This window comes from Danio aesculapii, chromosome 18 (assembly GCF_903798145.1).
Source record: "Danio aesculapii chromosome 18, fDanAes4.1, whole genome shotgun sequence".
Taxonomy (NCBI): domain Eukaryota; kingdom Metazoa; phylum Chordata; class Actinopteri; order Cypriniformes; family Danionidae; genus Danio; species Danio aesculapii.
Genome location: NC_079452.1, coordinates 53,913,175 through 54,057,353, shown reverse-complemented (window position 1 = coordinate 54,057,353; position 144,179 = coordinate 53,913,175). Strand labels below are relative to the sequence as shown.

Here is a 144,179-nt window from a genome sequence, read left to right as displayed (position 1 = left end):
CAGGAGTGCATGCAAACGTCATATACTTTAGATCTTTCCGACAAAAACATCCCGCTTCCTTCACATAAAAATATGCTTACAGGCTTTCATAGACAACCTAGGTAGTTGTCCCCATTACAAGCTGTTTATGCATTAGCACAGTACTTCCCAAAGAGGGGGTCAGGACCCCCCCAGGGAGTCGTGGAATAATGAGTGGGGGGGGCCACTTGGCGATTTCCAAAAATCAAATTCATTTTATTAAACTATTAAAATGACAATATTTTATCCATAATCTACTCAAGAACAAAAAAGTAGCTAACAGTAACAGTAATAAACATTAAAAAAACAACATGCAAACAAAAAGCCATCAGCCTTTCAATTTACGTTATATTGGAGACACAGCACATTGATTTTATGGCACTAGGTTAAACTTTCTGACACCTTTACGGCACTCACATACATTAAAAATAAATACAGGCCACAACTGAACAATGATCTCCGAGTGACGTTCTCCAAAATTAAGCGATAAACAGACTTGGGCCTTTTGGTATATGTGCGCCGTTGTGTACAAGGTTTAGATACTTATTACCACCTCAGAGAATACTGGAGGACGCGAGTTACTGGCATTGTTATTTTGGGGGTTGCAGGTTGAAAAGTTTGGGAACCCCTCCATTAGCAAATAAAAAATTATTAATTAATGAAAATTCTAACACACGGTAAAAAATGCTGGGATCCACACACTTGATTTGTCTCAAAACAACATGAAGGAATTAAATGAACATTTTAGTTTTTACAAATTTAAGTAGATTGAACATAAAAACAATTAAGTTGGCCCTCAAAAAAAAAACTCAAGAATTGTGTTGTTCCAACTCATTTTAAATAAGTAGTTTAAACAAACCCAAAAACTGAAAATCTGTAGTTGTTTACTTGTTCCAAACCTGTCTGACTTTCTTTCTTCTGTTGAACACAACTGAGGATATTCTGAAGAACTCTGGAAATCTGTAACAATTGACTTTCAATGTATTTTCTTTAGTGTTCGACAGAAACAAAACACTTAAAGGAAGAATAAATAGTGAGTACCTTTTCATTTTTGGGTGAGCAAAAATTACAACAAAACAGGCCACTCTTGGTAGTTAAACAACTGCAAGAGAATCCAGTTTAATTGGAGTCAGTTTTATAAAAAGAACTTGTTTTAAAAAAAGTCATGCACTGATGTTCACAGACTACACAAAAGGGAAAGTGAAAGGCAAACACATGCGCAGATAGTAGTTATTAAGACAACAACTCACAATAATGGCGTTGCTGTAATTATCTGCAATTATAATGCAGCCGAAAACATAAATCAGAGTACATAATACAGCAACCCCTGCTGTGCCTCTGAAAATACACTGAAATATAAATAAGTAGCATTTCCACTGAATCATGAGTAATGCATCAGAGCCAAAAGCCTGCAAAGAGTGAATAATGAAAGAACAATCCCCAAGTATTAGGAAAGAGTTATTCGGAAAGTAAACACACTTGAAAAAAAGTATTTGGCTTTGAGATCGGAATGTCACCGCTGGTATTGAAAGAAACACAAAACCTTCAGTGTCAAGGGGAAATTTAGAGGCATGCTGTCTGATCAAGGGAAAACACTACAAAATTGCCCTATAGTAAACTATTTATGACAGGCTTTAGTGCATTTCCTCAGAACTCACTCAACATGCCAGTTTAACAGGACCTGTTGGATTTCCACGATGTCTTGACATGAGTAAAGCACTTCATTCATTCTCATCGAAGCATAATCCCTTCCACAGACGCACGTGGTTTAGATTTAATCTAGTATTATCCAACGAAAACCTGGCAAACTGTTTCAGCATCAACTGTCAGGCAGATCCACCCTGAAATGACCCCTCACTAGGACATTTCCCATCACAGAAAGATTAAAATTTGCATCGTAAACTTCTGAAAGTAAAACAGGCCAACCCACCTGTAAGGTACATGGTAAAAGGGATGTGCAGGATGAGATTGGCAGTGGTTGGAAAATCCTGACTGGCTCCACATGTTTCTCCAAGTGTCGAACTTCCAACTGAATGACTTACAGAAAGTCCAGTTCTGCTGCTTTCTTTTTAAAACCAAAGCGAATGGATGTAAAGGGGAAATGCTCCAGGAACGAATCAGCAGAAGGAAAGAGTCCCAAGAAGAGCAATAGTTCCAGGATCTAAATCTCATCCATTTGTCAAGAGGACAGCAAAGAGGCTCCGGAGCTCTGCGAACGTCAAGATGCAGAACAGGTAAAAGAATCACGGTTCGCAGCTGAAGGAGCAAGCGTCGTGAATTTTTGCTGTCTGTGTTGAGTCTGCTATCTCCGACGTTCCCGTTTCCTCACCGGCTCACACAGTCACCAGCCTGTGCGCGAAAACACACACACAAACACACATACACACCAGTCTTCAGCTCTGACGTACCACTGCACACACTCCCGGGGAGGAGGGAAAGAGGAAGGGAGGGGTGAAAAGAGCAGAAGCTACTCTTTTTGAATCTCTGCCTGCCTCTGTCACAGTCAGGATGTGCAGTGTTTGCTGGAGGGAAAGAGAGACAGACTGAGGACAGGAAGGGATAAGTATTTTGTGAATGAGAAAGATCTGAAAAATTCATCAATCAGCGAATAAACAAACAAAAGATACAAGTGCTCTAGTACTTTATCAAATGGAAAGTTAATGTAACTGAAACTGAAAATTGCTGCTTTCTCGCAGAATGTGTTTATGCGTTCAACTGTTCTGCTTCAAAATTCTTTGCCAAGTGATGTTTAACAGAGAAAGGAATTTTTTTACAGTACAGTGGTCCCTTGCTATAACGCGGTTTACTTGCTGATGCTTTTATTCTACAGCGCATTGTGTTCTGTGTCTTGACTGGCTGTAGACCATTGTCAATAAATCTCCTCCATGCTGTGTCTCCTATACAGTACAGAATGCATTCAGCTTAGGCATAGGCCTTTAAGTTTCTAACGGTGTGAAAACCTTATAAAAATATCACGGTTTCATGGTATTGTGTTTACTACTGTACAATATATATATTTTTTAAATGCCCTTGTAAAAAACAACTTTTCTCCCCATTTAACAAAATCTATTAAATTTTAGGAAACATTTATAATATTTTGGAACAGTAAACATGTCAGGCTACATAATTACAATAAATCATTGACTTCTAATATTTTCATCAGCTTCAAAAACATAGATTTCCTTACAACACAAAAAAAAAACACTTAAAAAAAACTCTACATATACTTTAGGGACTATATAACAAAGCATTTTCGTGGTTTTAATACCTTGACTTTTTCAAACCATGGTAAACCTTGAAACCGGTAATCGTCCCATGCCTAGTTCAGCTTGCCAAATAGACATAAATCTTTGATCGCTAGCAGTGTGACTTTGAAGTGTTGTATTGTATGTTTGCAAGTTTACTTCTCACAATATCGGCAAAATATTCTGCACTGTCAAAGGCACCTGCGGTAGCAGCCAGAAGGCAGAGGAATATGCTAACCATCGCACAAAAAGTTGAACTTCTGGACATGCTAAAGGAAGGAAGAAAATATATGGCTGTAGGGCACCATTACGGAATAAATAAATGAGGATCAAAAGGTTTTGATTCTTTTTTTTATTACTAGGCTTATTTTTCTACGAAGGTTTAAACTTTGAGAGGCTTTAAATGAGAGAAAAGTGTGAAAATGTTAACACCTGTCTGAGAAAAGTGTTAAAATTGTGTAGTAAAGGGTTTTACAGCCTTAAAACATCTATAGTAACTGTAAAAAAATAAAGCTGACTATTTCGCGGATTTCACCTATTGTGGATTATTTTTAGAACACAACTCCCGCGAATAACGAGGGACCCCTCTATTATGTTTTTTTTCCTCAACATAGGCTCATTCTGAAAACGTAGCCCTATATACATTTATGGAGATCACGAATTATGCAGCCAGAGGAACGTATGGCTGCATTTCGTCTTTAAAACTAATGATATGGGCCGGTATGACCCTGTTCCTTTTTGCGCTTAAACCAGCTAACCGCGTGCCTCCATATGGACGGCTTTTCTGCTGTTACCAATTTGTTCAGTGGCTACAAACATACGTCAGAGAATTTGAGATGCAAAGCGGACTTGACCGTGACGACAATGTTTGAGTCTGGTAAAAAAACAGAAAACAGCTAAGACAAAAACAAAAACATTAAATAAAATAAACAAGTAAATAACTTGGGTTTAGGGAATTGGGTGGGTGCTGGTCAATCAATGCTTTTTAAAACACAATCAGGGAATGGGGAGAGTGGAGGGATTGGTCGGTCGGTCAGTCAGTCAGTCAGTCGACAGTAGCCTCTGGTGGATTTACGCGAGAAGAGCAGGTGCAAATGGCATTCGCGAGAGAAATTTGAGATCTCAAAAAGCATACACAGCGGCCTCTGGTGGATTAGCAAAAACAAAAACTGCAAAAAAGCTTACCTCCCGAGGCATATTTGGTGCTCTCCAGAAATGTATATACTGTAGGGTTACGTTTTTAGAATGAGCCTGGGTTGTTTTTTCTTCAGGAGAAAATCTTATTTCCTTTAGTTTGCCTGGAATCTTTTATGTATGTTGAAATACGTTTTTGTGGTTTCACAAAATAAATAAAAATAGGCTGAAGCATGTATTTCCAATGAGCCTGTGTTGTTTGTTTATTTGCTAGTTTGTTTTGCCGGGAAAATGTTAGGTAAATGTTGTAAACTTGATCTTCCTCTGCATCAACAGACCTTTGGTGATACAATTGACATTCTTTTGTCAGTTTCATTTTTATATATTACTTGCAAGCTCAAATTAACATTTGTTTAAATCAAATTAAGCTGCAGAACCTTCGATTTAATATGCCCCAATACTGAACTCCATCTAGTCAGATACAGAAAATAATAGTGTAGAAATAAAGACATGTTTGACTGGCATGGAGATCAGTGTCAAGGAAGACTTTCATTCCAGGACTTAATTTAAAGGTGAAAGTAATAATGTGAGGCATATTTTAAAATCATTTGTAATCTTAATGAACTCCATGCTTGAAGTAAAAAAGTAATCTCATTATAGGTTTTTACTGGGGTTGAATGTGGATTTAAGTCATTGATACATGTAAAAGCTAAACAATTGGCTCCACAAAAGAGATTAAAATAGGAAATGATATGTCACAGTGTGTCTTCCCGCAGACATGCTTTGTTTTTAGTTGGAGTCAGCACAAACAAGCATACTCTAGTGCTTACTCTAGTTTTTTCATTGTTGTCTTGGTATCCCTATTATGCTTTTTCAGATATTATCTTTGATGTACAGTGTAATATAGCTGTAAAAGTACAAGGTCTGCTAAGTTTCAAAGATCAAAGTGCACAATAAATGGAATTTGCTTCACCCGAATAAAAAGAAACAATTCTGAACAGTGTGAAAAGAGTCAGTTATTCCATCCATATTTCATGCAGCAAACTATGTAGGTTTGAAAAATCTGGAAGTTAGCTCATATAAAAATACAACAACATCATTGTTACTGTTTGGATCAAAGAGCTGAAGCTCAGATATGATAATGGACTTTTTATTTTTATACTGACACTTGTTGTAGTTGGTGAACAAACCACAACAGGCTCCACCAGCTGACCGATCAGAACAGAGCAGGTTCTATGCTGAAATCAATAGTATGAGAAAACTGAAATGTTTTTCCAAACGCAATGTGAATACTTCATGGTAGGGCTGCACAATATATCTTTCAGCATCGATAACGCAATGTGCGCATCCGCAATAGTCACATCACAAAGATATGCAATGTTAAGTTTGGATTACGGTTGACCAAAGGGTTATTGCACAATAGTGGAATCAAGAAAGCCAGGATAAAAGAAAAAGTGCAGCTTGACCTAGCTTAATCGAGTCCTCGTGGCTTAGTCTGTTGCACATTTGCTAATTCAGGATGAGAACGAGCCACTATGTCAAGCCCGGTGTAGATAGCCAGGATAAGAGCACATTCGTTTGTTAACAGCACATTCATTTGTTAACAGACCACAGGATTGATCACAGAATCAATGATGCAATGCAATATGGATAAAACCCGATGTGATCAGGTGACGAGTTGAAAAACTCCTCTTTCACCCACCAATTAGGGAACTCCAATTACATTCATTCAGAGAATTAACATATATGAGGTGAGACGTATTACCAAATTAAATCATTCACTTTGTCTTAAATGTGACCAGTGGATGTAATGAATTTATCGTGAAGATTATTGAAAACACCCAATATTGCAGGTCTATTTTATGTGTTTATTTTATTTTAACAAGTTAATTAAATATATATATATAATAAATAATAACAAAAAAAGTAAAATTGTTGACATTTTATAGTGTATTTTTTATATTTTGCAACATCTTATTTGAATTTATATGTATTATATTTCTATACCTAAAGATATAAGGTGAACAAAGTCTTATTTTAATGAATATAACTGTTAAATAAAACTGTTTTATTGTTGTTAACGCACCAAAAATTGGTGTCTATATTCACTGAGAAATGTATAAAAATTCATTTTTAAAAGGGGCTGTACTCATTTATGCTGAACACTATATATGTACAGTTGAAGTCAGAATTATTAGCCCCCCGAATTATAAGACCCCTGTTTATTTTCCCCCCAATTTCTGTTTAACAGAGAGCAGATTTTTTTTCAACACATTTCTAAAGATAATAGTTTTAATAACGCATTTCTAATAACTGATTTATTTTATCTCTGCCATGATGACAGTATATGATATTTAACTAGATATTTTTCAAGATAAAGGCTTAACTAGGTTAATTAGGTTAATTAGGCAAGTATATTGTATATCGATGGTTTGTTCTGCAGACAATCGAAAAAAAATATAGCTTAAAGGGGCTAATAATATTGACCTTAAAATGTTTATTTAAAAAAAAATGCTTTTATTCTAGCTGAAATAAAACAAATAAGACTTTCTCATGAAGAAAAATATTATCAGACATACTATGAAATATACTCCTTACTCTGTTAAACATCAATTGGCAAATTTAAAAAAAAAAAGAAAAAAATTCAGAGGGGGCTAAATTCTGACTTTAACTATTTTTTTCTCTAAGCATTCATCTATTTTGTTATCTCTCTTATCTATATCTCCCTGATATTTAAATCTGAAATTAATATATATGAACAACATATATAAAATAATTGCTAATAAGAGCATGGAGAGACTGTAAAACACATTAATTTCTTGTAGCATTGACAACAACACTAACATATGGATCACTAGGATTAATCTTAGCCTGGTTGTTAGCCTGCTCTGGAGCTGCAAAGAATAAATCTCCATAGTAACTTAATTTAGCTTAATGGCCTGCTTTCATGCAACTGAGTCAAGGCTAAACTCACCCAGGAAGGCCTCAACATCCCACCTTAACCCTTTAGCTTACTTTTGAGCAATATCCCTCTGAAGCTACAGAACTGTAATTACTGTAATCACTGTATTTATACAGAATTTATTCATTCATTCATTCATTTTCTTTTCAGCTTAGTCCCTTTATTAATCTGGGGTCGCCACAGTGGAATGAACCGCCAACATGTCCAGCATATTTTTTAATTTAGTGGATGCCCTTCCAGCTGCAACCCATCACTGGAAAACATCTATACAGTCTCATTCACACACAAACACTATGGACAATTTAGCTTACTCAATTCACCTATAGCACGTCTTTGGACTTGTGGGGAAAACCGGAGCACCCAGAAGAAACCCAGGCGAACACAAAGAGAGCATGCAAACTCCACACAAAAATGCTAACTGAGCCAGCCGAGGCTCGCACCAGCGACCTTCTTGTTGTGGGGTGACAGCGCTACCCACTGCGCTACTGCACTGCCCTTAACAGAATTTATATGATATAAAAAATATTTAAAAAATTATATTACTTAGAATTTGGCTCTTTGTTTCTAGTCCAAATATCTACATTTCAAAGCGAAAACAACATTGTTTAACCAACACTTACTGACAGATAATTTTGCTTGTTTTAAGAAAAAACTTATTTCATCTGACTTTCAAAACAAAACAATATTTCTACTTGATCTAAGATTTGTTTTATATATTTAGACTATAAATGAGACAAAGTAAGAAAAGCGTTATTCAATTTCTGTACCTGAATACTGTCAGACTCCTGAGAAAACCTTCAAATAGTGATATTCAATCCTGTGAAAGTGTATTTTCATTCATTCATTCATTCATTTTCGGCTTAGTCCCTTTAATAATCTGGGGTCGCCACAGCAGAAAGAACCGCCAACTTATCCAACATCTGTTTTTACGCAGCGAATGCTGCAACCCATCACTGGGAAACATCCATGCACACTCATTCACACACACACACACACACACACACACACACACACACACACACACACACACACACACACACACACACACACACACACACATACACACACACACTAAGGACAATTTAGCTTACCCAATTCACCTTAACCGCATGTCTTTGGACTTGTGGAGGAAACCGGAGCACCCGGAGGAAACCCACTCGAACACAGGGAGAACATGCAAACTCCACACAGAAATGCCAACTGACCCAGCCGAGGCACAAACCAGCGACCTTCTTGCTATAAGGCGACAGCACTACCTACTGTGCTACCGTGTCACCGAAATGTATTTATTTGGCAATTTTTATCGCAGAAAAATAAAACATCACAATATCAGATTTTTCCAATATCGTTCAGCCCTACTTCATGAATATATTCAACAGTCATGCATTAATATATGTCAAGTCAAGATACATTGCACCAGGTTTGACATGATTAATGACAGGGTACAAAAGACAAAACAATGAGAAACTTGACTGATCTTGCCATGGCATGCGGCATGATGTTACAAACAAAAGCTTTCTGTCTAGACTTCAGACTGCCTTCAAAAGAAATCCATGAGGAAAGTTTTCAAACAAGGGTGATCAGGATGCATTATGGGAGATTTTTTTTTCTTCTTCCATCTATTTGTTTAGTTTTTTTAGACAGAACAGGAAAAACAACACTTAGAGAAAACAGACGATCAAACAAACGTCATATAACAGTCAGACTTACAAAAGAAAACAAATTAAAAAGTACATTCGGCACAATTCATCCGCAATAGCATTCTCAATCCAAGGTACAAAAAGGTTGACAGGTAGTAAAGAATCTCTTATTGAGAATTAGTATTTTGATATGTGATTTACAGTAGTGTTCAATTTCTTGCACAAGATGATTGTTTTGTTTCATTTCTCGGTGTACCATCAGAAGTCACAGGTACTGTGTTTATTTTGTTATCTTCGAAGACCCAAGGGTGAAGTATCCCTTTAAGGATAAACTAGAATTAAAAAAGAAATCTACAGCAAAACAGACATGTAATTGAATAAAATCTTTCTTTAAAAATAGAAGATCCAAGTCCAATCAAATTGAAATCCCCCTCAGTGAATTGAAAGGTTGTCTGAGCTTTATTTAAATCAGTGAGTAAGAGTTGGAGTAATGAGCTACATTAAATAAGCCACAGAGGTTAATCTGGCCAGCCAGCGACTGGCACAATTACATATCCTTATCCACAATTACTGCTGCACTTCGAATTGCACTGTGATCCTATGTTGTGGATCAATTTTGCGTCTCCTAGATAAATCTATCATCTTTCAAAACAAAAAAAATATATATAATAAAATGTTTTGAATAATGACGCAAATTAAATCAAGTTATCTCTAAAATATATATATATGTTTGTATCTATATTTAGGGACATTTTGTCTCAAAAATATTAACTTAAAGATACCAACTGTACCTTTTTTACTGTCTCTACACTCGCCAATCTGGCTGATCTCATGAACTGATCACAGGTGTTTATTTATGAGATTACAAGCAGAGGAAGAAGCACATGCACACCTGGATTATACATACAGCAGCTACAACATGTATCCGCTGTCATTAGTTGGAGATGAGCAAAATATTTGAACGGCATTGCATGTATTTAGGCCTTTTTACATATAAAAACTGAAAGTTCTGTGTTTTCGACAATATTGCAAGTGCACTAAAACCTGTCTGGAAAAATTAGATAATTTTAAAACACTTAAAAATGATATTTTTTAACATGAACATTTAATAATATAACTCCTTGTAATTTCATTCATTCATTCATTTTCCTTCAGCTTAGTCCCAAACTTTTTCTTGATTGAGACATTTTGATTTTTCTTTCATCATTTGCAATGTTTTCAAATTGCATTGTTTGTAATTTTTCTTACTATTTCTATCTATCTATCTATCTATCTATCTATCTATCTATCTATCTATCTATCTATCTATCTATCTATCTATCTATCTATCTATCTATCTATCTATCTGTCTGTCTGTCTGTCTGTCTGTCTGTCTGTCTGTCTGTCTGTCTGTCTGTCTGTCTGTCTGTCTGTCTGTCTGTCTGTCTGTCTGTCTGTCTGTCTGTCTATTTATATTATTTTCTGTAAAGCTGCTTTTGACCAAGATATTTTCACACCTAAATGGTTATAAGAGAAGTGTTTAAGGCATTATATACAGCATCCTTAATTTATTCTCTTAGGTAAGGAGAACTCTCCACTTAAGTCTCATACTTAGAGGGAAAATGTGCTTTACACATTATAAAGCTTGAAGCATCAGAATTGCTACTTTGTATTGGCTGATCACCATGACAAGGAATCGGTATCGACAGCAAAAATTCAGTTTCAAATATAACTAAATAATAATGTCTTATTTTTTATCTTTTTTTTTTTTGTTTGCGTTTTTACTCTAAATTAAATAAAAGTGTGTGAAATATTATTCTGTATTTTTTGTCATTTTAGCAATAAAAAAATACGTTTTTGTGTCTGTCCTCGTACACTCAAAAATGTATGATGTTTCAGACTATTTATTTCAAATGAGCTGAAACACAATTCTTTCATTTTTGGCGGGACAACTTAATTCTTTAATGTTCGATCCATTTACATTTGCAAAAACTAATAAGATATTACAAACAAATTGATTGTGTGGAACCCAGCATTTTTAACAGTGTACATTCTTGTCAACTTATATCAGTGATAAAAAAGGCATTAACTTTAAAGCACTGAGAGAAAAAGCATGTCATGTCATCCAAGTGATGTCATTATTCTTCTCTCATTAATTTGTACAAAATTTCAAGATCCACCAATAGACCATTTTGAAGGATGTCAACAAAAACATTGGTCCCATAGCATTTCCTGTTTTACATATTTGATAACATATAATGATATATTGAGCCACATATTGATAAATAAGGCGACACGGTGGTGCAGTAGGTAGTGCTGTCGCCTCACAGCAAGAGGGTCGCTGGTTCGAGCCTCGGCTGGGTCAGTTGGCATTTCTGTGTGGATTTGCATGGTCTTTTCCGGGTGCTCCGGTTTCCCCGACAAGTCCAAAGACATGTGATACAGGTGAATTGGGTAAGCTAAATTGTCTGTAGTATATGTGTGTAAATGAGTGTGTGTGGTTGCTTCCCAGTGATGGGTTGCGGATGGAAGGGCATCCTCTGCGTAAAACATATGCTGGATAAGTTGGCGGTTCATTCCGCTGTGGCAACCCCAGATTAATAAAGGGACTAAGCCGAAAAGAAAATGAGTGAATATTGATAAATAATGTTATAATAGATGTTTTAACATTATGTTATGATTGAATTGCGTCTTCTTACAGTTATGAATGTAGTTCGATAACAAGCAGGAAATGTTCATGGGCCAATGACATGACTACATTGAAATAGTCTATAGTAGATTGATTATTTGTCAACAATTATGTGTTATTATGATATATCATTAAATTTATCATTTTTTTAAAACAATAATATCATGAAAATTCTGCTTCAGACATGTCATGTGGTATCTGGTTCGAGGTTAGCATCTTGAGCTAAAGCACAAAATGGTAAAAAATATCAATTCAGTTATTGTCAACTCTGTTAGTGGTTTTAAAACATTTACCAATAGGTTAAAGAGCAATTAGTTACATAACCAAGTTTGCCCTATCACATCTTACATTTTTCATCATTTTACATTAATAATGGATTCAGTTTAATAAAAATGACACATCTGATGTACACTATTGTGTGCAATACCTCATGATTCAACATATCGCCAATATCTTTTTTTCTTTACATTCTCCTTGAAGCTGTGAACATTTTAATCACAGACATGAGATTTGAATGTCTGTTTTGGTCAATGTTATCAGCTAAAGAGGAGTGTGTGATTAGTGACGTACACACAGCTTATCGGCAGCAAACAGCAGTCTGCAGCGCACAGACATAAAGTCAAGAGGACATCTTTCCTGATGGGTAAGGATTTGCCCTATATATCTCACCGCCAGACTCTTTCTCTGTGTCAACACAGAAACTCAAGCTTACAGAGTTATGACCTTGCGTAGACTATTCTGGTACGCTGAACTTGTTCAGACTTGCAAGAGGTTATTAAAAGAAAGCAATATGCTCAATTATTCATTTACACATTTTGGGTTGATAGGACCTATTTATACCAAGGCATTGGGGGAAAAAGATTTTATAACAATAATAATATATATATATTTTTTTTTACCAAAAGGACATATTACTATTCAAAAAGTAATTATTTGATGTTTTTGATACATTTGTCATATGCTTACTGTGAACTATTATCACTATATAAATATTTTTTATATACTTATTATATATATATTAATAAGAAGAATATAGAATGTATTTAACATACTTCTTCCTCACTAAACTGGTTAGAAAGGTGAAAAATCATCAGATTATTTCACATTTAAAGGCAATATGGTTAACGATTTCGCATCTGTACTTTCCTATTTACAGTTTTTCTCAGTCTCTTAGTCATTTGTGCACATCATAGTAGCAGTTTCTCATTCCTTCCAACAAATTGCAAATGCTTTTGGACATGCATCAATTGCTTACATAAAACTCTCTGCTGTTTTATAACATTATCATTTGCTTATGTCATGTCAGTCAAAATTAACTAAACTTGTGAATGCTGAATAATCATTCCATATAAAACTAATAGTCCTCATTTCATTACTTGAGTCATTACATACAAAAATGTTGAACTAGTTGTCAAAATCTGTCAAGCTAATTTTATTTAAATCTTTTTTTTTCTGATAATAAAATCTAAATCCTAAATTGAACAATTTCAATAATGATTTACAGACCTGTGTACGTTGTAGGTTCAGTTCCAATATGTACAGTAATATTGTTTGCAGTTGTGCACAGCTCTACCCAAAGGAAGTTTATGTTTGTAGTAAATAAGGGTGTTTTTATTCTTTTGCACAATGCTGTGAATAAAATAGAATGCAATTAGAATTGCAAAGAGCATATGCAGTAAAAATGTGAAACAAATATTCAGTGTCTTGCACTCAGATACCTCAATAAATGCAGTGATGTCTAACTTTACTGTAGTTTTCAAATGGCTGTGCAAATAGTATCTAGTGCTGTCTTGAGCATTTTCAGGAAGTGTCACCAAAATCTGACGTTATTGAATTGGAAAAAAATTTGAGTAAACTGTCATGATGAAAACATGTTCATAAACAATGGTGTCAGGACTTTTCATCTTGATGACACTGACACTTTCATTGACATGAATACTTGCTTTTGAGGAATGAGCTATCCATATTGAGCAAGTGACATGCTTTTGCAGGTTATCAACTAGGTTTTGTAGTTTGTACTAATTGTTTTGAGAAATGCATTAACTGTTGTGCAAATGTAAATAGTGTTGTGAGAAATGCACCAAAGCCACTGAGAAAAACTGTAAGAAAATATGGGAGAGAGATTTGAATCTGACATTTGATGACGAAGAGTGGTATGGAATTTTAAAGAATGTTAAAACAGCATCTATTGATGCTAAAATATGCCTTATACAGTTTAAAATTATACATCGTTTTTACTGGACTTCTTTCAGACTGTTTAAGCTTGGGTTAAAATATACACCTTATTGTTGGAGATGTAAGATTGAGAATGGTGATTTAGTTCATACTCTATGGTCCTGTACAAAAATTCAGCATTTCTGGAAAAGAATTCATTGAACACATTTGCTTGATTTTAGATTTTCATATTTCACTAGACACATTTCATTAGACTGTTTAGGTGGTCGGACAGACAACGAATTAAAAGGTAAAAACATAAAATCCTGGGTCCAAACCATGCAGTTTACTGATTGGCAGACAAATAATTCTTAGGAGCTGAAAATCAGAAGATGCCCCTTCCCTTCAAGAATGGGCAGTTGAAAAATTGTCCTATAAGCAAATAGACAAGCTAAACCTATAATATACTATAAGAAATGGTCCAAGTACTTAACCTGTTTAGAAACATCAATAAATTTGTGAGAAATATACTGATTGTCACAGTGTAAATGTGATGTTATTGACTGAACTTACCTATTCCTTTTTTATTGTATTTTATTTACATTTTCTCTTCATTATATAAAGACGGAGGCTTTAACTGTATTTAATGATAGCCAAGCCGAGACCCTAAAGTCGTAGTTCGGGATTAGTTTGGGTTGGGTTTGTTAGTAGGGTAAAATGTTGATTCGTTACAGTGTTGTATTCTGTATTCCATTCTGAAATTTGCCTGAGAATCAATAAAACTGTTAACCACTAATAGACTTCTTTTTTTTTTACGCATTATTACTCCAGTCTTCACATATTTCAGAAATTATTCACGATTTCTTATTACTATGAATGTTAAAAAGAGCTGCATAATATTTTTCGTGGAAATTGATTTTCTTCAGAATTTAAGGAGAAGAAGAAAGATTAAAATAACAGAATCTATTTTGTGCGTTGTTGAATCGTTGAAGCAGCTTTCATCCGAAGCAAAATCAGCAAGACACAACCTATTATATTTCAGCCAGAAATAAAAAGTATAGCGTACAGCTGTTTTACCAGTATGCTTTATGTATCTTCACAACCACCCTCTCAAGAGCATCTATGAACCAGATATTTTATTCCAGATCTCAGCAGACTCCCAGACCTTACTATTAATACATCCTACTACAAAACAGCCTGCAGCTCTTAACAACACTATTCCGAATACAGTAATGAGCATGAACCATAGAAACAGAGAAATACTATTGAGAAACAGTCAATATAGTAGTTTAAAATTAGCTTGAACCTGGGATAAAGTCTAATGCAACTTAAAAAGGAAAATGTTTTATAACAAGAACAATAGCAAACTTTACATTTCAAAATCATAATCACTGACAGAATTATAAACAGGTCTGATATCAAATGTGCTTCATCTTATTTTTGATACATTAAGGATGACCATGAGACTCCTGTTTCATAATCAAATGATAAATCTGAATGAATATTTTCTCCTGCGGTGCATTCATTGATATTCAGCATCAGTCGGTGTGCGTGTGGGTTGGTGTTTGCAACCGTATCAAAGTTTTACATTACGGTCAGCATATTTCATTAACCTCCATCACCTCCTTTAACAGACAGTCAGTTGATGACCTAGTTTAATGAAAGACGTGGCATTTCGATGTAATGGAGGATCAGGCCAAAACATCAAAGGTTCAATTTGAAATGAAATATGGATCCGGTAAATCAAAGTTTTCACAAACCAGACAAATTTTCATTTCACGGGCTTCGGCCTCCGCTGAAAAGCTTAAATCGGGATAATATTTCACTTTGAAAGGTGCCTGCTGGGAAGATTTCTTTCAGTTGTGAGATGTAAACAAGCCAAATTTCTGCAGGCCACATTTTGGGAGGAAAACACCTGACATCTGATTCTGATTTATTTTTTACTACTGTAAAGCCTGTTAAAACATAGGTGCACTATAGATTATAGACAATTTGGGCTGTAAACTGAAGTAAACAAATCAAACACCAAACATTTTACAGCATATTCTGGCAGTGAGCATTTTTATGGGCGTTTATATAAACGTTTTTTTTTTTTATCTCTGTTCACACGAAAACGCAAAAATGCCCTGTGATGTATGGAGCTAATAACATGACAAAGCAATCTGAATTTGAATTGTGTTCATCTGATTTATTCATTCATTTTCTTTTCGGCTTAGTCCCTTTATTAATCCAGGGTCGCCACAGCGGAATGAACTGATAACTTATCCAGCATATGTTTTACGCAGCAGATGCCCTTCCAGCTGCAACCTATCACTGAAAAACACCCATACACACTCATCCACACAAATACGCTGCGGACAATTTAGTCTACCCAATTCATCGCATGTCTTTGGACTTGTGAGGGAAACCGGAGCACCCGGAGGAAACCCACGTGAGCACGAAAAGAACATGCAAACTCCCCACAGAAATGCCAACTGACCAGCCGAGGCTCGAACCAGCGACTTGCTTGCTGTGAGGCGAACGTGCTACCCACTGCGCCACCGTGCAGCCATTTGAATTATTTTTTATATGCTGTAAAAAATTTTGTGAATTTGAATTTCTTAATTTGAATTTCTTAATTTAAATTTGAATTTCATGACTTGAATATTGAACATTTGAAATGCAAGACAACAGAATTTTTAGAATTTTTTCACAATTTTTTTTTTTTGTGTTCTGAAATCATAGACTGCAGATATCCAGTTTATAAAAATACAGTTTCAAATTTTCAAGATGAAGAAATTCAGAACATCAAATTCAATATACAAAAATTAAAAACCAGAAATTCAGATCGTGAATTTCCGATTCAGCAGAAAGCAGGTCAGGGGTAATCAAAAGGGAAGTGTAGACGGAAAATTATTTTTAACGGCATATAAAAATGATTGTTCATAAAAAATCTGATTGTTTTGGCATGATATTAGCTCCATAGTGATGCATGGGAAGAGCTGAACCAACAGGTGGCAATAAAAGGCTTTTATGCTGGGTTCGCACCAAACGTGAAATTAGGTATTTGTGTGAGTACATTACATCTTCCGTGTTTGATGTGGACCCAGCCGTGTTGGCCAATCAGAAAGGAGAAAACAGTACACACACTGATGTCATGCGCCAAAAACTCTGGTTATAGTGTCCACACGACAACATTGCACCGAGAGTTTTGAAAAATCTTTACCCTCGTTGGCGTTTTTACAAAGTTTTGGTCACCTGCGTTTTCGTGTGCAAAAACTGCGAAACCACATAGAAACAACTTTTGCGTAGAAGTTTGTGTGGACAGAGATTTAAACACAAGCCAAAGTTATTGCCCTGCTGTCAAAAAAGCAACATTTAATCTGGATATGTGGGCAGTAATGTATGTAAAGCGGCTTTCACACAATCTACATTACAAACAAATCTACATACAAACAAATAAAGATGACTTGGTTTTTGTGAGATGTAATACTATCTGAAATGTGATATTCTGTATTCTCAATAACTGATATAAATAAATGAATAATGCACCACTGACTGATTATCAAGGACCCTCAGCTATAGGCATTTTCAGAAAAGGACATTTTCAGCTAAAACACTTTGGTAGACAAAAAGCATGTGTTATATTAAACCCATGCATTTGCTTTTAATTGCTTTTAATTTAATGTTCTTGCTGTTATATTTGTCCTTAAAGGGATAGTTCACCCAAAAAATTTAAATTCTGCAATCCTTTACTCCATTGCTACTTGTTCATGTTTTTTTTTTACCTGCATTTTACTAAGATATTGGAAGATATTAAGATATTGGTTTATTTGTACTCATTTGAACTTACTCACCCACTATTTTTTGGCTCAGTCCCTGATTTATCAGGGGAATGAACTGGCAATTTAATTGTGCAAATAATGTACATATTCTGTATGCTCTTATTCTACATGCCTACCCAACACCTAAACCCTTAAAATAACCAATAAGCAGCAAAATAGGAGTTTATTGAGGCAAAGGCCATAGTTAATAGTTTATTAACAATGATAATTGTACCTTAAAAAAAAACATATTTTTTGTTTATTTGTTCTTCTGGCAGTTCACATATCTTTAATAAATTAGAACACTATTAGATGGGCCTTTTGTTTTAGTTTCGTATTAAAATTACAAATGAGAATTGTGATTTTTCAATTGTAACAATGTTGGTGTCATGAGCAATTTGGTATTAGGTTACACTTTTGCATTTGTACTAAAACAATAAAAATTACTTCTTTTTTTCACTCGATGCGCCTGATAAAAATTTAATAAGAGCAAGTAAAAAAAGAAATTACTGGTCTGACCAAGCTTGTAAAAAAAGCCCTGGGAAGTGACTTTATTTTACAGAGATGGTCTTTGTGGCCATACTAATGAATGTTTTGAGAGCTCAAATTACACAAACACTGAAAACCCTTTATTTAGCTTTGCATGCTTACAATGAGTTTTGTTTGCTTGAATCCCATTTTGTAGTCCCACAGTCTAGCAAACTCCACAGCATCATTTGAACTTCCATATATTGTCAATGTTGCTTTTAAATAAAAACTGTCACTTTATTTCTGAAACTGCAATTATAATAGAAAATGTAATTTATAAATAAAACTACGAATACATTAAACTTTTGCACCACCAGCTTTTTCTACTGTTGCTGGTGATGATATATAGTTTTGATTCCAGTATTTTGGTGGAGTTTTAACATTTCGCTCTATTATCTAGATCAGCGCAACTGTGTTACTCACCAAGGCAGGATTTAATGATTCTGAAACAATGAAACACCCTGGTGCTATATCAAAGAGACTTCAAACAGGAAATCATATGAATTATTCAATACACAGATAGAACAGAGAACGTTTTAGGTTAGATTTTCTTCCAGTAGTTTGGTCTAGACACAAATCCTCGCTGTATACGCACACTCAACGCATCCTATGGCCATATCCCTTCACATAATCTTACTTTCTCAAATAAAATGTTAACACCATCTCAAACAACTGTACCAAAACATGACAACTTCACACTGGATTCATATGAGGTGTCACATCATTGCAAACATCAAGCACCAACAAGCCTCTTTCTGTCCTCATTAAAGACTTAAATAAGTCTCTTGGATGGAAACGAGGGCTTGAAGATGAACTGTAAACAAGATGGGAAGAGTATTCACAGCATTTTTATTTTAAGCTCTATGAGATTTGCAAACAGATCAACTAAATTCGTTATCTCTGGCCTCATAACGTTCTTATGCTGCTTTCTGATGTTCTGAAAATTCTGTATGGATTAATTATGAAAGATGAATTGCAAATTAATTTGTTTTCATCCGTGCAGTTGCAGTTGTCTGCAGTATTTAAATGGAATAATACATTTCTACAGCTTAAGGAAACCTCATTAGTATTACATTTCCAGTCTAAAGATTTCAAACAAAACTTGTACATTGGAAGCAAATTGACAGCAAAAGAGCAATCAATGCCATGTCTTTCTACAATCTGCATACTAGTAAGTGTAAGGGTCCATTCCCAATGATATCTCTAACTAATGGTGACTGATAACTATTGGGCTCTATCATACACCTGATGCTTGGCACAATTTGTGGCTATTTTTAGACCAGGGTAACCCTATTTTTTATGTTTTGCACCACGTTGTTTAAATAGTAAATTAATTTGCACCACTTTGTGGACTGATGGTTGTTCTGGTCTAAAAAGGAGGTGTGCTAAGGCGCATTGTTGGCGACTTGCTATTTTGAAGAACTGAAATAGACCGCGCCACTTAACAACTGTAAGCTGGTCTAGACCACAGCCATATCACCCTGCAGCCCAAGATCGGTTACTCACTGAAGGTAAGCAGGGCTGAGCCTGGTCAGTACCTGGATAGGAGACCACATGGGAAAACTAGATTGTTGGAAGTGGTGTTAGTGAGGCCAGCAGGGGGCGCTCAACCTGCGATCTGTGCGAGTCCTAATGCCCCAGTATAGTGAAGGAGACACTATACTGTCAGTGAGCGTCATCTTTCAGATGAGACGCTAAACCGAGGTCCTAACTCTCTGTGGTCATTAAAAAATCCAATGGCACTCCTCGTAAAGAGTAGGGGTGTAACCCTGGTCTCCTGGCCAAATTCCCTCCATCGGCCCTTAACCATCAAGGACTCCCAATCATCCCCATCCACTAAATCGGCTGTATCACTTTCTCTCCACTCCCCCTATAGCTGGTGTGTGGTGAGCGTCCTGTGGCAGTTGTCGCATCATCCAATGGCAAAGCTAAGTGTAATTATTGTAATAAACTAATAAGTTATAAAGCAGGGTGTTGCGATCAACATGACAAAGCGTCTGCGGTTGGTTCACATACTTCACGAATATCGAATTAAAAGAATGGCATGTTAGGTTCATTGTGCATCCCACTGGTGCAACCAACAAGAGCTGTGCATTTTAGTTTAACTTTTTGAGCGTGATGAGCAGCTCAGTGTTAGTTTTCACTTAAATATATCGAGATGAAACTAAACAGTGCATTCACTCCGCCTCCTCATTCACAAACAGCAGGACACGCTGCTGAAGCACGCAGGAGAGGCATTCAAAATCGTAGCTGTTGTATTGGAGTCGAAGGAATATATTAAAGTAGAATGCTCTTTTAACAGCCCCGGTATGTTTAATCTTTTCCTTTTGCAAAATTCCTGTCTTTTGCAAAAAAAATTTTAATCTGCTTGGTTCTTTTAAAACCGAAAGCAGCGCCCGTAAATTGGTGTTTTTCCATAAGATACACCTTTGTGAATGTTTTATTTTATATGTATAGTCCTCTATGTGCTTTTTAATCATTTTATTCTATTCAAAGCAGAACTCAGATGAAAACGTGGCATGAGAGGGATGCGTTGGATGATTGTTTTTTGTTTTGTTTTTTTGCATGCGCAATCAATTCCTGATCCTTTAATCAAAAGACATGTAATGTCGGCGCCAATAGCCTAGTGGTTAAGTGCACCGACATATAGCACCCCATGGTATTCACGGCGACCCGAGTTCGATTCCTGGCTCGACGTCCTATGCCGACCCGTTCTCTCTCTTTGCTCCCAATACTTTCCTGTCTGTACTTCACTATACTATCCCAATAAAAAGAGGTGAAAAAACCCTAAAAAATAATTTAAAAAAAAGACAGGTAATTTAATTACTTTCAATGTGCAAAAATATTTGTTAAACAAATGTTTTTTTAAAAAGCATATATTCATATTAAAACTGTAAAACAATAAAGTGCATAGTCTAATCGGAAATAAAGGAAATTAGTTATTTCATTATTTAACGCATAAAATAATTTATAATTTTTATAAATTGAGTTAATTGATCTGAAACTTTAATTACATTTTCTTTTCTTGTAGATAATAAAAGTTGCATCAGACTGATGAAAACGAACCTGAATACCTCTGTAAACAGGGCCACAATGACTTTTTTTTTTACATTGAAACAATTTGACACAGTGTCTTCTGTCTACATGACTGGCAAACGCGTCAGAAAAAAACAGCTGAATCTCTGCGAATATTTGGTTAACTAACAAAACAAATGTTGTCTGGTTTAGTGATGTTAGTATAGCATAGAACGATGCAAAGCAGAATTCTCCTGAGCTTAATAGCCCATTGATGACAGCCACTTTGTGATGCTTTTTAAGGTGGTTAATAAGGTTTTTTGTGTTACTTTGTGAAGTTTGGACTAAACATGAGCAAATGCTACCTGATCAACATTGCATTCCTCGAAAAAAAACACTTGCAATCTAGACGCAGTCACCTGCTTGTGATGCAGTACAATCCGTAAACTCCACCCATTAAAATAACGGCTTGGTCTTTATACTGTAAAATCGCAACGATATTTAATTATTGATCGTGGGCCACAAATATCGTTAGCGTAATAATAATATGATTAATCGTGCAGCCCTACTGAGGTGGTGTGGAGAGACTCTGATTGGTTTAATGCACATTATGCTCAAAACACAGCCATAACTCATTAAGAGATTAAGCACAACCCTGTTAAACCATGCGCCAGGGTGCAAAGCGTATTATTCCATCCTTAAAATAGCAAAAGTGGATTCAAGCATTGCTCTTAATGCTTTTGTGCCATTTGCTTTAGACTTTGCTCCTAGATCGTTAAAATAGAGCCCTTTATGTTCAATGTTAGCATCCATATATCGGCACTTATGTTCTGTTTATTACAGGCATGTTTGCAAATTTATTTGCTGCTTCAAATACTGAATCCCTTTAAGGTCAAGTGGATTCTGATTGGCTCTTGATGTTTTCATCAGCTGAAAATTTAGAAATTCTGAGAGTGATTCCAACTATGGTTGGGTGGTATGAAAAAAATCAATTGCACGGTAGAAGTCATTTTATTTCATAGTATATTTCTCTTTAAACAGGTAGTTATTGCAGAAAATCAACAAAGACTGTTATAATAAACAAACTTAAATTCTTTGGTTAATAAAAAGGATTATAGGTCTGAATGCACAATTTTTGCCAATATTTTCAGACTTCTTTTGGCTGAGCTGATTTCTATAGTTTTTGTGTTTTTCGAGAAGTGTTCATTTACAGGTTAATTTACACTGTTTGGTTTAAGGTTTTTATTTCCCATAAGTGGTAAATTCTCACAATAAATTAAAATCAGACTTGTGGTTTTATAACCCCAACTTATGCTGTGTTCCTAGCTAGAAAGCGTATATTTCTATAGTTTTTATTAGTGTCACACAGCAGCCCCTGAATAAATTTCTCATGGGGCAGGCACTAGAACTCAACAGGAGGCTGTTTCATTTTCCATGTCTGAGGTTTACAGTGGCTTACTGTATTGCGAATCAATCAAATTAGTCAACAGTGGCTGTAGTGCTCCACAAGTAACAAGTTTAACACACAAAGTTATTCTGTTCTTACGTTTCCAGTTTCAAGACGGTAACCAATAACAGTTCATCTAATTCACAGCTAAAAGTTCACCTCAGATTGCTGACCTGAGCTTACTACAAGCGCTTAAGTCAGCACTTCTCTCAGTCTCATGAGCAGCGTGTTGCTTAGGTTCATGCACACTGCACATGAGTTAGCCACACTCACTTATTTACAGTTGCAGTATACACAGAATAAAAAAACTATTACTAATGACAATTTATTACACGGTAAGGATATGCAGTCAATATTTAAAGTGGATCAAATAATTCTAAATTGTCCTTAGACAAGAATGGGTGTTGTTCAATAGTTTCATCAACTTTTTTGATCCACTGCAAATGTTGACTACTGCCCAGCCCTAATTCCAACAATGTCATTCCTTTCATTCTATCATTCTGAGATTGTCATGTTAGTGTGGATCATATCAATAAGGATGTGCTCACGCTTATGCAATAGTTCCGTATCCTTGGTTCTTTTGGTTTCCTTACCTTATCGTTCACACCTCACACTGTCATTTTTTTAAAATAAACCCTTTAAGATGCACACAACTTAATGTAGAGTGGAAACTAATGGTATTTTTAAACAGAGAATTCAAGAAGAGCATCTAAAATCCATAAAAGTCAAAACTGAGCCAGTAATTTCTCCATCACACACACATAATTGAAAATCTGCTGAAAGAAGACTAGTACGTTACTGACTACTGTATTAAACTCAAATGAGCAGCAACACAACAAAGAAAAGAAGGTGTTCTCACATCGTCTCTGTTTTTCATTCATTTTGGGGGTTTTTTTGGTCAATGTAGCGTTCACATTTCAGTTGAACTGCACCAGAAACCATCTATTCAGTGGTCTCAGTCCACTCTAGCTTGGATAACTCCAGGTTTCAGATGGCAGGGTTCAAACTTATGGCCTTTCTGAAGTTCTTTTGATTTGAGGGCAAAAAGAAGTTTGAAAAGGCTGAGTGATGAGACTGGGTGTGTCTCAATCAGCAGCCTTGTTCAGTAGTCAGTGTAGTCATTCTTCCAATGCACCAAAACTTTCCCACAATGTACTGTGAAAATCAAGGCACATCACTAGCCTACGAATTATGCACCCTTAACATGATTTTAGAAGCGCAATTTATGAATCATGTGACCTAATTCATCAAACATAATGACAAACAAGTCAAGTTGTATATGTTATTTATTTATTATTAACATGGACAAACATTGCTTGATAGGTTAGAAAAAATCTAGCAAACATTTATAATTGTTTAATGGTTGAAATGTTGCTGTTATATTCATTCATTTTCCTTCGGCTATAGTCTCTATTTCAGAGGTCGTCACATCGAAATGAACCACCAACTATTCCGGCGTATGTTTTACACAGCAGATGCCCTTCCAGCTGCAATTTAGTTTCATTGAATTTTTTTCTTGCTCTGAGGCGACAGTGCTAACCACTGAGCCACCGTGCCACATTTTTTCAGGTATATGAAACAGTCAAATTATTTAGCAATAATATACTTTTAAAAACTTGCTAAAATGAATGTATTAAAATTATTAGTTCTGCTGTTGTTCATAAGTTCTAGTTATAAACTCTAGTTTTGATAATGTAAATTGAGGAGCTCTCATGTCACAGTCAGTGTGTCCCAATAGGTGGTGAACAAAACTCATCACTGTCCTTACCAGTGCTTATGAATGACCTCGGGAGCTGACTGAGACACACCCACTGCTTTCGAACACTCCAATACCCCCCCACAGCATTAGGTGGGGTTAAAAATGTGTAACGTTGCTTGTATGTACCCCAATGCAGGCGTTAAGGGGGCACTCGTGGGCTGTGCCCCAACAAAGAGGTTGGTGTGCCCCCCTGCACAGTTTTTTTTATTATTCATTTAAAATATATCAAGAATTATTCAAGTAAGCATTGAACGTTCCGTGATTTTTAATGTCATAAAAATTTCAATCTACAGTCGATGTGTGCTTTTTTATGAAAAGAGACCCATTTCTCTGATTGGATGCGTTGGGGTGTCTTGTGTGTCATTGCCTTTAGCATGGAGTACATGGAGTAAAGCCTTGATGCAAGCAACGTGCTTTTTGCCCCACAATATTTTAATGGTTGCTGGCTTAAACTTGGAGAGAGGGAGAATGGGAGCAACGGAGCTGAGACTGAATTTTTACATGTGAGAATTCTTTCTCATCTCTGCACAATGTTTTTAGTGACCACAGACGCTCAATACTTCACAAACGGAAGGCCCAGTTAGTACAGCTAGCCATCGAGAGGGACCTTTCTCGATAATGCACAACCAATAAAAGGACACAGTTTTGAGGAGGTTTAATGTTTGCACACACCGCCTTCAGCTTTTTTAAAAGGTTAAATGTGACTCTTGGCTATTCCAACATTATTACATCTAATAAAAGTCAACTTGTTTTGTTGATAATATTTATTCTGTGATCTTTCTTGTTCAATATATGGGAAATGAGCTGACAGTATGTGCTGTACCAGTTGTGCAGCGCGTGCACTGTATGGTTTTTTTATACTTAGTTTTTGCAAATTATGGTTACTGATTCTGTGCCCCCTAGTTGGATGTTGCATGCACCCCTGTTAGTCATGTTCTGGCGCCGGCTCTGATGTACCCCTTAAAGCCTCATTCACACTACAACGACTCACAGTGGCAAATCTGCAAAAGCGGCCATTCATTTCAACGAAGATTGAGCAACTTCCGGCAACCACCGTCTATGCGAGCGACATTGACCGTTGGCGACTAGGTAGGCATGTCAAGAAAAAGGACAAAGTTAGGATTCTTCAACTTTATGCAAATAATGACCGATTTCTTGAACGACAGCCAATAGGAGCACCAGTAGATCACGTGATCCTATCTCGGCTCCTACAGTGGCCAGCTGTATTCTCTGGGCTGTAGACCTACACAGACCTGCGTTTTCCCAAAGCAACAAGCAGCTACAAATTCGCTGCTATTATGAATGAGACATAATACAACAATGGCAACTGATAGAGAACAATAATAAACATCTATTATTGTACACTGTTTCCTATTTGCCGCATACAGACACTAAATGGCGCTGCCGGTGTAAATAAATGTGGCCCAGTCTCTCTGTGAGCAATCATACAGGTGCAGATACATCTGTACCAGCTCTGTTACTCCACTCTCCAGTGTATTCATGTAGATAATGTCATTGTGTTGGATGCTGTTGTCCTATCTGACCTCTGAAGAATGAAAAACAAATGATGGGGAAGGAATCGCACGTCAAAGAAGGTGGAGTTACAGAGCACGCTCACCAATTGTGTAATCATTTTGGACCAATGGCCGCTCAAAGATGTTTAGGAGTCCAAACAAACTCTCCAAAAGTTCACTTTAGTGAGCTGGCTCAAACTGCCAACAACAAACTCAAACAGAACATTGTTTTGGCTGTGGTTTGTTTTTGTTTGTACTTCAGTTTCGTTTATTCAGAGGAATCCTATTAACAGAGTAATTACACAGTTTCTTTTTAATCAAACTAAGTGTGAAAGAAACAAGCTGCAATATCTAAACAATAAGTCATCTATCAGTATTTACTTCTCTGCACTTGTGACCAGCCATCTTTATTCATAAGATGTATTGGATAGCGTCCAATCCTGTTTGCTTCCCTAAAGAATAGACACTCCAGCAACCTGCAATACAGCAACCCCATATTCACTCCACTATAGCACACTATAGAGATATCGCAAAAAATACCATGTCAATATAATAAAGTGTGCTTCATCTTTAGTTATTGACATGCAAAATAACATACAACACCTCTAACAACTAGAGGTGTTAATCAACACCCAGACACATCAGGACGGATTCAGAAACATGTACCTGTCCATCCCGGAGATGATCATTCTCTCAGTCCTCGGCCAGGCAAACTTGTGTCTGACCAGCACCGTCTCATGACCCGAGTCCCCTTCACAAGCACAGCAGTTCCCCATTCCTCCAGTGTCTCTGTCCTGACACACGATCTGATGCTGCGCTGAGATGCCAATGCTAATGTTTGCAGTGAGGGCACCGGGGGTTCAGGGAGCCAACGCCTCCTGTTTTCACAAAGCATGCCTTTGGCTACAGTCTCGTCTGCCTCAATTTCTCCTTTGTCCCGCCACCTCCAGCTATAGCGCTCTGTCCCGCACAGCCTACAGATACTGATATCCATCAGAGGCTGACATGACTGAGAACACTGTTTACTACCAGTGCATGTGTGCTGGAAGCCGCGACAAACAACACTAATCATATATAAAAAAGACTAAAGAGTGTCAAAAAGTCATGTGTTAAATTTGTCATGATTTTTAAAAGGGATTCTGCATTAAGCTTTCATTTTTGACTGTTTTATTATGATATTGTTTATTAATTCTTAATATTTATATATCATCATCAAAGTTTGGAATTATGTTTTTTTTTTTTACAAAAGGTCTCATATATGCACAAAGGAGGTGAATTTAGGATAATTGTATTGATTTTACTGACATGTTTTCAAATTTATTGTTATAGATTTAGCATTTTTATTTATTCTTGGGAAGTCAAAGCTACTTTGCTACACATATCAGTCAAAATTGCAGTTTTCAGATTTTCAGAAATCATTTAAATATGCTGATTATTCATTTATTTATTCATTCATTTTCTTTTCGGCTCAGTCCCTTTATTAATCAGGGGTTGCCACAGCAGAATGAACCGCCAACTTATCCAGCATGTGATTTACGCACTGGATGCCCTTCCAGCTGCAACCCATCACTGGGAAACATCCATACTCTTTTGCATTCACACATACACTATGGACAATTTAGCTTACCCAATTCACCTATAGTGCATGTCTTTTGACTGTGAGGGAAACCGGAGCACCTGGAGAAAACCCATGCCAACACGGGAAGAACAAGAAAACTCCACACAGAAATGCCAACTGACCCAGCCAAGGCTCAAACCAGCGACCTTCTTGCTGTGAGGTGAACGTGCTACCCACTGTGCCACCGTGCAGCCATTTGAGTTATTTCTATTATCTATATCTTATCGTTTTCTATATATATATAGAATATAGTGATATTAAAAAATAAATATAATATAAACAAATATATAAATAAATAAATTATTTCTTCATTCATTCATTCATTTTCTTTTCAGCTTAGTCCCTTTATTTATCTGGAGTCGCCACCGCCGAATGAACCGCCAACTTATCCAGCACATATTTTTACGCAGCGGATGCCCTTCCAGCTGCAACTCATCTCTGGGAAACATCCATACACACTCATTCACACTCATACACTTCGGACAGTTTAGCTTACCCAATTCACCTGTACCACATGTCTTTGAACTGTGGGGGAAACCGGAGCACCCAGAGGAAAACCACGTGAACACGGGGAGAACATGCAAACTCCTATATTATTATTATTAATAATAATAATAATAATTCCTTACATTTATGTAGCACTTTTCTGGACACTCAAAGCACTTTACACATTGGGGGGAATCTCCTCATCGACCACCTGTGTGCAACATCCACCTGATTGGTGGAGAGGAGACAGAGTGATGAAGCCAATTATCATCTGGGGATGATTAGGAGGCCATGATGGACAGAGGCCAGTGGGTAAATTTGGCCAGGATGCCAGGGTTAAACCCCTACGGTTTTTTAAAGGACATCCTGGGATTTGTAATGACCACAGAGAGTCAGAACCTTGGTTTAACATCTCATCCGAAAGACAACGCTCACTGAGTAGTATAGAGTCCCGATCAATATACCGGGGCACTAGGACCCACACAGAATGCAGATGGAGCACCTCTTTCTGGCCTCACTAACACCACTTCCGGCAGCAACCTAGCTTTCCCATGTGGTCTCCCATCCAGGTACTGACCGGGCGCAGCCCAGCTTAGCTTCAGTGGGAGATCATGTGCAAGTTGCAGAGAGCTGCCACTAGCTTATTGTATTATAAATTATATCTTGAATTAAATAAATATAATTTGAAACTTTACCTTTAATATTGAAACTTTAGTTTAGCTTTAGTAAAGCTAAACTAAATTGCTGTAATTCATTACACACGTGCACTGTTTCACAACATTTTAAACATGTGAAACTCACTCTTGATCACGTTTGATGATGATTCATGATCCTAGCGAACTGAACAGATCTTTTATTCCCGGTTGCTTTGCGCACGTCTGGTCTTATTGATATGATTATACACGTGACTACCGGGACATGTTAATACGCGCAGCTGTTAATCAATTTGGTGGGCGGGGGGACCGCACTCCTACGTAAAGTTGCGGTCCGTCTGAAAACCGCTCCAATTGGTCCATCGTTTTTATGTTGTTAAATTTGAAAAAAAAAAGGACTGGATGTGTTTATATCATCCCAATATGACTGTCTATACACTATATCTACACATATGTCTGTCCAAACAGCTTTAAACGTAGATGTTTCACCATAGGTGCCCTTTAAAGCTATCATAACATCATGTATGTCTATTATGCGTCGCACATTTCAAAGTATCTTTAAAGTTATCCTAAATGAACTAAAAGAGTATTTTTTAAGCATATTTCATGACTTACATATACAGTTAATTGAGACTGATCTCAGAGCAAAAGCAACAAACTGCATTTCCACTAATTAAGCTGCCAACACCCAAAGCATGGGTGCTACTACAAAGTGGTAATCTCAAAACATGAAAATCTTCTAAATCTTTTTAAAGAAGTGAAGATTAAACCCAAGCAAGTCTTTCTATTCACTTTAAACACCTAAGATTACTTTTATTGTCAACATTTCCCTCTCTTAATTCAATCCACCCGAAGCATGCTGGGAACTACAAATCCTCTAATCAGGTGTCACAAGGAAGATGCTGACAAGGAGAGTGGAGATCCAAACACAGGTTAATTATAAAGAGATGGTACGGCAAGCAACGGTCAAAACAGGAACAAACAGTTGTATAAAGGCAATCCAGAGTCATAGTTAATAAGCAAGCAAATGGTCAGTACAGGCAGGCAGCAGGCAATGTAAACAAACAAACAAGGAGAGGTTCAACCACAGAAGGCAAGACAAGAAAACCGTGTCGTAATGTTCACTATCAGTATAACAAGACTAAGCAATGAGAGTCCCAAAGTGAGCCGTGAATATGTGTAATCAGTCCATGAGCAGCATCAGCTGTGTGTCTTGAAGCAGGTGTGTGCGGGTAAGTTGCATGACAGGACTTGTAGTTCATATGAGATAGGATTGTAGTCCATGTAAATGTGAATGTTCTCCATAGACCTATGAAGGTTAGATTGCTGGGGATCGTGACACCAAGTGGTTGGACACAATTTATTCATGTTATCCCAACACAAAATGTTCAAGTTAACTTAAGTAAACTTAAATTTACAAATTTAAGTGGACTGAACATAAAACAAAGAAATTAGCCAAAGAAATGATAAGAATTGTGATGTTTCAGCTCATTTAAATAGGTAGTAGCACTAATCATTTTTTTGAGTGTGTTATAGCTGAAAATCCCAAGTGTTCATAACCTCAGTGATCTAACAGAACAAAAGGATGCAAAATGATTGCAATTTCTATACGTTTACCAAAGAACCAAAGTATTTACAGTATTCATCCTTATATTTCAGTTATAGCTGTACAGGAACTACATGTTTCCATCACATTAAACCGATCAAAAGCTGCAATTGGCTTGAAATGGAAATAAAAAGCAACTGAATTGCTCGTTTTTCTGCAAACCCACAGAATAAAGTATGCTGAATAATGAGTATGTTCCTCACCCTCATTATCTCTCAGAATCCACATTTCAACCCTTACAGTCTCAAAATTTTATTCCTGAAGGTCACATAACTTGTCAAACAAGGGTGTTAAAAAGCACTAGCTCCACACAGACCAAAATGTAAGAATTACAAAGAACCAAACGTACTTTTCCACTCCCTGGGTGATGGAGAGATGTGAATGTGAGCGTGAAAAAGTAAAGACAGGATCTGAGAATGGAGTAAAAGAGAGACAGAGCTCAGTGGATTTCTCCCACTCTTACAGCCTGCGGGGCACATTAATATGTAATAACTCAGGAAAGCTCACTCATTTGTTTGATCATCCAGGATTCATTAATATGAAGCGCACTGAGTTACTCGGCCCACGTCACCCTTTAGGCCGAAGAAACATCTCAGTTACTATCCTAAGGGTGTCTGAGCTGTGAATGATTAATCATTTAGTTGAAATATAGTTTTAGATCAACCACAAACACCTCAGAAAAAACATTACACTTAAATGAGTCATTGGATTTAATTTTTCATGGTAAGAAGTTGCAAACAATTTATGTGGGCAGAATTAAAACAAACTAATTTTTGTAAAATAAACTAATAAAATTTGTATTGTTCAACTATGAGTGACATGTCTTGTGTATTCTATAGTCTTTGGCCAAAGTTATGTCTGTATTTAACAGTGAGGCAGTGTTGAGTCTGAAGTAAACAATCACAGAAACCATTGATTTCATTATTATGATTTCATTATTAAATTTGTCAAATAAAAATAGTTAAAGTAATGGCATTTCATTACTTTAACTATTTTTATTTGACAAATTTAATAATGAAATCATACAATTATAGTGTAATATTTAAATTCATTTTAAGCTATCTCACAGCCCATCTGGAATTAATAGTTCAGATAAAAATTGAAATGTATTCACTACTTCCTCACCCCAAGTGGTTAAAAACCTTTATGAGTTTCTTTTTTCTGTTGAACACTAAAGAAGACCATTGACTTCAGTAAGAAAAACAAATATTATGAAGGTCAGTGGTTACAGGTTTCAGCTTAAAATATTGTCTTCTGTGTACAACAAAATAAAGAAACATGGATTTGTGATCTGAGAGAAGGATGAGTAAATTATGACAGAATTTTAATTTTTACAACTATCCCTTTAAATATTCAACAGTTCTCTATAAATCAATTCAGAGAAGCAGATTATTTCTACTTCTCAACTAAAGAAAAAACATTCATATCGTTCATAACGGCATATGAATATGCTTAAGAAAAAAATGAATTGAGAAATTATTTAATGACAAAGTATAAACTAAATTTTTTTTGTTATTCAAATGTTTTGCGTAGTAACTTATTTTTTTCAACTAAAGAAGATTTTTTTGTCTGCAAATTGTAGAAGTTAAAGAAACAATTAAATACTTAAGAAATGCATATCAGTATATGATATGCATGAAAAAGTGTTATTAATTTGATTTGATACAAAAAGTAAATTGTTTTAAATGTAAGTGTTAATTTTTTTACAAAACTAATATTGTTTGACTCAATTTTAAAGAATTAAGTTTAATTTTTACTGATTATGCTTTGGAATTTATGTGGCAGTTTAGTATTGAGTCATTTGCAGACAAAGTAATTACAATTTAATTAAGATTTGAATGATGTATTTAGTAATTATTACGTTTGATTAAGTAACCTCTGGTGGTAAATGTGCTACATGTGATGTGCTTCTGTATTTGAGCAGCTAAAATGAGCTGATATTATTAGTATATATATTATTAATAATGTTAAAAACCAAAATGTGATTGAGTACATTTTACAGAGTGAGGCTAAATTTCACTTATGTACCCCCTGCTGCCTGTTAGTGTAACTACAGGCTGCTATCATCCTCAAACGGGACATCCAGAAAAACATTAGGTGCTGTGCATGCTGGGATCACTGTGAACACGTGTTTGTCCGTCTGCAGGAACATGAGGCTATTTTGAAATCGTTCCCCCAAAAATTTTAATATACAATTTTTACAGTAGTAAGCCTCAAGTTCCAAACATTTTTCTGCTGAACGGAATAATGTTTTGTATATTGTAGTTAATTGGCAGCCATTGATTTCCATAGATGGAAACCAGTAGCTACAGTAGCTGCAAAATATATATTTTGAGTTGAAATGGAAAAAGGAATCTCAAACATATTTGAACAAGAGGAGGGAGAGGAAATAATGACAGGATTTTCTTTTTTAGGTGATCTGTCCCTTTAAGAGTTTTGTTTGAAAAACACCAAATTTTTAGGATAGGGTAAATTCCCATTTACCCAAATCTAAAATGTAAAATAATATTAAGTTGTTAGCATATGCTAATAATATACAGTTGAAGTCGGAATTATTAACCCCTCTTTGATTTATTATTATTATTATATTTCCCATATTATGTTTAACAGAGCAAGGAAATTTTCACAGTATGTCTGATCATATTTTTTCTTCCTGAGAAACCCTTATTTGTTTTATTTAAGATAGAATAAAAACAGTTTTTAATTTTTTTAATTTTAATGTCAAAATTAAGCTATATTTAAGCTAGTCTACAGAACAAACCATAGTTATACAATAACTTGCCTAATTACCTTAACCTGCCTAGTTAACCTAATTAACCTAGTTAAGCCTTTAAATGTCACTTTAAGCTGTATAGAAGTGTCTTGAAAAATATCTAGTCAAATATTATTTACTGTCATCATGGCAAAGATAAAAGAAATCAGTTATTAGAAATGAGTTATTAAAACTATTATGTTTAGAAATGTGCTGAAAAAAAATCTTCTTTCCGTTAAACAGAAATTGGGGAAAAAAATAATAAACAGAGGGGGCTAATAATTCAGGGGGGCAAATAATGTTCAACTGTAAGTATTTTACAATTATTGTGTACATTTTATTACCACACAAATACAAAAATAAATAAAATGTTTATTTATCTAAAAAATATATATTGACTAAAGAGCTGAGGGTGACGCAGTGGCGCAGTAGGTAGTATTGTTGCCTCACAGCAAGAAGGTCGCTGGTTCGAGCCTCGGCTGGGTCAGTTGGTGTTTCTGTGTTGAGTGTGCATGTTCTCCCCATGTTCACGTGGGTTTCCTCGGGGTTCTCCGGTTTCCCCCACAGTCCAAAGACATGCGGTTCAGGCGAATTGGGAAGGCTAAATTGTCCATAGTGTGTATGAGTATGAGTGAGTGTGTATGGTTGTTTGATGGGTTGCGAGCTGAAGGGCATCCGCTGTGTAAAACATGTGCAGGATAAGTTGGCGGTTCATTCCGCTGTGGCGACCCTGGATTAATAAAGTAAGCCGAAAAGAAAATGATTTATTTTTTTTTAAACCCAGTCCTACTCATAATGTAAAATTAAAAACTGTGTCTGGCCATTAAATGACTTAATGTCTAATGTTTGTACAATATACAGTCCTATAATTTGTCTTTACCTAAAAATGATGCATAATGCGAGCCAAATTGCTTTTTTGCGAGAAAAAAACAAAAACATTTGTGCTTTATTTGACCTTGCCTGATGAGGGAAAAATTAGGAGCAATTCTAATCATTTTGCATGTAGAGAAGAGTGCAGATAATGATCATCAAAAAAAGCAGGCCTGTCTTGTTTTACATAATGTTACCTGGCAGATGAAATGCATCAGTGTAAATCAAAACCAACTGTGCCAAAAAAAGAAAGGAAAAAAAATCAATATAATAAAAAGTAAGCAGCTTTACTGCAGAGGTTTACACAGTAGAAATGTATTGTTTTCAATACATTTTCAGTGGACATAAGCCCATAATCCCAAAATCATCCAAAAGTACTGTACTCTACCATTAAAATGGTTTAGAAATAAATATAATATAATATAATATAATATAACATAATATAACATATTTTTAAATAATTCTAAAATAAAATTGTGATAAATTTTGAAATTTTACTTACCAAATGCATTTCAAAAGTGACAGGAAAGTCATTTAAAATTTGACTGTTTCTGATAAATATATATATATAAATATATATATATATATATATATATATATATATATATATATATATATATATATATATATATATATATATATATATATATATATATATAAATATATGTTGTGCTGGTTCAAACTACTTACTTAAAATGAGCTAAAACACAATTCTTGAGATGTTTTTGGTACAACTTAATTGTTTAACTTTGTTAAGTTAACTCAATTCGTTTGTGTTGGAACAACATCAATGGAATGTGGAACCCTGCATTTTTACAGTGTAGTAAATATTTCATAATTGTACTGTTTTTGCTGTATTTTTGGATCAAAAAATAGGCATGCTACAGTACTGTATATGCATGTGTCAGACTTCTAACACATAGAGATGCATTTGCGAAACTGGCTCCCTCAGGAAGATCTACAATTCTGGATTTATAACAACGGTGACAGCACAAAAGGTGTCAGATGTGCTTCATCGAGAGCTGCCAGAAATTCAGTACTCCCACTATAAGCTACTGCAAGTGATGATACAGTGGATTCTCCATCAACTTCCCTCCACATCCGTCTTCAGCCTCTCCTTCCCTACAGTAACGACTGGAAAAGCCATGACCACAATAACAGATGGACTATCACTCACAATACGTCTAACCCTGAGTGAAGACAACATTCCCTTGTAAAGAACACAGCTCACTTTCAGAAACTCATTCAGGTTAAATATTTACTTGATCCACGGGACCACAAGTTATTTCTGCTTTATTGCTCAGGGATTTGTTGTTGCATAATAGGTTGCCTGCATGCTGGATGCCTAAATGTTATTTGAATGTTAATAAAAAAGTATAGGGGTGTGATTCCTAAAGAACAGTGTAACTTGTGGCTAAACTACCATTTATAATGCATCGTTTGGTAAATAAACAATGTAGTGACAAGTGTTTCGGAGACCACTTAAACCACATTAATTAAAAAGTAAAACTTCTGTAATGACGTGGTTCACGGCGTGGAGTAGCAACATCTTTAGATAAATTCTGTATTAACAGATTTTTTATAATATTAATGGTGGGTTATGAGGACCATTGGCGTGACTAGTTTTACACTCTAAAACAGGGGTTCCCAAACTTTTCAGTCTGAGAGCCCCAAAATAACAATGCCACTGACTCACGACCCCCACATTCCTCTGAGGTGGTTAGAAATATACAAATGTTACACACAACAATAGACCTATCTAAACACGAGCATATTGACAACACAAAAAAGAGCAACAGTTTAACAACCATAGGCTATAATTTATTATTAATTTGTTAAATTTATACCTCACCTAATGTGATTGGCCAGCACAATGTTTTCAGCACAAATCTATTCTCGGTTTAATTTTGGAGACCGCCACACAGAGATCATCCTCAATGTTCACTATTTATTTTTAATGTATTTGATTGCCATAAAGGTGTGTTGCTAATTTAATGTAAACACAATCCTCATAAAATTAAAAGGCTGATGGCTTTTTATTTGCATGTTGTTGCTTTTTTATATAATTATTAACTAATATGTATATATTTTTCTGTGCGTTATGAATGAAATATGATCATTCTTATAGTTTAATCAAATTTATTTGACTTTTGATATTCACCAAGCGACCCCGTCATTGTGCTGCAACCTCACCAGGGTGTCCCAAGCTCCACTTTGGGGACCACTGCTCTAAAAACGGCTTATTATATCACCATACTCTATCCCTTACCTAGAAACCCAACACTCACAGGCAACCATGTGGCAAATTTTGAATGTAAAAACCTTACATATTGTCAGAAAAGTTCATTTGTATGATTTAAACATCAGATTTTTAAAAAGAGGCTATTTATAGGATATTTCTCATATAGAAATCAGATATATGGTCATCATATGACCTAAACTGTAGTAACTGTAAAAAATTCTGTAAAAAATGTATGTAAAAAAAAATATGAAGTGCTTCACACAGGTGAGTGATCTTGACAAACCATCTGTAGAGACACTTTCTTTCTCTCTCTCAGAAAATCCTTACTCTAGCACTAAATTCTCTGAGCACAAGTGGTATAATTAGGACTTCTTGTGAGTATTGCCTTTTCTTGTTGAATCACTCCTCAATTGTCTGCTAAATAACTAAATGTAAATGTATAGGTATATTTGTGTCTGTTAAGTTGCATTTGGTATCAGAAATGACCAAAAAAACTGTATTATTATTATTATTATTTGAATTAATTACTTTTTCACTCAGAATACTCAGAACAGAACCTGCCACTAGGAACTCTGCTTCTAAATATGGCTCTAGAGGTCTTGTTCCAAGTCAAACCACACAAGTTTTCAAATGTTCATTAAAACAATGGATTGAATTGGAAACATTAAACTCCTGTATGTCTTTACGACCTTCATTGGCAGGTTTTGAGTAATTCAAATATGCATATTTCCATAATATACTGAAAAGTATGTGAGCCAAGTAATACGTCTGAATTCATAGAATTCACAAAAACAGTATTCTTTCAGTTTGTTCTGTTTTTTACTTTGAAATGCGTTTCTTTTGAAAAACATATAAGCTTTCACAATGGTTGAGATACTAATAATGTGATTTTAACATTAAAATGAGTTTTACAGCTTAATGATGGATTTTTCAAAACAACAGGGACAGAAATACTCTTTTAAAATATATTGCTATTGTCAGTGTGGATGTTTTCACTCTATTTCACAAGAGAAAATAATTCTAAAATCAACTGCATTCTTTTCAACAATTGCTTCAGGGTGATAACAGTAATATTTTATTATTATTGTTATTGTTATTAATCATTGTAATTATGAACTTGCACTTAAAGGTCCCATGAATTTCAAATAAAATGTTTAAGATGTTAATTTTAGTCTGTTAGTTTTAAGGATATCTATAAGCTATTGTGCTCCAAAACAGTGACAACATTCGCAATTAGTAGATATAAAAATCTAAAGCTTGCAGATTGTCACTTCCACTTTTCAGGTCACCTCATACTTCAGTTTCTTGTCAAATCTTGACCAATCAAATGCTCTCTAGTACCTGATATGTCCCACCACCTTTAAGACGCTTCTCATTTTCTTTTCATGTGATGCACTTCTCAACCACTCTCATTGACAGAGCTGTGACAAAAACAACATTATTGGCTGTTTTTGTAAAAGGGGCGGAGCTACTCTGTGTCCCACCCTCTCTTCATTTTTTCAGATGAGATTACGTCAGGTGACGATAGGCGCAGTGGGTAGCGCTGTCATCTCACTGCAAGAAGGTTCCGCTGTGGCGACTCCTTATTAATAAAGGGACTAAGCCGAAAAGAAAATGAATGAATAAATGAGATTACGTCAAACATCGAATAAAATGCACAATTCTAAAGCACTTCATGGGACCTTTAAAACTGCAGTATATCTGATTTTAACTTTAGATATAATAATAATAGCAAGACACTTCAGACAACATACTTGAACTTTTCTGCTTGAGTATATAAAGATGAGAAAAGGATCTTTGAAGTTGTTCTAAACTCAGAAAACTCTAACATCCTCCAAACTTTTCGAAGTACGTCATTGAGTGGATGACAGCATTATGTCTGATCTTTTCTGCCTTGAACTTTATTCACCCACTTGAATGCTTGTTAGATTCATTTCCTGTTGCGTCTGGGACCTTGAGATGCTCAAAAATACATAAAAAAGCCTGAAGAAATACTGACACAAACACATTCAGGTGCTTTCATTGAAAGGTATGCTGTACTAGCATATCCGAAATAAGAATTATCAGCCCCGCTGAATCATTAGCCCCCCTGTATATTTTTACCCAAATTTTATTTAACAGAAAGAAGATTTTTTTTCCAACACATTTTAAGCATAATAGTTCAACTAATTTCTAATAACTGATTTCTTTTATCTTTGCCATGATGACAGTACATAATATTTAACTAGGTTTTCAAATTTTAATTCAATTTAATTAGGTTTTCTAAGCAAGTTAGGGTAATTAGGCAAATCACTTTATTACATGGTTTGATCTGCAGTAAACAATCAAAAGTGGGCTAATAATTTTGACTTCAACTGCATTACTGTATTTTCTGGAAATATAAAACCACATTTGTATAAAAAAAACAAAGGAATAAATATAATTTGGATTAAAATATTCCAATAATTATATTATATTGGCGACGCAGTGGCGCAGTAGGTAGTGCTGGAAAGGCATCCGCTGCATGAAACATCTGCTGTGGTGACCCCAGATTAATAAAGGGACTAAGCCGAAAAGAAAATGAATTATATTATATTATATTATATTATATTATATTATATTATATTATATTATATTATATTATATTATATTATATTATATTATATAAAGTGCCTCAAAAACACACAGTATGTTCCATTCTCAATATAACAGTGTTCAGAATTTATTTAAAACTAAACAAGAATTAGCGGCACGCAACAAAATGTGTTATTTAAATAGTGTGCATGCTTTGCTCATATTTTGCTTGCTTAACAATAGCTGCAATATATAAACTACTTTGGAACATTGGAGAAAAAAATGCCATTAAACTACAAATGTTGTCAAAATAAGTCTTAACCTTTTTTCCATAAGTTTGCAAACTAAATAAACACAATTATAAAACACAATTTATTGCAAATAAAACAAACACAATATTAAGTTGTGAGGGTTAATACGCTTAATACGCTTTAAAGGGTTAAAATGCTTAGATTCCAATTTATTTAGTGATTCATATGCAAGTTAGTTTTATCCAGCCTTGTGTTCCCTATAATCACACTACCAGTCACTATGTGTACAAAGTCAGTCAGTCAGTAAGTCAGTGAGGTGAGCTCCAGAAGGAAGTCGCCATAGTATCCTGTTTATCTTTAATCAAAGATCCTTAACAGGCTGGCTCGTGATGTCACGTGATGTATTTTGGATTTGTCTGCAAATACACTAGAGTCCTGCAGGGAAATGTGTTTTCTGACAGTCTATTGCAGAAGATCACTCAACTATGACTGCAAATACTATATGATCGACTGTAATGTTGGTGTAGGTTAAGCATTTAGTCAAAATCCTCCCCAGATCAGCACTTTATGAGTTAAAATCTAGACGGCTTGAATGTTATTCCAACTAGATTAATTCAGAGTTTCCTTCTCTTCGTCTGCAGCCCTCGGCCAACTCTGAAGATATGAGAAATCACTGGAGAAGATTGAGACTGAAATGTGAAGCCAGACAGAGGATGAAACACCTCGCACTGATCCAACTGAGAGATGAGGCTCAATACCAGCACAAACAATTTAGAGAAGAAAAACTACATTTGAATTGTTTTTTTTTTTTTTTTCTAGCCTTTTTTAAGATGCACTCAGTAAAATATAAAAAATAATTACTGTAACACTAAGAAGGTCTAAGCAAAGTTCCAACAGAAGTTTAACTAACAAACATGCACATACACATACATGGGACATTCTACCAGAAACGTACATTATCTGTCCCTGAAATAAAAACATAAATACAGTGAATAAAAAGTATTTAATTCCAAAACTGTCTAAAATGGACTGATGATTGATTTCTGTGAGTTGTTCTGTAAACAAATACGTCATTCATTTGGTTCTCCGATTTTTGTTCTTCATTAAAAACATTTTACAAATGTAGAAACCCTGTCGTTGTCCTTGTCCTCAGCCCAACTGAACCTACAGCTTTAATAGTTTTGTTATGCTAAAAGCTGTTATTTAGAAAAAAACTGAAATAGCAAGTTTAAGTTGTCATTCACATCAACCAATTAAAAACATAAAGTTATTAAAAATTCTACAACTAAATACTACAAATTTATAATACAGGTAAATTTACAATTTGAAGAGTTCAGATGGAAAAACCTCTAAGTGCCATCTGAATTTTTCTCTTAAAATTAGCATTTTTCTTAGGCTGCTATGTATAAGTGGAGTAATTTCCTTTTATGTCAATTAATATGCTATTTTCATTGCCTTTAATGTGAAATTAGTGAACATAATTATAGGAGTACTGGAAAAAAATGTTCATTTTAGAAGAAAGATGTCACAAGGTTTTTGCATCTGAACTCTTCAATAGTCCCCATGTTTCAGTCAGTCCTGTCCAGTGGTGTAAAGTAACAAGCTACAAATACTCAAATTACTGTAATTAAGTAGTATTTCTCAGAAATTGTAATTGACTGAGTAGTTTTAAAAATGTGTACTTTTACTTTCCCTTGAGTACATTTTTAGTGCTGTATTGGTACTTTTGCTCCACTACTTTCCTTTAACCTGCAGTCAGTACTTTATTTTTTCTTGTCTATGGGGATTAGAAAAATCAGTCCTGTGATTTCTTCAGCTTGAAGTTGTGTGTACGTTACCACTATGACGTCTATCAGACGTTGGATTTTGGTTGCCATACCTGACAAATAAATGTCAGTATTTGACATCAGTGTGATGTTGGCTCGACTTTGAATTTTGGTCATTTTCTAACAACATAAAATTGACCAAATGTCAATGTCATTTGACGTCATTATTGGACATCAATATAAGGTTGTCCTTAGATGCTGGTTAGACGTTGAATTTTGGTCACCTGACATCACAACCTAAATCTAACCTAATAATAACATCTTATGATGTGTGCCTGCTTTATAATTGCAGTAATAACTGTTTGGAAGCATTAAAAGTGCCCAAGAAGACGTCCAAAATCTTTGCACACATTGGCCCAGAGACTGTTTAGATGCATGTCACTGATGAAAAGATGATGGATGTTTACTGTATGATGACCGAACTGGCCTTAAACAGCCAGAAGGCACAAGACTTCAATATGACGTAAAATTGACGTTATACCCCAACGTCGTGGAGACGTTGCATTTTGTTTGGAAATGAAAATCGGGTTGACCTCAGAACCCAACATCAGGCCGACGTCAATGTCCAACGTCCAGCCGAAAACCAACCAAATATCAACGTCTTATAATGTTATAGCTTAATGTTGTGTGGATGTTGAGTGGACTATGACGTCTATCAGATTTTGGTTGCCATACCTGACAAATAAATGTCAGCATTTGACATCAATATGATGTTGGTTTAAGATGTTGCCTCAACAATGGATTTTGGTCACTTTCTAACAACCTAAAATCGACCAAATAACAATGTCATTTGACGTCATAGTTGGATGTCAAAATAACATTGTCCTTAGACGCTGGTTAGACATTGAATTTTGATCACCTGACATCACAACCTAAATCTAACTTAATATTAATGTCTTATGACGTTGTGTGCCTGCTGGGCAATAACTAAATGCACTACAAAATGTTACGTTTACACACACATGTACAAATGACATGTAAATGCATCAGCTTTTCACAGCGTAATACTCACTACTCTTGAGTACTTTTGAAAGGGCTACTTACACTACATTTTTAGGCAAGTAATGGTACTTGGGGACCAGAGCAACCGGAGGAAACCCACGCTAACACAAGGAGAACATGCAAACTCCACACAGAAATGCCAACTGGCCCAACTGGGGTTTAACCCAACGACCTTCTTGCTATGAGGCGATCGTGCTACCCACTGCGCCACCGTGACACCTATATTGTCATTGTAAAGGTTATCGAAGATTCTATATATTATGTTATTAGTTACATTTGTATTTAGTTAATTGTATATTTGCTGTTGTTTAAAAAAAAAATGTTGAAGGATGCGTTCTATCATTGAATTGTATGATTTTATGCTTGTCTTTGTAGGATTTTTTGAGGAGGACAAGCTTAAACATTTTTTATAAGTGAAAATGTTTCTTTCTGGTAGAATGTCCTACATACATACATACATGCACACATATACATATATTAATATTATACACATATATTAATCTATCCACCTAACCCTAACTTATACAATTTAAAAGTACGTTTGTCATAATTTTAGCAGAAATACCCAAGATTTAATTACTTTATTTTAGCAGAAACAGGAATATATCAGGATGAAAAAAAATGTTTGAAGAGACTGTCGATTAAAGGTAATGAAATAAAGCAACAAAATTCTTGTGCAATCCAAATGTTTTGCTTCATAAGACCTCAAAGGCAACCATCAAAAGCCACAATGTTCATTTAATTTTGTCTGTAAATCCACTGACTCTCATTTTCTGAATCACCATAAAGTTTTCAGCATAAAATCTTCTTTAATTTCCTGAAAATGAACATTTAAAAAGTCACCTACATCTTGGATGGCCTGAGGCTAACTAAATGAAAAGAAAATTAAAAGATAAGTTTTGAAATTGTGTGAACTTCAAATGACTATATTGAAGTTGTGTTTTTATTTATTTTGATTATGTACTTTATTTTTTCGTTTATTCTATGTTATTAGTTACATTTGAAATAATTGGATGTCATGTTTAAATTGCAAATTTGTTGTTTAAAAAAATACATTTTATAAAAGGATCTGTTCAATCATTGAACTGTATGATTTTATGCTGGTTTTTGTATGATTTTTTTTTTATTTGGCCCTGTCACATTTTTGAAAATGTACAACTCTGGTAGAATGTCCCACATACATACAGGCACACATATATTAATATAATAACCTAAGCCTAACTTTTACAATTTAAAAGCAGGCTTGTCATAATTTTAGCAGAAATACTCAAGATTTTTTTTTGAAAAGATGTTTGATGAGACTGTGGATTAAAGGTAGCCATGGGCCAGTATAAGATTCTAACAGTATGATAACCTTGGATAAAAATATCACAGTGTCATGGTATTGTAGTTATTGCTCTAAAATATATTCTTGTTAAATGTCTGGGTAAAAAACAAGAACTTTTTTCTACTTTGAACACAATGACTGGTCCCCAATCACATACTTCCATACTATATAGTACGCTAAAAACAGCATGCGAGCTGAGTAGTATGTCCGAATTCAATTCGAAAACATGATGTGAGAAGTACCTGGATGACTACTTTCAGTGAGATTCTCAATTGCACATCCAATGGATGCTGCACTATCCCATCATGCTCTGCGAGGGAATTCATGAATGGGAAAGAAGCGAGTGTGTCACGTGATGATGACAAAATGCCATGCGTAGTACGTCCAAGCTCATTCATACTCACATTCATACTGTATAGAACATACTTAAAATATTTTGTAACAGTAAACATAGCTAAATAATTCAAACAAGTCATTGACTTGTTTGAAACACAATGATTTCAGATCAATGATTTGTTTGAAATCATTGATCTGAAACACAGATTTCTTTACTATTTAAAACGGCATCTTTAGATATCTTTTTTGGTGCAACAAATCTTACATATACCATAGGAACGCTTAAACAAAAAATGTTGGCGGTTTTAAAACCTTCACTTTTCCAAATTGCAGTATACCTTGAAAACGGTTATCGCCCCATGCCTAAAGGTAATAAACTAAAGCAACAAAATTTTTGGTTTCTTGTACAATCCGAATGTTTCGCTTCATAAGATCTCAATGTTCCATCAGAAGCCACAAGTGTTCATTTAGTTTTGTCTGTATATCCACTGACTTCCACTTTATGAATCACCCTAAAGTTTTCAGCCTAAAATCTTGTTTAATTTCCTGCTGAAAATAAAAAGTCACCAACATCTTGGATGGCCTGAGGCTAACTAAATGAAAAGATCATTTTCATTTTAGTGTGAACTATCCCTTTAAAAACACTAAAGCTGCTGTATCTAGACAGCATTCCGAGAAATTGCAGCGTTTACAGCCAACATCAGACATCCACCATAAACCCAAAGAGGCATTTACACCTGTAGACTTTGTACTTGAATACCTGTCTTCAACACAATGACTGCAGCTTACCTTTGATACCCCCCCCCCCCCCCCCCCCCCCCCCCCCCCCCCCCCCTCCCCCCCTTTGTGCTCAATTCCCAATATTCATTCTCTGCATCTCAAGTGTGCTCACAACAATATTTAACCCGCTTGTGACCTGTAATTCACCTGACGCACTACAGGATCGCATAAGGTATAATTACAATAAACACATCCACTTACTCAATAAAAAAACTTGCTCCTTCCTTCGTAAAACCTTCCTCCCAACCTGAGGGCAGATCTAGGAGGCAAGAAAAAGGACACATTTGCCAAACTTTGAGCCTTTCGTTTTATCCAACATGCAAATGCAACGCGAAAAAAGCAGATAGATGCTCAAATTTAAATGGTTAAACGCACGCATTACCGCACTTACCGGATCGGATCATGTGTCCAGAATTGACAGGTTGACCAGTGCGGGGATGAAGCCAAGTAGTGGCGCGCGCTTCATCGCTGCCAGGAAAACAAACCACCTGTTAGCGATGCAATTGGCTGGAAAACACTCGAACGCTATGAGAAAGGAATGCTTTCTTAAGCAATAGTAAATAAATATATCCTCACTCAATGAAAAAGACCCTGCCGTCCCTGCACACCCCGTAAGAGCCGTTGTCAGGTAAGGTGTCCCGCCGGAGCGGCGCCGCCATTATTCCCGTGTAAAGTCCTGTCTACCTCATATTCCCTCCTCACTGTCCTCCCTGTGCAGCGATCAGCGCTCGGGCAAAAGGCGATTAAAGGGGAGGGCTGACTTTGCACTTGGCGTTCAGTGAGCGAGATTATTAGCCGACGGAAAAATATTAATTCCTTACAGTAGGCTTTAAAACACAGATCGAGACAGGCTAGTCATTGCCCACTCTTTTATATTCTTATATGACGTGTTTGTGTGCATGTTTTCGTTGTACACTCTCAGAAATAAAGGTACCCGAGCTGTTACTGGGGTAGTACCTTTTGAAATGGTACAAATTTGTACCTAAAAGGTTCATATTATTACCTTAAGGGTACATATTACTACCTAAAAAGTACAAAAGTGTTCCTCTTAAAATTTATAGTTACTAATATACACTTTTGAGGTACCAATATGGACCCTTTAAGTACAAATGTGTACCTTTTGAAAAGGTACCACCCCAGTGACAGTTCGCGTACCTTTATTTCTGAGAGTGATTGATGATGCATTGAAATGAATTTGTGTATGTGTATGATTCTGTTGAAGAACAGCCTGTTCTGTTGCCAGGTGCTTTATGAATGCATACAGTGCAACTATTGTTTCACAAGTTAAGGGATAGTTCACCTGAAAATAAAAATGTACTGTACTTGCTATTTACTCGTGCTGATGGTTCCAATGCTTTGTGATGTTTTTTTTTTTTTCAGTTGAACACAAAATAATGAGATATTTTGAAGAATGTTGGAAACCTTAATTCTGTTAATCTTTTCTTTAAAAAAATTATTATTTATATTATTAGTAAATTGCACTTCAAACTATGATGCTTGAAGTTACTGTGGTTGTGTCTAACACTATATTTTAATTTGGAGATGTTTTGATTCATGGTTTTATTTTTTTAAATTATCATTATTATTATCGGCAGCACGGTGGTGCAGTGGGTAGCACAGTCGCCTCATAGCAAGAAGGTTGCTAGTTCGAGCCCCGGCTGGGTCAGTTGGCATTTCTGTGTGGAGTTTGCATGTTCACCCCCCGTGTTCGTGCTCCGGTTTCCCCACATTCTAAAGACATGCGGTACAGGTGAACTGAATAAGCTAAATTGGCCGTAGTGTATGTGAGTGTGTGCAAGAGCTTGTGGGTGTTTCTCAGTGTTGTGTTGCAGCTGAAAGGGCACCTGCTGCTTAAAAGATATGCTGGATAAGTTGGCGGTTCATTACACTGTGGCGACCCCAGAATAATAAAGGGATTAAGCCGAATAAGAAAATGAATGAATGAATGTTCCTTTGTGGTAGACATAAGAAAGAAACTCAAACAGGTTTGGAAAAGTGGAGTGGAGGTCTGGCAGAAATTATGCCAGAATTTTTATTTTTTGCTGAATATTACTGCTTTTTAGTTTTTTTTTACACAGATGGAGACTTGTTAAAGATTATTCAAGTGGTGGCATTTAAAACATATTTGGTATTTTTATAAATCCTTAAAGAGACAGAAAAAATGGCTAGACTCATTAAACTACATGAAATATTTATGATTAATAGATAATTCTATAATAATAAACTATTCTGCTTGAAGTTATTGTGGTTGTGTTTAACTCTGATGCCTATATTTTAATTAGGAGATGTTTTGATTAATGTTTTAGCATTATTATTATTATTATTATTATTATTATTATTATTATTATTATTATTATTATTAATATTAAAGAAATAGTTTATTCTACATTGAAGTTTCTGTCATTATTTACTCCACTGGTTCCAAACCTGTTTGAGTTTTTTTCTTCTGTATCACTCCATCTGATAATCCTGGCATAGCCCCCCTTTAGAATGTGTCCTGCAGCCTGTAGCACAATGACTTACTGGATCAGTTCCAATATGTAGTAAATGCGCATGTGCGATTGGTTGTTGCTAGAAATGAGAATTATTTGTATTAATTATTAAATTACTTGTATTGCTAGTGGAGCCAAAACCAGTGGAGGAAAGGTGAGGCAGGTCAATGAGGAGCCAACAGACTCAGGTCATGGACAAGAGGCAGGCTTGAACCTTGGAGCACAGAGGAGAGTGTAGTTAAGGCAGACTTGAAAGAGTCGGATCTGGGTTGGGAGGGTCTGGTGAATCTGGAGTCACTGGTGGATAAGGAGTCTTCAGATTCAGGTTTTGGAGAATCTGGAAGCTCTGGCAGTGGCCATTCTTGGAGTTAGGAGGCACTGGGACTGACATCTATGGCAGAGATGGCCATTCTTGCACTGGCTCTGGCAGCTCTTGTCCTGGCAGTAAAAGCTCTGGCATGGGAGCTTATTCTTGTAGCTCAGGCAATGGCGATTCTTGATACTCTTCGAATAGAAACTATGACAGGGAAAGACTCAGGACAGGTAGCCAACTTGTGAGTTGACGGTGGACTGGTGGCTACATCTTGGGAGGTGTCAGACTAGTAGGCACTAGAGCTGTCGAGAACCACGTTGGGCTGACCAGGATGCGTTGGAGCTGTAGGCTGGCAGCAGGGATGGCTAATGTAAAACAGATGTTTCGACACGGTGTCGAGATCCCGAACCACAGATGTTTCGAAACACTGCTCTGAAACATTTCAAAACACCCAGGTCACATGACCAAAGCGATTCAATGAATTGGTCATTTCACAAACATTCTGAGTCCTGGCGAATCTGCGGTTAATTGACAGGGTCGGAATAAAAGCCACAATCTCACATAGCCTAGTGGGCTGTGCGCAGGCGTATAGTCCAACTACAGTATGTTGCAAGTGTCTGAAGTTCGAATCCTGGCTTATACAAGCATTCAGAAATTGTGACTTAATATCTTTTCTTAATGTTGATTTTTTTTATGACCAAAACAACATTTATTCACAAAGAGTTCATTTGGATGTTGGAACAATGTCAAATCAAAACACATTACAAGAACAGAGCAATAAAAAACTAATTTTAAAGAGCCCTATTATGGGTTTTTGAAAATGACCTTCCATGTAGTTTGTAACACAGCTGTAAGTGAAGTGAAATATCCAGCAAAGGCTTAAATCTTAAAGTGGACAGTGTTCAAAACTATTGATTCATCTATAAAAGAGTCGACTCATAGTGGTTCGAATGAATCATCTTGATAACGAGTCTTTAGCCGTTTCAGCGTGACGTGGATATGAAATATAAGCCCCGCCCAATTGTTGTGCACGCAAACCCAGGAAAATTGAAACCTGCCCACTAACACAGAAGAGGAAGACAAACAGATCCCAGTTGAATTATGAAGTCATGAAGATGCTGTGCTTAGCTAGATATTATTGGAAGTGTGAGGGAAAGTTAGTGTTATTTTCTCTACCCAAAGATGAAGCTGTGAAGAGACAGTGGTTGAGGTTTATTTTTGCAAACATACCTTTATAGCATTATAGCCCAGCCTTGTGCTGGTCCCGTCATTTTTCTGATGACTGCTTCAGCAGTCTACACGCTTACAATGGGAGATTCGTCGGATGTTTGTTAAAGGAAGGATCAGAAAAGACTACTGATATATGAGACTTTGACAGAGCTCGACAGGAACTTTATCAGTACACAGCTCATAGATTAGTTTCTTCCTCCATTTCACAAGTGTAAGTAAATGGCTGTCTCCTTGTTTTCTCTAGCTTGCAAATGATGTATTTAATTGTGTTTTGTTACTTGTAACAGCGTGTACTGTATCTGGTTAACTCTTTATATTGTCATATCGCGTCTAAAGCCAAGTTAAAAACGCAACGCGTGCTGCTTTGTTTATGGATTTAATTGCGTTTGTGAGCTCATGATCTACTGCCGTTTGTTGTTGCTATGGCCACCGTCAGCTGATCCTACACACATGCAGTGGTCTAGGTTCAGAATAGTTCAGCTTTTGCCACTGTGTGGATTAATTCTGAATGTGTGTCGTGGTTAAGAGTAGAGCAATATGCTGGTGTTTAACTGCACTGCTTTAATGCACTCATGCACACACAAAAAAATACGGGAGACTGGGGGGGTTAGGTTCGGGGGCGAGTGTCTGAATAACACTGTTGAAGCGTGTTTCGGGCATCCACTGCGATCAGATCCTATACCAATGTTGGCGAATCAGGGGTTTCACAGACCGTACCAAAATGCTGTGGAACGGGGGAGGAGCTGGTTGAAATTACAAGAGTTTTCCAGGATAAATGCCTAAACGGGTGGGTGTCTGAAGATGGGTCTGAAATTCGGGAGATTCCCGGGAAAAACAGGAGTGTTGGCAGGTATGCTCACACATACACTATGCACTCTGACTACTTCAATATTGTTGATAAGCCATGCTGGGCATTTCACTCTGTCTCATGCTAAACGCTGTTGACCAATCACAACAGGCTGTTGAATCGCAAACAAATGAATCGCTGAACGATTCATATGGGAGTCGCTGGGTTAATTAGGTAAAAATAAATGCATATTATAAGACAATGAAAGTGTTTTTTGACCTTGCATGCATATCAGTATGTTGTTAGAGACCCATAAAACCAAAATATGACCCTTTTTAAATGTATAATAGGGGCTCTTTAAAAGACAGTAATTGCTTTCTGGATTCAAACACAATTTGTCTGCATGCCAGTCAGGAACAGTAACCACTCCACAAAATCATTTGATATCTCAACAATACAATCTTACCTATTGCTCAATTTGCGTAACTGTTGAATTTGTTTCAGAGAAATACACAAAAATTACCACTAGGTCTCTATTGTAATTGTAGAGATGGGTTTGGAAACATTTCGAAGCTTTGACACAATTCCTTAGACTATTTCAGTGTTTCACGAAGCCTCGCTCTGCCCACAACTAGCTGTCGAGGCGTGCTGACCTGGATGCACTGAAGCTGCTGTCTGGTGGTGTGCCAAGACGTCAGTGGGAGTGAATGATGGCCACAACAAGGGAGTAAATTTGGGATAATGTTTAATCAGTAATCATGTGAAGGTGTCAGTAGATTTAAAGTCCTGATTATGAGTCTCAGGTGTGTGTATGTAATGAGAGCAAGGTAATGTGGGAGGTGTAGTCCAGGTGGTAGTTGAGGTGAATGGACGAAGTGCCATCTAGTGACTCTAGGCAGTACAGCCGATAATCGGGACACTTACATGTGCTGCATCCCAATTCGCATACTTATACTAAGCCCTAAAAGTGTGTACTTTTTGTGAAGGAAAAATATATACTTTTGAGTGTTTAACAGAAGAGTATGAAAGCTTTGGAACATACTGCTTCCTCGTTATCAGATCATTGTCTTGCTAGTTATGAGCCCTGTCAGTCATCCACATTTTTATCATATTTAATTTTCTACCTTATTGGAGAAGCAGCAGCAGGTTAATCTCTCATTCACATGTCTTTCATGCAGAGAAGTCTCCTCAGGTCTTCGGATAATTGTATATTCAGATGTTAATTTCCAAACATGTTCTTATTGAAGTTCCCATTGTTATTGCAGATGAAATATAACACAGAAAAAAATATTTAAATATTTTCCAGTTGGCTAGATATTAGTTAACAGTCATACAAACATCTTTACCGAAGTCTCTCTACTTGACGGTTAGTCTCGCACGTCTACCATGTTTGTAGTTTATTTACACTTTTCACCCGTGTTTGTTCTTTAAATCGATTTCACATCCAAAGCGCAATGTACTGTGGGCAATATCAGTGGTTAGAGTATGGAAGCTTCTACACTTAAATTTTTTTCTAGAAATAGTAAACCATCCAAGAACCTATGGCCTACTCTTTTCAACATCCTATGATTTGGGACATACTAGTTCTATTTTCAAATATTATTTAGGATGGATAGTATGCAGATAGTAGGATGGATAGTATGGATAGTATGCAAACAAGGTATTATGATGAATATTGGAAAAATGCAGCCATTGACATACGTACAAAATACACTTGCTGCATTTTTCCAATATTCATCATAATACCTTGTTTTGGGTTCAGCAGTAGAAAGAAATTCATGAATGTTTACAACCACTTGAGCCTGCGTAAACGATGGGGAAATGTTCATTTTTGGGTGAACTATCCCTTTAACCAGTTTACCTATTTTCACTTACCATCTGCACAAATTAAAATGCTTGGCTGAGTAAATCACTGTAACTAAGAACTTGCTAAGATCTGTTTGGTTTTTATTTATACATTTTTTGAGGACTGCTGGATGTGTCCTAAGAGAGTTCAACTTAAAAGGGTTCACTAACTTTTTTCATATGGTTGTATTGTGACACCAAGAGGCATGACAGTAGAATGCAAATCTTTCATTCATTCATTTTCTTTTCGGCTTAATCCCTTTATTAATCTGGGTTCACCACAGTGGAATGAACCGCCACCTTATCCCGCATATGTTTTATGCAGCGGATGCCCTTCCAGCTGCAACCCACCACTGGGAAACATCCATACACTCTCATTTACATACACTACGAACAATTTTAGGGGAAACCGGAGCACCCGGAGGAAACCCATGTGAACACTGGGAAAACATACAAACTCCAAACAGAAATGCCAACCGACCCAGCTGAGGCTCGAACCAGCGACCTTCTTGCGATCGTGGTGATCGTGCTACCCACTGCGCCACCGTGATGCTGCAAAGGTTTCACGCTGTATCAAAAATGTGCTCATGAATACTCATGATTAAATTATTGTGAGGTGAAATTGGACACATCTTAGCTGCTGTTTGTGTCTTAGCCTGTTCTTTTGATAAATTTTAGGTATTCTAAAGAAGACCATGCATGGAAGTTTTGTGATTTGATCATTTTGTCCATGTTCTCATCTTATGTTTATGAACACAGCATCATTCTTTTGTTGGCTATCATCGGCAGGATAAGAGGATAAAATTTAAATCCGCCTAAACTAGTTTTTAAACTTGATAATGGATTTACTGGTTCACACTTACATATAAGTGCACCTTGTTACTTGATCAGTTTGTACTAAATGATGTCCCAAAATAAAAATCTGTCTTCATTTACTCACCCTTCGCTTGTTCCAAACTTGTTTGAATTTTTGGTTCTGCTTTATATTAAAGTGGTCTTAATTATCTACGTTATACAGTACTCAGCATCATTGAGTTCACCTTATTTTGAAAGTGAATATTTTTATCCATTACCAGTGAATTTAGGTAATATATTTTAGTGCATTTGAACAAAATAGATTTATGAAACAGTTATATTTATTTAAATAATATTTTAGTCACTGTAAATCTTTAGAAATAGAAAGATAAAACATTTAAATTCATGCAAAATATTCAGGGAAAAAAAATACAAAGTTCAAAATTTCAACAAAAAATTATATTTTTTTGTTTCTCCTAAATGTTGCTTTTATTAAAGGTTTAATTTAATATTTGTACTCAATTTTATTAGTACTTTTTGGCCCATCTTCATAAGTTATTTTGTTAGATTAGCTCCAGATTTGGCTTCAGTACTGACTAATCCAATGTATAATAAGCACAAATATAATATTGTTCAGCTTCCTATAGAAAATCAGAATTTAAATGAGAGATTTGTGAGGGGTTGAGCACCGTACATTTAAATGCACTTATTATGTAATACATGTTTTTACATTGCACTTATTTTAGGAAATGATCTGCATGTAAAAACATCTTTAAAATGTAAGTACATTTATAATTACAGTGTTTACCCTACCTTTACACCATGCTTATACTACCCATACCACCAAACCTATCCCTAACTTTACCCATATCTCACATAAATAACACCATATGTGTCGTGCAATACAATATACTGTTATTGTACTCATATTTTGATGTAAGCACCTAGTTAAGCCCACTTAAATTGTGATCAAGAGTTTTTTGTTTGAACAAAAAAAGATTATATTTTGAAGAATGTTGAAAACCTTGACTTCCACAGTAGGAAAGGTCAATGACTATCAATTTTACAAAGATGAAAGAAACTCAAAAAAGATTTGAAGTGTAAGGACATAATGACAGAATTTTTTTTAATGTTTAAGTGAACAACCCATTTTGGATTGATCAGGCTGATAAAATGTATTCGATTAATGTATTAAAATTCACCCTAATTGCGTTTTGGTAGTTTAACATTTTAATTATTATTATCATCCATAAATATAAATAAATTATAATAAACAAACTCTGAAAGTAATAATTTTGATGGATGCAAAACAATGGCGCCTCCTTGTGGTGAATGCCATGCAGCACATGCAAACAGCCAACGGTTGAAGAGATTAAATGGTAATCTTCAAGGATTTATGCTGTTAATACTACACGTGTGCTACATTGGTTTATGTAACATGAACACACAGAGAGATTCTTCTGCTAAAATTAACTTCTGAAAAAATACATGCCGTAAAGAACAATGTGTTTTAGCAATTACAAGCATAATGAATTAGATAAAGTTCGTTTGTTTTTTTACTTAATTAATGTATACATGCTTATTAATGTTTCCTACATCCAGTAAAGTGAATAACATTTTTTGGTCCAGATCGACATGATGGCATCACACAGTTACACTTCTCTGCTTAAAAGAATAGTTCCCCCAAAACTAAAAATTCATTATTTACTCACCTTTAACACAAAAGAAGATATTTTAAAGTAAGCACATAACCGATCGTCATCGACTTCTGTATTATTTGTTTTTTTTTTCTAATATAAATGCCAGTGGTTAGAGCTTTTCATCTTTCTGCAAACTATATTTTAACAGAATAGCTCATAAAAGTTTGGAACCACTTAAAAGCGAGTAAATAGTGAGGTTTTTTTTTTACCACTTCCTAAATGTGCTGTATTGACTTTTGACTATTGACTCTAGACTTTGCCTGGAAGATAAGTGGGTTTTGTGAATTGTCATGTTCAAGAAACCAGTTTGATATGATTGCAAATTTGTGACATTTGGTGTGGTATCCTACTAATAATAATCAAAAGAAAGGCCACTGTGGTTATAAAAGGATGAACATGGACAACAAATACACTTTAAATAGTTGTGGGATTCAAAGAGATTCAGACAAACTCATCCCAGCAGGCACAGGACGTCAACATGACACCAGATTGATGTTGTAGCTCAAAGTCGCAGAGACTTTGGAAATGAAAATCGGGAATCAACGTCTAATGATGTTACAGCTTGAGATTGTCTGGACGTTACCACTATGACTTCTATCAGACGCTGGATTTTGGTTGCCATATCTGACGAATAAATGTCAGTATTTTGAATTTTTGATCAAATGACGTCACAGCCTAAATATTACCTAATATTAAAGTCTTATGAGACTTATGCTAGAATAATCCATTTGTTCCAAAACAGTTTAAGTTATTTTCTTTTGTTGCACACAAAGAAAGACATACTGAAGAATGTTATTAATGAATAAAACAGCTAATCCACAGCAAAAACATGTCAAAATGTAAATGAATTTGATGTTAAAACCTTGATGTCCATTTTACACCCACATATTAATGCCATTTTGACCACCAAAATAACTATCACTGTATATTGTAGCCTAACATAAAAATCGACATGATGTCAGTTGGCTATGTCAAAACATCAAATTGACATCTAACATTGACGTCAAATATGCCAAAAAGATTTTTCATAGTGTATTTTGACGCCGATGTTAGATGTTAATTTAGTGGAATGTTGACATCAAGGTAGTCAAATGACATATCGATTTGCATTTTTGGTGTAGTTTTGACATCACAGTGCCCACAGACATGTGTGTGTTTTTGTTCAACAGAAAAAAGGTGAGGAAAGTGTGAGTAATGATGAGGAAGTTTTCATGTTTTTGGTAAACTAATTCCTCTATAGGAGGCTGAAAAAAGTAAACAAATATGAACCACACACCACTTCCATGTGAATTAACGCTTTTCCATTTTCTAGTTTTCTCTTGTCCAATTTTAGTGAGTCTGGGTGAATTTTAGCCTCAGTTTCTTGTTCTCAGCTGACAGGAGTGACACCTATATGAAAAACTACCATCATGCAGGGAATTCTGAGAAAGTCAATTTACGGGTATTCACAGTATATACTTATACACTTACCAGACACTTTATTAGGTACACCTGTCCAACTGCTTGTTAACGCAAATTTCTCATCAGCCAATCACATGGCTGCAGCTCAAACCGAGCATCAGAATGGAGAAGAAAGGTGATTTAAGTGACTTTGAACATGGCATAGTTGTTGGTGCCAGACGGGCTAGTCCGAGTATTTCAGAAACTGCGGATCTACTAAGATTTTTATGCACAACTATCTCTAGAGTTTACAGAGAATGGTCTGAAAAAGAGACCATATCCATTGAGTGGCAGTTCTGTGGCGCAAATGCCTTGTTGATGTTAGAGGAGAAGGGCCAGACTGGTTCCAGCTGTGATAGAAAGGCAACAGTAATTTAAATAGCCGCTCGTTACAACCGAGGTATGCAGAAGAGCATCTCTGAATGAACAACATGTCCAACCTTGCAGCGGATGGGAAAACCACACAGAGTGCCAAATCAGCTAAGAACAGGAAACTAACGCTACAAATCGCACAGGCTCACCAAAATTGGACAATAAAAGAGTGGAAAAACGTTGCCTGGTCTGATGAGTCTCGATTTCTGCTGCGACATTCAGATGGTAGGGTCAGAATTTGGCGTCAACAACATGAAAGCACCGATCCATCCTACCTTGTATCAACGGTTCAGGCTGGTGGTGGTGTAATGGTGTGGGGGATGTTTTCTCGGCACACTTTGGGCCCATTAGTAGCAATTGAGCATTGTGTCAACACTACAGCCTACTTGAGTATTGTTGCTGACCATGTCCATCCCTTTATGACCACAGTGTACCCATCTTCTGATGGCTATTTCCAGCAGAATAGCACACCATGTCATAAAGCGCGAATCATCTCAGACTGGTTTCTTGAAAATGACAACGAGTTTACTGTACTCAAATGGCCTCCACAGTCACCAGAACTCAACCCAATAGAACACTTTTGGGATGTGGTGGAATGGGAGATTCGCATTATGAATGTGCAGCCGGCAAATCTGCGGCAACTGTGTGACACGATCATTGCAATATGGACCAATATCACTGAGGAATATTTCCAGTATCTTGTTGAATCTGTGCCACAAAGGATTAAGGCAGTTCTGAAGGCAAAAATGGGTCCATCCCGGTAAAATGGAAAGGCTTAACTAGCTTAATTAGGTTAGTGAGGCAAGTTAGGGCAATTAGGCAAGTCATTGTATAAAGATGGTTTGTTCTGTAGATAATCGAAAGAAAATATTACCTAAGGGAGCTTATAAAATTGGCCTTAAATTGTTTAAAAAAAAATTTAAAACTGCTTTTATTCTTGTCAAAATAAATCAAGTAAGACTTTGTCCAAAAGGTAAAATATTATAGGAAATACTGTAAAATGTCCTTGCTCTGTTAAACATAATTTGGGAAATAGAAAAGAAAAAATTCATAGGAAGCTAATTATTTAGACCAGAACTGTACATAGAAAACTTACTTTTAATCAGGTTACAGAGTTTTACTGTAGCGTTTTTACAGTTGAAATCACAGCCATTTCTCTTTACAGTGTACACTGAATAAATGGCTTCTGCAAAATTGTTGTTGTATAAACAAATCAATTAAATTTAGTAATGTTCAACCTAATTTGTTTGTTTAAATTTAGCCCAAATAAATTGTTCACAACCACTTAACTAAAAAAAAAAAAAAAATCCAAAGAATCATCTTTGAATCCTTTTTTTTTTTCAGTGTAGACCTCCGTTTCACACAAAATGTCACTGTGAACTACTGTATCTAATTTGAATATTCAAACTTTTATTTTAGTTTTACATATAAGGCAGGGAAGTGTCCTCATTAGTAAAGAATCGTTTTTGCAACTGTATTCTGACCATGCATATTTTTTTGCCATTTAATCCCGCCTAAACATGACTATTTAACAAGCAATCCAGCTCGAATTTCTTTCTGTAACATTAGAAGGTGTCCGGCCACCTGTGCTGCTGCTGTTGTTTTTTTTTCATCATCTCACACATTGTGGCTGCTGACTCCTCTATTGCATCAGGCAGTCGGTGCTTTGTAATTGTGACTCCAGAGATCCCCCTTCTCAAGCGATGGACTCTCCAGGATGAGTAATAGAGACTGGGGCCATGTTGGCCACCCTCCCACAACACAACCAAACCACTGCTGCAATCACATGCAATCCTCTCACTGCCAAATACCGGTTGCTTAGAGACCGAGGTCACCTGGGTGAAAGCACCTGAGGAGGAAGACACCATAGCAGCTCCAAATGCAACTATACCATCATCTACACTGACAAACAGCTCTTTTTAAACCAATAGTATTCAAATAAGTGCAGCGTTCAATCAGCGAGCCTTTATTTTACAGCTAATGTGGTGTTAAACACTTTCGTAATTGCCTCTGTGCAACTTTACAGCATCCATAATTGAGATTGAAATGCAGTGCAATTAACTCAAGGACAGAAGCGGCGTTAAAGCAGGCCTGCAATCTGTTGTCACAGCGTGTAACATTGCGTAAATGATTGCTTGTCTTTGCACCATGCAAGTTTGTGTTGTCGAGGGGAGATGCTAATTGATTTCTACTCAAGGGAGAGAGTTTCATCACTCTTTGTTTTTAACCCTCTCTTACAAGGTGGCACACGCTGATCTCTCAGGAGTTCTCCGGCTTTAGAGTCTCAGACACACTGAAGTGAAACAAACGAGCCAGGACGCAGCGTTCAAGGAAATGATTGTACATTCAACAAATGCAGAGCGTGTAATGAGGATTTAGAAGGGTAATAGTGTACAAATAAATTACAGAATTTCCTAAACCAAAACGGTTCTTGTTTATTTATTTTTTTAATGTACAAACTGCAATGATCAGTCAAATTTAGCAAATGTTTTATTTAATCAATTTTAAGCTGCTCAAAAGTTAGAGGTTGGTAAGATTATAAATATATACACTACCGGTCAAAAGTTTGGGGTCAGTAGGACTTTTAAATGTTTTAAAATAAGCTTCTTTTGCTCACCAAGGCTGAATTTATTTAATCAAAAATACAGTCAAAATTGTGAAAATGTTACTGCACTATAAAATAAGTGTTCAAAAGTAGTTTATCATTTAATTTAATCATTTTTTTCCAGTGATAATGATGAATTTTCAGCTGCATTTCTCCAGTCTTCAGAGTCACATGATCCTTCAGAAATCACTCTAATAATAATAATAATAATAATAATAATAATAATAATAATAATAATAATAATAATAATTATTATTATTAATGGTAATAGTAATAAAAGCAATAATGATGTATTAATAATTTCATTTGAAACTACATACAATAAGTCATAAATAAATATTTAACAATTTAATGTTTTTTTTTTTTTTTTTGATGAACAGAAACATTTTCTTAAAAAAAAAAAAAAAAAACTGACCCCAAACTTTTGACCGGTAGTGTAAATGGTTTTTGGCTCTTCAGTAGGCCCACACAGAATCTGCGCACGCAGAAATCCACAGATTTCCGCAGATTTTTAGCCCATCATTGAGTCTATCCATTTACTTGTGTAAATTTATATTTATTCAGTTTTTAAATTAATTTCACTAATATTACTGTGATATAATAATAATAATATAATATAAAAATGTTCATATGATTTATTAACAGTACAGTTTCTAAAGTAATATGTTCTGTCTTTTAGAGATCTTATATAAAAAACTTGCTTTGTTTTCCAAATAAGTGGATCTACTTGGATTTGCATTGTAAACATTCAATAAAAAGTAAAATATGCATTAGTTGTTGATTTCATATATTACGTTTTTAGTTACGTTACTCCTAAAATCATTCTGCATAAATCCACAGATTTTTTACTAAATTTTCGGCAGAAATAGCAAAAAATGCCTGCAGATTCTGTCTGGCCCTACTCATCAGAGATGATACCGGATTAAAAATACAGAATATATGCTCAAAAAATGATGTTTGCTGTTTGTTCAAACTACTTATTTAAAATGAACAGAAACAACACAATTCCTCAGTTGTTGTTGGGACAACTACATTGTTGTATGTTCAATCAACTTAAATTTGTAAAAACTAATCAGTTAACTTAATTCTTTCATTTTGTCCCAACACAAATCTATTGTGTGGAACCCAGCATTTTTTTCCAGTGCACACAATATTCATTCATGTTGTCCCAACACAAACCAAGTTAACTTAACAAATTTAAGTAGATTGAACATAAAACAGTTAAGCTGCCCCCCCTCCCCCCCCAAAAAAAAATCTCAAGATTGTGTTGTTTCAGCTTATTTGAAATAAGTAGCTTGAACACAAAGCCAAATTATATTTTTTAAGTGTATTACAAAAGTGTCACAATCCTTCAGGAATTATTCTGAAATGCTGATTTTAGCTTTAGAATGATTTCTTCTTCTTATCATTTGACAGCATTAAACAGTTGGGCTGCTTAATATTTTAAAAGAAACTACCATAGATTTATTTTAAATAGAAATATATAGTGAAATTATAAATGTATTTACGGTCGCTCTTTTGTCAATTTATAATGTGCTGAAAAACAACTCTAACTTTAACCCTGGTTGAGCATAACCACCTGGTTGACCTTTTATCGATAGGTTATCATGATTTTTTTAAATTGCTTATTACTATTTACCAGAGTTGTGTCAGCAAATTATTTAATACAAGATGTGACCCAAAAAAATATTTTTAAGGAGTGCACCAAAGCAGTTATTGAAAATAAATCTCACTGACCTCAAACTTTTGAATAGAAGTGTGTCTGAACAAATGTATATGTGTGTGTGTAAATAGTTAGTTGCATTGTAACTTGGTTTATCTTTCTTGCATTTTTACAAAAAATTGAATAACATTAATAAATTAAAAATAGCAGCCTAATTTCAAGGCATTTCAAACCATTTGAATAAACAACCCAAAAATGCTGTCATGGTTTACTCATGCTCAATCTAATCCAGATTATTTCGTCAAACACAAGAGAAGATCTTTTGAAGAATGTTTCAGCTGTTTTGCCTATACAATGAAAGTCCAAAACAACACTAGGCTTCAGAACCTTTCATTGTATGAAAGAAAAACGAAACATTTCTTCTTTTGTGTTTAAAAAGCCAATAAATAAAAATGAGTAAATCAGGATAGAATATTCATTTTCGGGTGAACTGACCCTTAACATAAAAACACTAGTCTACTGTTTCAACATAACCACAAGCTGTGTTAAAAATAAATGTGTGCTCGGTCACAGTAAAACATCAGTAAGGCAATCAAACTAAATGAACATTCAGTGGCGGTCAAAGTACAGTGCGTTGGGACACAGCGGTGAGGTATGATTGTCAATTTAAGTCAATGCATGAGTCTGGAGTCCTGCCCTGGAACTGTAAGATCAATAATTACAATCATGAAAATGACTTTTTTTTGGAGGTCAAGGGCTGGTCATTTCTTCTGTACACTGTCTCTATAGGCCCGCACCTTTTCCCTGTGTGACAAACTAAAGCAGTAGCCAATGGCCTTCTCAGTGTCACCGATTCTCTTCCGGAAACGGTCTCTGTCCCGCGCCAGCTCCTCCCACGGCCCCTTACGTGATGCTTGAAGAGCAAAGGACCAAGCTCGCATCTTGTGAACTTGTAGGACGGGAGAAAATTTCACCTGGAAAACATTCAATAATATGCTGTTACTTATTACCTAAAGCAACACAAAGTTTTGGTCAAATGAGCACATTTCTGCCGAAAAGCCGAAGTGCAGTTATGAAGTAAAGCTCACGCAGAAGTCACTTTTAAACCCAATACCTGTCTGTAGGTGAAAGCTAGAAGATACTAACACAGTCACTTGAATTGCTGTTGACATTTGTATTTCATTTGTAGTTCAGTGTTACTTTACTTACAAAATGTTTTACAGTTGCTCTGTGATATTTAGCTGGCGAAATCTTCACTCTGTAGTTTCACATCAGGCCAAAATAGGATCATCATGTGGATTTCAGCTGTGTTCATGTAAATTCACAACACTGACAAACAGAATGCTACCTGGTTTGAAAATCGGTGGATGAGTTATCCTTAAGATATCACAATGAAGCTAAAATGAATAGTTCACCCAAAAATGGAGATTTGCTCTTAACTTATTCACCCTCATAGATATTTACATTAGATGTCGCATACACTGTTGGACGGAATGCGTCAATAGAGCCGCCATTTTAGTACAGGGTCGCGCACATTGGCTTTAGTCTTGACTAGTGTGGTTGAATCACATTTGTCCTAGGAGCACTATACAAATGTGGCGGCACTAGTGACGCATGCTCAGGGCCCGTATGTGATATCTAGTGTATATATCTATGACTCACCCTCAGGTTGCCAAGTCAGTCGTTTTCACAATAAATTGGACTATTTTCAGCAGGATGTTTTTTGTTATTCAGCAGGTTTAAAATGTTATATATTGTATTAATTTTATTTACTTTTTTGCACTGATATAATTTACTCTACCAAATAATTCACATTCTACACATGATAAAAACTGTGGTGGGAAGATGAAACACTTTGAGGTGCAGAAGCTCTACAAGAGAGACTGTATGAGTGGCTGTTTTTGTTTCCTTGGTAACAGGACTTTCCAGGCTATCAACTGCAAAGGTATATGTAATCTACAGAAGAAAACCTGTCGATTTACAATTGACTTATTATATGAATTCTTATTTGATTTTTTTTTAAATAAATTTTATTAAAAATTAAAATTCACAATATGTAGTGTTTTACAAACAGGCAGTGGCATACTTTAAATTTTGAAATGACTGGGCTAGTTTTAACTAGCTGTTGGCCTAGTTTTGTTGACCTGGTAGGTGACATTTTCTCTTGAGTAGAACATTAAAGAAAATCTCTAGCTGAAACTGTATTTCTTGGTAATTCATATAATGCAAGTCAACTACTACAAACACTTTCAGCGTAAAAACACATACTATCAATACTGATTTAATACCTGTAGCTCCTGAAAAATCATTACGCTCTAATGAAGCAAAACGATAATCTGAACATTTATAACCACATGATTAAGCCACAGGCTCAGGATCATGGGTGCATTCACAATAGTCTAGAGCACAAGCTTCCTGTCACATAATGAGGTATGGAGAACAAAGCCCACACTTGAGCAACTTTTTATATATGTACCCAGTTCACCAATAAACACAAATTCAGCTATTAATTACTCACACTCATGTTGTTCCAATCCCCTGAGATAGTTCAGACAGAGATGTTCAAAGTCCAGAATTGGAACCAAAAACACTAGCCCCTTTCATGCAGTGATACTGGTAAATATCCGGAAAATTTCCGCAACGCCTTTACCGGTATATTTAAAAAAAGCACTGTTCATACAGGCATGGACATTACAGAATTTTTCCGGAAAAGACCATTCATCCATTTCAAAATACCGGTAAATTCTGACATCATTAACCAGAAATGAGCTCTAAACGACTGCAGTAGTATTTGTAAACATTTGCCGACATTACAAGCTCTGTGGATGGATAAGTATTGTGAACAACTTCCATAAAAACATATAGAGAAACACTTTCGCATGTCACACAGTTGGCATTAAGAAGGAAGATAGAAATGTTATCTGACTAACATCTAGCAGTTAAATGTATCTGGAAAAATATTCGTTTATTTTCATGAACATTTTTCATTTGCTAAAGTAGACGTCTCACGTCAGCTTGTTCGAAGTGTGAATATGCTGTTTCAAGCAATTTTCCTTCTGCGTTCACACATCGCAGCATTCCAGCAAATTACCAGTGATGTTACAACTTCTCTTTCCGGAAAATTGCCAGAATGAATTTACCGGTATTTTCAAAAAAGGCCTGTTCACACATACAGACCTTTCCGGAAAATTGCCAGTAATTTTCTGGAAAGGTCTGTATGTGTGAAAGGGGCTGCTGTCAAAACATGGCACCTCAGTGTTTTAACTGTAATCACAAGAAGCTCCATGAGCTCTTTTAAGCAGTAAATAACTTTAAATACAACTTAGTTCGCCTATACATTGTCTCCTACATCAGGATGTGTGTGTAAAATGGACAGTTCAACATGACGTGGAAGAAATATGGGAACAAAGTCATTCTTTTTATTATTTTGAAGTCACATTAAAAGTTTTGACAATGTTTTTTGGACGTCTTGGGATCATTGCTGTTTATGGAGGATGAGGGAGCTCTCAGTTTTCATCTAAAATATCTTCATTTGTGTTCTGAAAATAAACAAATGTCTCAGGGGATTGAAAAAAAAAATGAGGGCGAGTAATTATTGATTAATTTTCCTTCGGCTTAGTCCCTTTATTCATCTGGGGTCACCACAGTGGAATGAACCACCAACTTATCCAGCATATGTTTTACACAGCCCTTCCATGCTGCAACCCAGTACTGGGAAACATCCATACACACTCATTCACACACATAATCTACGAACAATTTAGTTTATTAAATTCACCTATAGTGCATGTCTTTGGACTGTGGGGGGGAAACCGGAGCACCCGGAGGAAACCAACATGAACACGAGGAGAACATGCACATGAACTCTACACAGAAATGCCAACTGACCCAGCCGGGATCACCCAGTGACCTTCTTGCTGTGAGACGATCGTACTACCCACTGTCGCCTAGGGTGAGTAATTAATAACAGAACTTTCATTTTTAAGTGAACTAACCCCTTAAGTGAACCTCCAAGGACCACGCTTTCAGGCAAAATCTTCTTCAATGTTCTAATGAAACAAAATCACCTACAGTACATCCTGGATGATATAAGGGTGAGTTTATCAACTGCAAACTTTCATTTTTAGGTGAATGGTTCATTTATGACTGATCATTACCTTCTTTAATCTTGGACTTCTCTTCTGGTTGCCTTGAACAGATGTCACACCAACATGTCTTCTCCATGGCACCACTGATAATGTCTCAATTGATAGTTTGCGGCAGCAATGGCGGGCCACTTTGTTTGGCAGTAAAGCCGGCTTTGAGCGCCTTGAAGATTTAGGGAGTCCGATTGGTGTATTTTGCGTATTGTTGCTGGGCGAATCGCATTTGGAAGATACTGGAGTCGCAGATGAGCTTTGAAGAGGGGCTCTGAAATTCAAAGGATGATATGGGTCGTCATTTTGAGAAAGGGATCTCCATAAGGCCTCTTCTTCTTCATCTTCAGAACCTGGTTTGGAAGAATCGGAGCTTGTAGACACAGTGGACTGAGATGCCGAGGGACTTTCTGCTTTTGAAACCACGTCTGGTTTGCGTTTTTCAGTAACTACAGTGGACAAGCACGCTGTGAAGTGCAGCGGGTGATATGGGTCAGTCGACTTGGTCAGAAGATCCCAGAGTTTGTCGCTTTCCTCACGTTCTCCTTCAAAACAAGAGCTGTCTGTGCTGCCCCAGCTGAACTCGCTGTCTGAGAAATGACCAATGGACTGTACTTGACGTGAAGATTGAATATTCTCCTTTGATAAACCACACGAATCAGGATTGCTAATGGGTTTCTGATGCTTTACAAACTCCTTCGTGAACCCTGCCACATGTGCGCTGAACGTACAAGTGCTTTCTGAACCGCACTTACTCTCGGAACCTCCTAATACAGTCCAGTCATATCCGTGTTTCCACACAGAGTGATCTCCAATGCAGAGATCCTCTGTGTCGTTGAGACACTCGGTTGCGTGGGACACGAGGTCGTCCACCAGGGAGCAACAGAGTTCATCGCTGACCAAACTGGACAAGACGGCTCTGGAGTGGGAGCTCACATCGAATGGGTCCCTGCCGAATTTAGAAAGAGGACTGGAACCCCCGACCACAATGTTTGCGTTGTTTTCAAACAGGGATGAGAGCAGGAAACTGTCAGAGGGGTCTCCTGTGCTACTTGTCATGTGCTGAATGTGTTGCCCTGTCTCGTCTGTAATTCTCAGATGGACTTCAAACCGGAACATCTGGAAAACTGAGGACCAAACAGAGAGTTACTGGAGTTACTTTAGATTTTTATTAAACACAAACAAACAAATAAATAAGTAGTATGTTGTATTTTATCACTGACTAAAGGTATGGTAACATTTCTTTCAAATTCCAAATAAATATATGATCATTTACAGCTTTTATTAACTGATTTATTCATTCTTCAGAAAATGACAATTGGTCAGATTAAAATGTTTTATATATATTTGGTAGGGTTCCAAATCAGGATTAATCCATCAAATATTGATTCAACTCTTCTGAAGTAAAAGCATTGGTATTGTGTCATCTAAAATGAATATAAACATGCCTGAGAAAGTGATGTAATTGTATGCCAAACAAATACATAAATGACAACATCAGTAGTTTACAGAATAAAAGTTTTTTTCTGTGTGTTATATGATAAAACATATACATGAATGATAACATTCTTACACAGAAAAAAAATGGAATATAGTTCTCTTTACAAAATATTATGTGTGACGATAATAGGCAGCATTAATATATATATATATATATATATATATATATATATATATATATATATATATATATATATATATATATATATATATTTGACATTTATAAATAATATTTGACATTTAATATATTTTATTAACACAATTATATATTATTGTTTTAATGCAGCCTATTTTCTTCATTTACTAATATAATCGACATTATAAAAATTATTTAAAAAAAAAAGCTAAGAAGAATTAAAGAAGCTAGGTAATAAAGAATAGGCGGGTTCACTTTTGCTCTTATAATTTCATTCAGTTTCACAAAAAAAAAATTGTATTGTATAACTATTAATATTTTTTCCTTATAAAAACAACAACAACAAAAAAACTCATTTGCTTTTGTCCAAGTTGCTTAAGGACAGAACATTCTGCTAACGTTAAATTAATGAATGAAAATGAATGGTTATGTAAATCTTGTATAGAAATATAAAAGATCTCAACAATTTTGTAGATATCAACAAGATTAACAGCCCACATGTACATCTTTGAACTTATCTAAAAAGATCACTGCATTGATTATCGAAAATAATCTATGTAAAATTATTCGGAAAATAATAGCCAACATCTATGGACTGATGGTATAATATTATAAAATCGGTTAAATTGAAACCGTTCAAAAAGACTTTAAAAGCATAAATTACTCTTCATGCTTGCAAATATCAGTAGGAATAATAGCCTACAGCTATAAACTCATCTAAATATAACATAATATCGGTGATTTCATAATGTAAACCCGTTCAAATAGCTTGTGAAAGCATAAATTACCCGTCATTAGTGTGCAGCAGATGACCTGGACCAGCAGTCGCAGGTGCTCCCACACCACCGTCAGGATCTGTTTGGTCCAGGGCAGGAGCATCATCCCGCTGTCCCCGAACCGCCGCAGCGCGGTCCGTTCCGACGTGCTCCTCTTCATCCTCAAGCAAATACCCTGTCACGTATTCTGATACTCGTCCCTTAGTTTGTTCTCTCGGTAGTAATGTATCGGCTGATTTCCGAAGTTCGCTAACCACATCTTCCCCGATAAGTGAGCGTTAACTCCGAGCGAAAGCTGCTGAGGTGCTCATGATCGCCAATTCAGGTTTACAGCAGCTCTGAATGAACGTGCGTCGATGACAAACAGCTCAAACTTAAGAAAGCGCTCCACTATAAACAAGTATATCCAGCCAGCAACAAGGCGACATTTTGATTTGATCGCTTGTGTGTCACTCACGTAAACACCGCCCCCTTTTGTAATAAACCACGCCCGTGTGATGGTGTAGGCGAGTGACGCATGGTTTGGTGTCCCATGTGACAAATCATGAAACCACAGGTATAGTTTCTTCTCTTACATCACTCTACTACAAGCTTACTCTATACAAGGCACAATTGCTTTGATATTCCTTTTAAATCATACATTTTCTAATGAATGGAAAGTAATGTTTTGTTGGTTTGTTTGTTTCATAGACTGAATACTCCAGTCAGTGTGATGTGGACCACACGAAAAATACGTCATTTAAATACTACAGTGCTTTAAATCATACTATGGTGAAGTACCTAAATGAATCTATTGCTGTGCTGCTGTAATTGCTATTGTAACACAACAACTGTCATCAATTAGCCTACAATAATTACAATACTGTAGTTTTCTACAACTATAGGACATATTACAATACTATACACCAGTTTACTACAGTAAAAACTAAAGCATAATACATATTTCTTACAATTGATCAGTCCACTATAGTTAATTCTACAGAATAGCATTATATTAACAAATAGCCTACAAAAATAAGCACAGTATAATACACTTACAATATAGTATGGTTCAAAAACACTGTTTACTATAAATCACTATAGTATATTTTATGTGGGGAAATGAACTGTACATTATGAAAATAAGATCGCCATATATAGTTTTTAGATACAACACTGCAATAATATATGCAACAAAAATAGAGCAAGCATAATGTTTATAGACTTATTTGTTGGCCAGTTGTGGTCTGTGCAATGATTAAAAGTCTAAACCATGTTGTATTGTTCCACTATAGTAATGACAATGTTACTGTACATGTGATATGTGTCTCTCACATTGTCCCCCAACAACATTAATATTGCATAGAAAAGTGTATAACGTACCATGTTTAATATTTTTAAAACTGTCTATTAAGTTTGGCTAAAAAAATATCAGATATGCAACCACTGATTTAATTTCATTTTATTGAGTATGATGTACTGTATGTATTGTGCTGTAAGTGTATATTGTACTATTTTTTTCCCAATATTGTTAAACTTGTTACAACTTCCTGCCCAGGGACAACAGATGCAAATTAGCTTTATAGCTCTGGCACAACTTGCCATGTTGTACAAATTTCTCTGTATAAATAATAAAAATGTTTTCTTTTTTTATAATTATTTTTTGGGGGTTTTCACCTTTAATGGATAGGAAAATGTAGAGTATTGACAGGAAAGCATGGGGAGCAGAGAGAGGGGAAGGATTGGCATAGAACCACAAGGCGGGAATCAAACTCTGGTCACCATGAGCGCCGAAGTGCATGTGTTGACTAACTTAACCACTACACCACTGGCGCAGACATAAAAATGTTTTCTAATAGAAATGGACTCAATATAAGTCAAATTTATTTAACAAATTTAACATTGCCGGAATCCAAGTTTTTGACATTTTTCTTTAAAACCAAAAAAATCTGACAAAATAATTACTTTTCCTGGTAGTCAGATACTTTTATAATGTGTAATTCAGTTACTAACAAATAAGTTACTATTTGTGAGATTAAACTATTATCTATAACCAATTACATGTCTAAAAATGATAAATATATTTGTTAAATGAAAATACAAAGATCCACTTCATAAGGCATGTGTTAAACTCCGGTTGGCGTACGGGTTAGATTGACGAAAGATTTATGCACTTTTGGAAGCTTTAAAATGAAAAGCCAACCCATCATACAGCATGAAAGAGCCTAAAACATATAATACTCTGACTGTGCTCAACTGAAAAAAGTCATATATGAGATGCCTTGCAGGTGACTACAGTAAATTATGGATGTTAAGGCAACTTGCTTTTGAGTTGACTTAACTTACAGTAAATCAAGTCAAGTGCAGTATTTGGGTTAAACGTTGAATCAACTCAAAAAAGCTGCGCGTTGAGTAAACTTTACTTATTTTTTTTACATTGAAGGTCCTGTGAAATATATATATTTATTTATTTTTAAAAAATGTATCAGTATGTTAGTTTAAAGGATAGCTATAAGCTAGTGTGTTCCAAATTCTGCATCTCTCCACACCACCACCAGTGTGCAGCATCCACTTGGATGATGCGACAGCAGCCACAGGTTTAATGTCTCATCTGAAAGACAATGCTCACTGACAGCATAGTGTCTCCTTAACTATACTGGGGCATTAGGACTCACACAGACCACAGGCTGAGCGCCTCCTGCTGGCCTCACTAACACCACTTCGAGCAAGTTAGTTTTTCCCTTGTGGTCTCCCATCCAGGTACTGACCAGGCTCAGCCCTGCTTAGCTTCAGTGAGTAACTGGTCTTGGGCTGCAGGGTGATATGGCTGTGTCTAAACATCCAAAGCCTCCAGTTGGTCACTTCCGCCTAAATGGATCAACGATTTTTTTTTTACATCACCTCAAACATAATTTTTTCATCAAATCTTGGCCAATCAAATGCTCTCTAGTATCAGGCAAGTTCCGCCCTCTTCAAAACACTTCTTGTTTTCATTTGATGCGCTTGATCAAGCACTCTCACTGGCAGAGCTGTGATGAAAACTAAACGCTATTGGATGATTTTTAAAAGGAGATACTCTATGCCCCACCCTCTCTTCATATTTCAGTTGAGATTGTCATCGAATACAGAGATGCACATTTAACTTTACATTTTTGGGTGAACTGTTTCTTTATGACACCAGCAACTTACAAAGTGTAAAATGTAATGGATCGATGGACAGAATAAATCTATAAATCCTGAAATATACAACATGAACTCATGTTGAATCATGCATACTTGTATATCAATGAGCTCTCACCTTGGAGACAAAGCAAATGTGTGCATTGGCTGGACTGCTTTTCTGTTTTCCTCCAGATGCTTTCTCTCAGCAACAGCCTGTTTAATGAGGCGCCACAGAAACGCTGGCAGATCTGAGGTCAGGCCTTTTTGACATTTCACATTTTACTGCTAATGATGAAGCACCTGTGTCACACCACTAATGAATAGTAATGTTCACACAGACAGCGGCTCAGCAGAAATCATTATTACGTGAGGGTCAAAAGCTTTACAGTAGTTCAACCAAACATGACAATTAAATCTGCTACTTACCCTCGGCGTTATGTTAAACCTGTATGACAAATGAAGATATTTTGACTGGTGTATTGGTGACCTTTGACTTCTTGTGTACCGATACAACAGAAGCCTAAACAGCCATCTGAGTGGAAGCAAATGCAATTAATTAGCATCTGTAAACTTTCCCACTGTTTTTCGCTGCTATAAATTATAGCTTTGTTGTTACTTAAAACAACTGCAAATCATTTGAATCATTATTTGAAATAAAGATGGAATAAATAATGAAAACTTTAAATATTTCACAAAAACGGTAACATAATATAACAAAATATAACATAATATTGTTATATATAATATTATGTTTATATGTTTTATTGTTGTTTACAAATAAATGAACACAAATTAATAATGAACTGATTTTAAGGAGAAAAACAACTAAATATAAGACTGAATATTTACAATAATAATGAGCTTTATGCACAGCTAGTGTTTTTCAGAAAACTTCTGGTGAAAGGTTTATGCAACTATTTTCAATTTCATAAGCTTCCTTTCACAGCATTGATGTTGTAATGTAATTCAAGTATAATCCGCTATGCAACCATTTGGTTGTTAAAGCATAAAAAGAGATTAAAAACTGTTTAAACGCAGGAGCCGTCATTGGCAGCAGGCTAGTGTAAACACTCCATTGAAAATTCTGGGGCAAAATTAATTTCCATATTTTAAAAGACATGGCATGGAAAAATAGAATTTAATGCAGTGCTTCTTGTTTGGTCTAATGCCCACTTTATATCATATCTCAGCCAGGCAGTGATGGTTGCTGTTTTTAAAAGAAATCAGATCTTAAACGCAGCGATTTTTTTTATGGGATGACAATTCACTGTAAGCCCTTGGGCTGGCGGACTGAATTTGAAAGTCCGTATGCATAAAACCCATTTTAAGTAAGTACCAGTAAGTATATAAATGTTTTGCTACATTACTAGTACTTACTTATAATTAATATTGTAATTATTCAGTCCCATATTCTTTTTTTTGTCCATAAAATCAAATCTAAATTATGCATGTCCTGAACCAAGGTGAAAATAATTAAAAATAATAATACATGCTGAAAGAGAACATAGATAATTCTAAATCAACACCAGAATTCGCACAACATATAATATAATATAATAATAAAATAATATATTAATATATAATAATACATAATATATAATATAATAATATAACATAATACTATTTAATATAACATAACAATGTTTAATTTAATATAATATAATGTTATGCAATATAATTTATTATAATAATATATAATATAGTTGTTGTACTATATTAATAATTTATTGATTTTAGTGAAAAAAATATCAATAAATAAAGGACTGAATAAATGAATATAAGGTTTTGAACTTTAGTACTGAAACTTTAATATCTAAAACTTGTATGGATCAAGGTCTCTGTTCTGAAATCATTTTTAAACATTAATAAATACCATAATAGTATATAAATAATACCAAATCAACACTGGAATTCACAGGGCACAAAATAAAATAAAGCTGGATTCAGCTCAAAATGAAAACATGTGCGTGCAAGAATTACAGCATTGTGTGTCACGACTGCCACCTGCTGGTCACAGTACACATCTCCACTAAAGAAACTTCAGAACAAAAACAATTAAACAGGTGTTCAAAAAACATTTAATTTTCCTTAAGAGAGAGAGAGACAGAATTACAGCAAACATTGATTCGGTCAGGTTAAAGATAACCAATAAATAACTGGCCATGTTAATATCCATTCAAAATGTTTTTTCATCTTTTTTTAACAGTCATAAAACAGTGAATCAAGTCACTATTTGTGGAGTGAGTGAAGACAATCTTGTACATCTTTTGTATTATTATTATTATTTTTAAAAGCCTCCTGGTAAACTCATTGATTACGATTAACTGAGCTCTGGCAGTAGCTTTTAGCCACTTTTTTATTTCCCTTTTCATAGACAGTTTGTTATACAAATTCATGAGTGCCATTAAAAAAACAGCTTAATTTCGATTCCACTCAAATACTACACTATCTTACAAAACAGGGTTTTGTTTTTAACCTCATAAGGACTGGGAAGAGCGAAACTGAAAGGAGAGCGTGTGAAGGCACCCTGTTATTGTTCCCTAAAAGGGAAGTGGTCTCGAGTTTGTTCAGTTCATTTGGCACGATATCAAAAGCACAGTGAGATCTGCTGCGCTCCTTTTCATACCTCAAAACCTTTAAATGCATCTGTAGAAAGTGTAAAAATGAGCAGTTTTAAAAATACAAGCGTCAATCTCTCTATATATATATCTTATATAATAATAGAATAATTATAATAATATAAACTCTTCTTTAAGTGAGCCGTTTGGTCCTCTTCAGTTCCAAATGTACAGAACACGAATGTCGATTTTACACACACACATATAGTTATGTGGATTGATTCTTTCAACAAGGACTCAGCCTTGATTAGTGTCATAGAGAGAGATAGAGAAAGAGAAGGGAGTTATGAGGGTGTACGAGTGGTCCTGTAAGGGCACTTGTTGCAGTAATGTCACCTTTTCAGGGCAGACTGGTGTGGAGGGATGGCTGGATCTAGAAGTAGGGCACTGTGGTGAGTTTGTACCACTTGACCGTCTCTCTGCTGAGGTCAAAGTCTTTAAGGCTGAGGGTGATTCCTCCCAAATAGCAGTTCTCTCGCAGAGACTCGGCACTGAGCACACTAAGCTGAAGTTCCCTTTGCTTCAGGGTTTCCTTACTGTACCCGCTATACACCAGCTGCAGAGAGAGAAGGAAGTTGAACTTCAGTTTTAAAGGGCACCTTTGATGCAAAAATCAACTTTTGGAAGTTGTTTGGACAGAACTGTGTTTATGTGTATGTGTAGTGTGCGCACTGTTGTATTAGAGTGATACAAACACAACAAGTCTTTCTTTTTTTAAATTTCCTGACGTTAAAATAGGATCCAAATTCCAGTGACTATGAGGCCCACCACAACATGACATAAAAGAGCAGTTTTCCCAGCCCAACCAATTGACTGACAGAAGCGTATAACATGTCTCCATAGTAACACGTATAAACATGTCTACATAACAGGATTTGCTAAGAAACTGAGATCAAAAGATCTGTTCCAACTCTCTGTGATCAGCTGCACCTCAAGAATGAGTTTTACAAGTTTAAAATGTACTGTATTTTCTGGAATATAAATAACTTTATCATCATTATTTTGCAGCTATATTCATATTTCTACATCTATATTTCTACAACAGTTCTGTCTGGTTCTTGAATCTGATTGGCTGATAGTCATACGATATTGTTGCAGCACTCTTGTGTATTACTCCGCCCATATACAGCGACAAGCAGGACACACAGTTTGACAAATATTGCAGCTGTTGGACAACATAATGTACCTTTGAGGCTTTTTTAGTCTATAATGTAGTTGTTTAGATTGCAACTATGCAGTTTATTTATAAGGATAGTGCCTATTTTATAATATTTATAATTTCAGAGCATCGGATTCAGTGCATCGGCTGCCATCAGCCTGTCTGAGCAGACCAAAGAAAGTGATGGTTGACGTTCCGCCACAAGATGAAGACAGAGATTGCATAATAAGTACTTGGGTAAGAAAAACAGCATTTCCAAAGTGTAAGTTTCCAACTACAGCTGAACAAATCATTATAAATCAGGTAAGTGATATTCTAAGTAGATATCTCTCTTTTCTTTGGGTACTGGTAGTGATTGCTTTGCTTTGGCTTTTTTGGGGACAATTATTGTGATATCCTGATCGCAACAGAAATTCTGGGAAATGCCTCTAAACTGATGGCATTTCATGCCGTTCAGCCTTATAATCTTAAAATATCAGCAAACTCACCTGTTTTGTCATCACTTTAGACAGTAGGCTAAAGTATCATTCAAATACTGGCTTCAAAGTGACGTGTGAGAAGTAGCAACGGTTTCTGCTTTTCTGACGTCAGCTGCAGATGTGAATGAGTGGCTGAAGTAGTTCCTCTAATAAAAGGGTTTTTAGACTCTCTGTGTTTGATTTTCTTTTTTATATACACGATTATGTAGTCGAACTGTTGTATAAACGCAATAACATACTCGTAGCATTGCAATATGATTGTATATCAGCACTAGTGGGGGGCACTAAGGCACTCAACCTGTGACCTCGAGCCAACGCACGCCTCCCAACAGAGCCAATATACAGCCATATCGCACTGCAACTGATGTGATATTGCTCATACAGCTATAAACATTATAATATATATCATTTTGCAGTATATTCAAAAGTTGCATAAACTGCAAACTAATGGCAAGCAAGCGAAAATGTTTAGTGTATATAGTTATATTTCTGTTAAATGATAAGCATACTTTTCTGTTTAAATTAACACTTCTAGGATTTTTAGGGTGTAGGGTTTAAAGTTTTTAAAATAAATGTAGTTTTAATAAATCCCATTGTAATTTCTGTTGGTTTTATAATTGCAGGCTGTATTGCCAATATTTGGGTTTATATAAGTAAACTATTATATATAATATATAATATATAAGTATATTATATCGTATTAATTGTTTTGAATTAATTATATTTACATTGATGTATTTTTACTCTAACTTTATAGTCTACCAATGTAAAAAATATTTAATATCTTTATAGTTAATGTGAAATTATTTCATAAGTTTGAGGTTTGCTTCTGATGAGTTGACGATATGCCGCAGTCACCTGATGATTTTTATAATAACAGTATTTTTATAATTACTAATAAACGTTTATTTTCAAAGAAGAAACCATGTAGAATGCATATAGTGATGTAAAATGTGTATTTTACAAATGGCCGGTGGCATATTTTGAGTTTTGATTTTATTAGGCAATTTTAATTGGCCATTAGGCTGCTTTTTGCAATAACCTGGCAACCCTGCTTACAAGCTGCATTCTATATCGTATATCTCTTGAGCAGGAACTTAATTTGAATAAACAATTACATTGCAACTATTAAAAAAAATAACATTCTGTATAGCATTAAAAGGCCAAAAGATGAAATAAATAAATAAATATATATATATATATATATATATATATATATATATATATATATATATATATATAATATATATATATATATATATATATATATATATATATATATATATATATATATATATATATATATATATATATATATATATATATATATATATATATACATATATCTGAATAGTAAATTGTTTTGTGAAAATTCATATAAACTATAATATTAAATATGACTAATTGTTCTCATTAGGATATTATTTTGACATAATAATTAAAAATAAATTGCCATTGCACTCACACTCACAAGGATTTAAGAAACAGTTTTTGGGATTAAGAGCAAATCCACTTTTTGAATTGCTTGGTGCAATCCATTTGACACTAAAATATGCACTAACCATAAACATGATGAAAAAAGGTAGGTTAGCTTACCATTTCATTAAACGTTGGGTTCCTCGTCTTCCTCGCAATCTTTGTTTTGCGTTTGGAGGTTTTGTGGGGGTCTGGGAGAAGGTATGTTTTCACATAAGGGTTTGGGTCTGCTCCGTCATTGGACATCTGGTTTTAGGGAGAAGAACAGATGAGATTTTGGAATGAGCTGAAACTAGAGTCTTTTTAAAGACAGAAGCTTGTGCTATTTCTCACCAGGTCTTTAATGTGCATGACCATGATGAAGAGTGTGCTGTTTCTGTAGGACACTGACAGCTTCACCTCACCCTCCACACGGCCAGTGGTGGGACTCACTGGAGGCATGTCTGAAAAACAATATAAATTTAAATATAAATTTTATGACATACAAAGCAGTTGACAGGAAACAAATGAAAATTCATTTTTAAAAGAACCAAAATATCAAATCTGTTTAAAGAAAAGCTTGAAAAAACATTAAAGTAATAATAATCATTCGAATTCAGTCATTGTTTACCCACTCTGCTTCAATGATGTGATGTGCTAATTCATATAATGACTAATATAATGAATAATAAATACATAGTATACATTATCAAAAAGTATTAATCTAAAGTTTTAACTTTTTTGCACCACATTTCACTCTGACTCACCCTGGAAAAGCACACAGATTGTAGAACACAAATAAATAGAAATTAGACACACACGCACGCACGCACGCACACACGCGCACACACACACACACACACTCAGACACACACAAAAAACTTCTCCCCCAAGGTAAACAGATCCGTTGTGTTCACTGTAGCAGCAAGTTGTCACATCCATCTGTCTGGCTTTAAAAAAATATTTAACTCTGTGATGGAACTACTTGGACACATTTTGGGAGGATTTTTGGCCTTTTTACCCAGGGTTTTTTTTAATGTAAAAGCTAATTGTAAATGTAAAAACACTAACTGTACTCTCTCAAAAAAAAAAAAAAAAAAATCTAATGCTTTGCTTCTTAGACTTTACACACCTGAAACTTGTCTATAGCACTTGTTCACTGCTGCTCTTATAGTTGTGTAAATTGCTTCCTTGTCCTCATTTGTAAGTCGCTTTGGATAAAAGCGTCTGCTAAATGACTAAATGTAAATGTAAATGTAAATGCAATGCGCTTCTTTGCCATTTCTGGGTGAGACTAAGTGAACCGCAGTGCTAATGGCTTGTTTTTCACCTAAGCCCATATAACTTCAAAAATAATTAACAATACATAGTGTGCAATTAATGCAATCAAACAGTGCAGTTAACAATCCATTGCTTGGAATATCCTTTCATACTTATTACTTATAAAATGTTTAAATATACACTTCAAATATTTATAACTAAATTACAAACATATCACGTTAATACAAACTTATTTTGTATTCGGTTAGTCGTGATTATGCATTAAATAGCACTAAAAGTAATGACTGAATTTAAATATTTGTGTGAACTATGCCTTTAACAGATGACTTGAGTAACCTAAACTATGATGTAGTGTACATACCTGGAGTTTTTGATAGGGTATCAACCCCTTCAGTCTTGTCATCTCTTGCGATAGGGTGGAAGAATGTGTAGATCAGATCACACTAAGAAATAAAAACTTTTATTTACATACTTTATTACATAATATAATATAATATAACATAATATATTTAATCTATGAAAATCTATTATAAAATGTACATAAATAAATCATTAATAATTATATTTAAATTCAGTTATTTATATATATATATATATATATATATATATATATATATATATATATATATATATATATATATATATATATATATATATTTATGTACATTTTATAATAGATTTTCATAGTTACGAAAACCGTTTAAAATTATGTTTTTGAAACTTTCTATTCAATAAATAATCCTAAAAAATATAAATATGTATTTTTACTTAAAAAGAAGAAAAAAATGACGCTGACCAGTGACAAAACATGAAAGCATTTACATAACGTAATATATCAACATCTATTTTCATGAACAGTAAAAATGTACAAGTGTAACACTGACAAAGTGTAAACAGTTTTATTTCACTTAATATTAAACGAAATATCCTATTACTAGGCCCACACAGAATATGCCCACGCAGAAATTCGCAGATTTTTAGCCCATCATTGAGTCTATTGATTTATTTCTATAAATGTGTGTTAAATGTATCTATTCGGTTTTTATATTCATTTCAGTAGTAATATGAAAACGCTCATATGATTTATTTACAATACAGTTTGTAAAGTAATATTTTCTGTCTTTTAATAGATATATTATAAATAAAAAGGTATTATTTTTTTTTAATTCGTTTTTAGTTATGATACTCCCAAAATCATTCCACATAAATCAGCAGATTTTTTTTACAAAATTCTCTGTGGAAATAGCGAAAAATGTCCGCAGATTCTGTCTGGCCCTATCGATTACCCACCTGGGCGACCTCTGTTGAACTCCTCATCAGATTGTGCACATAACTATTCAATTCAACCTTCCTCTTGGACGCCACATCCTTGATGTGTGTGCGTCCCAGCACCATCTTACTGGGAAACCTATAGAAGAAGAATATTCTCATGAACACAGAGTATTTGACAAATCTAGCAGTATTTGATGTATCTGGCACAAATGGTATATTTACTGCACATACCCTGGAAGCTTCCACAATTGGAATAGGATGGTCAATTTGTTGTGCAATTCCTGAAACTCATCAAATGTGCGGAAAACAAACTGTGGCTCGCTCTGACCTTCCCTTAGAATCCGAATAACATACGTCTAAAAAGAAAGAAACATAAATCAGGTGAAATTATCAATTAATTGTCTAAACATGTTAAGCATTTATTACACATTGTGTGTTGTAGGAAAATATAAATTGCATATCACATAATTAATATTCTTTAAGAATGTTTTATTTGGTGCTATATTATAATTTAGATGTGCTTACATAGTGCTTCTCTGGGTTATATCTCTTTTGAAATGAAAACACAGAGGCGTCCCGAATCTTGCCGTCCTGCTTTATAGTGTATGTCCGAGGAGCAAACGACAGGATGGGTTCATCATTGGAGGGAAGGCCAGAGAAACGCAACTGAGCCAGATTGTGGATGAAGAAATTAAACTTTGTAGCCACGCTGCCCAGACTGGATTCAATCAACCTGCAAAGAAAAACAGTTGGAGAAAAGAGACAGAATTTTTAAACCATCTAAAGCCTGACATATAATCTAAAGCCTGTAAAATGTATCCTATTTATATTTCCCACTTACTCCAGTGGTTCTAAACTTTCCATTTCTTTCTTTGTTGAGCACAAAACAAGATATTCTGAAGAACGTTGAAAAGCAGAAGCCATTGACATCCATAGGAACCAAAAAATACTGCTGAATTACTATTAAATCAATGGCTGCTGCTATCCAAAACATTCATTTCCTGCTAACAGAAGACAGAAACTAAGGCCCGGTTTACACTTATACGTTTTAGAATGAAAACGATCCGCGTTCACACTGGCTTTTTATCTAGCGTTTGTGAACAGCTCTTCGTCCACACTACACTGCTGAAAAGGCACATCACGTGACCATACACAAACTCTGGCATGCGCTGAAAGCTGCTATAGCAGGCAGTGAGAGGAGACTGAGAGGAGCAGAGCGTGGGCCAGTCCATCCCAAATCTGCTGCTGCATTTCATCTCTCTGTAGTTGTTAAACGCAATGTATAATTCATCTTGTGTAGACTTAGTAAGTAGACTTATATCTAACTAGTCTGTCTTCTAAATCTATTAGCCTACTTGTAATGTGTTTTGGCTGAGCGCGCAAAGATAAATTAATATACCTATTAATTTATGTAACCACATACAGTACACTGATATTGTGTGCATATAGCCTGACATTAAGCACAAATTTGCCAAAACCACACAGTGAGCCTAATGTTTCATATTTTCCAATGAAAATGAATGGAGGTAGTAATTAGGCTCCGTTTTGTTATAGATTTGCATACAGTGAAGATGACTTTCAATTAAATATGTACAGGATGCCTTAACATTTTTTCTGTTTGTTATGTTTAAGTTGTTAATATTAAAAATTAAAAGAGACGGTGCTTTAAGTCTTGTTTTCATTTTATTGTTAAGATAGTGAAATGCAGCCAGGGTGAATGACGTTATAAAAGTAGGCTACACTGCCGTTACATTTGAAGATTTACCCGACGCATACTTGCATCCTCGGGAGTTCGTTATAAACTTGCGAAGTCTGAACTCACAACAAAAGGAAGCAAGACTGAACTTTCTGTACTTTACATTGATAAAAAGCCCCAATCAGGTAGTGCGAATGTCTGCAGCCACGCCTCCATTTTCAGATATCTCCGTTTTCTTCAATCCACACTGGGACGGAGCAGCAGTATTTTAAAATTAAAATGGCCTCTTCAGCGTTTCCAAAACACTCTGTTTTCAGGGCTCGAAAAACTCTGAAGTAGTGTGGATGGAAGGCATAACCGTAGCAAAACGTATGCATTTTAAAACTAAAGCATATTAGTGTAAACGAGGCCTCAAAGAGGTTTGGAACAAGTGAAGTGTAAGCAAAATGATGATAGAATATTTATTTATTTTATCACTTTAATTCACAAAAAAGTTCCACAAAAATAATATAATTCTACTTTATCTTAGTAGAAATCTACCTTGTGAAAAAAATGGTAGCCTCTGCATCTGTCGTCTGAGGCTGAAGAGCATCATGCACATATTTCAAATCTTGGACTCCGGTCAGCTCGGGTAAACCTGATTGTGTCATCTGTGAAAAACATTAGCAAAACTAATCAATAAACAGGTCAGCAGGAGCAGTCCTGAATGACAAAACTGAGCAAACTGCTTCTTGTCATTAGTTGTGCAATAACGTGTCAGGAATCGTACACAAGGAGAACGTTTACACATTGAGCATTCGTGTTGACACAAGAGCCTACGATGACACGTGAATGACTGTTTTGTTTGCAGTCTGGTGCAGTATATTACCAGAGATAGCAGGTTGAGGAAGAGGTTGGAGTGTTTGCGGATCAGGTTGTAGGCTTGTGAGCAAAGGTCGACGAACAGCTGAAAGCGACTAGTGGGTCTTTCGCCTCCGTTGATGACATAAGCCATGTCAGAAGTTAAGACAAAGGGTGCTCGATCCCTATAGGAAACAATTACGATACAATTAATAAACCTAAATGATAATACCTAATGTGCCGTTTTTTATTAACGTAACTTCTCATTCACCTTTTAAAACTCCCAATCATTTGTGCGTGACCCAGGAACTTCCCGAAGTCTATGTGGAACATGTGGCCAGTGGAGCGCAGCATGATGTTGTCATTGTGACGATCGCAGATGCCAAGGATGTAAGTGGCCACACAGCATCCAGCACAGGTATAGATGAAATTCTCAGAGGCCTGACAAAAGATAGCTTTAAGTTTAAAATTCCTATTCTACAGCACATACACTCATCAGCCACTTGATTAGGTTCACCTTGACAGTACAGAGTTCAACCCCGTTTGGTTTTGAGGACTTCCTTAAAGGAACAGTTCAAATAAAAATGAAAATCACCCCATAACTTCAGGGCTCTCAAGTCACATTGACTGCGAGATGCACACATTTCAAGCAGTTCACATGCTCACACCTCATATTTCTCACGCTGAGATGTAATAGGATATATAATTAATGGATAAGATGCAAGCATATGGAATTAACTGAAGTTGCCGATCTGATGCTGTTGCTGTTCCCAAGAAAATTACAGGACCCAGCCACAAAGCTGTTCGTTAATAAAAGCATAGAGTCTATCAAACGCAAAAGACTTATCCGTCAAAGCAAAATGTAACCTACTAGTCTGAGTATTTAATATACTCATCAACGTACACATTAATAAACCTCTGAATGTACAGTATACAGTAACTTAGTCAAAATTTGAAGTAGATCAAATCCGTTCATCCTATAATTATTGAACAACCATTCTTGTCTAGAACTATTTTAAATATGTTTCTCACTGTTACTTCAAATTTTGACTATCGTATGGTAAATAAACAGTACTAAATAGTAACTTAATAGTGAACAAAAAAATCCCCTATTTTTGAGTTCACTCTCACTGTAATTTTCTAAAGTGATTTAATATTTTGGATGCAATTGTAAATTGTAAAATCAATAATTTTTTTATTTGATCTTTAATTGACAGTTTTATTAATTGATTATTTACAATTTATGGCAAAATGGATATTTGGAAAATGTAGTCATATTTCTGTGGTTATTTTGGAAAAGCCAACTAAAACAATACAAAAACATTCCAAACCATTACATTTCAGTAATAGGCTGCATCCGAATCTGCCTACTACTCGAGTAGGTACTATAATTGAACTTAAATTTACTACACGACTGTTAGAAAAATATATTCTGTATAGTATGAATGCGAGTAGTATATCTGCCATTTGTCATTATCATGTGGCGTTACCGCGTGAGTTTTGATGCTTCGCTCCCATTCATGAATTTTCTAACAAGGAATCCTGGGATAATGTAGCATCCATCAAATGCGCATTTCAAAACCTTGCAGGAAGTAGTAGGTCATTCGGATAGTTCTGACATACTGTTTTTCGAATACTATGAATTTGGACATACTACTCGACTCGCACACTGTTTATAGCGTACTATATAGTATGGAAGTATGCGATTTTGGATGCAGCCATAGTGTGGAGCAATTTGAGTAATGTGAACTATCAAACCAAGCAACCTTTTTCAAATCTTCATCATTCAATTTTGATGAGGAGTATAGATTTCAGCCTAGCATTGATTACATTTCGCCTTTCTATCAGTTTGAACAAGTATGGCCACTCTTTTTTGACATCTAACATCAATAAAGCACACAGAACTGAGGCTTACTGAATAATTTCTCTTGTTTTGGACCATTCTCTGTAAACCCTAAAAATGGCTATGAAAACCCTAGCAGATTAGCAGAGTTTGTAAAATACTCACTCAAACAGGCCCATCTGGCATAAACAACCATCCTACATTTAAAATCACTTAAATCACTTTTCTTCCTCATTCTCATGCTCGCTTTGAGCTTCAGAAGATAATCTTGATCACGTCTACATGGCTAAATCAACAGAGCTGCTGCCATGCGATTGACTGACTATATTTGCATTGAACAGGTGAACCTAATGAAGCGGTCTGACTAAAGATACCAATGGATTATTATCCAGTTTAAAGTTTTAAATGTACCTTCTCATACTCATCCTCAGCAGGGTTATACTTGCGAAGCCACTCGGCAAGAGGTTTGTCCTTGAATGAACCCGTCACTCCATACTCCACCTGAATCTTTCTCAGCGTTTCAGAAGATGGTACCAACTCCACCATACCTGCGTCAAAAAACAAAAATGAGATGCTATTATATGGGAAGAAAATTGACATATCGTGTTTATATTTGACTAAAAACTCATAATTAGGTGTGCATGCCTGTTATCAACATTCTCTTTTATCTGCAGAATTAGCCATTGCTGTACATACAATGTATAGGTGGTTTAAGGCTGATTTATACTTCTGCGATGAGTGATTGACGTGACCCACCGCATCTGCCGTGCGCATAGTCGTGCATTTATACTTCTGCGTGCTGTTTGTGTTGCACAACAATAACACTTATAAAACGCTAACAGGCAGTATGTTTTTCTGTTGTGTTTTGTTTTTTCTGCGGGAATCGGTGGAACATTAATCATAAGGTAAACACAAAACAACAGTTCTCATCTGAAGCTCCTTCACAGGGCCCAACACTTGTAACACTCACTCCAACGGGTTTGCGCGGCTCTCAATCCCACTGGTTTGACTGGCTACGCGTCATTGCGATGTGTAGTTACATTTGTTGAGAGGTGCGCATCAGCGTCAGCCACGGCTGCACTGGAGCACTGGAGCATTCGCGTGCGCTTGACAAAGAAGTATAAATAAGCCTTTAGAACCATTTACTAGTTTGTTTGTTTTTGTAATCTTAAATACTTAGCATTCAACAAGAATCATTCATTCATTTTCTTTTCGGCTTAGTCCCTTTATTAATCAAGGGTCACCACAGCGGAATGAACCGCCAACTTATTCAGCATATGTTTCATGCAGCGGATGCCCTTCCAGCCGCAACACATCTCTGGGAAACATTCAACAAGAATATATGATAATAATAACAATACATTTATTTTATATAGCGCCTTTAAAAGTTACTTTCTCAAAGCAATTTACATACAAATGAAGACAACATACATAAAATATACTACAATGATAAAAGAAAAAAGACATAATAATTAAATTAGATTAATTAAAAGCAATCCTAAATAAAAAGTTAAGTAAATAAAAAAAAATTAGCTAGAAACTATTCATTTAAAAATAAAAATGCCACCAATTTTTAAAAAGTGAGTGTAAATGCTATTCAAATACTGTTTCTATTCATTAAGAAATCATGAAATAAAATGTAAAAATCCTTGAACATAATTCATAATTAAGAAAAGTTTAAAAGGTACAATCCACATATTTCTGCTCGATCGCATGACACTGAAATCAAGCGTAACGGCTGGTGATAAAGCTGTTATTAGCAAAAAAAAACTATATATAAAATTAAATAAACAGAAAACTTATGTTAAACTAACATTTTGTCACAATATCACATTCTTGTTTGACCAAATAAATGCAGCTTGCGACAGATTAAAAAAATTCTTACTGACCTCCAAAAATGTGTACAGTAAATTATTACGGCATTTAAATATTTAACCATTTTATCTATGTTGTCAAAAGTCAATTTTGTAGAGTGGAACATACCTTTATCTTTCCCAGTAGAGATGCATTTGAAGTTAACAATGCGCAGGTCGAGTCCCTCCTGAAGCCAGATCCGATCCATAATCCGAATCATCTGCAGTGCCAACATGTCCTGCCGCAGGTCTTCTCCAACCTAAAACACAGATATATAAAGATCATGTAGATAAGAGATTCAAACATTCATCCAAAAAAAAGAGAAAATTTCTAAAATCATCAAGCAGAAATTACTGTAAAAAGACATACATGTATATTATTATTAAGATTTTCATATAATACTATAATAGACATAATATTTTCTCTCTAGAAGATTGTTGCACTACTGATAAGACCACTAGAGGGCATGCTCATGACTAAGATGAGGATTCAATTATTGTTACTTTTCTTTTCTTTTTTTTAGTGCGGCCCACTTTCAAAGTCAAGTCCAACTTCAGTCAATCATGCATGTTTATGGCTTGAGTTAAATGGACGATCCCGCTATTGCAATTAATATACAAATAAACCAAATGCTGTGCAATTATGGTCAAACTAACATGATGTAAAACAATAACAGTCCATTCTACCTACAGAGGCCCTTTAACACACCTTAAACATGACATTAATCTCATCTCCCAGTGGATCTGCGTTAACCAGTGCGATCTTCAGAGGTACAGCGTTGGAATTGAAAAAGGAGCAGACCTGGTTTTAAAGCAAAGGAATGAAAACAAGAACCACATTACAAAAGCATCAGCCTGAGGGTTTTAGATTCAGATTTACGGATTCAACACGGCAACAAAGAGGGTCTTTGAAAATGGGGGCAGCCCTGACTGGAAGAAAAGAAAAGGAGTTCAGAGACACCGTTAAGGCTTCGCTGACTGTGCAGATCGCTATATCTGAAACAGGAAGAGAGGGGGAGTGAGCAAGGATGATATGGAAGTGAATCACATGTGAATGTTTCTCAGCAAAGCAGAACAAAATCTGGCACACAAACTAGAGTATTTGGTCTCTTAGCTGTGTGGATCTTGAGAAACAATAAACATTTTCTGAACACTATTCGAGTTGTGCAGAAAAGATGTCAAATCAGAAAGAATGAGTAACCTTGAGATTTTCTTTATGGTCTTTTATAATGGGAGCTTTCAGTTAATGAGTAAAATAAAGTCTCAGGTAAACAACTTGAACAATAGTTGAAAGTTTGTTCTACAACATAAACTGCACTGATGTTTCTCAAATGTTCTTATCTAGTTACTTATTGGAAACATACGTTTTATAAAAATGTTTGATCAAAATTCATGTTGTGGATATGGGTGTAGTTGTGTGTTATTACTCATAACTAAGGTTTCAGAGTTTTTGTTAATTTTGTTTTATTTGTATCTTTGGATTGTTTGGTTTTTTACCAACATCAGGGGTCCGTTCTTCGTATCTCGCTTAAATGATCTAGGATGATTTGACAGATCTTTGATCTTTTAATCTTGATAACTGATCTCTGGCTAATTTGGTTTTTCAAATAAATTTGCAAATCAGATTAAAATGTCTGGATTAATTGATCTGAGATCGCTGCGCGTGTTGTGATAAAAAGATAAATCTATCCTTGAAATCATGATCAGCAATGCAATGATTGGCTGATGGCATAGCAGCGTAATGGCATCATCTGATTAATATTCAATTATCAAGTATCCATGAGAAAAATTACATAAAATTCGTAGTAAACAGTTTGTTAAATGTGATACACTTTTCACAGTTGTTGTGGGCTGCAGGCTTTACACTTTCCTGTGTCAAGAGTATTTCATTAATTTATTTTTACTTTTAGAGCAGATTTTCTTTATTATAGTACAACTTTCTTAATCAGAGTAAGGAATAACTTGCTGTTTAAATGAATTTTGCATCAAAACAGTATTTATGCATCAAAAGTATATATTGGTAAAGGTGTCTGCAACTTTTGTAAAGCATCAAATCAGTCATATTAGCTGCCAAAACCTGTGCATGACTGCAAAAATTATTATTCCTTTAAAAAAACAAAAAACAAAAAAAAAAAAAAAACAGTTGAATACAGTGGTATTGTGAATATTATCATACCTAATAATAAGGGAGGGTACCTAATAATTGTACGTGTTTGTATCTAAAAAGTCTATATTAATAAATGTTCTCTATGAGTGCAGGTTGCATCAGTTTTATATTATATATTTTTTTATAAAAAAAATGTATAAAAAATAATTTTAATTTTATATATATATAACTATAACTATTTTCTATTTTCCCAAGTGTATCTAACTACTACAGTAAGAAATTATCAGCATTCTGTACATACTTTCAGTATTACCTTTGCTTGAACTGAACCGATCTAATCTTGTTTATATGAAATGAGCCTGCTCCCAGGCAGGTTTGAGCCACCTGAGCCACTATGACAACAACTCAAGGATGAGTTTTGAAGAACGAAACAATCCAGAATTGTGTACAATTTTTAATAACCAAACCCAGCTAATTGAGTAATCCACATAGGAAGAACGGACCCCAGGTTCAATTTCATGTCAAAAGATCCTTCATAAATAGATTTACCAGCAAAAATAATGATTTGTTCTGCATTTATTTTACTAAAATGTTAAAAGCTGTAAAAATGTTAAAGTATTGTAAATTTTCCATACTACATTTTTTTGCATTCCTCAAACTAAAAAAACTATTGCAAAACCCCTTTGGAAAGTCTCTAAATCTCTACATTATTTATCATTTTCATTCCAACAGCATTTTATACTGAAAATAACAGATTTATCGGGGTCAGTTTGCACTCACCTTGATATTGAGCTCTTTTGCCACCAGACTGGGGCTAATAGGGAGTCGACAGCTGTTCTTCTGGAAGAAAGACTGAACCCTCTCTAGACCCTCGAGGAGAACCACCTAAAAAGGACAAACACTGAGATTGAAAAATGAAGCAGCGTAAGACTGCATCTGGATTTTCTCAAACCATAGAGCACCACAGAGACGATAAGAAAACAAAGGCTTTAAAAAAAACAGCTAAATATTCTTAATTGTAATTTTGATTTTGGTCATCATGAAATGTGAATTTACACATGAACACATTGTGTGGCATTTCAAAGCTTTAAGATTTACGATACAGTATAGTTAAGCAAAATTACAAAATCAATAGCAGATTTGGCATTGATTAACAAGAAGTTAACATTTAACGTTAACAGTTAATAAGAAGCTCACTTCTGAACAATCCAGAAGAGAAATTTTAGTGCATCTTTCTTCAAGGAATATGACTTTAAATAAAAAGTGTGAAAAGCAGTCCTTTCTTGCATCTAAATGAATCACTATTATGAAGAAATCATTTGAATTAACAATTCAATCAATCACTTGTTAAAATAGAGACTTGCCACCACATATTGGCTGTTTTTGAGTCCCATTTATCTAATATACCTATTTATCTATTATACACATTTATATTGCGAAAGGGCATCCGGTGCGTAAAACATGCTGGATAAGTTGGCGGTTTATTCCGCTGTGGCGACCCTGGATTAATAAAGGGACTAAGCCGACAAGAAAATGAATGAATGTTGACCCGCCCTAAACCAACCATTCCATCAAATCTATCCCTAACCCTACCAATATCCCACCTCAAGAGCCCCAGGCATGTTCTGCAATACATTTTTAACACATTAAGTACATTGTATTTATTTTTTGATGCAAGTACATTGGTCACCTAATATAAAGTGGGATTAAATGTTTTGCACAATGTCTTGCTTTAAAACTATAAAAGCACTTTTAAAGACGCATAAAAGCTTAAAATAAATAATTGTCCCAGTAATACTGTTGCTCTTTTTTATTGTTCTTGTTTGTAGAAAATAAATGTATTCCAGGCATTGAAAAAAATTATAATTTAATAGAAATCGACTGACTTCAGACAATGAAACCGGAAGTACAAAAACAATAACTTGTTTCTTGGAGTCATTCCCGGAGAACTCCATTTAGCCAAGACAGACAAAGAAATAATGCAATAAAATGTGTTTACAAGTCTAGTAATTAAAAGCTTTCCAGAGCTATCCATCTGTATGCAAACCACTTATTCACGTGGGAGATATAAGTTGAGACACTATAGGACCAAAAGTATGTGGCCCACCCCCTTCTAATAGCATGCTTGGCACGATCCTTTAATTCCAGGCAAGAAAGATCTTAATGCTACAGAATACAATGACACTCTAGAGAATTACGAATATCCCACTTTGTGGCAGCCATATGGGAATGACTGTTTTCCATTCCAAAAAGAGAGCACAAAGTCAGATCCTTATAAAAAAAAGATTCAGTAACTGCTAAGTAATTTACTGGACTCTTCAAAACACAAGTCTAAACACATTTGGAATAAGGCAGATAAGATGCTCACATAAATGGTTCCAATTTTTAGAAATAAGGGTTGTTTAAGGTATACTTTATTGTACCAGAGGGAAATTTGTTTTGGGCTCTAAGGTACATCCATCACATCACATAGAAAAACACTAATATTACATAATATTTAGGGCTGAGCAAAGATTATTCATTCAATTTCCTTCAGCTTAGTCCCTTATTTATCAGGGGTCACCACAGCAGAATTAACCGCCAACTATTCCGGCATATGCTTTATGCAGTGGATGCCCTTCCAGCCACAACCCACTACTGGGAAACACCAATAGACTCTTGCATTCACACATGCACTCATACATTACGGCCAATTTAGTTAATCCAATTCACCTATAGCGCACGTCTTTGGACTGTGGAGAAAACCAGAGCACCCGGAGGAAACCCATGCCAACATGGGGAGAACATGCAAACTCCACACAGAAATGCCAACTGACCCAGCCGGAACTCGAACCAGCCAGGCAAAGATTAATCAGATCCATAATATAAGTTTGTTTTGATATATTATGTGCGTATAATCTATATATTTCTTATGCATATGTCATACACACAAAACAATTTTGTTATGTAGATATTTAAATAGCCACATAAACATATCATGAATAAAAATATCATAAACATCTGATATCTATTTATATCTAAATATAAATAAGGTTTTTCTCAAATATATGCATGCATGTGTGTATTTATGCATACTTATTTAAAATATACATAATATAAAATAAGTCAAAACAAACTTTTCTTTTGGATGCAATTAAATCCAGATGAATTTTTGCCCAGCACTAATAATATTATTTAATTGCAGTTCTCTAATAAAATTCTTAACATGTCTGTATAGGTGTGGCGTTTGGGTTGCCATATACTTGACATATAGAGTATCCTGCTAAGTTAATATGATATCAGTATTGACTGGATGAGGCATAGGGTTCAAGGGTTCATCCAAATACAATCATCCACTGATCCAAAAATCAGTCACACTTGTGTGAAAAATACTTGTAAATGTTTTTCTTGAAACATTGTTGAAATCCCAAAGAAAAGAAAAACGCAGAAAAGCAAACATGAGATTCCTGATATACTTATGCTTATGTTTATTCAGATCATGTTTTGAACAGCATTATTCAATTAGATATTGGAACTAGGAGCAATTTAGAACTTGTTTTTCTTGTTTCCCAGAAGTCTTTGGTTTGAATTCCTCAGAACATACTGGTAATAAAAAAACAAAACAACAAAAAAGCAGCAAATCTATTTCAAAAACAAAATCCAAAACACCAAAATAAAAAAAGAATGATTAAATAAAAAGCACCAAATCAGCATATTAGAATCTACATTTTGAACAGTATTGTAGACACATCCACAAAAGAAACATGTACACATCAAAAATAAAATGACAAAATATCACCCAAATTCCCACAATTTTTTTCCTGGTTTACCTGTCGGGTGGAGCTGCTCGCCTGCCGAACCTTTTCAGCCAGAGCTCCCAGCAGCTGAACGAGTCGGGTCTGCTTCTCCAGCTCAGCCCTCAGTCTGGTCCCGCACAGACACAGCAGCACACAGAGGATCCGCTCATAACGCTGACCAAACGCCGGGTTCTGCACCGCATCCCTCAGCAGCCTAAACACAAACAGTCACCCAGTAAATGTGAAAATCAACAAAGACTCGAATGCTAAAGACAGTATGACTTCACTGCGTAATATTACATCATTTAAAACCAAAGATCTTTTCTACTTAATTAAATTTATTATATATATTATAATTATATTATATATATATATATATATATATATATATATTTATGTTATTTAATTATATATAATTAAATGTATGAATTTGTATAATAAAAATCTTATTTGAAGATTTATTTGAAGATTTTGAATGTTCGAAAGTTTTGATTTGGTAGACATTCACGGTGGATTGAAAAAATAATATCTTAATTTAATCAATTCAATTCAATGCAAGTTAATTTGTATAGCACTTTTCACAATAATTATTGTTTCAAAGCAGCTTTACAGGTGCACATTATTGCATTACAATCAAAGTCAGAAAAGTTAAGGTTATTCGTTACCTTAACTTTATTAGTCACTAATAAGTAATTTACTAGTAACTAATAGCTTTAACAGTTAAAACTATTATATATAAACATGGTTATATAGTATATAGGTTATGTCTATGTGTACATGTTCAAAGAAGTGTATTAGTGTCTTAAGTGTATGTGTTGTCCTTGAAGTCTTTGATGGTTGTGTTTGGAAAGGTCAACTGAAATCTTTTAGGCACAATTGCATTTATGTATAATGTATTTAAAATAGCAGATTTATACTGAATGTCTATAAAGTGGGACAATTATTAGAATTAGTTTTAAACTGCAAAACTAACAATTATATATTTGAATGAACTGGAAACATGACCAGGATCTTCATAAACTTTACCAGTAAAGATAATGTGCAATGTTGACATTTCCCAGAGCTCGAGACAGCAGAAACTTCACCAAGGCATTGTTGAGGTGACACTCGAACTTCACTGCCTGCAAACAAAAGCAGAAACCAGTTCAACTTACTTTCTGAATTACACTTGCCTAAAAGAAGTGCACTTCGTATGAACTTTTAGTTTAATTCAAATGATCACTAATCTAGACATAATTCTTAAAGCAGATAATATGAAAAAAGAAGGTACATTCTATGACTGACTCTTAAACTTTAGGCACTTTAATTCAGTGCACAATAATAATGGCAGATTCACAGTTTAAAGTACATTTGAAATGATTTAGTTTTAGTAATTTAGTTAAAATAAGCGTACTGTAGTTTTGAAGCACACTTGTTTTAATATGTAAACAGCACATGAAGTTCTAGATCACAATTTAAACTGCAATGTGTGTTGTGCTCTCATTTTGTACCATATTTTAAATACACTAAACTGGAAATAAATAGGGATGACATTTAAGTAAATCTTAGTTACCATAAATGTTTACCAACACATTCTGCAGTACACTTTACCAATACTAGTTCAAACACGTAATCAAACTTACTTAACAAATTGCAGTTTAATTTCAAGTACAATACATTCAATTAATTGTACATATCATGCAATAAAGTGTCCGAAAACATTACTTTCAAATCAGACTAAAGAATATTCTTTTAACCCCTCATATGGGGCGGTTTTTATGTGTTTATTTACTTGTTGTGTGAACCTGAACTTATCTTAATTATCTATATCTAAAATGCATACTGTATATTATACATCATTTTCAAAAACCCCAAAATTTGGGTGGCAGTTATTGGGTTAAAGTATGAGTACTCATTATTTAAAAAAAGATTGCTAAACGCTTACTTTTTATTAGTATACTGAAGCGTATCATGAAATAACAACACACTTTTGCTACAACTTTTGTGACAACAGGACCCAAATTTATATAACGACATGGGTACGACATAGTATTACCAGCAAAAGGTGAAATGAGGACGTTGCTCAAATCCCTTTTTCAAATAACTTATAAATAATACAAAATGAGTTTTTTTTTCACAAATGAAAAATTTGAAGTGTCCTTTGAGATAAGGTTTGAGTAGGGAGACAGAAAATACTATGTTTACAGTATAAAATAAGTCAAGTCAAGATTTATTGCCATTCCACTACATGTATGGACATACAGAGGCACAAAATATTGTTGTGTCTTGCAGGACAACGGTGCTACATAAATTAATCATAAGTACAGTGCATCTGGAAAGTATTCATAGTGCTTTACTTTTTTCACCTTTTTTTATGTTACAGCCTTATTCCAAAATGGATTCAATTCATTTATTTCCTCAAATTCTACACACAACACCCCATAATGACAGTGTGTAAAAAAAATATTTTTTTAAACTGTTGCAAATTTATTAAAAATAAAAAACCTGAAAAATCAAATGCATAAGTATTAACAGCCTTTGCCGTGAAGCTCTAAATAGAGCGCAGGTACATTCTGTTTCCACTGATCCCAAATAAAATAAAAAACCAACATGTGTGTACCTGCACCAGCTGAGGGAGATAATCAGCCAGCTCATCATCACTGCTGCTCTGGATCCAGCTCACAGCCACTTTCCTCACCTCTGTGTCAGCAAACCTACAGCAAAGCAGTCATAAAGCAGCTCATAAAACCAATAAAGTGGTCAAAAGTGGTCACAAGTTTAAAAGTGCGACATTACAACAAATAGAAAGATCATATGACCAAAGTGACACTTTAAAAAGATCATACGGTTAAAACGAGCTTGTGCAATAAAAAATAAGAGATAATAAAATCTAGAGAGAGCAGGTTGGACACATACTTGGATTCAAGGAGCTCCAGAGCTGACACAGGTGTCAGAACAGGCCAGTGGTGAAGAAGCGCGTGGATTTCCCCCATACTGCCCCAGTCCCAGCTGGGTGCGCTGGTCAGGATTTTCGGCAGACTGTATTCATATTCCCGACAATAGTACCTCCGGTCCCAAAGCAGCTGCCTGTCCGCCCGTGACAGTCTGGTGGAAAAAAAAACAAACATAAAAACTGCTGGTTAATCTCAAGGTGGATAAAGTACTTCTAGTGGGCTTCGAACTAACACTCCAGAGACTCCAACCTGATATTCCACACACCATAAAGAAAGATTTAGTCCTGATCCAGAGATAAGAGGCACGGGAAACAACTCACATCTCTTAAATGAGTCTGCGAAGGGGCAGCCAAAAGCTGTATGCCTGGCAGCTGTTGGCACTCGGTGGGCATTCAGCAAGCCACGCTCACAAAATGGTCATGGAGAGCAGCCCACCGACTGAGACTGAGCCTAGTGTGGCTGTTTTAAAGCTGACTGAGCTTTCTGTTCCACATGAGACATGCCTTTTCACTACTAAATAACTGCCTGCTTTCCAGCTGCAATATTTCTTCATTAGAAAGTCATTCTGCTATCACAGGCAGTTTAAGTCTTAAGATTTTATTTTTTCTCTATAGCTTTACGAGCAAACCCCCTAAAATGTAATTCATTTGAAAAACTAAATGGTTCTCTGCTACAGGGTGACACAAAATTGACCTGTACACACAAGCCAGATCAACTCACTCCCAAAATGATGCTGTGAATCCTAACAAAAAGAAATATTGTGGTTATAAAATCTGTGAATGAACAAAATATAGCTTGCTAATAAAACGTTTTAAAAAATAACTGCAACATTTTCATCTCACAATTCTTATGCAATTAGGAGTTTACATCTTACAATCAAGACTTTGTTAGATTTAGATAAGAAGTTATAATTGTGCAATTCTGAGACTAAAGTCAGAATTACGGAACACATATTAAATTACAAGAGAAAAATTCTAAATATAGAATTTGTAAGATAAAAAAACAGGCTTCCATATACACAAGGACCTGGTAATGTTTAATGTCAGTACAACTTACTGTTTTTTGTCGAGTTTCCAAAAAAGTTTGAAGCACAACTGTTGCAAGTGTTACTTGTAGTAGTAATAATAATAATATCTGAATACACACAATATCTCAAAAATATATACTGGAAAGCAAATTGGCATATAATAATCTTTGAAGACCCATGTGACACTGAAGAATGGAACTGGATGATAAGTGGAATCTGAAAATTCAGATTTTCACAACACAATAATAAAATTAAATTTAAAACATACTCAAATAGAAACACATTAGTCTCTATCTCTAAAAATACTTTGTAATAATGCTGTTTATACTGACATTTTTGGTAAAATAAAAGCAACATTGGTGAGCAGAAGAAATAAAAAAACTGTTACTGGACTTCTTTGTTGTATGTCTAGACCACAGGTGTCAAACTCAGTTCCTGGAGGGCCGCAGCTCTGCACAGTTTAGTTCTAACCCCAATTAAACACACCTAATCAAACTAATTGAGTCCCTCAGGTTAGTTTGAAACCTACAGGTAAGTGTGTTGAAGTAGGGTTGCAACTTAACTTTGCAGGGCTGTGGCCCTCCAGAAACTGTTTGACACCCCTGGTCTAGAAAGTACTGTATTTGTCAGTGGAAAAATGACTCAACACTGCATTTGGCTGCTGTGTGGCCTGTGTTAATAATGTCAATGATATTTAAACAAACATTTTTATATCCTGAAAAACTCAGTCACTTAACCCTCAATCCAATTAAAACCCTTAAATGAGATAAGCTGAAGGGAATTCATATAATTGAAGTAACCAGGCAGAACTGATTTAATTACATTATACTCTGAAAGTCTCCATTATCCTCCATCTCTCAAATCACTATCAGTTTATCTGCTACTTAGGCTTATTATGGAGTGTCTGATGCTCATATAAGACAGAAAGAACATGGCACTGTTATTATAACAATCTCTCTGATAAGGGAATTTACCAAAAGCCAGGATCAAACAACGGCATTTCCTTCATGCAATGCAAATCTACGTACTTCCATGAGGTCTTTTTCTGATTCAAACATACCCGAAAGCAGATGCTCGTGCACACAGTTTTTCTATCTCACTTCGATCGTCTTGATCAAGTGGGTCTAGAGATTGAGGGTCCGGGCAGCCGTTCTCCTGAGGACCAACATAGAGCACATCCACCGCAGAACTGGGGAAGTCAACCTGTGCATGGACAAATAACAAATATTTAAAGCAGGAAAACAGGTCAGCCAAAAAATCTAATAATTCTGCACTATTCTTCATCATTTTATAGTATAACCAGTATAAGCAGTGCATTCACACTGAAAAGTGCACTTTAAATACCCGGAAGACGCACTTATTCAAACTGTAAAAAGAAATGTGGATTGTTGAATATTTCATGAACGCAACACTCACAGCTTTGCTTACATAGTGGAAGGGGCGGAGTTTTTGATGTAGGCAGGAGCCTTGCGTAAGGGGAGGAGCTTATGTATGGAGAAGCCTACATACAGTTCAGCATTTCCCACATATTGACTTTACTTTGGCATATTAATGGCCACCCAAATATATTTAGTGACATTTTTTTTATTATCATCATCCTTTCACACTTTTTTTGTATCCGCCCAATATTACCAAACATTAACCAAATCTAACATTTATAAGTTTTGTACTGCTCAGACTGTGCATGAGAACTGTGAAAAACTCCCACAGACAGTCTCACGTGCTCTGCAGACCCACAGAGACGCATCTTTTTTTGCGACCCGTTTCTAAATCTACTAAAATGTCTGGGATTTGGCTTTTGCCGCAAGAGCGAGAGAAACATTAAATAATTAATTCTTTAATCTAAATGACTCCGAAAATTTAAATTGGCTGCAAAATATTTGTACACAATTAGAAATGGCTAAATCAACTAATTTGCCTTATTTAAATAATCTACACGTTTTATTCTTGCATTTATTATAATTTTATGAGATATTGTGTGTTTTTATTCCTTTTTTCTGACATTTATTTATCATTTGCAGGATATTTATAAAGCAACCTGAACTTGAATGCGAGATAGAGAGAAGCAGATTTTACCTGTCAGTGGGTGCACATGGCTCTGGAATAGCATTAACATAGCATAACAGTTTATATATTTTTTTACTAATTAAATTATGCTTGCTTTGTCACATATAGTTAACTATTTATGCAGGGTATATGCAGGAATCCAAAAGGAAATGTCAATACCTTTTTAAGACTTATTAAAGACCATCTTAGAATATTTTAAGACCTTGCCGCCACTTCAAGTTCAAAGTATCCAACCTTTAACTTAATAAACAGTTGTAATAAAGAGTTGTAGTAAATAAACGAATAAAGCACAACTGCGCAATATAACTTAGATAAACTCGGAAGAAACAAACATTAAAATAAACTACGTGGTTGTTTTCAGCGACAAGCTTCAGCCACTGTTTAAACTCGTCTTTCTCCAACGAGGAGTATACTTGCATTATCCCATTTTGTCGTCTGTTTTGCTTTGTGGCAGGGCTATTCAATTAGTTTGTCATGGGGACCAGTTCATGAAAAGCATCCCAAATGAGGGGCCAGAGAGATATGTGACAGATATGTGAGTGATGAGACAACAGCATATAAGAGCCCATATGTTGTATTTTTGCTCCTTAAGACACCCACATTGTATTTTCCTACATTAAAGTGTTAATATGTTGTATTTTGAAAGTACATAATATCACTGCATTGTACAATGTGGCTTTTGTTTTACAAACATTCAAATGTTGTATTTCAAAGCACAACAAAAGCAGTATATTGCTTAAGCAGGCTTCTTCTACATTCAGACACATTCATATGTTATGATGTGAACTGCATAACAATTATGGATGCAGCAATTATATATTTTGGTTGTATGATTTTATAGTCTGAAGAATAATGATGGTTTCACGGTTATCACGTCTAAAGTAAATTAGGTAAGTATTTAAATGAACTGTTGTTATCATCTGCGTTCATACATACATAATCATTTTATTCATTTGGAATAATTCATCTAACATATCTTATGTTTACATTGCACTGAAAGGTACACACAACTCTCAACGCTACGGCGTGAGATGTTTTCAACTCGGTGCGTCTGAAAGGTGCGAGCGCATCGCTCCGCTTGCGCACACATATTGGCATATATTATAATATTGTAAATAACGAACTTGCGCATGGAAAAGCCATGATATGTGAGTTAATCCAGTGTGTGTGCGTATTAGCCTTGGTGTAGCTATAAGCTCGGAACTTTAAACTAGCGCACAAGTGGCATAACTGGTTTAGTTGCAGCAGTTTCGTTCTGTGCAACAGAAACGCAGCGTTGAGAAGCCTTTTAGCTTAAGTATCCAAAGTTTTCGGCTGCTCGCGCCACTCACTCGCTTAATGTCAGGTGACTCACACTCTGCGCAGCCTTCAAATGCAGCTTGTGCTGAACAGACGCACGTCACTTCATAACTATAGCGGCCGTTTTTGACTGAACTAAATTTATTTTTGATGTCTTGGTCACACTATTTGGAGGGCCGGAACAAATTGTCTCGCGGGCCGCCCATTGAATAGCCCTGCTCTATGGTTTCGCTATATGTGGAGAGCATCACATCACCTTCTGCTTTTGTCACAAATTACTTGACATCACCCAGACATAGGAGCTTGGCCAGACGCACCCGTTCCGAACCAATCGAGGAAAATAAATATATCTATGCTGTTTTGGACTCAAACACTTTGGACAACGCTTGAACAAAATTTAAGACCTTGTAAAAACGAGATTAAGACTTTTAAAACACCTTTTAAGGGCCTTAATTTTCTCATAATTGATTTATTAACTTTTAATACTTTTTAAGACCCCGCAGACACCCTGTTATGTGATGTGGGCAAAAGGTGTGTTTCAATCTAGCTACCACCACAAGTACATTAAAAACCTGTGTGAGCACTGTAGTTGAAGTCAAAATTATTAGCCCTTCTATGATTTTTTTTTTTCTTTTTAAAATATTTCCCAAAAAACAGCAAGGAATTCTCCAATAATATTTTTTCTACTGAAGAAAGTCTTATTTGTTTATTTTTTTGGCTCTTTTTCGGGTTTTTTATTTAATTAATTTGGCAACCATTAAATGTTGACCAGGAAAGGTTTAAATCTCCATTTAGTAAAAAAAAAAAAACGCCGGGTTCCATTTGGGATGACACAAAACTTATACACTTATGAGTGTATAAGTACATAAGCGTACTGTGACATTTGGGATGCAACTAATATCAAGTAAACTCTACAAAAAGAAAGGGAAAAGGTAAGGACCTGCAGTATGATCTTCTCTGTAGGATTCCTCCCTTTGCCTGCAGCTCCTGGCTGAACGGCTTGAGGAGACGTCCACAAACTCAGCAGTTTACTGCCTCTGGACAGAACCCTGAAACACAGCAGCAGGAAGACACAAACTTCAAAAACTGTGCCAAACTCATCAACCTCACATGGAAGTAACAACTTATTCTTTGTTCTATTCATAAGCATAAATTTGAAAATCTATTTATTGACCCGTATTTCCAGATAATTCAGTATGCATTCATCTATCCATTGTTTTATCTACATATCCAACCTTTATCATTTGATATAATTTAGATATCAATCATGTATCTATCATCCATCCATTCTATCTATCTATGCTTTTATTTACCCATCCATCCATCCATCCATCCATGCATCCATCAATACATTCACCGATGTATTCATACTTTTATCACTACATCTCTCCTTTCCTCCATCCTTCAACCTATTCATTTATCCATCCATGCATTTATCCATCCATCTAAATCCATTATCAATCTGTTAATCCATTGATCCACTTATCAATCCTATTATCAATCAGTGAGAGTTCATTGATCCAAGTATCCATACATCCATCAATAAATCTATTAACATTGTATACATCCATATATCCATAATTTTAGTTATTTATCTCTCCTTCCATCCTTCCATCCATCACCCATGCATTAACCATCTACTTATCCATCCATTCATCAATTGATGCAGTTATCCATTTAACATTCATCAATTTATCCATCATCCATCCATCCTACTATTTATTTAACCATTTATTTAACAATGCACTTTATTTTATTTATCCATTTATCTATCCATTTTCAATCCATCCATGCATTTATCCATCTATCTAACAATCTATCTGTCAACTTATTTATCAATCATATTATGTATCAGTGAGAGTCCATCCATCCACGTATCCATCCATTAATAAATCTCTTTACCCATGTATCATCCATCTACCCATACATCCTTTTATTTATTCATCTTTTTATTCATCATCAATTCATTCATCCACATATTTATCAATTCTTTTATCTATTAGTGAGAGTCCATTCATCCATACACATATCCATCCATCCACCCACTCATCAATCAATCCACTTAGACAGCAATCTATCAATAGCCAAATCATCCAGTCACTGAATAAATTACACACACAAAATAAAAATAAATAATAATAATAATAATAATAATATGAATCAAACACATATAAAATGTGCAATTTATTCTGAAAGGTAAATCTTATTTATTTGAGGTGCTGTTTTATGACTTGCCTCCTGAAGTCAAACAGAGGCATGGAAACTTTTCCCAAAAGCTCTGGACCTTTCCGTTGCTTGTTGGAATCTGGTGAGTTGTTTGCGTTCTGACTGAGGACCCCGTAGAGAGAAAGACTGAGCATGGCCTCCAATGGTAACAGCGACACTGAAATAGGGAAGTTTATTCTAAAAAAAAAAAAAACAAAGACGTCACCAACAACAGAAACGGGCAGCAGTCCCACTGAATTTTCCTCTAACTCTAAAATTGCAGGAAGTAGTGTGTCAGTCTGCTTAAGCAGCATTAACACTTACAGTTCATCCCATTTGATGTGGTAGAAGAAACTCTTGTATGTTCCCACTTTTTTGGACTGGACAGGTTTGAAGAGGTTCCTGTTGTTATGGGTCAGGGCACACATCAGGTAGTATTTTTCAAAACTGGAAAACAGGAAGGACTGTATTACTCTATGGCACGGAAAAGGAAGAAAACATTAGCCTGTCTGGTATTTACCCATTAGCAAACTTTATATTGAAAACTAACTGAAAAATGTTTGCACTGACTGTAGTTTCACGTGTACACAAATGCTTTGCATGTAGTTATTAAATACTCTGGCAAATTATGGGAATCCATTTATCAAACTTCAAATATTTGTAGAATTACAGATGGCACATCGACGCATATTTTGAATGTGTTTTGGTGTGGTCTGTGAAAATATTTCATGCTGCTATAAATAGGCTTCATGATGAAGCTCTGTGGTACAAAGAATTCTCTAGGGTAAAAAATAACAGAAAAAAATAACAGCTTCTCCCTTAAGGGGACTGGATTAAAACACAGAACCAAGTGAAGCAGAACTTTGACCCTCTTCTGTCTACAAACACATCACACACCTATCGCTCTGCTTGTTCTGTATGGGAATCACTAGTCAAGTCTATTTTAGCAATGGCAGATAAGTGCTGCTTGTTCAGTGGCGATAAATAAGAGCACTCAAGATAAAGTTAGCTATACAGAATGGCCTAAAACTGCAACAAACTAGCATTTGTCAGTTAACTCTATATTTAAATAGTTTCCTTTAGATGTTCCATTAACTCAAGAAGATCTGCAACCACATCAACTAACACTCATTACAGTATTAGCAGTCTGTGTACTAAAAGGGCCATAAAACCAATCTTTCGGTTCAAGTCTACCTCACAATTTTTTCGAGAAGTGCTTCATAATGGGCATGTAATTTCATATACACAACCACAATTTTTTATCTCATTACAAAGATACTCATGTAAACACTATAAATGAGGAGGAGTTGTCTCCTCCTAAATCCCCAGGTCTGAATGCAGACACTGTGTATTCGGAGCTCTGAATTCGGCCGACTGCCATTGGTCCGGGATGATAGGCAAGTGGCAGGTGTATCTCACGTCCCACGAATGTCGGGCCGGGTGCAAACTGTGGTGATCATACGTAGGTGTAAATGAGCACACAGTGTGTAGAGCAGACGAAACAGAAATTTCCCTTCTCATCCTCACCCGGACACCTCTGCGTTCTCCCATTCTTCCGCGACGTTTTGGTTGATAGATAAAACAGCAGGAAAGCTGGCGAACAAATGCAGCCGTAGGAAAAGGAAACAACGAATAGCAGTAGTCCTGTGCTATGGAGCAGTCTTTGGGTTGATTCTCCAACAAACCTTTTATGTTTAACAGTGCTTGGCGATCATATGAAATTAACGCATCGAAACAGTTCACGAATATCAGCAGGAAAAAGCACCGATAGAATGGTTGCAGAACAAATATTTAAAAACTGACGAGGCAAATGACATGCCGACAAACACACAGGCACCATCTTTGCACCTGTCATGTATCATGACCATTTATTTGATCAAACACTAAATCTGCAATTTTTTTACTTTAATGTACTAAAATATTATACTGTTAAAAAAAATTATATATGTAGCAGCCATTACTTTAAACTTGACTGTTACATATATGCTTTAAATTTTATTTTAATATGTAGATTTAGAGCTTAATTAACATATTGTATCATCAATGCTGAAACATGTAAATTATGTATTATTTCTTGTTAAAGGTGCTGCATGTAAGTTTTTGAATCTTCTAAAGCATAAAAAACCATAACATGTTTGCAGATATTTAAGAAACATGTCAAGTGAACATTCTTGTTCTTGAAGCACAGAATATGCACTCATTCCTGAAATGGTAAAGTTTATAATGTATTTAATACATATTAAGCCTCTTTAACATTATTAAATGTACATGCTGAATCACTGATATGTGTTGCTCTTGAGTCACAGTTCTGAAGTTCAATTTCAAACGATTTATTTTTTTTTTCAGATCTGAGGTGAACTACTGTATCTGCTGCTGCTTTCAGTGGTATGGCAATAAATGTCATGTAAAATGGCATTCAAACTCACATTGTTAGCATTTAACACTGAATAAAGCACATGAGGTTTACCTGAGGTGATCACAGTTTATCCTGTTGATCAGTTGCAAGAAATAAAAGCCGTTTCTAAAATATAAATTTGAGGTGTTGGTTTGAACAAAAACTCTTTTTAATATGATAACATTCCTTCTATCGCGTGCCGCTGCTTTTACTTGGAACACAATTTAAATTTAGGCTCGATCGTCAGACTCGCTCCTCAATCTGGCAACCTGCGCTTGCGTTTGTTTTGATCATGGAATGCAATACCTAGTTTAACCACTGGGTGTCAAACTTACTGCATCTTTAAAGTAGTTGCATCATGCTTTATTTTGGCCAGAAAAACCGCCAAATGACTAGCTCATTGATCCATCTTCTTCTAATGATTAATGAGTATCAAAGTAAGGTTATTAAAGTTTTTCATCATTTTAAATAAAAGAAAACACTATTTAAGTGACATCAGAGCAAATGCACGAGTCTCACAATATGCCAAATGTCAAAATCCCAAGTAATGAGATAACATGTACTACATCATGACCTTCCAGAAATAATAATTATTATAGGACACAACCTTCTTTCCTTACAACAAGGCCTAAAGTGCTCTGAAAAATGCTGGAAAAAAGTTGATATCGTGTGTAGTGCATGGGGAATAAAGTGATTCTCTCAAAGTTAGGTTAAACGTTAAATGGTCCCATTATAATGTATTGAAGTCGATTGCTCCAAAAAAATACAGACCCGAAATTACTCAAATTATCTAAGAGGAAATAACAGTGTAATGAATATGGACCCAGGCAATGCTTTGAAAGTAATAGAGAAGTTTACCTTGGCTGCGAGTTTGTTAAACAGAGTCATTATCATACCGAAGAGAATAAAACATCATTTAGCGCTTTTTTGGACTGCGAGAGAAATCCAAACGAAATCCATATTTTATATTACTGAAGTATTAACATTCTACTGACTAAGAGAGACGACAGTGTTTACCTGCTGACCCAGGTAGCAGGAATGCCATGAACGGCAAACAGTGTGAACTGTAAGTGTTCAGTGGTGCCCGAGGCCTCTTTGCTGTCCCTCTCATCCTCTTTGTGTTCCTCTATCATGAAACCAGGGGTAATCGGGCAGAAAGACTGAAGGTAGCACTTGGCGAGTTCATAGACGGCATCTGTGAGCACTGCTAAACTCTCCTCTACTGGGCTAGAATGACCTGGACAATCATAAGAAACAAGGATTAGAGAATAGGTTAATAGGAAAATATAGCACATGCATGTTTTTAAATCTAACAAAAGGAAGTCTGGAAGTTCTGTTTTTTCCAGTATTAGCACGCTCAGCCTAAAGGTAATGTATGTCAATGTACTTCAGCACTGTCCTAAAATGCATATTGCTGAATGTAGAAGTAACATACGGCTGACCAAGAAAATCGAATGTGCATTAATTTCAGTGACTTAAGACAATTTATCTACTTTATGTTCTCTCAAAGCTACAAGGGGTGATGATATTGATAAAGTTGCAGCAGGAAGGATTTCATATTTATATTTGAAATTATTTTTAAAAGATAGTTCAAGCAAAAAAGAAAATGTATGTCTTCATTTATTCACCCTCCACTTGTTCCAGTTTTTTTCTGTTGAACACTAAGGAAGATCTTATGAAGAAAGTTGGGGAAAAATGTATTATTTCCTAGGGATGCATCAATCCCAATACTTGGATCGGATATCAGTTCGATGACGCATATTGTTGCTGAATTGGGTATCGGCCAACTGGTCCCGATTCAAATACCATCTCGCGCGTGCGTTATATTCTGTGTAATTTATAAGCCAACAAAAACCATGAAGGTAGCCTATTATAAGGCACTGGAAAGTTGTCATGTAGGCCTATGATATCCCAAATGTTCTGAAGCCATTCTATAGTTCAATGTGCAGCACAGATAAATATTCAAGTGGTAAAATTCATGTTCAGTTCAGTGCTTCCCTCCGCTGCGCCTGTCAGTGATTCTCCATTTATTCACAATTCAAACTGCATGTCGCGTTCGTTTATGACAACACGAAAAACTCTCCAAGACTATTTATTCCTGTTAGTTTAAATAATTAGTGGAGAAATTGGTTTTGCATTAATAAATGGGTTCATTTTGACTTGCACCAAGGAGTTCATTGCTGTTTCTAAATCATGTTGCACCGTATCTGTTAGATTGCAGTGAAACTGACAGGTGCAATATGGATTGTCATTAACAGAAAATGATTTAGCCTAATATAGGCAACTCTGAAACTGTGAATATTTCACTCTAATTTTATTTATATTAATATTTTATTTAACAGACCAGTTTGTGTTTTGCAGCTGAAGCGGACTTTGTGTAAGCTGAACTTCACCTGAAATCTTCTTATTTTGTAGATAACTGACCAACAAAAAAACATACATTAAAATTAAGATACAAATTTTACCAAACAAAATTCTTTCCAAAAAGATAATTCTTCAGACAAAAAATAATTTTTCAGGTAAAAATAGATGAACAATGAACACAACTGTGCGGGCGGATAATTTGCTACGCTCTATAGAAAATAAGGATTTAATTAATGTGCCACTATAATTGTTGTATCACAAACATGTCAAATGTTTGCTACATGTTTAAAACAAGTCATTATTTTTGAAGATTATGTCTTGAGTATCTGATTTTTCCTAGGGGCTGATGTGCTTTTATTTTCTCCATCTCACTCAGGGCGAGTTTAGGTAAGGGAATGTTTATTAGGTAAAACTGGCCTCAAACAGTTTAGTTTAGTCTGAATCAAACCTGCAGGACAATATCAGGCTTTGCTTAAAGGGCATCTAGGTTACCCCTTTTTTCTGATTTATTATGAATCTTTTGTGTCTCCAGAATGTGTCTGTAAAGCTTCAGCTTAAAACACCCATCAGATTTTTTATTATACCTTTTATAAGATTCCATTTTATACAAGTTACAACGTTGAGGCACACACAATGTCGTTACAAAGTTCACGCGCACACACACAGACACACACACCCAGCACGGACATGATACGCACATACATACAGACAGTACGCGTTTAGCTTTGCACTCTTTTTGCATGCAAATGTGACAGGATACAGGTTAATCTCCACTGCTGTATGGATATTTGTTATGTTAATGTACAAAATAAACCTGATTTAACGTCCACAAACCGTGATTGAAGCGTCTTCTTTCATATATGTCCTGACATGCGGCTGTGCTGATGAAGTAAAGCTGAAGTAAATCGCTGTAATTCATTACACACGTGCACTGTTTTAAAACATTTTACACTTGTGAAACTCACTCTTCTTGATCCTATTTGATGATGATTGATGATCCTAGCAAACTGAACAGATCTTTTATTCCCAGTTGCTTTGCGCTTGTCTTCTCTTGTTGATTTGAATATACACATGACTACCGGGACATGTTACGCAGCTGTCAATTAATTTGGTGGGCGGGGGGTGGGGGGGGAGGGGGGGTTGGGCTTACTCCTACGTCAAGTTGCGGTTGGTCTGAAAACCGCTCCAATTGGTCCACCGTTTTTTTGTTGTTAAATTGAAAAAAAAAAAAAAAAAAGCACTGGGTGTGTTTATATCACCCCAATATGACCGCCTATACACTTTACCTACACAAATGTCTGTCCAAACAGCTTGAAAGGTAGATTTTTCACCATAGGTACCCTTTAAAGGCTGGTTATTTTACCCACCATTAGGGTCAATGGTGGTAGCCTTTACAGATTTCCAAGCAAAATCTTAATGTTAAAAAAGGAAACATAAACTGGACCACAACAGATCATATCAATAGCCCCCTTCACACATAAAGATCTTTCCGGAAAATTAACGTCAATTTTCCGGTAAGGTCTGCATGTGTGAACAGGCCCTTTTTGAAAATACCGGTAAATTCAATCATGAAAATAAAAGCCTTTGGATGTTTTTCCAGACACATTTAGCTGCTAGATGTTGGTCAGATAACATTTCTATGTTCCTTCTTAATGGCAACTGTGTAAAACATTATCGATAAATGCTTATGACAAACTGCTGTTTGTTTACCTTCAAGCTCTGACGCACGTGAAGCAGCCGGTAAGCGCCAGCACACACACATATCATGTACATCTCGACATGCGAAAGTGTTCCTCCATATGTTTTCATCGAAGTTGTTCACAATACTCCACAAAGTTTGTAATGTAGTCAAATGTTTACAAATACAAGCGCAGCCGTTTAGAGGTCATTTCTTGTTAATAATGTCAGAATTTACCAGTATTTTGGAATGGATATGTGAATGGTCTTTTTCAGAAAAATTTCGTAACGTCCATGCCTTTGTGAACAATCCTTTTTTTAAATTTACCGGTAAAGTTGTTCCGGAAATTTTACGGATATTTACTGGTGTCACTGTGTGAAAGGTGCTAATTTCATAACGAATGCTCAAATAATGTAGCCTATTTTACAGTAAGCATCATGTTTTTAGTCAGATTGTGCCATCTGTTATATACAGTAGGCCTATAGGTCTGTTATTTTTACTAAAGATTAAACTGTATTATGGTTATTAAAACAAAAACAAAACAACACAGTATCAGTATCGGATTGTACCAGTCAATACTCAGAATTTTGGTATCAGGATTGGATCCAAAAAAAATGGTATCGGTGCATCCCTATTATTTCCATAGTATTTTTGTTCCTACTATAGATGTCAAATTAATGCTTTTTTTCAGCATTCTTCAGAATATGTTCTGTGTTCAGCAGAAGAAATTCTCAGATGTTTAAAACCACTTGAGTGAGTAAATTTTCACTTTTGCGTGAACTATCCCTTTAATGCTGAACATATTACACAAATTATAGAGATAGACAATGATTATAGAGATAGATGCTAAACTTTAACTTACCATTAGCTGAACCTCCAGAAGATGAACCTGTGGCACCAGCCTGCAATTCAGCATAGTGCTTTATGAAACGTGTGCAAATAGAATAAAAAAAAACTAGCTATTTTAGACAAGGTACAGGGAACAACATACAGATAACATGTCAGCACTGACTTTATTATAAATATATATTTTTAAAGCGGTTTCAGTCAGTGCTAGATAGATCAATTTATTAACAATTGATCTGTCAAAACATGAAAAATGCTTCCTGAATTATGAGTAACAGTTACCATATTACTACAGTGGTTCTCAGTTCCAGTCCTCAGGCCCCTGCCTTGCACATTTTGTATGTCTCTTATTTGACACACAAAAATCAGTTCATGGATTTCTGTTAACGAGCTGATGATCTGAATCAGGTGTGTTCAGTAAGCAAGACATAAAAAATGTGCAGGGCGGAGGGGCCCCGAGGACTGGAATTGAGAACCACTGTATTAATACCACACATGGTTGAAGATTTATACTGAAGGATCTCTGACCTCTGGAGAGCGTGTTCTAGGAAGGTTGACTGAGCGTTTGAGCCTCTTGACGGCATCAGTGATGGCTGGTGTCTCAACTTCATCCAGAGCACAGCACAGATTCTTAACAGACTGAACCACATTGTCCACAGTTTTATATTGGGTGTTCTAATAAGAGAAACAGAAAAACGCTTACTATATAATATATAATTACAATAATACTAAGCAATTCTTGACTGTATACAGTAGCTATGTTTCCATCCAGGTATTTTTATGTGCAGTTTGGAATATCGCAATGGTGGAGCTGCTCTTCGGTGAATCTTCCTTCAGCATTAACTTTTGCATTAAACCGGTCAGAATTAAACGGAACTGAAGCAATTTACTAGAAATACACCAGCATTTTACAGTACTCTCCTGCCTGCCTGAACTGCTGGAATATACTACGATTTGACATTATTTTACTCTTTTTCTTTTCTTTATCCATGTTAAACTGATTTAACACAATTTACATTGTAAAAAGTGCGATCAAAAATGCAAAAGAAATAAAGATGACCTGAATAAAAAAATTTAACTTGTGTACAAAAGTAGGATAAACCTTTTGTCCAACCAGAAATGATGAACATAAACTACAATGGAAACACATTTACTCAAATTTCAACATGTGCAAAGAAAGTCATGTGATTTTGTTTTAACAGCCCATGTGATAACTAAAATAGGTACGATGGGATAGCCTTAATAGTGAACCTACAGTAACACATTGTAAAAAAAAAAAAAAAAAAATCAGATTTTTTTTGTTTTGGTCATTCTAAAATGCTTCAGCCAATGTCCATCCTCAATAATACATTATCTTTAATACAAGGTTATAATAGTTTTGGATTTTTCTTTAGTTTTAGTTGTTACTTCGTTGTGACTATTTTTTTTTATTCAGTTTTAACTCATTAAAGGTAGATTTACTAGTTTTTATATTTAGAAACCGCTTAGTTTTAGCTTAGTTTTTATTAGTTTCAGTATTAGTTTTTTTCTAAATAAGGATATTTGTTGGGTGCAAGATTTAAAATAAAAAAAATTTAAAACTCAACCAAAGATACATTTTTAAAACATATTTACAGAGAACACATGACCACTATCATCTACCACTATCATACCCATCCTCAAATTCAAATACAACAGCCCACAAGATAGCAGCCTTAAGTAAAACATGTGTGCAAGGTTAAATACACAGTAGTGATAGGAAGTTTGGACCTTTAACGTGAACCAGATCTTTTGTGACTATCCTCCCATGATAAGACTTAACATATCAAAAATATGTAATCAGCAATCATAATTTTGAGTCGGTTAAAACATGTCATATCCACTTGTTTTTTTTGTCGCAGGAGCAACAGCAAGGACTGAGTGGAGGAGAACCAGCTTGATCTGGCCAATAGCATCAGGATTACAGACTCTGAGGTGCCCTATGGGCCACGCAGATTTCAGCAGATTTCAGCAGATTGTTAGTCCATCATTAATTCGGTTTATTCACTTGTGTAAATGTGTGTACATTTATATTTACTCAGTTTTTAAATTAATTTTAGTTATATTATTGACTAATATGAAAATATTCATATGATTTATTTACAATACAATTTGTAAAGTAATATTTTCTGTCTTTTAGTAGAGATTTTATATGAGAGACTTGCTTCGTTTACCAAATAAAGTGGATTTAATTGGATTTGCATAGTAAACATTAAACAAATAGTTAAAAGGTTTTATTTTTTATTTCATATAAGTTTTTAGTTATGGTACTCCTAAAATCATTCTGCATTAATCCGCATATTTTTTACCAAATTCTCAGCAGAAATCTCACAAAATGTCCGCACGTGTCAAACACATGACAGTGCAAAGTAAATTTACTTTTAAAAGGCAAACAGTAGGTTTATGTGTTAAATACATTTACATAGACGAAAACGAAGGACGTTTTTGCTATAATTTTAGTTAATTTCAGTTAGTTTTGTATGTACAAAATACAGTTTCAGTTTTTAATAGAACTCTAGTTTTTATTTTTATTTCAGTTAACGAAAATGTAAATTATAAGTTTGTTTTTTCGTTCACTATAATAACCTTGGCTAGGTATTATTACATCTAAAACTGTCATGAACGGCTGCGCTCCCATAGCGCAGTCTCGCGCCTCCAAAATCCACTGAACGTTCATTGCATTTCGTCCTTTGAGGTTTAATTTATTATATGAGGGGGAAAAAAAAGGTTCAAAGTGGATTCTCCTACTGCAGCAAATTTCATTTCTCTTTTTGATATTTGGCACCAATTCATCAGGAAGTGGCGATTTTGCTCTCTTTGACTCATTGGATGGAAAATTTGCTTTGATCGCAAAAGTTTTATGTGATGTTTCATATTTGAGCATAAATGCAATTCATATCTTTGGATGGAAACATAGCTAGGGTTTGAAACATTTTAGAAATGTGCTACCTCATTCTGAAGGCAGAGATTGACTTGCTTATGAAAGCCTTCTAGATATTCAGCAAGACCTTCTCTGAAAAACAAAAGAACAAGCGTGCAAAGGCATGAGAAATCAACAAGCACAATCAGGGACTTCAAAGGCTACCTGAAGCCTTCCAGATAAGATGGAGAACATTCCTACCTTGTGACTGCCTCTTTAAATGGCCTCTCCACTAGACCAAGGTATTTCTCCAAATCAATGGGCGAGATGTCATCTTCGGCCTGTTAACAAGCATCCAAACATAAAAATCTTCATTATTTTAATAAAAGTGATGGTAGTGTAGTGCAGTGAACAACTAGATGCTTTCTATTTCTTTTAGCCTTTGTTAAGTGTCTTACGGTTCGGGCCAGATCTCTTCTCATTGTGCTAAGAAACAGGAGCTGTAGTTTGATCTCTGATTCCCACTTCCTGCAGTTCTGCACGTACTCATGACTTCCTAGACTGTGTTTACTGGAAGAGAATGTAAAAGATGCTTTAGAAATGGGCCAGAGCCAAAAGCAACTTTAATAATCAATAATAAAAATAAAACAGACTATTAAAAAGTTTAGGGTCATTAAAAATGTAAATGTTTAATTGACCAATGATGCATTTGATTGATTAAATATTACATTAAACATTTCTTTCATTTCAAATAATGCTTTTCTTATAAATATTTCAAACAAAAATTCATGAAAAGGGTAATGGTTAAATGGTAAATCTAGTTACACATTATTGAATATTATAAAGTAATATAATTCCTCTTTTTTTAATATAAAATCCAAAGAGGCCATTTGAGTACCAAAAAAGAGGCCATTTGAGTACAGTGAACTCATAGTCATGTTCAAGAAACCAGTCTGAGATGATTCGCACTTTATGACATGGCACGTTATTCTGCTGGAAGTAGACATCAGAAGATGGGTACACTGTGGTCATAAAGGGATGGACACGGTCAGCAACAATATTCAGGTAGGCCGTGGTGTTGACATGATGCTCAATTGGTACTAGTGGTGCCAAGAAAAAATCCCACACACCATTACACCACCACCAGCCTGAACCGTTGATACAAGAGAGGATGGATCCATGCTTTCATGATGTTGACGCCAAATTCTGACCCTACCATCCGAATGTTGCAGCAGAAATCGAGACTCATCATACCAGGCAACGTTTTTTCCAATCTTCTATTGTCCAATTTTGGTGAGCCTGTGCGAATTGTAGCCTTAGTTTCAGAGATGCTCTTCTGCATACATCAGCAGTAACGAGTGCTTATTTGAGTTACTGTTGCTTTTCTTTCAGTTCAAATCAGTCTGGCCATTCTCCTCGGACCTCTGGCATCAACAAGGCATTTGCGCCACAGAACTGCTGCTCACTGGATTAATTCTCTTTTTGTACCATTCTCTGTAAATCCTAGAGATGGTTGAGCATGAAAATCCCAGTAGACCAGCAGTTTCTGAAATACTCAGACCAGTCTGGCACCAACAAACATCCCACGTTCAAAGTCTCTTAAATCACCTTTTTTCCCCATTCTGATGCTCGGTTTGAACTGCAGAAGATCATCTTGACCATGTCTACATGCCTAAATGCATAGAGTTGCTGCCATGTGATGATGAGTTGCTGATTAGAAATATGCGTTAACGAGCAGTTGAACAGGTGTACCTAATAAAGTGGCCAGTGTGTCTATTTTTCTAAAAACATTTTCAAATTCTTATCATCCCCAAACTTTTGAATAGTACACATGAAAAAAGTTTCATGAAAAACAACAAAAAAAGAAGATATTGCATCATTTCTTTTTGAGAAAGTTCACTCTAAGAACATTCCAGAAGAGTAGATTTTTCCTGGAGGATTGTGCTTTGGAATGGTCATATTTAATTCACTCTTCAATATCGACTTGCCAAGGTCAAATGAGGACAAGCCAGACATGGAGAAACTTTAAAATAACAACTAAGAACTTTTTAGAAGGGCTTTCAAAACTTTGCAATGAGCACAGCAACATGGACACCCACGGTAAATAAGGGAGGATGCCTTACATTAGACTCAATTCTTCCTAAACGCTTGGAAGAGTTTTGTTTTGCCCATTCCCTCTGTTCCTTATTAGGCCAGGCAAACCCTCCCTCAACACTGCTGGTTCTTCTCTTCCAATGGTGTGAGTAAAAAGGAAACATTTCCCTAGCACAATTAAAGCAAAATAGCCCCGTTCTCAAGGAATGTTGGCAGGAGACGTGTTTATGTAATAGGACAGAACACCTGCAAAAAGGAAAGCGAGAAACTGAAGGCAGTACTCACTTCTGAAGGACCTCCTCCTGTCCGCAGACCTTGAGAACATAGCTATTGATGTCCACCTGGTTCAGGTCATCATGAACCCAACACAAAGCCTGCATTATGAGCAAGTCCACTGGAGAAGTCACTAGGGAAAGAAACACAGACTACAATAAGAAAGCCATCTGTGGATAGCAAAAAGAATGGAATCGATGGGGGGAAATGTGCAGTATTGTTGTTGAGTATTGCAATCACGATATTTCTTACAATAAAACATTTACCAACAAAAATATTATTTTCATTAGCCATGTTTTCTTAAATCATTTAAGGATAATAAAATAAACAGATAAATATATTCTTTAAATCTAATTCAGACAAAAAAAAACTGTCATGATGCAAACATTTAGTTTTTAAACCACTATGAATGAAAGAAAACCTCAGCCGATCTTTTGGCTTTGATTGGCTGTTGTTATTTTCCTCTCGTCTAAACCCGTCATTAGTGTTTATTTCCAGCTCTGGGTCGACCTTCGTGTTGCTACAGTCAATAGCAGAACTGCAATTAATGCGGAAAAGGAACTAAAGCTAAAGCATGATCTTGAATCAGAACCAATGCATAAAATTAATTAATTTACCACACACTTGTGATACCGATGTCGCATATACTACATATCACAAAATTATCATTATTGCGATAACTGTGCAGCCCTGTACAGAATATATTCTGTAGCCTCTGGCATCCAAAGTTGATTTTCACTGTCTGGACAAATTCCTCACACAAAGGGCTTGTTTACACTTGGCCTGATTAAAACAAACTGCGGTGCAATTGCCATGTTAATGCGGTTCATTTGAATAAGTGTGAATGCTGTCATCCGAACCCTAGTGTGCATCAAACAAATAGACCGAAACTCCTGAAAAGACTGGTCTCATTTAGTTTTCAAAGAAACTCTGTAGCAGTCTGACTGAAATACGAAGACAGTATGGACCAACATACATCTAATTAAACTAAAAACAGGACATGATGTCACAAGATGCAACCCTAAAAAAGACAGAAAGATGAAGCTAGCATTGCCTGAATAATCGTATCACAATCGCTATTGCGATTTCTGCCTGTGTGGTTATATGATGAGAAAATGTTGCGATTATATTAAATCAATACCACAGTTTTCATAATTTCCTGCTGTTAAAAACAACAAACAAAAAAGATTTTAAAAGATATACAGTTAAAGTCAGAATTATTAGCCCTCTGTTTATTTTTCCCCCAATTTCTGTATAACGGAGAGAAGTTTTTTTCAACACATTTATAAACATAATAGTTTTAATAACTCATTTTTAATAACTGATTTATTTTATCTTTGCCATGACAAGAAATAATATTTTACTAGATACATCTATACAGCTTAAAGTGACATTTAAAGGCTTAACTAGGTTAATTAGGTTAACTAGGCAGGTTAGGGTAATTAGGCAATTTATTGTTTTGTTCTGTAGACTAGCTTAAAAAAATAAATAAATAAAATAAATATATATATATATATATATATATATATATATATATATCATACTGGGAGGAAAAATATGCATTTTAACTAGAGATGCACCATTCGACTATGCAGTGTGGGCAGTTTTTATGGGGACGTGCGTGCTCACTGTCATGATGCTGAACTTCTTTCACAGTGTGTAAAGTTGCTGTTCACGATTTACAGTCACGGCCACTACGTTTGGGGCCACAAATATTATAACGGTTAAAAGACCTTCATCTAAAAGCACAATTCAGACTTAATCCAGAGTAATTTCAGACGGTACTTTTCTGATGACGCATGAACAGAGTTGTTTAATATCCAGTCCTGTCTGTAACGCGCAGCTTCTTGCATGCTAACGTGTGCAGGCGCACATGATGAAATCCTGACAGAGAGCATTTGAGCTGCTGGCGCTCCTCACATCAGCAGAAATAAGCTCACTGATATCCACAGATCGTTAAACTGATCACATTAATCGGTTAATCATTAATAAGCATGATGGTCTCGAGAGCAAGGAAATGGTCTGTGAATATCAGTGAGCTTCACTTCTGCTGATGTGAGAGGAGAAACCGCTAGTGTATATATAGTGCTCAGCATATATAAGTGAACATCTCATGAATCTATCTTTGAAATTCATATTTTTCACATTGCCTATATTCACTGAGAAAAGGAGAAAAATATTCACTTTCAAAATGGGGTGAACTTTATGCTGAGCACTGTTGGTATATATAAAACAATAATACAAAGCTATACATACAAATATTGTTATATTTCGTTCAATAATTGCAAGTATATGAAAATAAGTTTGCATTAATGCAAATATGTCATTTTCTAACCATTATTGATTTTAAAAACATTTCTATTCCTACAAATACACATTTCAGCCTAATTACTAATCTGTGTGCGCATTTTCCTTAAAATCCCATCAAGTTGACTCACGATCCCATTTATAAATCGCAAACGCATATCCCAATATTGACCTCAATAATCATAATATGAAACTTACCCAAATCGTGCAGCCCTAGATCAAGCTTAGGTGTTTGTTTTTTTTGTCGCCATAACAGCTACGTTGCCATTAAAGCTCTGTACCCTTTACATCAAATCTTCATTTATGTACAGCTACATTTACTAAAAGGTGCAGTAGGTGATTGTCTTCAGACACATTTTTTGTTGTGCTGGTTGAAAGTCTCTTCACATTCCAATCGTAGTGATTGAAGTAAATGATCTAAACATATTTAGATGGATTTTTAAATTCTGGGTAAGGCTTAAAAACAAAACAAAAAAATGTTCATCCAATTAAATATTGTCGAGCCGATAACTCCCATAATTCTGATAAGTAGCCCAAACTGTTTGTCAACCAATTTAGATTTGTGCAACTGCGAACCTCTGTTCACGAAGATCTGCCGATGCACGTACATGCGCTACGGTCACGTGGACACAAGTCGCAGCGCTGCGCTAAAAACAAATGCTGAATCAATATTGGAGCTACTTTTGCACACTGTAGGAAGGATGACACCATGGCTGAAGTATTTCTTTTAGACAGGTAATGTTATGTTTTAAAACTATTTTAGTCACGCAAAGCTTATGTAGATTTTGTTGTCTTATGAATGAGTTGTATGGACGGAAGTGTTGTTCAGCCATTGAAATTTTCTTGAGAAAGATTAATGTGACCATTTTGAATTTCATAAAGGACCTTTTACAGCATTGATAAATGTAGATTTTTATTTATTTTAACAACAGAAGTAAATAGCGCTATTCCGCCTTGCCTGCTTTACTGAGGTCAAGTTGGTTTTATATTCACATTGGTTCACTTTTGAAAAATGACAACCTGCGACACACTCCCTATATTGTTTACCATGCTACTCTGAATATTCGGTAGGAAACAGCCTGTAAGTATGACTTATTAATGTGTAATTTCTGCACGCCGCCAGCCAACCACTAAGCATACAGTAGTTGCTTTAGGTCAGCGGACGAGAGAGTGAGACCAGCAATCCTTGCAAGCATGAAATATTGCACATTATGAAGTTTTGCTTGAAACACAACTGAAAATGTGCTAGATAGAATACAGTTTTTTGTTCAGAATTGTAGTATTATAAAGTACTTTAAAGTTTTCTAACTGGCGAATGACAAGATCTAGTGGGTCTCTGTGATCATTAATGTGCGTATTCGTGATTTCAGGAGGCTTGGCTTTGGATGACAGGGGAGGGATTGTATTTGAATGATATTATGCTAACCGGTTAGTATTTAGGCAGATCACCTACTGCACTTTTAATAAGCTGAGTTCTAAAAGGTCATTAAATCACCATTACATGTAGGCGCATAAAACAAATCCATTTAGTCATACACACAGCATTGCTTTAAATATTCGTTAAGTTCCAAGATGTGTCAACAACACAATTGTGAGTAAATGATTATAAAATGTAAAAAGCAAAAAAAAAAGATATATATTAAAGTAGCCAGTTTGATGCATGATAGCTTGCACTGGTTTGGAATTTACAGTGTACACTTTACAGCAAGCGTTGTTGAAGGTGCTATTAGGCATGATTTTTAAACCTCTTCTGACTCATTTAGAAAGAAAACCATCACAAGAGACTGGGGAAAAAAACATTTGGCATGACTAGATCAGAACAAAATCTGACACCCAACATATTGCTCATGGTCACCTCAGGCTATAGCAATATCAGGCCCCACGCCCCTCCCTGGAATGATCCACTCTTCAAGCTTCAAGCCTAGCCTGGACTTTTCATGCCAGCCCTAAGTTTTTCAGGCCTAAATGTCTGATGCCTAATTGGTGGTGATTTTGGGGTTGTTTTGATGGGTTGTGGGATGCCAGTAAAACTGCCATCCCCTTTCCGTGGTACTACAGTAAAACACATGGTCCTGGAATGTCAGGAGTGTGTGGTTGGTCTATAATGGCGGGGATTCTACAGTCATAAGGAAGTCATGGAAAAAAGCAGAGAGGCAAGAAAAACCAAAATGCTAGAAAACAGCAAATCGGTATGGTGTATGTACAATCCAAATGAATGAACAACAATAATATAAACTTCCAAATAAAGTCACACAAGCTTTTTTTATCGATTGGTATGCATCTACATTTGAAGGGGCCAGATCTGATCCAGGAATCAGAAAACTGAGACATTTAATCTGAGTTTATCCTGGAAAAGCCTTTATATTCCACACGTTCAAACCCTGCTCGCCTCCTGAGCTTTATTTGCTGTGTTTCCCATGGCAAGTATGTCTGGAATTGCTAACTTTACTAACCTTACACACAGCTAAGCACTTTCCTCCACTTGAACAAACCAAGGAAAACCTCAAAAGCCACCTTTTTGAAGTTTCAGACAGTCAGGCTGAAAATGCGAAGAAATGGTATGTCCAGCACTGAGCTTCTTTGTGTGGATTAGGAAAGTTAAGTAACCATAAATATGAGATCTTACTTATGCCCACTGTTTACAGAATGAAGGAATATTGTTACAAACCCAGATTTCAGTAGGATCAATGAAATCTCTTGATCTAAACACAACAAACTGGGTCAGAAGTTGAAAAGGAAAAGCAAGCAAGAAGAGTGTGAACTTGTGGGAAAAAAATACCTAGAAATCAACTATCCAGTTAGGTATAGCAGGGATATTCATCAAACATATTAGCTTGTCTGTGAGGCAAACTTAGACACTTTGCCCCCTTTTCCCTTCCTAAGACCACAGTCTATGCTGTATTCATTCAGGACAAAAAGAGCTATGGGGCTTAGGCAGTAACAACACAGAAAAATTCTTCAACACAAAAGGCCAGTCTTGATTTCCTGCCAGGAGTGAGGTGGCTAGAGACACAGCACAAAAAAATGAGGCCAGGCAGTCTTCAGAAAACAGACGCTTCACAGGGAACTGAGCCAGGGCCACTACAGCTAAATGAAAAGGACTTTCCATGCCTGGATCACAGACAGGTTACCCAGTTTAAAAAAAAAACTCAACTCAACTAATGCAAGCAGAAAAATGAAAAATTATTTAAAAAACGAGAAGATTTGAAGTATCAATCTGTTGAGCAGACGCGCCATGACAGTTATATAAAAGAGAATGTGTGACAGCAGCCAAGAAATGCTCCCTGGCACTGTCATCATAGCAGACATTCAGAGAAGCGTATTATTGACAAATAGTGAGTAGATGATTTAGAATAGACACTATTTACTTATAGCAGAGGATATTTTTTCAGAATGCATTAATATTTATAACTCAAAGTGAAAAAACAAACAAAAAAAACAAAAAAAACAAAAAAAAACGCTTACCATCGCAAGTAAATGTTACAGGCTGCTGAGAATCAGAAATCTCAATGGATACTTTCACACTGCCCCCATTGTCCCCTCCTGCATCCCTCTGCGTGATCACAGGGCTGAGAACATAGCCAGGGTTGGTAGACAGGTCATCGTGTGGGAACTCTGACCTCAGTCTGCAAAAAGAAAGGTCAACACTTTCAAACATAGGTAAATGATGTGTACCTCAAGGTTCAGTCCTTGTACAAGCTCTCTTTGTGTACCAATTTTAGAAAACAAGTCATTAGCTTCTGCCACTAAATGGACGACACGCATCTGTAGACTTCCTGCATTTCACATTGGTAGTATTAACTTTGTTGGGCAGCTTGTTGAAAACAATGAGGTATACATTTCAGGCATTTCCTAAATTAGTCCTTCAGGTGCAGATTAGTCTTGCTTCGCCTATAGAAAATAATATTAAAATGCAGATTCTACTATCCTGGGACCTTCTGATATTAATTTTCAACACAGCTGTAGTATTTAGATTTGAGCTTTTTTGCTGAGGGTACCTCTTTCAACATTTCAGTCATTTAAGCACAAAACTTACCTTAAAGAGTCAGGAAACCCCCCTTGTCTCAGCAGGGTGTTTTCAAACCTCTAGTTTGAAAAAAAGTCAGCAAAGGGAGTCTAGCTTTGTTAGGGTGGGAGTGTTGAGTGGCGAAAGAGGGAAGGGTTTGCATGAAAAGGGGAGTTTCTTTATGTGCACATGCTGATTTTCACAGCGGCAACACAAACGCAGACACAGGGGGGATAGACAGTGACTATGTTTACATGGACATCAGTAATCAAATTACAGTAATATGATTAAGATGTTTACATGGGTTGCTTTTTGGATGTTCCTTTCATGATCCTGTACATGTTATAGTGCATAATTCGATTTACGTCATCGTGTCACCACGCAATTCACATTTACTCCGGAGTTTCATGTAATTTCTGGTGATTCATTCTTAATTTGTCAACTTTAACTGCAGTTTGGCACTTTCACTTTCATTCAGGAACATTTCATGCATGGCCCCCATGACAAACGAGATATTGGATGTGAGGAACTACTGGAAGATTGTAAGGGCGTACTCACTCTATGCTATCTGAACTGTGCCAGGCCTGTTTCCTGGATTGTTTGAGAAGTGGGAGTGCTCCGAATCAGGCTCAGGCACGGTTCAGTTGGCCGGTCCTGGCCTGGTTGGAAGAGGTGTGCCAGAGTGCGATTTACTTGGGCTTTGGCGAGGTACGCTTGTAGTGTGAGCGAAAAAGCACGCCTGATCCCGAAACTGCGGACGAGTTGTGACTTTTAGGGGACGGTTTTATTTGTGTTTATTAATCATTCTTACTGTTCAATGAACGCAAACTGTCGTAGATTACGTAGAAGACGCAAACCCCTTACTGCACGACAGCTGCACCTTTAGCAAACCTCCTGGAGCATATATATATACATTAGCAAAATTCCTGCAGCATGCGGACTTTATGATTGTTTATGAGCATCAAAAGTGGCTGATCTGTTCAGCAAAATATCTGACTGCGTGTCATCCAAAATGACTAAAATGATATAACTAAAGAAATCTCCACAGTGCTGAGCGAGAGCACTTCTCTTCTGTTAAACTGAACAGCGCATCAACGATGATGTAAGTGTGCTCAGGCCCGAATGCAATGAGTGCGGGCCGTCATGGGAGACGGGAGGAGTGACAAGTGTGCTTCGGCCCGGTTCAAGGCAACTGTACATAGTGCGAGTACGCCCTAAGTTAGTATTAATGGAATTTTTGATACTGCACGCTGTATGGGAGAAAAAAAGCCTTGCGCATTTCTCGGTAGATGTAGAGACTCGATAGGTCACAAAATGCAGCGAAAATCCTACACGACGGTAATAGTTTGATTATGGTGTTTACTTGTTTACATTCAGAAAGCAGCATTTACTGCAGATCTTTCAGTCCATAACATTGTAGTGATATTACTGTAAACTTAGTAACTAAATAATTTTGACTAAGGTATGTCTTTAAAAACTGAAAGAGTACTAATGATGATACTAACCAACTTTGCCATCTGAATAAACAAACAAAGAACACTGATCACACACATGCCAAATCGGTAGAGACAGGACAATCAACATCAACTGGAACCGCATCTTTTTTTTTTTTTTTTTTTTTTTTTAAAGGAGTAAAGCGGCAAATCCGTATTTCACCATTTCCAGATGCGGAAAGCTCTTGGATAAAAAAAATGTTCCTTACAAATGTATTTTTGTTGCGTGTTAACAGACTATCGTAATCCACACATGTGGATTCACACACCAGCTGATCGTGGGAAAATGGAAACCAAACCTTTGTTGCGGCACATTTATAAACGCAACACTGACAACCCAAGTCTCCGAACAATTCTTCTTCTTCCACTTGTTTTAATTATGGTTGGCAACACAACGTGGCGTCTCTCTGAACACTGTAACAGGTTCAAAACTGTATCATGCATAATAATGAAGTTGCACCTCATTCACAATAGAGCGTGCTGATTAGTTCGAACCAAGTCTCTCATCAATTAATGCTGAAAACTCAAAGACATCACGGCCGGTACAGACATCCAGTCTCGATGCTGGAATTTACACAAGGATCTAATAGTCATGACTCAGCTTCAAAATTTCTTTTCAAACGGGAAGAACAAATTTGCGAAACGAAATGAACTAAATAATGCAAAAACAAACAATTTTCACTTTTTAGTTAAATATATTTGTTCTAATAGTGTTTTTAGCAACATGGGACATATTTATGACTGAAAACATCTAAAACATCTTGCTTCTTCGTGAACCTTTAAAAAAAAAGTACTCACTTTGAAATGTCTTCACAGAAAGCTACAACTTCTAGATTCTGGGCTTCCTTCTCCTGTAAGGCAGAGTACTTTGACAGTACATTTGCACTTCCCTTATTGACCTGTAAAAAGATAAAGCCATAGTTATACTGCTGATCAGACAGTCTTACTACTACGCTATACATTTACTTTCACTGAGTGGGTCCCTTAGATCTCTTGTACAATATGGTTTGAAAACACTCCATTTTATAAACAAGGGTATGACATATTAGTGATTGATCACATTAACACCCCAGTTCAAATGTGGAACGAGACAGTCTCTCTGTTTGGTGAGAGGACACAGAGTATGTGAAGAATGTCTGGAATGCCAAAAAAAGACTTCCTTCAGGAAGGAAATAGGTCAAAAAGCACATCATTATAGAACTACAACAAGGAATAAAATGCATTTACAGTTTAATATTGGTTCACATAGGGATTAAAATGGGAAGGTTTGTATTCTGTTTACTTACATTTATCACACTGCCTTCATAAAACTTAATCTCAATATTATTATGGGCAGATATGGCCTATTTTCTTTGGGCATGGATTATGATGGGAACAGCTGCTTCCAACACAATTACTATCGTTTATTTAAAGTAACAACAAACAACCAAGACTGTGTCAATTCAAAACTGAAACACATCACAGATAAACTGCAGGTAAAACAATTAAGCATGATGGTCTCTTCAGTTGTTTACTAGGCCAGGGCTCTGGGCCTAACCTTAGAGAAAAATGAGATGCCATGTGACACACATTCACAAATTATTCATCCGCTTCTGCTTAGAGCTACGGTTTTACAGTTCTGGCTGGCCTACATGCAATTTCTCCCAGTCCAAACAGACCTTTTCCTCAGGTTAAAAGTTTATAAGTGGACTGCCAAAAAACAGCATAAAAAACACTCAGGAATGAGAAGATGGAGGAAGCTGGCTTGGATGTGCTTAGTATTCGGTTAGATTGAAATAAAATTCCACCCCATCCGAGTTTGTGTGTGATAGAATTTGCAACTTCCTCTCTGTTATTGTTGCTAAGAATGCTGATATGCATTAAGTGGAACTTCGATCTCTGACTGACCTCACGCACTTCCACTAAAGTAAATATGACTGAACTTCCGTCAGACGATTTAACTTTCCACTGAGGACAGTGTGCTTGATGGTAAATAGTGACTAAGAGGTTTGTTTATGTATCTAATTACTTACCGTTACCTTAAACAAACTTCTTTATTGCATGAAGGATAGGCTGAGGGCAGACAGAGCTAATGGCTTCCACTGAGATGAGAACACATTTATAAAAGACACGTATATACAACTAAAACCAAATGGCCACACAAATAAGTACGCCTCACAGAGGTATTTTAGAGCTGATGTGCAGGCTAGGGATATGAAAGTATATAGACAGTTTTGTGCAGTACAAAACAAGAACTCAATTCAGTGGCTGAGTGATATCGGACTGACATGATCAGGGTTTAAAATGCTCACAGGCAAATTTGGCACACATAAAATGTGCGTCAAACAGGTCAAAAGTATTGGATGTGTGCTTGAGGTCCTAACACTAACAGTCAGAACTGCCAGCATTGTAATGTCAATGACATTTACATTAAAAAGCTCAAAAGTTTAGGGTGAGTCAGGCTCCGGTTACTGTAAGAAATAATCACGTATTTGTCAAGGATGCATTGAATTTAGTGACAGCAGATGTGTAATTTTCATGTAAAATATATACTTTTAATAAATCAAAGAGTTTTGAAAAAGATCTGAAAATGCAAAAATATTAAGCAGCACAGCATGATATTAATAAGAACTACTGTTTATTCAATTAGAGCCTTTCACTTAATCATAAGTCCCTGTCACTACTGGTGTGCCCCAGGGTTCAGTTCTGGGTTCCTTTGCTTTTTGCCTTTTATCATCTACCTTCTTTCACTTGGTTATATTTTCCGCAAACACCAAATCCATTTTCATCACTACACAGATGACACCCAGCTCTACCCATCAACAAAACCTAACCTCATACTCTCACTATCATCCCTTACAAACTGCTTTTCAGACCTCAAACTTCCTGAAATAAAAGATAATGAAACCAAACTTCTTCTCACATGATCCACTTTTCTATTCAACTTTTCTATTCCTACATAAAATTCCATCATTACCCCCTTCCTTCAGGTTAAGAGCCTGGGGGTCATCTTCGACAGCACCCTTTCATTCACTTCACATGTTAATAATGTCACCTAGACAGCTTATTTCCACCTTCGACATATAAATCGTTTATGTCCTTCCCTCACACCTCATTCAACTGCCATTCTTGTTCAAAGTTTGGTCACTCCCCCAGCCTGGTCACCATGAGCAGCAGAGCCTTCAGACACTCTGCTCCTCAGCTTTGGAATTCTCTTCCTCCTGATCTCCGTAACCTAAACTCTTTTACAATTTAAATCTAAACTCAAAAGACATCCGTTTAAAACAGCCTACTCTCTTTAATTTAACTGCACGTTTTGAATTTGTATTGTATTCTATTGACTTTTATATTGTTTTTTTTTTATTTGAACGTACTGTCCTTGCTTTCTTGTACAGTGACCTTGAGTGTTAAGAAAGGTGCCTTTAAATAAAATGCATTATTATTATTGTTATTATTATTATTATATATTTTTTTTCTACAGCACAAAGGGGCTCACAGGAATGATTTCTCATGTGTAATCTGACTCCAGTTTACATGCAACTGCTTTTTAATTAATTGCAAAGAAGTTTTGCATTAAATACATTTTTTATTATTTAGGAATAGTTACATAATGTTGTAAACTTACTAAGATTATGTAAACCAATCCCAAACTTTTAAACTGTATACATTAACTATAAAAGTGATTAGTTGATTGCAAAAAGTGAGTAAATCTGTTGCCTTAAAATTATCTTGTAAATTAATTATGTGCATATTTCTAAAAATTTATCTAACTTGACAGCTCCAACTTAAAATAGTAAGTAAAGCCATTTTAAGTAGGCAACTTGTCTCTTTTAAAGCAATAGGATTAATCACATTTGAGCAATTCCAGCGTTATGGATGTGACATTTGCAGTAAAAACTCACAGAGAAAGTATATGTTCACATTATATTGAAATTTTTTTTATATTTTAAAGGTGCAGTAGGTGATCTGCCACAATGCTAACCTCTCTGAAACACAGTCCCTCCCCTGCCGTCCAAAGCCACGCCTCCTGAAAATACGAGCGTGTGCACCTTAAGGTGACAGCACAACCCTCTCTCAAGTGTTGAGCTAAAGCTAAAGCCTGGCTGGCGGTGTGCAGGAATTACACCTATTACTAAGCCATACTTACATTCAGACAGAGTATTCAAGTAGCATGGTAAACAATTTAGGGAGCACATCACGGGTCGTCATTGTTCAAAAATAAATCAACGTGAATATAAACCAAACTTCAGCTAAGTAAAGCAGGCTAGGCGGAATAGCGCTATTTACTGATGTTTTTTTGTTAAACTAAATAAAATCTACATTATCTATCCTGTAAAATGTCCCTTATGAAATTGAAAATAGTCACATCAATCTATCTTTGGAAGATTTCAGTGGCTGAACAACACTTCTCTGCATATAACCCATTCATAACAACACAATCTACATCCCCTCTGCATGGCTAAAATACTTTTAAAACAGAAAATTACCTGTCTAAGAGAAATACTTCAGCCATGGTGTCATCCTTCCTCCAGTGTGCAAAAGTATCTCCAATATTTATTCGGGATTTTAAATAGTTTTAAATCAGCATTTGTTTTTAACGCTCTCTCGCTCTCTTGTGAACGCACAGCACGTGCATGCACAAACGGCGGATCAGCGTAAAAACAGGTGCGCAGTTGCTTAAATCTGCATTTGCTGACAGACAGTTTCAGCTACTTATCGGAATAATGGGAGATGTCAGCCCAACACTATTTTAATTGGTCGAACATTTTTTAGTCTTATGCCTTACCCAGAATATAAAAATAAATACATTTAGATCATTTACTTTAATCAGTATTATTGGAATGTGAAGAGACTTTCAACCAGCACAAGAAAAATGTTTCTGTAAACAATCACCTACTGCACCTTTAAATGAGGAAAATAAACATGCGTTATGGATGTGAGCAAAAAAGTATGTGAGTTTGCAGTATACAACATACTTTGTAGAAATTCTGTGAACTAAACTGCACAACCCAAAAGAAATAATGATAATTAAATGGATAAACAAATACAGAACAAAAATGATGATTTTATTTTCATTTAATATTTTTGCATTTATGAGGAAAAAGCTTTGTTATGGATGTGACAGACGTGAAATTTGCACATGTGACTTATATTAATATAATAGTTTGAAAACTTTGACAGATACATGAGTATTTCTAAAGTATTGTAAAATACTTGCTTACACAAACTTACAAACGATTTCTGTATTTTGGTGAAAACGTAATTTTTTTCATGGCAAGGTTGACATTTGCATGGAATTGCTCATTTTGCATGCAATTGTTTTTTTTTTTCAGTGTAAATAAATACATTTGTATAAATGTTTGTATTTTTTATTTATTTATTTTTACATTTTTTTATAATATTAAATAATGTTGAAGTAAATGGCATATTATTTTTTTATCAACTATAGTAAAACTGTTTTTGTGACAACAATACACACCTTTGACACCAGTATTTACATCAACAGATAATGCATCATGAGTCATGATGATTAATTATGGTTTATCCTATTACTTTCCTACCATATTGCTTCATGCAACAGAATTTATACAATTATTTCCTCAACTAATGCCAAATACTTTTACTGCACTCCAAAAAAGAAACACCTTTTGATCATGTGTTGTAACCCAAACCACAAGCATGAAGTAATGGCTACAGTGTACTGTTAATACACACAACAGCAAACTGGTCTTTTGGGATGTGTGTGCTGATAAGAGTTGGAATATCCAAGCTTTCTGATAAGAGTATCTGGTGTTGTGTGTTGTGAAGCAGAGTAACTGTACACCCAACCTAAAGCTCAGATTAGTTTCGCCTCATTCGCACACTCCGAAAAAGGGCTACTATGGCAACAGGGAGCTGCGCGGCCCTGCTTAAGGCATGTCAGGAAGAACCCATGGGGCAAAGAGAGCTAGCTGGGGCTTGTTTGTGCTAATGAGACCAGCAGCAGTACTTACTATACACACACACACACAAAGACAACACCCAGTTCACTATATGACTAGGCTTATGGCGGTATTGAATTTTCTTGTTGCGATTAACTGCTGAAGTTTGTATCACAGTATATGATCACAATATTAAGCTATACCGCAAAAAAGCGAACTTTAACTGGTATAATACCAAAAACAATATTTAGTGTACAGATTTTTTGTATACAGCGGGAAAAATAATTATTGAACACATCACCATTTTTCTCTGAAAGCCTATTTTAAAGGTGCAGTTGTCTTGAAATTTTCCCCGGATGTTGTTAACAACCAAAGAAATCCATATATGCAAAGAAAACAAATTAATTCTTAATTACTAATTAAGTTATGTGTAATAAAATGAAATGACGCAGGAAAAAAGTATTTAACATATGAAGAAAGGAAGGTGTAGAAGGGCAGTGAAAGCCCAGACAACAGTTGAAATCTCTCAGAAGTTATTCAGCAAGCATCTGCCCTTCGTCATTCTCATCTCATTTTCATCCGCTTATCCGGGGCCGGGTTGCGGGGCCCTTCGTCATTGTAAACAAATATTAGGTGCTACAGTCCAACATCTACATTACCAGGAGGAAGCCAGGGTGGACATTTCATCAAGACAATGATCCAACAGCCAAGGAAACTCTCAAATGCTTTGAGAAAGAAAATCAAGCTGTAGAAGAATGGCCCAGCCAATCACCTGACTTGAATCCAATAGAAAATATAAAATAAAGATCAGATTTGATAGACAAGACCCAGAGAACCATCCAGATTTTTACACTCTGTTGAAGTCTGTGAAAAACTCACACCTGAGCATTGGATGTGCCTTCATTCTCCATATGAGAGACGTCTTAAAGCTGCCATGACCAAAAAAGCTTTTAATATAATGTATTCATAAGTTCAGTTCTTTCTCTTTGTGTGATTTTATTGTCATTACACATAACTAATTATTCAGATATATATATATACACACACATATATATATATATTTTTATTTTTTTTTTACTTTAACATCTGCATTGCTTGGGTTTTCACCAAAATCTGGTTCAATCCATGTCAACAGCTCCTTTAGAAATATTATTCACAGAAAAAATAAATCATGACATGTTCAATACTTATTTTCCCCATGCTCAGAGTAAATAAATGTTAAGCAAATTAAATTGCAAAAACATTATAAGACACAATAGGTTTCACTTTACAATAAAGTCTTATTAGTAAGTTAGTTATTAAAGCCAGATTTATTACAGTGTTAATATTAGTTTAAAAAAAATAAACATTTTATTAGTCAAGTTGCCTGTACATTTAAAAGAAATATTACAACTTGTAATTCGTTATTAGGTATTAACTTTGAGTCCACAGGCATTTGGCGCGGTTATGAACACCACCGCAAATACAATGTGAATATTGTTTAAAAAGCACTCTAAAAATGTTTCAATATTAAAGTACCAAATAATATCAATTACAGCTGCGCAATATTGGAAAAACATACAATGCTATTTTTTCTCTGCAATATACATTGCGATACACGGTTGTCAAAAGTATCGAGTTTAGGCAAACTTTCTGCTTATATTTGAGCACAAATGTTTTTAGGAAATGGACGTTTTTTTAAATTTCCATACCAATTGGTACCGAACTCAATACTTTTTTATAACCCTATTGCAATATGAATATAATTTCACAACGCAACATGACTAATAACTTGATGGATTGGATGATAATTTTGTTATAGTGTTGTCATGATACTGGAATTTCTAACTTCAATATGATAGCATCTAAAATATTTATATTCCATACCATTTTTGATATACTGCGAGGAAAACTGCATGTCAACTGCTACTGAGAGAGAGCAAAGCCGGTATCGATACTTCTAAAAGCAAGAAGGCATCCTAATAATTCAGTATCGATACTTATCGAAAAATATCTATTTTTGACAACACCATTTTGCAGTAGAGTCTCCACAAAGTATAATAAACAAATTACAAGCATATTATTAACAACAGAACAAAGATACACATGAAATAATCCATGTTTTATGATTATTTTAAGGCATATTTATTTTGAGGTAGGGCTGCTCGATTATGGGAAAAATCATAATCACGATTATTTTGGTCATAATTGTAATCACGATTATTCAAAACGATTATCGGTTGAAGTCAGAATTATTAGCGTTCCTGTGAACTTTTTATATTATATATAAATATTTCCCAAATGATGTTTAACAAAGGACTTTTTCACAGTATTTCTTATAATTTTTTTCTTCTGGAGAAAAGCCTATTAGTTATTGTTATTTCGGCTAGATTAAAAGCAGGTTTAAATATTTTGAAACCTATTTTAATAGCTCAATATTATTAGGCCCCTTAAGCAATATTTTTGATTGTCTGCAGAAGAAACTACTGTTATACAACGACTTGCCTAATTACATTAATTAAGCCTTTGAATGTCACTTAAAGCTGAATACTAGTATCAAGAAAAATACCTAGCAAAATATTTAATGTCATCATAGCAAAGATAAAAGAAATAAGTTATTAGAAATGAGTTATTAAAACTATGTTTAAAAATGGGCTGAAAATAAATCTTTCCATTAAACAGAAACTGGAAGAACGGGGGGCTAATAATTCAGGAGGGCTAATAATTCTGACTTTAACTGTATATATGCAGTCAATTTCCTCCCTGTAAATAAGGAAAGGGAAATAAATACAATAGAATAAAAATATGAAACAAACTGTGCTTTAAGCATCTTCACTGTAAGAAAAAAACTAAAAAAAAAAAAAAGAGCAGTGAGTGATTTTTTCCATTTGTTGTTTGATTAATGATAAAAACAGGCGGCAGCAGGAATATAGCGCACTGTCACTTTAAGAATAGTGTGGCTCTGATATGGTTTCTCTTTCACGTGTCTTTTGAATCTCAACTTGTTTGTTTATTACACAAATGATTTAATATGAATAATCACTAAACACCACGGTCTGACACAAATGTGCATGTATTTGACCATTAAAGCGCTTGCATTAAGATGGCGTTAGATGTGTGTGCTCTGCTCGTCTCCGAGGCTAAGTGCGCACACACAACGACATGCGCGTTTAAAAGCATGAATGATTGGAATGTTCATCAATGAATGATGCACATCCCGTGCTGTAAACGTTACATTACAGTACATGCTTTTAGTCATTTTCATGTGAAACTGAGCTTTGCAGAGCAACACGTGTACAACTGGAAAGGGGGCGGTATATGATGCAATAATCGTTTTATCTCGATTAATGGTTTTTCATAATCGTTAGAAGCCAAAATCTAAACCGGATTTTCGATTATTGCACAGCCCTATTTTGAGGTATATAAAAAATTCAATAATCATATGTAAATCAACACTGTGGAGCCTTCATGCATAATGAAATACAATTAATCTTTTAGTTTAGTTTGAAACTTTAGAACTTCTTTAAATCAGCTTGAAATCTTACACTTCCACAGGTTAAACATATCCAAATGAAAATCTTTCGCTCTATTAAGGCTGGTAATACTTCTTTGTCGAGTGATCGGTGTGACCCACAACACATGCAATGCGTGTAGCCGTGCATTTATACGTTTGCACAGTTGCAAGTGTTGCTCTGCAATAACACTTCAGAAACGCTAGCTGGAAGTAGGTGTTTATGTTTCTCTGTGTCGAGTTTCTTCGCTGGTGTTTTGTTTTTTCTGAACACTACCTTAATGTACAAGTAGCCTAAACTCGCTTATTTTGAGGTGGGAATTGACGGACGTGCAACAACTTTAATCATAAGGTGAACACAAAACAACAGTTTCCATCTAGAGCTCCTTCGTGGGACTCCACACTTGTAAACACTCGCTCCATCGGGCTCGCGCAGCTCCAACCTCCGCCCACACTCGTCAGTGATACCAAACCGACCAAATCACAGAGCCTGTGCTACATGGTAATTGCGACATGTAGTTACATTTTTTGAGAGGTGCACAGCAGCTTCGCCAATAGCCACGGCGAGGGCTATGCAACCACGCATAGGCAGCACCGGAGCATACGTATAAGTAGTATAAATCAGCCTCTAGGGTTAAACTTCACGATAACCCCACATATCACATGTTCTGAAGTGTGGTGGCTGGTTATTTTAATATAATCCCAGCTCTATATTGCAGATACTGTGATGTTTCAAATTGTGCAGCCCTAATATCGATTATCACAATAAATTGTATTATTAAATATCGGCATTTGTCTTTGCAGGACAGCATAGTAGAAACTTGAACATAAACCTGACGTGTGGTGATAATATTCCTCAAACATGAGGAAGTGCAATGACTGAAGCCTTTTGACCGCCTTTGACTTTGTTTTATCTTTTAGTGAAAGTTACAGGCACAAAATCTTCAAGTTCTGTGGGAAATGTGTGACAACAGCCAATTGTCCTGGTCAAAAACAAACATAATGAAACAGGAAGTGGGATTTCTGGGAAAAAAACGAGCACATTTACACACCCTCCCCAAAAGGAATCGAAGTCTCACTCAATGCACATTCCTCTCAGGAAGTCATTCTTTATTTTGGCAATCTGAGACAACATTTCTGAGGAAAGACCAATGATTATGCAAGTGGTTTTGATAAAACCTTGGTAAAACGAAAGAGACTAAGCACCCGTTGAACTTCCCTACACTGTGATAAGCAGCCAGCTATGAGGAACAGGACAAACATGAAAAGATGCATATCGCCTTGGCTGAAATATCATGCAAAGAGGTTCACCACAACAGCATGGTACAATAATTAGAAAACCATATGCACCAATTTTGAACAGTTACTTCCTGTCACATAGAGAGTGCTGCTGCGAGAAACATAGCTAAAGTTGGACTTTAGATCTTGTCTTTATTAGATCGACTGCTCCAGTTTAAAAATAAAATGTATAAATATTTTATTCACTGACATGAGCAATGTGTAAGAAAATGTGTGGCTGGGCAAACACAACAACAACAAAAAAGACTTTGACTCGAGTCAGTCAATCTATATAAATGCTTTCGAAATTTAGTTTGTTGATTATATTGAGTATATGTTACAGAGATACCGTCTGCTTCATACAAACCAGGTCTGCTAGGGTTGTCACGATATTAGAATACCAATTGATACTGAGATTTTAAAAACGTCCATTTCCCATAAACATTTGAGCTCAACAGAAATGACTGTGATTGGCCGTGAAGGTCACCAAACTCACCACGGTTTACTCAGCATAACCACAGATAAAGGAACACAGGAGTATTTTAAAGCCGCAATTCATCAGCGGATCACCTGTATGTAAGCTTATAGACAAATCAGCTGATCGAAGTGACTTTAAAATGCTCCAGTGTCCCTGTATCAGTGTTACCGAATTCCAGTATATCGTGACAACCCTAAGGTCTGCCGATACTATATTGAAAAATTATCATTATCGGGATAATAGTATATGCAATATTGTAGAAAGATGTGACAAAATGGCTTTTATTTTATGTGTAAAGCATTTGTTTGTTGCATGCATAGGTTGTTCATCCAAATGTGATCAATCAGATGGGGCCTTACTATCTTTATTCCTCTCTCCCAAGTAGGTGCGATTATGCTATTGGCTAGCCTGTTCTGTTCTAAAAGGTGAACTCAGAGCAGAAAGTTGAAAATAAATATTTATGGCAGCAGTAGAGACAAGCAAGAAAAATGACACCAACAAATAAAAATCTGAATATCTGCCAATGTTTTTCTGTCATTCAGTGTTGAGTCTAAGGGTCCTATCATACAACAGTCGCAATAAGGTGCAAGACATGTTTGCCCTGACGTGTTGCTATTTTCAGACCAGTGCAGCAGTAAGTTTCACGTTTTCCACCACGTTGTTTAAATAGCAAATCCATTTGCACCACTTTGTAGACTTATGGGTGTTCCGGTCTAGAAAAGAGGTGTGTTAAGACATTGTTAGCGCGTTGCTATTTTGAAGAACTAAAATACACTGTGCAATAGATAGGCTGAAAGTAGTCCAGTCCAGCGCAGAGCACATTAGTTGTGCACCTCGCTTACACATTGCTTAATACACACATGATGTACAGCAATACACAAATATATTTACAAATGAAAAAAAGAATTAAAGGATTAAAAAGGTGTTTTCTCACTAGTGAAGCATTCAGTTTTTCCACTTACAAAAACCGCCATGTAAATAGCAAATAGCTGACTCTTAAAGGGAATGGGAGATGAAACTCTGATTGGTTTATTCTCAAAACACACCCATAACTCCTTAAGAAAATAAGCACAATCCTGTTAGACCATGTGCCGCAGTGTAACATTTTGCGGCTAGATTGTTAAAATAGAGCCCTAAATATTTGTAACTTTTTTTGGTCTGAATGTATCTACTTAAATCTATATAATAAAATCTATCACCTGTTTATTTTAGTATGGTCATTACTTAAATGATAACATTGAAAGAAATGTCATCAATCACAATACCTAAAGGGATAGTTCATCCAAAATTGAACATTTACTCACTATTTCCTTACCCTTGTGTACAATTATCTAACTTTTATGAGTTTCTTTTTTCTATTGAATCCCAAAGAGGGCATTTTGAAAAAAGCTGAACACCTGTAATCATTGACGTCTATACAGTATGAAAAACAAATAGTAGGAAAGCCAATGGTTACAAGTTTACAACTTTCTTTTTTTCAAGGCCTGTCAACAGATGATGCTAACCATCGAAGACTTCATGGACAACACATTTAAAGAGATGATGCCAACCACCACGGACAACACATACACTTAATACACAAATACACTTCATTAAACATGTACACATAGACATCACCTATATGCTATAAAGATTGCAGGTTAACTATGTCTATATATAATAGCTTATTTTTGATTGTAACTTTACCTTAATTTGATTGTAATGCAATAATGTGCACCTATTGTAAAGCTGCTTTGATACAATAATCACTGTAAAAAGTGATATCCGCGTGTTAAGTCGTGGCGTATGAAATATTGTTTTAGGGTCCAAGCCGCCATCCTTATTTGAATTGAGAAAATATTTATTTATGACTACCTTTTAGACCCATCACACATTAACATGAATTTTATATAAAATCATAATGTACACAACAGTCTCTGGACTTTCTGCAGCACAGACACCAATATTTTAACAATTTAAAAGAAATTAAGCACTTTCTGTCCGTTGGATATTATAGGCATGGATTTATTGCAATCGTGATTTTGTAAACATTTATTATTACCATTTGTTGAGTCTCCCCATACAGTTTGATAGAGCGCTTGGACCCGGAAGCCGCTTCGTGTGACATCACACTTAACAAGCGGATACAAATACATTAGAATTGAATTGATTTTAATTGTGTTTACACAACAAAGAATGTCAAATCAGTTTAAACGTGAGAAGAGTGTAAATGACAAAATTGCATATTTCCCCAGTATCATGCAGCTACTACTACAAACCCATGGTTGGTTTTGCTTACTCTAAAGGATGTGGTAACCACTTTTAAACAAGCATTGCTTCCAACATGATTTCCCAAGTAATCAGAAATCATGATTTGTTCTTACCTGTTTGCCTGTGCTTTGATTTGTTGAGTTTGCAGATATACTGGGGGATTGGCTTCTTGTTACAGCCGCCCCTGTGGATGCTCTTCTGGGTTGAGTTGCCTTGCTCTTTTCCTCTGCTGTGGGACTGCCATTATCTACAGTTTCATGCTCGTCCTGAAGAACCGCATCCCATGGGTCTTTAGCTTTCCCAGACTCCTCAATAAAAGAACAGCCTGAAACAGCAGGTGTCTCCTCGACCTCCACCTCTTTGCGCTTGTTGAGAGGGTCCAAGTCCAGCCATTCAAATCGGCTGATGTTGGGAGGTTCTAAGGGCTGAGGAACGGGCTCCAGAGACTTGACACTTGCCGATTCCGTTTCCATGCTAGAGGACCTGCCGTTCTTCAAGTATTCCGAAGTGCTGGCAATCTTGTCAAACAGCTTGGCCATCTCTGGGGTGACGGCAGGCTGCGAGTAGACCAGAGCAGCAGGTGGTTGGATGGGAGTAAAGGAGAGAAAGTGGGTGGGTGGAATAAATGGAGACATTGCTGGACTAAAGCCATTCTGAAAAGAGCAAGGAGGCTTCGCGAAGGGAGCAGAGGGGAAGATGGGAGTCTGTGCATGCGTTGGAGTGGGTGTCCAGTGGAACGAAGAGGGGTTGAAGGCATGTCCGCCAGGATATGATGCGCTGAGATTGCAACCTAGCAAAGAGGAAGGTCTTGTCATTTTGTTTGCACCAAAACTGTCATCCAGAAGCAGCTTTTCCAGCTCCTCCTTGGTCAGTTTCTCCAAATCGATGTCCTCAAAATTGTCTTTTTGCTCCTTCTTCTGTGTTTCTGATTCGCAGAATACAATAAGGTCTTTCTCTTGCCGGCTGGTGGATGTTTGCGCTGTTGGATTGGGAAGGGGATTACTAGAAGACGCTATGACTGGGAGTGTGTGCCTTTTTTCACGCTTAATCTTATCGAAGGCCTCTACCTCCATGCGTAAAGCCTCTTCCTTTCCCACAATCCCTTTGGGCCGGACCACCCCCGGAGAGGCTGGCCTGTCAAACTTAAACCCATTGCCACTAGATATGTGGGCCATGGTGTCAGCTTTGCCTTGCGATGTACATGAGGGGACCACTGGGTTCTGATGGGAACTTTACGACAGGTGCCTATGGGAGAAAATTGAGAGAACATTACACTTGAGTTTCAAAACGCAAAAGATGCATTGCATGTTCTGTGCCAATTATAATGCACTGGTAAAGCTACTTTTAATGGCAGTGGTCAATAGACTCTATACTGTGTTGCTATGGGCTATTTTTAACAATCAATTATCCTATTCACAATAGTGTGGACACAAATATGAGCCATCGCTCACGGTAATGGACTTAGTCTATTATGCAGCAACACTAGCACAGCATTTTGTCCCAAATCAAACAAATGAATCCTTTTTGACATGAGAACAGCATAAAAAGATGGATTAATACAACCCATGCAAGATCCATTAGGCAAAAACTGATTCTGCAACAACTGAGACTTAAAAGATGTGACAGGATCAAAGATCTTCCATACTGCAATCCAATGAGCATACGATTGGGATTTCATACCAAAGCATCCTTAAAATTTTGGATTTTAAAAATCTTTAATTATGGAAACAAAACATCATCAGGGAAATATAGCATAGCTTGAGCGACCAGCGAGGGTGTGTCAAACTCTGGTTTTAATGGATGAATGGAAGGCACTTACAAGCACATACCAGACATTTCCTTGTGCCCTGCAGGCCAGAGACATGCCAGCTTGCAATTGAAACAGAACCAATTAGGTGGAAACTTAAGACAGAATTAGGTTTCACTCCTTGTTCAAATCTTCACTGATTATGTGGTAAAACACAAATAAAATCGGGTAGGATTTACATTGTGTGTGACAGTGATGAATTACATGTGGAGTGACAAATAAAAACAAATGTGTCTCTGAAAATCGAGACAAGAAAGAATTTGTAATTTAGCGATGTTATGCACAATGTAATCAACAAAGTTTTGTTGATGTTTAAAATAATGTCTTAATACTTAATATAATAATAGTTCGGCTCATATGCATTTGCAGTAACGAAAGCATTATAATTTGTTGGGGAAAAAAAAGATTGTTTTAAGCAATAAGTTCTACTAAAATGTAAAGAATTGGCATCACTGTCAAAGCAATTATGCAATGAGGTCAAAAGTGTGTTTATAGAGTGTTTTACAACAGTTCAGAACACAATTCAGCCAATCATAAACAGCTCATTTTATAATAAAGAACTTAACTGATATACGATTGCAGGTAAACATTTATTAGGACACCATGGTTTCTGTAATGTGGAAAGAGTCACAGAATCCTTTCATAAAATGGAAGATTCTGGATGAATTAATCAAAAATGTATGCTTAAATAACGATCTAGACTAGGAACAGGTCTGTGAATATTATTAACTCATATAGAGAGTATTTGAATATGAAGTCGCAGTGTTGTGCGTGTCTACAGTATGTGAATGAGCTTCCTCATTTACTGCTTGCTTTAAAAAAAAAAAAAAAAACGTACTATGGCCATATTACCCCCCTCTTCTCTCCCCCACTTCAGCACACGACAGTCTCAAAACATTATCAATTCTGAGTGTCCCTCACAGGTGAGTGGGCTTGACAAACCACCTGTAGAAAAACACTTTCATCTCTCTGACCCTTTAACCGACACTTGCACCACTTTTGCATATTTGCACCAGACACATTCTTATAATCACTCTTTACAGGTCTTGAAATTACGACCGCTTTGATCGCATATGTGCCCGAAATTTTATCTATGCGACCTCAAAATACATTTGCAAATAATAAGGTATATGTCAAAAGCATCTGCGCAACATCAGACACCACCCATGAGAACACAGCACAGTTATTGTTAACATATTCATTCATGTCAAGCAGTGCGTGAAAGGCCAGTGATAGATCCGTGTATTTTTTGGTCACTCGATTATGTTATAAAAATGTATTTTCTTGTGATAACGGGATTTCGTTGAGACATATTTTCCTCACGCATGCCATGGTTTCCGCTACATTCATTCTTCCATGGCGGGGCGCCACACCAAGGATACATCCCACCACAGCTACATTACAGCTTCTCATTCAAAACATTGTCGTTGTTGTTGTTGTTTTTAAATAGCGGGTTATAATCACACCAAAATGCATTAAAGGGTAAGCGAATTATAACAGCGCAAACTTTTCTGTAATTGTAGTACTGCTGTGCGTTATTTGTTTAACCCTTTAAGGTGACATGCTGACTGACTGACTGACAGGTGTGTGATGCGTGAGGCCAGCAAACGGGACGTAGCTTTCAGTTACCTTGCTGGAGTTTATAGCCGTTTCACTTTACTTCAGGACACATTAATGCTGCTCTGTAGGTCTTTTGGAGACATTCATAAATATTCCTAGCAAATGTAATAAAGTTGGAGACATACTTGTTACATAAATGCACTAAATCACACTTTAGCAGCGTTTATTTGAGAGCGCACAAGAAGATCTGCGCTTGAGCAGTGTATATTTGAGGGGGCGTGCAAGAAGTTTTGTGCACGAGCAGAGGAAATCGGCATGCTCGTATTACATAAATGCGGTCTCGACTTGTAATACTGCACTCACGACATTTCTCCATTTTTATATTTTCTTCACAGCAGCAATTCTTGTATTAAAATGTATACATATATTTATTATATATACTATATGTAATACAATTTTGTCATTTAATATAAACAGTCAAATATTTAAACTGTACCTTTAAACAACACGAGCATTTATAGCAAATAATATAAACAAATATTAATATCCCGCTTGCTTTCTGATCCTTGTCTACAAAGTTCTCTTACACCACTTTGATTGGTCACACGCTCAACAAAAAGGGCTGCGATTGGCTGTTGTGCTCTTAACAGATGAGTGACACTGATAAAAAAAAAAAAAAAAAGACACTTTCATTCTCTCAATCGCAGTGAAATATGGGTTTCTGCTGTAAGTGTCAATGAAAGACTGATCCAGCAAGCACACAATGCAGTGACATTGTGCAAAGTTTCTGAGTTTAAGTAGTTGGAGCGTTGTAAATACTCACGCTCGCCTCCCATAGCGCATATGAGATAAATTACATCAGTACACAATAACCGGTTATGATTATTACTGAACCGATACCGAATTGTCCCCCTCTGCATCACGGTGCACTGAAGAAACAATTATTTTGACACCCCTAGTAGTTTGTAGATTGGTGTAAAAGGCCTGCCGCCACAGCTGGAAAAATCCTAGAGGAAACACTGCTGCATATATATTTTTGGCTTGCTAGTTTTGATTAGTGTTGATTTCAAATGCAATAAATCTGTTTATATAAAACTTGTGGTAACAGTGCTCATTGGAGGGTGTGGCTACATTTTGGTTAGTGCACCTAAATTTTTAAAGTAAAGAGCACCAGTGCTACCAAGCACAAAGGTTAATTTCGAGCCCTGCTATATATAAAAAAAAACATTTGGAAGTGTGCTTAACACAGGTGAGTGGGCTTGACAAAGCACCTGTAAAAAAATTTAATAAAAAAATACACTACCCCTCCTAGCTCAAGCATTTAATTCTGTGAGTAGAAACAGTTCATTTGTACTAGCACTTCTTATGCGTATTGCCTCTTCTTGTTGAATCACTGAATGCCTCCTCAATTGTAAAATTGTAAAAAAAAAAAAAAAAACAATTTTTAAGAAATAAAAATAAAAAAAGTGCCTGCTAAATGACTAAATGTAAATATATTTATACATGAAAACTCAAATCTCCACGACAACCTGTCAAAATAAAAGTCTGGTTTATTTCGAACAAAAGTATGACTGAAAATTAAATGTGTTCCTAAAACTGTAATTTAACCACAATATTAATAATAGCCAATAATAATAATATTAATAATAATAATAATAATAATAATAATAATAATATTTATATAATTCAATAATAGTTATATGGAATCTGGGAGAAAATAAAGCATATTTATTTGGACCTTAATTTATTAACACTAAACTTTGTTTATGCAATTTTAATTTATTTACTATTCATTGATTAATATTAGCACTTTAGCAGATGCTATACCATAATAATAAAAAACGTTTCTGCACTGTTACTCAACTAATAGGTTGAATAAAATTGGTTAAAAGGTAGCAATATAACTTGAGTGTGGTAATTATATATAAAATAGATATTTATTGCATTTTCTGCTGTAATAATAATAAAATCCTTATTTACCATATACTATTAAATCATTCATAAAGCAATAAAAGATTTGTGTTATACAGTCCAGCCCAAACACAGATAATCCAAGAACAACATACCACACAAAGTCAAACTACATTGGAAATTGGTCAATCTGCTTCCCAAAGACATTCGTGCTGCCAAGTCTGACCATCAATACACTGCTGAGGTCATTGTGCACAGTGAGGAATTTAGCATGCAGGCCAGATGGGTTGGTCTCCTCAGAGTATTGTTCACAGAAGAGACCAAGCATGTTTTATCAGTATGTCATCCATGAAGATGATGCTCAGCTGTGTAGTATGTTATTCATTTTAAAATTATGAAGAACCACACATTAACTACTTCTCTTTAAAAAAAAAAAAAGAAAAAAAAAAAAAGCATATTTAGGGCTGATTGATATGATAATTACCTCATATCATAATACAAGTCATCTCATAACCAGATAATGATACATATCAATGACAGTGTAATTTCAGTTAATTAAAAGTTTATTTATACAGTACTGACCACATGTAAAGGACTATTTGATTTTTAACATTTTAAAAGTTTATACTCAGAAATTTACTCACTTATATGACAATATTTCTCACTTAATGAATTTTTAGAACTTCAGGCCAAATGTTTGATTATAAAGAATGTAGAAATATAAAATAAATATGACTCAAATATTAAAGACTTTTCAAAAAATGAAGACTTCATTAATAAAAAAAAAACAACATAAAAAATTGCTAAATAAATTATTTTAATTTAATTATAAATTATGTAAAAGTAATACTGTAAGCAATGTATTTTTTGATGCAATGAAATTAACAACAGAGCATGATAGGGCTGTATGATATTGAAAAAAAATCTGATATTGCAAAATTGTATTTTCTGCAATATGAATACTGTTTCAGAAGATGGTTTGACTAGCTCTATTTGATGGTTTTCTGGGGAATCTAACAGTATTCGGTTACAGAAATTGACTAATCACAATGGAAAAAAAAATGCTTTTCTTACTTTCTTTTGTCTTGTTTCTAGTAGGCATGCATGGGGCAATAACCGTTAAGGTTTTCCATGGTTTGGAAAAGTAAAGAAATCTGTGTTTTTCGAAGTCAATGATTCATTTGAATTATAGCCTGATGTTTACTTCTCCAAAATATTTTGAATGTTTCTCAAATAAAAATATATTGTGTTCTAAGAGGAAAAAAGTTTACAAGTGACTTTTAAAAAGAATACATTTTAGAGCAGTAATCAAAATAGTGTGACACTGTGATATTTTTATCCAAGGTTTTATCCAAGGGTAGTTTCTAGTCCAAATATCAAAAAAATTCTTAAACCAAGTAAAAATGATGTTTAGTTTTCACCGTCAGAAGAAATAAGTGAAAATTAGGAAATTTTGCTTGTTTTAAGGAAATTATCTGCCAGTGGGGTTAGAGAAATAATTTTGTTTTCAATTTAAAAAGTAAATATTTGGACTAGAAACAAGAAAAAATTCGAAGTACGAAATATTTTTTGCATAAATCATATAAAGTCCATATAAATACAGTGATTAAATACAATTCTGTAGCTCCTGGTCAACTATAATTTAGACTGGACATTGCATATCTTTGCAATGTGACTATTGCGGATGCGCACATTGCAATATCAGTGCTAAAACAATATATTGTGCAGCCCTAGCATAATATGAAATGGTAGACTTTTTATTTTGTCGATCTGTTTTTCTTATGTAACCCTTTAACCTCCTCTTTAAAAAAAAAAAAAAAAAAAAAAAAGCATTTTTGACCGATTACTTTGGTTAAATTGTGTTCCTGACACCACTAATTTTTCAGTTTTATGTTTTAATGAAATCCCGTGGACAAAAGGTCAACCATGCCATGTTATAGGATTAAGATGATTATAGCAAATGGTTGAAACATTTGGAGTGTAACATCTAGTCACTCATTCTATGTTTTTTTCATTTGGGAAGTATAAAAATTACAAACTTTTATCAAACTTTTATTGATTTTATCAAACCTTTGCAGTTAAAATCTCATGGGAACAGTTCTCAACCCTAAGGCCAAATGCCTGACTGCACACTTTTAATAACGACAAACATCACTTATCTATGCATTCAAAAACCCTGCGAAGAACTTTTTATGTGTTGTGCTGTCAAGCCATATCAGAAGTAAACAAATATGTTTTTGTATTTTACAATAAAATGATTCATCGAGCTTCTGTGCAACTGTTCAAAGTACAGAAGTCATGCTCAAGACACAAATAAATAACTAGATAATGCATATGGCTTTTAAATAACACAGTGCCTCCCTTTTATGCACTAAACAGAATGCATGAACTGAAAAAAAAACTGTGTTGTTTGTTTCTGATGCTTTTCTAAGCACTTGCAAAACATGTCAAGAGAAGACAAACTGTTCCCAAGATGGTAACAATGATCAGAGGGGTAAATGAATGAGAAATTACAGAAACACACCACTCGTATTATGTCAAACCTGTCATTACTCATGTCCCGTTTACGATGAACACAATATAGTGAAGTTTACGTGACAGAAAACAATTGAAGGACAGAGGTTTCATCCAGCTAGCATTCCCAAGGCACACGATTCATGCATATTACTACAATGACGCAACATTGCAGGGAAAACATGATTACATGGCATCATTTTTAAGGGAAGTTATCCAAAAAAAAAGCCATACGTGCTGAATCAACACATTTCGCAAGCCTTTTAGTTGTCTGGCAAAAGTTAAAAACAAGACAAAACCTGCTACTCCAGTCAGCGACCACAATAAAACTGACTTAAAGACATACAAAAGAGCTTTATCTCGGTGAAAAGCATCCAATATTGTAACTATTACACATAATATCAACTATGCTATATCAGCTTTGAAGAAAGAAAAAATGCTGTAATGAAAGACCACATCATACAGTGCTCAGCATATGCGTACACCCAGCACAAATCAATCTTTTCAATTCATATTTTCTATATGAAGATATGCAATACTATATTAGTGCATATACATTAGATTAGTCAGATCTGAAGCCAAATACAACAAAACAATTTACAATAATGGTCCAAAAATGTATATATTAGTGAAAAATATTAAGTAAAATGTTAAAAAGAGCAAAATTCAAGAGAAAAAAAATGCAAAAAAAAACAACAAAAAAAAACAATATAATTCTTTAGACAAGATTGTTATTAGAATTAATAATACATCCTACTTGATACAGAAGAGTTATAGGCTTCACACGATTGCGAAAAAAAGAGTTAGTGAAGGTGCAGCAGGAACATGAGTTTCATCATTTACTTTCATTAACGTGTTTTTAAATGTTGCATTGAGTAACGTTACTGTTAATGAGGCATTAGTTGAAATGCTCGATTTAAACTGGCAAAATAGAAATGCAACTAAACCGTACCTTATAGCTACTCACTAATAAATAAATAAAGGCAACTAAGGATTTAAAGACATTTCAGAAAAATAAAAGTTGATTTACAAAATGCAGTAAAATATAGTTAACTTAGAAGTCAAGTTACCGCAACCACATCCTTTAATCTGCCAATATTAATATTTCTCCTCAAATATTGGTGTCAGCTCAAACAATAATCTCAAAAGACATCCCAAAAGACAAAGTCTCAACACTTACGCGAAACACCTCCCGTAAAAAGTTGTTTTCGAAACTTTTAGGCACTGTTTGTGCAAATGTTTCGGCATTTCGGCGCACTCAACGCGCCAACAAAAAGTGAAAACACAAGCCGAAGAAAAACAAACAGAAGAACTACTCAGACAAACACAACATGCTGTACTTCCGGTACACGGAGGAGCGGAGCCGATTGATAAACTTAACCGCGTAGCAAAGCAGAGTTTGCGTGTGAATAAAGTACGATTCCCACCTTCAGACTCTCCGATCTTTGACGCTGGACATTTTCCTCCAGCTGGAAAATTTGCTCATGTAGTCGTAGACGCAAACGTCAGTTCCTGCTGGAGACCAGAGAGGAAATATCACGGAGAAACAGCGACACCTAGAGGCCAGAAAATTCATGTCGCTTCTTTGGTTGCTGAACTAAACAGTGTAGACTACAACAGAGCGTCGATGCCATCTGCTGTTGAAATGTTTAGGGTTAAAACTTGTAGGTTACCCCTGCTTGCGTGCTTTTCCTTCCGAGCAATTCTGCCATTTTCTGCCATTACTTTTTGATAGTAAAAACATTAAATGATAACAGCATCAGGAGCTTTTGCTCTTATCACAATGAAGCATGCTACAGCCCTCATAGATCTCTCTTTTAAAAATAATGTTCATATTTGCTAGATTCCCCATCTTTCCTAAAAATGTTCTGTGACTAAACTGTTATTTTATATATATTTATTTTATACATATATATATATATATATATATATATATATATATATATATATATATATATATATATATATATATATATACACACACACACACACACACACACACACACACACACACACACATATACATACCGTATTTATTATTTTTTTTATAAACCATTTTAAGGTCAAAATGACTAGCCACTTTAATCTATACTTTTTTTTCGAGTCTACAGAACAAACCATCATTATGCAATAACTTGACTAATTACCCTAACCTGCCTAGTTAACCTAATTAACCTAATTAACCCATGTAAGATTCCCCATGCTACAGCCCTCATAGATCTCTCTTTTAAAAATAGGATTTAGATTTGTTAAATTCCCCATCTTTCCTAAAGATGTTCTGTGACTAAACTCTTATTTTATTGCTATATATATATATATGTATATATATATATATATATATATATATATATATACATATATATATATATATATATATATATATATATATATATATATATACCGTTTAAATTTTTTTATAAACCATTTTAATGTCAAAATTATTAGCCCCTTTAAGCTACAATTTTTTTTTTGATAGTCTACAGAACAAACCATCCTTATACAATAACTTGCTTAATTACCCTAACCTGCCTAGTTACCCTAATTAACCTAGTTAAGCCCTTAAATGTCACTTTAAGCTGTATAAAAATGTCTTGAAAAATATCTAGTCAAATATTATTTACTGTCATCATGGCAAAGATAAAATAAATCAATTAGAAATGAGTTATTAAAACTATTATTTTTAGAAATGTGTTGAAAAAATCTTCTCTCCGTTAAACAAACAGGGAGGCTAATAATTCAACTAAATATATATATGTATATATAGTGATCTCTAGCTTGGCTCCTTCATATCTGCTCTCACTTCTGCAGATATATGTGCCCTCCAGAAACTTGCGTTCTGTGAATGAACGTCGCCTCGTTGTTCCATCCCAAAGAGGGAAGAAATCACTTTCCCGAACTCTCACATTCAATCTGCCCAGTTGGTGGAATGAACTCCCTAACTACATCAGAACGGCAGAGTCACTTGCTGTCTTCAAGAAACGACTAAAAACGCAACTGTTTAGTCTCCACTTTCCTTCCTAATCTGCAACTGCCTCTCTGGCTTTACCACTAACTGTGCCCTCTCTTTCTCTCTCTCTCTCTCTCTCTCTCTCTCTCTCTCTCTCTCTCTCTCTCTCTCTCTCTCTCTCTCTCTCTCTCTCTCTCTCTCTCTCTCTAAAAAAAAAAACAAACAACAAAAAAAAAAAATTTTTTACTAATGTTTTGCTCTTAGACTTTTACACACCTGAAACTTGTCTATAGCACTTGTTCACTGCTGCTCTTATAGTTGTGTAAATTGCTTCCTTGTCCTCATTTGTAAGTCGCTTTGGATAAAAGCGTCTGCTAAATGACTAAATGTAAATGTAAATATATATATATATATATATATATATATATATATATATATATATATATATATATATATATATATATATATATATATATATATATGAATCATAATTTAATTAAATGAAAGATCATCAAACAAACAAATCAAGATACTGAAATACTGTCATACTCTCAAAAGAATGTTGTAGCCTACTAGGATTTTAAAATACAATTATGAATATTGATTCATATTTGAATTAATATTTTTAAAAGATTTTTGCAAGTTTTTTTTTCTTACAACTAAACTGCAAAGTTGTCAAA

At 35.5% G+C, this 144,179-nt stretch overlaps 3 protein-coding genes across 13 annotated transcripts in view; all 3 read right to left on the bottom strand.

Moving 5' to 3' along the window:
- plekha7a (pleckstrin homology domain containing, family A member 7a) overlaps window positions 1-44,904 on the bottom strand; it is a 203,523-nt gene extending 158,619 nt beyond the window's left edge. For 5 of the 10 annotated variants that reach the window (XM_056478797.1, XM_056478800.1, XM_056478801.1 and 2 more), the window contains exon 1: window positions 1,949-2,360. In XM_056478797.1, coding sequence (XP_056334772.1) covers window positions 1,949-2,190 — 242 coding nt within the window. In that variant the 5' untranslated portion in view covers window positions 2,191-2,360. Of the gene's footprint in view, window positions 1-1,948; window positions 2,361-44,390; window positions 44,449-44,580; window positions 44,658-44,765 lie in introns of those variants that run through there. The other 5 variants (XM_056478798.1, XM_056478812.1, XM_056478805.1 and 2 more) reach the window with 4 other exon arrangements.
- A 14,298-nt stretch (window positions 44,905-59,202) lies between these two features.
- Window positions 59,203-66,365, bottom strand: ppp1r15b (protein phosphatase 1, regulatory subunit 15B). The gene is made up of 3 exons (XM_056478553.1): window positions 65,992-66,365; window positions 63,589-64,694; window positions 59,203-60,405 (listed from the first exon to the last, which is right to left on the bottom strand). The coding sequence occupies exons 1-3, from the start codon at window positions 66,137-66,139 to the stop codon at window positions 60,193-60,195; spliced, it is 1,467 nt and encodes a 488-aa protein (XP_056334528.1). The 5' UTR covers window positions 66,140-66,365; the 3' UTR covers window positions 59,203-60,192.
- Window positions 66,366-71,180: 4,815 nt separating this feature from the next.
- On the bottom strand, window positions 71,181-142,056 carry pik3c2a (phosphatidylinositol-4-phosphate 3-kinase, catalytic subunit type 2 alpha). Of its 2 annotated transcripts, none has more exons than XM_056477898.1 (33): window positions 141,980-142,056; window positions 132,874-134,005; window positions 120,163-120,263; window positions 117,331-117,491; window positions 111,571-111,691; window positions 109,650-109,761; window positions 109,453-109,532; window positions 109,281-109,344; window positions 106,842-106,988; window positions 106,330-106,369; window positions 102,443-102,662; window positions 99,355-99,477; window positions 99,061-99,228; window positions 97,766-97,874; window positions 94,520-94,662; window positions 92,395-92,583; window positions 92,099-92,192; window positions 90,526-90,620; window positions 89,533-89,713; window positions 86,504-86,608; window positions 84,326-84,418; window positions 83,747-83,876; window positions 82,175-82,311; window positions 80,192-80,361; window positions 79,949-80,105; window positions 79,621-79,730; window positions 77,910-78,117; window positions 77,616-77,740; window positions 77,403-77,520; window positions 76,474-76,555; window positions 75,186-75,295; window positions 74,973-75,098; window positions 71,181-72,294 (listed from the first exon to the last, which is right to left on the bottom strand). In XM_056477898.1, the coding sequence occupies exons 2-33, from the start codon at window positions 133,933-133,935 to the stop codon at window positions 72,112-72,114; spliced, it is 5,064 nt and encodes a 1,687-aa protein (XP_056333873.1). In that variant the 5' UTR covers window positions 133,936-134,005; window positions 141,980-142,056; the 3' UTR covers window positions 71,181-72,111. The 2 variants fall into 2 exon arrangements, with proteins under 2 accessions (XP_056333873.1, XP_056333874.1); XM_056477899.1 differs by lacking the exon at window positions 141,980-142,056 and adding an exon at window positions 141,733-141,947.
- Window positions 142,057-144,179: the final 2,123 nt, after the last annotated feature.

What these genes read in the sequence shown, in the direction of transcription:
- ppp1r15b (XM_056478553.1), bottom strand. Translation starts at nt 66,139, where the DNA reads ATGAAGAGGAGCACGTCGGAACGGACCGCGCTGCGGCGGTTCGGGGAC. An exon ending in CTGCTGCACACTAATGACGG is followed by an intron (nt 64,695 to 65,991) that starts GTAATTTATGCT and finishes TTTGGTCCTCAG; the next exon opens with TTTTCCAGATGTTCCGGTTT. An exon ending in GAAGTCCAAGATTAAAGAAG is followed by an intron (nt 60,406 to 63,588) that starts GTAATGATCAGT and finishes AATGTTTTCCAG; the next exon opens with GTGAAATTTTCTCCCGTCCT.
- pik3c2a (XM_056477898.1), bottom strand. Translation starts at nt 133,935, where the DNA reads ATGGCCCACATATCTAGTGGCAATGGGTTTAAGTTTGACAGGCCAGCC. An exon ending in CTGGAGCTCCTTGAATCCAA is followed by an intron (nt 92,193 to 92,394) that starts GTATGTGTCCAA and finishes GCTTTGCTGTAG; the next exon opens with GTTTGCTGACACAGAGGTGA. An exon ending in ATTGCACATTATCTTTACTG is followed by an intron (nt 89,714 to 90,525) that starts GTAAAGTTTATG and finishes GTTTGTGTTTAG; the next exon opens with GCTGCTGAGGGATGCGGTGC.